Source organism: Tachyglossus aculeatus, chromosome X1 (genome assembly GCF_015852505.1).
Source record: "Tachyglossus aculeatus isolate mTacAcu1 chromosome X1, mTacAcu1.pri, whole genome shotgun sequence".
Classification (NCBI taxonomy): domain Eukaryota; kingdom Metazoa; phylum Chordata; class Mammalia; order Monotremata; family Tachyglossidae; genus Tachyglossus; species Tachyglossus aculeatus.
In genome coordinates, this window is record NC_052101.1 from 109,935,522 (window position 1) to 110,065,427 (window position 129,906).

The 129,906-nt window shown below is 47.4% G+C and overlaps 2 protein-coding genes across 12 annotated transcripts; one reads left to right on the forward strand and one right to left on the reverse strand.

Moving 5' to 3' along the window:
• The first annotated feature begins 1,044 nt into the window (after nucleotides 1-1,044).
• LOC119950333 (calcyphosin-like) lies at nucleotides 1,045-14,974 on the forward strand. Of its 2 annotated transcripts, XM_038772638.1 has the most exons (6): nucleotides 1,045-1,235; nucleotides 2,849-2,852; nucleotides 12,448-12,569; nucleotides 13,289-13,466; nucleotides 13,841-14,047; nucleotides 14,261-14,974. In XM_038772638.1, exons 1-6 carry the CDS (start codon nucleotides 1,045-1,047, stop codon nucleotides 14,360-14,362), a joined length of 804 nt encoding a protein of 267 aa, XP_038628566.1. In that variant the 3' UTR covers nucleotides 14,363-14,974. The 2 variants fall into 2 exon arrangements, with proteins under 2 accessions (XP_038628566.1, XP_038628565.1); XM_038772637.1 differs by lacking the exons at nucleotides 1,045-1,235; nucleotides 2,849-2,852 and adding an exon at nucleotides 11,478-11,582.
• Nucleotides 14,975-21,002: 6,028 nt separating this feature from the next.
• RANBP3 (RAN binding protein 3) lies at nucleotides 21,003-121,083 on the reverse strand. Of its 10 annotated transcripts, none has more exons than XM_038771745.1 (17): nucleotides 121,047-121,083; nucleotides 88,898-88,953; nucleotides 73,375-73,578; nucleotides 62,218-62,251; nucleotides 61,930-62,016; nucleotides 58,172-58,243; nucleotides 54,306-54,368; nucleotides 52,405-52,497; nucleotides 51,307-51,419; nucleotides 46,502-46,605; nucleotides 42,376-42,454; nucleotides 38,087-38,189; nucleotides 36,413-36,537; nucleotides 33,279-33,399; nucleotides 31,507-31,649; nucleotides 25,308-25,491; nucleotides 21,003-23,598 (listed from the first exon to the last, which is right to left on the reverse strand). In XM_038771745.1, the coding sequence occupies exons 1-17, from the start codon at nucleotides 121,066-121,068 to the stop codon at nucleotides 23,555-23,557; spliced, it is 1,647 nt and encodes a 548-aa protein (XP_038627673.1). In that variant the 5' UTR covers nucleotides 121,069-121,083; the 3' UTR covers nucleotides 21,003-23,554. The 10 variants fall into 10 exon arrangements, with proteins under 10 accessions (XP_038627673.1, XP_038627674.1, XP_038627672.1 ...); XM_038771746.1 differs by having other exon boundaries at nucleotides 36,413-36,522; nucleotides 54,306-54,371; XM_038771744.1 differs by having other exon boundaries at nucleotides 54,306-54,371.
• Nucleotides 121,084-129,906: the final 8,823 nt, after the last annotated feature.

Genomic DNA, 129,906 nt, shown 5'->3' on the forward strand with positions numbered 1-129,906 from the left:
CTTTTAGACCGTGAACCCGTTGTCGGGTAGGGACCGTCTCTAGATGTTGCCGACTTGGACTTCCCAAGCGCTTAGGACAGTGCTGGGCACACAGTAAGCGCCCAATAAGTACACCTGAATGAATGAATACGGCTTTAATTCCGGCTCTGATGATTTTGACGCCCGTCTACTTGTTTTGTTCTGTTGTCCGTCTCCCCCTTTTAGACCGTGAACCCGTTGTCGGGTAGGGACCGTCTCTAGATGTTGCCGACTTGGACTTCCCAAGCGCTTAGCACAGTGCTGGGCGCACAGTAAGCGCTCAATAAGTACAGCTGAATGAATGAATATGGCTTTAATTCCGGCTCTGATGATTTTGACGCCCGTCTACTTGTTTTGTTCTGTTGTCCGTCTCCCCCTTTTAGACCGTGAACCCGTTGTCGGGTAGGGACCGTCTCTAGATGTTGCCGACTTGGACTTCCCAAGCGCTTAGGACAGTGCTGGGCACACAGTAAGCGCCCAATAAGTACAGTTGAATGAATGAATACGGCTTTAATTCTGGCTCTGATGATTTTGACGCCCGTCTACTTGTTTTGTTCTGTTGTCCGTCTCCCCCTTTTAGACCGTGAACCCGTTGTTGGGTAGGGACCGTCTCTAGATGTTGCCGACTTGGACTTCCCAAGCGCTTAGGACAGTGCTGGGCACACAGTAAGCGCTCAATAAGTACAGCTGAATGAATGAATACGGCTTTAATTCCGGCTCTGATGATTTTGACGCCCGTCTACTTGTTTTGTTCTGTTGTCCGTCTCCCCCTTTTAGACCGTGAACCCGTTGTCGGGTAGGGACCGTCTCTAGATGTTGCCGACTTGGACTTCCCAAGCGCTTAGGACAGTGCTGGGCACACAGTAAGCGCTCGATAAATACGATCGAATGAATTAAAGGGAAAGAAGGGGGCGGGTCAATTCACAGGCCCCTCGGCCGAGGAGCCCTTCAGCGCCATTTTGTACGGCGCGGCGCTGTGTCCGGGGCGGTGAGGGGGGCGCGGGGGGCGGGGCCTCCGCCTGCGCGATGGCGGGCCCGTCTCCCGTGCAGATCCGCGAGGCCAACGCGCACCTGGCGGCCGTGCACCGGCGGGCGGCCGAGCTGGAGGCCCGGCTCGGGGCGGCCGAGCGCACGGTGCGGGAGCAGGCCCACAGCCTCATCCGCAAGGACGAGCAGCTGCGGGCCGCCCTGCGGGACCTCGCCCAGGCCAAGGACAGGTAGCGCAGTCGCTTCCCCAAGGCGGGACCCCGGCCGCCGCCTCAGTTTCCCCCCACTTGGAGCAGAGGGGCCGCTTTTCCGGGGGCGGCACCAACCGGATGCTTAATCGTAATCATCATCTTCATCATCATCCGTATTTATTGAGCGCTTACTCTGTGCAGAGCACTGGGGAAGTCCGAATTGGCAACATCCAGAGACAGGCCCTGCCCAACAGTTTGCTCGCAGTCTCAAAGGGGGGGCGCTAGGTATTCACCCCTCCCTCAGTCCCACAATAATGATAGTAGTGATGATGGCATTTGGTAAGCGCTTACTATGCGCGAGGCACTGTTCTAAGCGCTGGAGGGGATGCAAGACGATCAGGTTGTCCCACGTGGGGCCTCACAGTCTTAATCCCCATTTTACGGATAATAATCATAATAATGATGGCATTTGGTAAGCGCTTACTATGCGCGAGGCACTGTTCTAAGCGCTGGAGGGGATGCAAGACGATCAGGTTGTCCCACGTGGGGCCTCACAGTCTTAATCCCCATTTTACGGATAATGGTCATAATAATGATGGCATTTGGTAAGCGCTTACTATGCGCGAGGCACTGTTCTAAGCGCTGGAGGGGATGCAAGACGATCAGGGTGTCCCACGTGGGGCCTCACAGTCTTAATCCCCATTTTACGGATAATAATCATAATAATGATGGCATTTGTTAAGCGCTTACTATGTGCGAAGCACTGTTCTAAGCGCTCGAGGGATACAAGACGATCAGGTTGTCCCACGTGGGGCCCACAGTCTTAATCCCCATTTTACGGATAATAATAATGATGGCATTTGTTAGCGCTTACTATGTGCGAAGCACTGTTCTAAGCGCTGGAGGGGATACTAGGCGATCAGGTTGGCCCACGGGGGGCTCACAGTCTTAATCACCATTTTACGGATAATAATAAAATGATGGCATTTGTTAAGCGCTTACTATGTGCAAAGCACTGTTCTAAGCGCTGGAGGGGATACAAGGCGATCAGGTTGTCCCACGGGGGGTTCACAGTCTTCATCCCCATTTTACAGATAATAATAATAATAACGATGGCATTTGGTAAGCGCCTACCATGTGCAAAGCACTGTTCTAAGCGCTGGAGGGGATACAAGATGATCAGGTTGTCCCACGGGGGGCTCACAGTCTTCATCCCCATTTTACGGATAATGATAATAATAATGATGGCATTTGTTAAGCACCTACTATGTGCAAAGCACTGTTCTAAGCGCTGAGGGGATACAAGGTGATCAGGTTGTCCCACGTGAGGTTCACAGTCAATCCCCATTTTACGGATAATAATAATAATAATAATGATGGCATTTGTTAAGCGCTGGAGGGGATACAAGGTGATCAGGTGTCCCACGGGGGGCTCACAGTCTTTTATTACTCTATTTATTTTACTTGTACATATCTATTCTATTTTGTTAGTATGGTTTTGTTCTCTGTCTCCCCCTTTTAGACTGTGAGCCCACTGTTGGGCAGGGACTGTCTCTATATGTTGTCAATTTGTACTTCCCAAGCGCTTAATACAGTGCTCTGCACACAGTAAGCGCTCAATAAATACGATTGATGATGATGATGATGCAAAGCCCTGTTCTAAGCGCTGGAGGGGATACAAGGTGATCAGGTTGTCCCACGTGGGGCTCACAGTCTTAATCCCCGTTTTACAGATAATGATAATAATAATGATGGCATTTGTTAAGCGCCTACTATGTGCAAAGCCCTGTTCTAAGTGCTGGAGGGGATACAAGATGATCAGGTTGTCCCACGGGGGGCTCACAGTCTCAATCCCCATTTTACGGATAATAATAATAATAATAATAATAATGGCTCACAGTCTCAATCCCCATTTTACGGATAATAATAATAATAATAATGATGGCATCTGTTAAGCACTTACTATGTGCAAAGCACTGTTCTAAGCACTGGAGGGGATACAAGATGATCAGGTTGTCCCACGGGGGGCTCACAGTCTCAATCCCCATTTTACGGATAATAATAATAATAATAATAATGATGGCATCTGTTAAGCGCTTACTATGTGCAAAGCACTGTTCTAAGCGCTGGAGGGGATACAAGATGATCAGGTTGTCCCACGGGGGGCTCACAGTCAATCCCCATTTTACGGATAATAATAATAATAATGATGGCATTTGGTAAGCGCCTACTATGTGCAAAGCATGTTCTAAGCGCTGGAGGGGATACAAGATGATCAGGTTGTCCCACGGGGGGCTCACAGTCAATCCCCATTTTACGGATAATAATAATGATGGCATTTGTTAAGCGCTTACTATGTGCAAAGCACTATTCTAAGCGCTGGAGGGGATACAAGATGATCAGGTTGTCCCACGTGGGGCTCACAGTCCATCCCCATTTTACAGATGAGGTCACTGAGGCTCAAAGAAGTGAAGTGCCTTGCCCAAGGTCACACAGCAGACACGTGGCGGAGCCGGGACTCGAACCCATGACCTCTGACTCCAAAGCCCGGGCTCTTTCCACTGAGCCACGCTCCTCTCCGCCTCTTCCCGCTGCCCCGGTGCTGGACCGGGCGTGACGTCACAGAGACCCCCCAACCCCGTGATCAACCGTTACAACCTTAAACGGTTTCTTTTTTTTTCCTCCTCCTCATTTTTTTTAAAACTTCTGGTGCCTCAACTAAAGCTGCAAAAGGCGAATGAACGGCTACCGAAACTGCAGCGCCGTGAAAGCCGACAAGGCCTCAGTTTCCGGAGTGGCCGTTGGCTAAGTGTGTTTAGGCCCAAACCGCTCAGCATCCCCGTGCGACTTAGTGCACAATTAAAGGGAAAGAAGGGGGCGGGTAAATTCACAGCCCCCTTTGCCAAGGAGAACTTCATCGTCATTTTCAGGGATTTTTTTTTTTTGGGGGGGGGGGGACGAGGAAGTTCACTAGAACAGTGCTTTGCACATAGTAAGTGCTTAACCAGTACCATCGTTATTATTATTATGATTATCTCCATTCCTGCCTTTTGTGAGCCACCCTCGGAGAACCCCCAGTTTTGTGCTCCAAATGAGATGCGTACCCCACAGCGGGTGTTTCTCAGACGGTAGCTACGAAGTGTGCTGTCAGACAACACCTCGGGTTTGTTTGGGGATCGTCAAACAGTACCTTTCCTCCAAACAGCTTTATAATTAATGGTGGTATTTGTTAAGTGCTTACTGTGTGCGAGGCACTGTTCTAAGCATTGGGGGGATAATAATAATAATGTTGGCATTTGTTAAGCACTTACTATGTGCAAAGCACTGTTCTAAGCGCTTGGGGGGGATACAAAGCGATCAGGTTGTCCCACGTGGGGCTCAGAGTCTTAATCCCCATTGTACAGATGAGGTAACTGAGGCTCAGAGAAGTTAAGTGACTTGCCCAAGGTCACACAGCAGACACGTGGCGGAGCTGGGATTCGAACCCATGACCTCTGACTCCGAAGCCCGTGCTCTTTCCACTGAGCCACGCTGCTTCTCTACAAGGTGATCAGGTTGTCCCACGTGGGGCTCACGGTCTTCACCCCCATTTTACAGATGAGGGGACTGAGGCACAGAGAAGTTAAGTGGCTTGCCCAAGGTCACACAGCTGACAAGTGGCTGAGCCGGGATTTGAACCCATGACCTCTGACTCCCTAGACCACACTCTTTCCCCTGAGCCACACTGCTTCCCCAGTGTTGCTTATAAGAAGCGTTAAACTCAGATCCTCCCACCGGCAGGTAGTTCTGTCCACGCTAGGCCCATAGGGGCTTTAAGGGGAGGGTAGTACGTAGGAAGTACGTAAGGTAGTCATCATCATCATCATCATCATCAATCGTATTTATTGAGCGCTTACTATGTGCAGAGCACTGGACTAAGTGCTTGGGAAGTACAAATTGGCAACATATAGAGACAGTCCCTACCCAACAGTGGGCTCACAGTCTAAAAGGGGGAGACAGAGAACAAAGCCAAACATACTAACAAAATACAATAAATAGAATAGATATGTACAAGTAAAATAAATAAAAGTCGAAGCAGGACTCCTCAGTTACCTCTAAAGCTTCGCCAGAGCCTGCCAGGCTTTTAACCACCTGTGGCAGAGAGAGGATGAGTTTCCCTCTTTAAGCCCCTCAGTGCAATAGTACCATTCACGGTTTTTCATCAATTTAAAAGCAGCGTTCAGTCCCTCGCTTCGAACCTGCACGATGCTTCCCGAAACTGGCCTTTTGAGAAGGGAATCCGTCCACGTGTGTAGTCGACCCTCAGTACCCTGCCAAGAAGTTCCAAGAATGTAGGCCAACACATTTCCCCTCAGGCCCACCAATGGTTTTTACCCGCCATGCTGCCCGCTACCTACCTGCTAAGCACCGGGTCGGTAGCAAACACACTCATTCTGCCTCCCTCCTGCCAATTCCTGCTAAAACCTACTCACCAAGAGCTTTGGCGCCGAAGAAATCAAAGCTAAGGTGTTTCCAAGGGGGTTTTCAATGTAGAGAGAAAATGAGGTATTACGTGTCACTCTCAGTTCTCGGGATTATAGGACCATTTCCCTCTCTGATGGGAAGACTGAGGGGTGGAATTTGGAAGACAGCACGGGCAGAAAAACTTGGAAGTTGAACGAAAGATTCCAGCTCTTATCCATGTCTCCTTTTTTGCCATACTTCCCCCCCTCCCCCCCCCCCACCCCAAGAGAAATTGCAGATCTTCAAGAAAAGCTCTTTTCCTCTGAGGGGACTGTCCAGAAGCTCTTGAATGTGATCCAGGAAAAAGACGACTTGATCGTCCAGCTGAAGCACCGGAGCCAGCTGTTGAATAAAATCTGCAGGAGTCGTCCCCTTCTTGACAACCTCCTCTCCTGTATGGCCGAAGGCGAGCGCCTGGGGACTTTCTCAGGAGCGGAGAGCCCCGCCGGTTCTCCCCTTCCCGACAGGCAGGAAGAGACAGACCGCGTTGCCAACCAGCTCCCTAACCACAAGGACTTCTCTCTCAGTGAGGATGATCTGGATGATCAGGATTTGGACAAGACTATGTTCGGAACCACGGTGTGAACGCCGGGATTCGATGCATGCTCTCTGTGGAAATGTCAGCGGGATCCTTGGACAGCCCCCCCCCGCCCCCGTCTCCTGATCGCGTGTAGAACAGCTCCCATTTGGGATCAGATTTGGGTCTTTAAGACCGGGGAAGGACTTGACATCTCACCATGGGATTCTGGTCCCGATTAAGAGCAGACACCGCTTTCCCTCTGTGTCCTTCCTTCAGAGGAGCTGACTGTTCCTTACTCTGCTCTTGCCTCTGCTTCAGAGAGAAAGATGCCTAGAGGCGCCTTGCTCCTCGTAGCCAAGGATCTCTTTCCGCTCCCAAACCCCGACTCTCCACTCCGGAAGAGCGGTAGCGATCTCGTTAAAGCCAGGCTCCCAGCTTCCAAGTTCTGCGGCCAGGGTGAGGTCATCCCACACCTTGACTACCCTTCATTCCGGTAACTAGATTGCCCAGCTTGGGGCCGCAGACGTTGGTGGGATAAAATGGGAGCGAATATTGAATTTAGGGACGGGAGTAAAATAGCCTCTGGCAGAAAAGTTTGGGCCGGTCGTTCTAGGAGAATTTCTCTACCTCTCTGCCCAAATTCTAGAAGCAGACTTTAGGAGGGTCAGAAACCCAGTTTTGCAAAGTCAAGAAACCACTTCTTGGGGCAGGATGCCCATTTGGTCAATCCGCCCTGGGTGGAAAGTTGTCACCAACCAAAAACGGGAAGATTTTTCTTTTCGGGAAATGAGGAGAAGAGCTGGAGATTCTCATGGCCGTTTTTGTCTTCTGGGCAGATGGCGCTTACGCCTATGTGTGAAATGCTCCTCTCCAGGATTTGGAACCGGTTCATTCTTCTGTAGGAGCAGTCCCGTGTCGGAAAATCACCTTAATTCCAGCCTGTAGGGTGTTTTGCATTGCGTTGCTGCCCTTCCCCCAAATCCCGGGAATCGATCATTTCGTCTGTCACGTTTGCCAGAGAAGGGGCGGGGATTGGAAGGGTTTCTTATTTTTTATAAGCAGAATAGCGACGTCTAACCTATTAGACTTAAAGGTTTATTTCCTGTTTAGCTTTTGATCTAGTTACAGTTTTCTATCAGTTTTAATAAGAAGTTTCAATGTATTTTTAAAATATTGAACTCTAAAAGTTCTCCTTTTATCTTGAAACTTAAAACACCAATCCACACCTTGCAGGGTAAGGCATTGGCCCAAAGTGCAGCCGGGCACCGATCTGCTCTCTGGCCTGACCAGGCTCATCTTCCTTGCCTTTTCACTGTCCCTCTGAAGAACAGAATGTGGAAACTAACCAGATAGCATCTCTATATGCAATTCTATGTAGCATACTAAGATACTTTTCTATTTTATATATATATCTGCACATAGTTCTATTTGAAATATCCGCTTTTCTTTCTCTGGGATGATCCGTTCTTTGAGGCACCTTAAGAAATACAGTATTTGAGTCTATTTCCTGTTTTGTAAAACAAAACGTCTACCAACTGTTTCAGCCCCCAAAGATTCGCTTTGGTACCCTGGGCCGTGCCTCTGTTCTTGTCCGGTGGGCAGGAAACCCGCTCAGGTAGGCTGGGGCTGAGGTGATGTAGAGACAGAGATGTGGCCTGGGCTTTTCTCTTGGGTTTCTGGGCACGCTGCTCTGGTGGTGATTGCTTTCAAAATTCCCCAGATCCCCCCCCGTCTGGGAGGCGTGGGTATACAGACTCTCTGTATAGGTTCCTGTGGTGATCTGGCTCTGCAAATAAACTTCTGCCTCATCCCCCTGGCTCCCCTTCCACTCCCGGGAGGAGTGACAATGCCAACATTTCTAACAACACACCCTCAGTGCAATAACAAGAATGTTGAACTAGATTCTGGTTGGGGGCAGTGGTTTGGGGGGTGGGGGGAGGAGAAGAGAGAGAGAGAGAGCACAAAATCTACACTGCAAAAAATCACCCAAACAGTTGCTCGACATCAATGCCGGTGTCTCAGTGGGGACATCAACCGAACTTTTAAAATGAGGAGTTCAGACCCGTCTTGATATTAGTATTCTTCTGCCCTATCTCCCCATTCAAAGGCTGGTTGGGGCCCCGTAGAACTAGCTGCATTTTCAACACAGGTTTCTGAAACTCTGTTACAGGCCTTTCTTCTTGTTCTGCTTTGTCCAGCGTTGTTCCTGGGACCACCCTGTCCCGGGTAGCTGAGGGTTTGGGCTGGGGCCGCAAACTCAGCTCTCTAGGGTGGAGCAATGAAGCGTGTATTACTCTGACCTGGAAAAAAAGACCACAGGGACTCCCATTTATCACCCCAGGTAGCTTGAGCATTTGAGCACTCACCAAACAGCTCCCGGGTCTTCTGCGGAGCCAACCGGGGACAAGGGGTACATGTAGATTTGTGGGTGAAAAACCTGTCTGGGATTTTCCAAACTGAGCTTTTCTCCAACCTTATTGCATTACCAGCCAAGCCTTCGCCTGGAGGATTTGTACTTTAATAATAATAATTCTGGTAGTTGTTAAGCGTTTACGGTGTGCCAGGCACTGTACTAAGCGCTGAGGTGGTTCCAAGCAAATCGTGTTGGCCACACAGTCCCTGAACCATGTGGGGCTCACAGCCTGAATCCCCATTTGGCAGATGAAACCGAGGCACAGAGAAGTAAAGTGACTCGCCCAAGGTCACGCAGCAGACAAGGAGTTGGGATTAGAACCCACAACCTTTCTACTCCCAGGCCCGGGCTCTATACGCCGTGCAGAGGAGCTTGGAAGAAATCCGGGGAAATTTCCGGGCCCAGCAGTTCCAAACCTTCTCTGAACTTCAGGATGATTCAGGGTTTTTTTAAAATGGCTGTCAGTCAGCTACCGCTTCATGGTGCTTATTTCTAAACACAATAGAAGACGGCAAACACGTGCAGAAGCGTTCATTCTTGGACTCCTCCCTTGGGTCCCGAGCGGTCCAAGCAGGCAGAGTCCCCGGCTGCGTTTCTGGGAACGCCCAAGTCCCCAAATTCCTCAGGAACTACGTGCTCCCCTCCTCCCCACTTCCCCACTCTCAACACCTGTGGGATATCAAATGCGACTGCCCTAAAAGAGCCCAGAAGGGGAAAGATGGAAAGATGGAAAATCTTTGCCGCCCGCTGCTCTGGGAGGATAGCTACGAGGTCACTTGTAGGGGTTACAGCTTTCTCTATAGCTGGTGCGTGTGTGTATGTATGTGTATGTGTGGACACGCTCTGCTTCGCAAACTGCGTGAACTTCGTGCAACTAGGCACTACTTTCTCCCTGTAGGCCTGGTGGGCGTTGGTGGTTCCGAATTCAAAGCACTTAGCACAGTGCTCTGCACTCTGTAAGCGCTCAATATGATTGAATGAGTGAAGCCATCACAAATCTGAATACTACGTTTCAGTTTGGGGCATTTCGGGAAGTTCGTGTTACACCTCGTGTCTGCCCTTTCCTTTTCTATTAAATTTTAAGTAACACTGCACCCTTCTCACGTTGGAGCTGTGGTTATTAATGCTTTCTTCCCCTCCTGGATTTCCTCCCAGAGAGGCAGTCTGTCAAGGGGTGCTTTTTCTTCGGTCTCCCTGTTGCTCGGCCCAAAGTGAAGGTGTTCTTTTCCTGGCAAACCGGTCCGAGGTGGCGGGGAGAAAGTTGGAGGCATTCCCAAAGGGGCCTGGAGCAGGTGTTTGCTGAGGCTTGCCCCTCTCCCCACTTCCCATCAGGCCTCGTGGAGAAGCAGCGTGGCTCAGTGGAAAGAGCCCGGGCTCTGGAGTCGGAGGTCATGGGTTCAAACCCCGGCTCCGCCGATTGTCAGCTGTGTGACTTTGGGCAGGTCACTTCACTTCTCTGAGCCTCAGTTACCTCATCTGTAAAATGGGGATTAAGACTGTGAGCCCTCCCCATGGGACAACCTGATCACCTTGTAACCTCCCCAGCGCTTAGAACAGCGCTTTGCACATAGTAAGCGCTTAATAAATGCCATTATTATTATTATTATTGTGGGGCCAACGCAGCTCCCGCCTCTTGGGGAAGCGGAACTAAGAAAGAAGCAGAACTTCTTTCCTTCTCCAGCCCAGCCCGCACCCTCCGCTCCTCTGCCGCTAACCTCCTCACTGTGCCTCGTTCTCGCCCGTCCCGCCGTCGACCCCCGGCCCATGTCCCTCCCCCTGGCCTGGAATGCCCCCCAATCCCTCTGCCCATCCACCAAGCTAGCTCTCTTCCTCCCTTCAAAGCCCTGCTGAGAGCTCACCTCCTCCAGGAGGCCTTCCCAAACTGAGCCCCCTCCTTCCTCTCCTCCTCTTCCCCCCCCGCCCTACCTCCTTCCCCTCCCCACAGCACCTGTATATGTTTGTACAGATTTATTACTCTATTTTACTTGTACATATTTACTGTTCTATTTATTTTATTTTGTTAATGTGTTTTGTTTCGTTGTCTATCTCCCCCTTCTAGACTGTGAGCCCGCTGTTGGGTAGTGACCGTCTCTGTATGTTGCCAACTTGAACTTCCCAAGCGCTTAGTACAGCGCTCTGCACACGGTAAGCACTCAATAAATACGATTGAATGAATGAATGAATGAATTGCAGTCTGGGAAGGACACCTTGCTTTCACCCTGGAGAAGTTTCCTTCTCGTTTTTGCTCAGGCACGTCTGCCCGCTGCCATGCGATTCCATCAGTCGTATTTATTGAGCGCTTACTGTGTGCAGAGCACTGCACCAAGTGCTTGGAAAGTACAATGCAGCAACAAATCGAAACAATCCCTGCCCACGACGGGCTTACGGTCTACACGATGGGGAGAGGCTGCCCAAGGTCATGAATGCAGGGAGGTTTCTCTTTAGGCCACAGTGAATAAAAACCAACCCGAGGTAGCAGTTTGATCCATCAGCGGTGTTTATTGAACGTCTGCTGTGGGCTGAGCACTTGGAAGAGCGTGATGGAGGTAAAAGAGAGGATCGTCCCTTCAATCGAGGCACTCACACTCAAAAAGCAACCGCCTTCAAGTAGCTGAGGTGATGTTTCTAGGGGAGCGCTCCAAAATATTCATACCCCCCTTTCCCAAAGGGCTGGGGGCTGTTGTCGCTGGGGCATCTACATGGAGCTTCGGGCCGCCTAGGTCCAGGCTTCCTACGCACTAGTCCGTGGCCCAGCTTTGGGGTCACTTCAGGTAGCACAGCTCTACACACTCTCCCTTCAGCACCTCTAGAGTTACAAGCCGTCCCCTTCCCGGCTCCTGGGGCCTCCTGTCCCCTAGCAACTCGTGTTTGGGGGAGGAGGGACTCTGGGGTTGCTGCAGAGACAGCTGACTAGCTAGACCCAACTCTGCCTCCCAGGGAGAAACAGCGGGTGAGTTGGGCAGCGGAGTGGGGAGGGGGGCAGGGGAAGGGAGAGGGCCAGTGGAAGGCCCAAGTTCTGCCACGGAGACGTGGCCGAACGGGGGCCGGGAGGGTAGAAGTCGAGAAGTCGTCCCTCGGCCCCCAGGCGATGGGCCAGGAGCTTGGGCTTTCTCAGTCCAACTCGCCTCTCCCTCAGTCGGCGGGTGACACGGAGAGGGTCCTCCTTTCCTCAGGGACTGGGCATGAATCCCAGAGAGCGGAGAAGCTCTATGCCCCTGCCCCCCCCCCCACCCACCCACCCACTGAGACTATCCCAGTTCTGAAAAATGCGTGGCCACACACAGGGTCTGACCTGTCCTGGCCCCAGGCCTTTCCAGTGCACCGTAGTCCAGCCTGATGGCCAGGTTCCCAGAACCTTCCGTCCTCCTGTAACACTCCCTCCCTCAGGAATCCCAACCCTAGGGCCTCGGTGATTTGTGTTGGGAACACCGGGACCCTGAAGACCGGGGGAAGGAGGGCATCCATTTTTATTCCAGTGGTTTGATGTGGTCTTTGCACCAGCCTGATTTTTCCACCCGCCCTTGGAAGATGGTTTCGGGTCACATTGGGCCGTTAAATCGGGAAATCTACCGAATCCAGGGTTTGATTCCTGCTGGCAGCTCCCTGTAGTTGGTGCCTGTTCCCCATGGGAGCCCTGCCTTGCCCAGTCCAGCAGCTTGTTTACCTTTCCTTGCCAGGCAACCAAAAGGGAGACCGAGGGGGACGAGAGCGAGATGTGTGTTCCTCCCCCAGCCCAAGGGCATATACTCGGGTGGGCACCTTGGCTCCTGCACCCATCGTATGGGTTTGTATCCCCTTCCTTCCCATTGTACCAGCCCTCGAGCGACCGACGGGGAAGGAAGAGGACTGCTGCCATGGAGGCTGGCAAAGACCCCACAGAGAAGCTTCGGGCACAGTGTCTGGCTCGTGGAGCATCTGGGATCAAAGGCCTGGCTAGGTGAATGCCCTCCCACTCCCCCATCGTGGAGGAACATTTCAAATTCCTTTCTTCTAATAATAATGACGAGCACGGTATGTTAGGCACTCCTCCGCGCCAAGCACTGGGGACGATGCAAGATAAGCAGATCGGTCACAGTCCCTGACCCATTTAGGGCACCCTGCGCTGCCCTTTCCAGTCTTGCTAGGGGACTGGTGTAATAATAATAATGATGGTATTTGTTAAGCGCTTACTATGTGCAAAGCACTGTTCTAAGCGCTGGAGGGGTATAAGGTGATCAGGTTGTCCCACGTGGGGCTCACAGTCTTCATCCCCATTTTACAGACGAGGGAACCGAGGCCCAGAGAAGTGACTTGCCCAAAGTCACACAGCTGACAATTGCCAACTTGTACTTCCCAAGCGTTAGTACAGTGCTCTGCACACAGTAAGCGCTCAATAAATACGATTGATTGATTGATTGAATTGGCGGAGCTGGGATTTGAACCCGTGATCTCTGATTCCAAAGCCCGGGCTCTTTCCACTGAGCCATGCTGCTTCTCTGCACTCATGCCCCTTTCTTCCCCGATGAAGAACAGAGATGACAAGGGTTTGAAGCTGGAACCTTAAATTTCAGAGACCGTGGTGGGGGAGGAGGGAGCAGTCCAGGGTCAAACCTCAGCGCACTTCCCGCCACCCATTCCCTCCACCCCCCCCACCCCAACACTACTCGGGGTCCGCAGGTTTTTCCGCCGCCTGGACACGGATAAGAGCCAGGCCCTGGACGCGGCGGAGCTGCAGCGGGGCTTGACAGAGCTAGGCTTCCACTTGGAAGCCGCTGAGGTGGAGCAGCTCTGTAAGCAGTATGACCGTGACGGCAGCGGCACCGTGGACCTAGAGGAGTTCCTGCGAGCAGTGCGGGTGAGGTAGCAACGGTTCCCCTCCCTGCCTCCTCTTTCTCCATCCAGGCTAGAGCCGGCAAACTTTTTGCATCCACAGCGCCCATTTTTCTACCCTCAAATCACCTCACTGGTAGAGCTGCTGCGTGTGCCAAGGTGGGAGCGGTATTTACAGGCGGGCCTCTAATTACTTTTCCTGTGTTTCCGTGCACAAAGCCCCACGCCAGGGGTGGAAAATTCATAATGCCCCTCCTCTCCTCAAGTAAGGGGTCTTTTCTTGAGTCCAGAAGCCCCATCCCATCCCAACAGCTGTTCAGTCTGCAGGAAGACCCGAGCCGAGACAGTCTCGGGGCATCGGGGTCCAAAGGCGAGACACCGCTGCCGTCTCTCTCCCAGCCTCCCATGTCCAGGGCCAGAGAGGAGGTCATCCACGCCGCCTTTGCCAAGCTGGACCGCAGCGGGGACGGCGTGGTGACTGTGGATGACTTGCGGGGCGTGTACAGTGGCCGGAGCCACCCGAAGGTCCGGAGCGGGGAGTGGACAGAGGATCAAGTGCTGCGCCACTTCCTGGATAACTTCGACTCTCCTGAAAAGGATGGCCAGGTCAGAGACTTCCCTCTCCTCTCCACCGGCTGTCCCTCGCTGCCGGTCCCCCGGGCGGACAAGGGGGATGCCGGAGCCCCTTCCTTTTCATTCAGCCGCCTGCCCCCTCCAAGGAGACGCCTTGGGCGGGAGGGTGAGTTCAGCCCCAGGGACCCCGCCTGGAGCAGACCCCCGTCTGCTGCAACAGCAGGGATTTCCTCCTGTCCTCTCCAGGTCACGGCTGAGGAGTTCCTGGATTATTACAGTGGGGTGAGCGCCTCCGTGAACACAGACGAGGAGTTTGTGGCAATGATGCAGAGTGCCTGGCGGCTGTAGCGCTCTCCTCCACCTTGGACCGGGAGACCGACCGTCGGTGCTTCCTGCCTGCTTTTCCTCTCCCCAGTTTCGCTCATTGTGCCCTCTGTCCCCTTAGGACGCTGCAGGCTAGGGCTGACCCCAGCCACCTTTCAGCTTTGGCTCTGGGGTTAAGGAGAGTCAGGACTCTTCCTCTCCCCCCGGTCTTTTCCTAGCCCTCCCTTCAACACCTCCTTGGCTTGGGGAAAGGAACTACGTTGCCTCCCCAGGCTGGGCCACTACACATAGGACCAGGGAAACCGAGCCAGTGCCAACAAAGCAGGTCCCCAAAGTGAGTTCCAGTCCCCGCCGCCATATCCGGCCCTGTTCTTCCACTTGCTTAGATTGAAATCTGCACTGCCTGACAAAATACTGTTTTCTCGTGTTCGTCAATACAGAAATGGGAGGGGAGAGGTGGGTCCTTGGCGTCTGGGCATTCTCTCCTTGGCTGGCTGACATAGCTCGCACAGCCAGAGTCAACGTGAAAACTGGTCTCCCTCCCTGGACCTTCAGCACACTTATACTTTGTGAGCCCCACGGGGGACGGGGACTGTGTCCGACTTGATTAACTTGTATCTACTCCAGCACTCAGAACAGCGCTTGGCTCACAGTAAGAGCTTAACAAGTATAATAATGCTAATAATAATAACAATAGTGAGCTTGGTAACTTGGATTTCCTCAATGAGGCCCCAGAATCAATTGGGTTCTCTGGAGTCTTGGGAGCTAAACCGGGTGAGGGCTGCCCACTTAGACCTACCGGGAAGACGGTCCACGGCAGAAGGATCAAATTCAACAAGGGCAAAGGTAGTGCCACGGGGCAAGGTGAAGAACACACAAACACAAAATGTGGAGAAAGAGCAGAAATAGAGCTGGACAGTAAAGTAGTCCCGAAGCTTAATCAATGGCAGTAGTGAGTGTAATACCACTATTTGTAAAGTCAATCTGGGAGATGCAAAAAAATCAGTCGCAATCCTTCCGCTATTCTCAGGACTGCTTAGGCCCTTTATTGGAGGCGGATTTGGTCCGGGTTACCGCCCCTTCAATAGGATGTAGAGAAACTGGAGAAAAAAAAAATGACAGGAATGCCATTCATTTCTTTCTTAGTGAAGGGGGTGGGGGGAGGCGTGGTTTCAGGAAACCAAGGCACCAAAACCACATGGGTAGAATTTGGAAAACAAAAAGCAATGGGGTTTAAGAGGAGGTGTAAAGTTCCGAGACAAAAGGACTAGAGAGGCTGACAGGAGCGGCTGAGGCACAATTTGCACACGGGCCTGGGAGTTGGAAGGTCACGAGTTCTAATCCTGGCTCCGCCACGTACCTGCTGTAGCCTTCATCTCATCTGTAAAATGGGGATTGAGACCGTGAGCCCCACATGGGACAGGGACTGTGTCCAACCCAATTAGGTCGTATCTACCCCAGCGCTTAGTACGGTGCCTGGCACTTAGCACTTAAATATTATTACTATTATCATTAATTTGAAGTTCCCCATGGGAGATGAGTAGGTGTAGGGCTCGAGTGGTCCTGTGCTAGGATGCCGCCACTAATTCTAACTCAACCTGAGGCTGACAAATTTGCATGGCATCCTTGAGCTGAGGCAGCAGCTGCCAATCATTTCTGGTCCTGCCTCCTGTGCCCAGGTAGTACAGGGTATCCCAGATAGTCCACCCGCTAGGTCCTGGAAATAAACGGCTTTCTCTATCTGCGGAATGGGGAGCTGGTCATCCTTTGAGAACAAACTCCACCCCTCAGTGTAGGCCTCACCCGACAACTGCTTTCCTTCACCGATGCCCAGCCGCCACCGCGCCCCAAGTGCTCAGAGGAAGGTCCTCTGAGACCAGGGAGATCCTCTAAACTGCAAGCTCGTTGTGGGCAGGGAACGTGTCTACCAATTCTGTTGTATCAATAGTATTTGTTGAGTGCTTACCTTGCACAGAGCACTGAACTAAGCACTTGGGAGAGTGTGATATAACAGAGTTGATATACACAGTCCCTGTCCACAATGAGCTTGCAGTTTAGAGGATTGGACTCTCCCAAGCACTTAGTACAGTGAGCGCTCAATAAATACCATCAATTGATTGATCCCAAGCGCTTAGTACAGTGCTCTGCACATAGTAAGCGCTCAATAAATACAATTGATGATGATCACAGGGCTGAGAAGCCTGAGCAATCCAACCTTTCCTTTCAGCCAGCTGGGCGCCAGGTGTAGCAAGAATTTCCTAATTCCAGTGCTTAGAACAGTGCTTTGCACATAGTAAGCGCTTAATAAATGCCATCATTATTATAACTTCTCTTTGGCACCTGCTATGGGAGCACGTGGCAGTAGCTGCTGCTGCTAATCAAACCGGACTCTAAGAGTTTGTGTGAGTAGCAGCAGCTCTCATTTATGGTAATAACACGATGATATTCGCCAAGTACTATGTGCCAAGCACTGGGCTAATCGCTGGGATAGATAACATTATCAGATTAGTCTCTGTCCCACACGGGGCTGAGTCTGAAAGGGAAAGAAGGCATCATCTCCCTTTTACAGATGATGAAACTGAAACACAGAGAGGTTAAGTGACCTTCCATGGTCCCACAGCTGGCAGGTGGCAGAGCTGGGACTAGAACCCACATCTCCCAAATCCCAAGCCCATGCTCTTTCTGCCAGGCCATGCTGCCTCCGCTTTCCAACTCCACCATATATGTGTCCTGAGGCAAGAGGAGACCAGCTCTGTCCAAAGCATGTTTCCACGAGCTGGTTTTAAAAATCCCATGTTAGTTCCCCAAATAAGAAACCAATTACTCAGTTTGGAAAGCTTCCAAGCCAATAGAGGCACCTGCTCTTTACCCTCCCAAGTTCTGACCTATAGAGCCCTGGACAGACCAGACACCCACATCCTGACTATCATTGACTGGGGCATCTGAGTTGCGTTCAGACCAGACCAAGAAGTAGATCCAGGGCACACATTTCCAGGAGGTGATTGTTCCAAGGCCACACCTGTACATGAGGAACTACGGCACTTGTGGGCCAGCTCCCAGGCCCCATGTTCCCAAAGCAAGGGATGGAAGTGGGAAGATTTGCAGCAGAACAGTAACAATAATAGTAATAATCTTGAGGGAGATTCAGGTGACATATTAGACCACGCACCAAAACCTTACACAGAGTTTGCCACTGACACCACAGGACTGCGAGTTTCTGCCACCTGGACAGCACACCGGCCTTTTTGTGCTAATAAAGAACTAGAAGGTTAAAGTAAGAAGGTGCTATTTGTTCCTTAAAGCAGCAACCAAGCTCCAGACTAAAATGAAGATTCACCAGTTAGTGGTGGTGTCCAACTAGTTTCGCTAGTGGAACCTCTGAGCCACACTATCCGGACAAGGCAGGATCACCAACGACTGGGTCTACCTACATCAAAGGGATGCTTGTTGCAACTTCACCCAACGGGGCACGTAAAGATAGATGAATGGTTGCCGGAAATTAATCCGTTGCTTTGTGATGAAGTAAGGCAAAATGATTAGAAGAAATGACAAAGATATAATGAAACCAACCTCAAAAATCACAGTGTACCCGTGGACTGGGGGAGGCAACAACAGTGACCAGTCAAGCTTGACGTAATCGTAATCAGGAACTCGGTTGCTCTTTGTCAACAGTGACCTCAGGTAGATCCTGAATGTCAGAGGTAAAGTCCAAATGGCTCCGGGAGATGCAAGCAGTAACGAAATGTATAATCTCTGCTTATTGTGAGGTGGTCACACATTGGTTTGCTTGGCCATAACCAAAAGCCACTGTCAGTAGTGTCATCTTAAAACTCAGAGAGCAGCAAAATAGAGCAACAAGTATCAGGGCCAAAGTAACAGATATAGCCGTGAGATCTGAACATCTTTAAGAGCACTCGGCCAGATTACGACACGATCGGTTCCCGAAAACCGCAACCTAAGTGGAAAACCAATCTTCTCATAGGAACCATGTTATAAATGGGAGATTAGTTCCTGAATTAAGGTTGGGTCCAGAATAGTGTACTCCATTGTAGATGATCAAGGCAGCTACGTTAACATATTTATATTGAGAAACTGCGATCCCACTAAAAGGCTAGCCAATTTTTACTATGCCAAAGTGAAATGGACATGCCGATCCTCCCTGGTTGACTCCGCCTGGCAGGGGGCTGAGTGGCCCGGGCTGGGTTGCTTGTTTGCCAGGCAGAGTCAAGGGAGGCTAAGGGTTGACGTCTTCATCTTACCTCAGATGGAAAACTCCAGGTGGTACGTGGAGCTAGTGCCATTAAGGAGGCCGGTGTTGTAAAGTCGAAATGAGGCAACAGGCTGTCTATTCGGAAACCACTGCTGAGCACCGTTCAGAATTGGAAACATACGTCCAGGACTACCTGTGCAGTCAATGAGGTGCCACTGTTTATACCAGGGATGTATTCCTTTTGTTTGTTGAATACCTTCACTGAGTAAAAGTAAACCACTGCCCATTTACTTTGTCAATTGACAGGGTCCAATGACTTTTTTCCCCTCCACGTCTGGCCATCGTTAACAAGTTGAACATTGAAATCACCCATTACAATCAATGCATCAGACATACTCAAGACTTTTTTTTTTTTACCTCCTAACCAAAGCGTTATCGAAAAGTTACCTGAGATCACGATGAAGCCTATAAAGTCACCCACCCACCTTCAGTTTAGAGGATTTGTGATTAGTCCAAGGACAACGGCACAGCATGCATTCCAAACAACGGCATTACTAGAAGTGAGGATATGAATAAGCGAGGATAAGCGCTTAGTACACAGCTCTGCACACAGTAAGCGCTCAATAAATACAACTGATTGATTGAAGAGAAAAATTATTCAATTCTTTTGCATGAGCACCACCTCCAGCGAATCCTCATAAGGATTTAAAGACCGTCTGCGACGACAACTTGTACTTTCCAAGAGCTTAGTACAGTGCTCTGCACACAGTAAGCGCTCAGTAAATATGATTGATTGATTGACAACAAGTCACAACATGCGAGGCACAGGCATCATATGGGAACTCATAGATTCCAAGATCCGTGCATGGTTGCCTCCAAGGATGTTGACAGGTCAATACCAAGAAAAATCAGAAGTCCACCTGTGTGAAACTCTGAACGCTCCAAAGCCGAAGGCGAGGAATTTTTAGTGGGCATTTTCACAGGCGGTGAGATGTGAGTTCAAAATCAAGTGACAGGCAACAGAGTTGCATCGTCCATCAGAACAAGACTGCTGCCCTCGGCCAGCCAAGCCGTGGCACCCATCCTTTGGGATGGAGAGAGGGTGCTGCTCGTGGACTTGCACCAAAAGATGCCCCACAGTCTGGAGTGGACCTTCAAGGAAACCGAAGAGCCGCTAACTCGAATACGTTAGACGGCATAAGCCGTGGGGGCATCCGTGGCCTTAGGATGGACCATACTCCCTCACCCCGTTGATAGTCCAGATTTTGCCCCCTTTCAGATTACCATCTTTTGGGCCTGCTGCTGGTTTTGAGTGTCACGAAGACGGTCTGTGACTGGTTACGATATTGTGAGAAGTAATCTCCCCCTGCGGGCATAAGAGTACAGATTTGATGGAAACTAGATGGAAAAATAACCTCCTGCTTGTCCCCAACGTATGTGTAGTTGCTGTAATTTCCACTTCAACCTCCAATGAGAAATAAAACAAATCATTTTGTAGCACCCTTGACTATATATACCCATATACCACCCCCCAACCCCCTAGATTCACGGTCCCATAGCTTGAAGAGGATGGGGCCGATGGTAAGATTGCACGGGCGTGAGCCCGTCGTCGACAGAATCTCTTGCGGACCGTGTCCAGGAGAACCTAGTAGGTCATCTTCTTTAGCCCACTGTCACCCGGTGGGGAGCATCGCTCCGAAATCAAGGGTGCCATTGGATGGCTCCTGCCGTCTCATCCTCGGCAAGAGATCGGCCTGTCGCTGCCTAGGCTCCGGGGAAAGAAGTTGGGAAAAGGCGTGAAGCCTTCGAACCGCAGGACACGCACTTGTGCGCGGTAGTGGTGATGGCCGGCGCCAAGCCAACCACACGCATCTCACCTGGCCTCTCTACGCCCAGCGGCACGCGCGGCGAGACGGCTGGCGGGAATCTCAGCAGCACACACCACTGTGTACAAAACAGGGGGGCTGAGGATACGAGAGAGCCGGCTCCAGCGTAGCCACGTCACACCTCGTATCCTGGCGATACGGACCGTGGGCTGAAGTCGTTAGCCTCACGCAGCTTAGGTAGGGCCCGAGCACGGCAGCTCAAAGTGTGCCCTTAGCGGATCAATCCGGGATTCCTATGAGGCGCCTCACTGCACCTGTAAATCACACGTACCTGGCCATCTATACACACACGCTACATATACACCGTACATGTAGTAAGAAGCTCTCTGAGACAGGCAGGCTGGGTGCCCTTTCTGGCTGGCCCATCCTTCTAGAGCGGATGATCCACCTAGGACAATGTGGGAACAGGGGAACCACTCACTGACCCACCTGGTTTTACTCCATCGTGCCCAGCCCCCATAGCACCACCCATGGATTTAGGCTTGGTCGGCCCACGCCAGCCCCCAGAGAACTCCCCCTTCCTGCCCCAATGGGTCTCAATTTACCACAGAGCACAATGCAGGACTGATTTGTTTTTGTTAAAAGTTTTAATGTAATTCCCAAATACATTTGATATGACAATCTTACATAATCCTTTCAAAACACATGGGCATTATCTGTTTTACTTGTCACTAGGCTACTAAGGCTGAAAGCAGAAAGTGTAACAAGGTTCAGCTCTGGCCTAACTACATCTCACCAGGTGGGGCTTAAAATTAATTTCTGGCCCAATTAAATTTTATAGCCTGGAATATCTTGGGTAAAAACGAAATAGGCTCCCACTCACGCTACATAATATATGCAAGACTTCTGGATTAAAAAATAAAAATAAAAATCATATGTCGGCAGGCTGCTGACAAATTTGAATTCATTTGATCAATGGCGGTTGTGCATATACTAAAATTTCCTGAAGATGAACATGCTTATTAAGCATTCTCTCCTGGCTCAATGTGCCTCTGTCTAATCCATGTCAAACAAAGGCAGAAACAACCCCAGTCAAACCCCAGAAAACTAATAGGAAATTCATTTTCATACTCGCTAAAAGACTCTCATCGCTGTTTTCTCCAACTCCAAAGCTGTCAACTCACCACCTGAAGTGAGTTTCAATGGATTTTACAATATCTGCGTTTAAAAGTTTAAATTTCATGCCAAGAAAAAGAGGGCAGCAAAGAGACAAGCCCAGAGGACTGTGATAAAGCCAGATCGCGGCCAAGGAAACCAGATGATAGGCGTGCCAGAGAGCCCACTCTGGGGGTGGCGGGTGGGGGGGGTGGGCGTATAAAAATGAAGTTCATGGAGAGGAACGAGCGTGTGAGAGACGGAGGCTGTTTGGGAAGCAGACGGCAGAGAAATCACACAGATCTGATGGTGCGGCTTAATCTTCAGCCCCTCTCTCTACCCTTAAGAAAGGGAGTTCTCGGCAGTGCTTGCTCCACGACTAACGTTGTGGAAGCAGATCGTTCAGATGTCCAGGAACGGCAGAACGATGAACAGCAGTCACAATATCAAGAGAACTGTGGGGTCTTGGGGTGCACGTTCGCATTTGCAAAGGTAGGACTACAGAGGAACTTGTGGCGTTTCTTAGTCACGGTGCTTCATAAGAACTTGAATCAGACACATTCGATGATTCTGCTGTGCTAAAAGAGTTAAAACCATGATTACCAGCACTTAAAACAGGTGGCTCCGCAGCCACCTGAAGCAATACGGAGCTCTTTCTCGTGGAAACAGGCTCTTTGAGCTCTCTCTCAGAGGCTGACTGAATTCTGCCTTTGTAGTGAGCAGTGTTAAAGCAACGAGGCTTCCAGAGTCCAAGTTTTAAAAATGAAGCAAAAATTCCAAGCCGGGTCAGTGCAGCTAACCCTCAAAATTGCTTGGAAAAGCGTTTTGCTCTGTACATTGGCAAAGTAAGAGTCAACATTTTTCAGCACCCACCAGTGCGCGCTGATAGCATCACGTTCTTCATGCTTCAGAACTTTCAATGGGAGGGAGAGGAGGACGTGGACTAGTCGAGGGTATTATTATTATTATTATTAAGTCTGAGCTCCTAAAAAAAAAGACCCAATAGATGCTGGTCCAAATGGCTTGTCCTGTTCACCACAGAACCCTGCGATCTCCAGGGGTCAAGCATCTGGTTTCAATGTGTAACCTTTACGTAATTATATGCTTTATCATAGCCAGAAGAACAAAGGTTTACTAAGAAAACTGTCTGTAACACCTATTATATATAGTGGCTTAGCTCTCCCTTAAATATTAACAGACCAGTACAAAACATAGAGTTTCAATTTCTCAACACACAAGAGCATCTTATTCTTCAAAACTTTGAAAAAAAAAAAAAACCCCAAAACAAAAAACCAAAAACAAAACTTTTTTAAAAAAAGGGCTGGGGGGTCGGGGGTAGGAGAGAGAAGGACCGGCACAATATACCCATAATCAGACTGCGAATGGGAGAAGGAATCAGTAGAATATCCAACTATCCAATGTACTTTTTAAAGTTTCCTATTAACTCAAGAGCAATTCCTTGAATTGAGTCAGTATTTTTTTTTCCTCACCAACAGACCCACCACACAAGATCCCTCCATGTGAGAAGGTGGGCGATGCTAACTGCTCAATTTGCTGTCCAATGAAAATGAAACCCTGAAGACTAAATGGGAGAGCATAGACCTCAAACTTCCCAGCAGGAATTAAAAAATGGAAGTCAGAAAGAAAATGTATAATGGGAATCATGCTGGAAAAGCTACGTCCTAGAGGCCTGAGACCCATGATCTACTGAAGGAAAAAAGCCATAGAGGTCCCAATGAAAAGTTGTGACAAGTAGTAATGTGCCGTTTCAATTAAAAAGAAGACAGGGAAAAATGTTAGTTTTCAGCTCATCAATATGATGAGCTTTCATGTCCTAAACCACATTCAGGCAGTTTACCAAGTCTGCTTTTTGTGGAATCCACCGATCCAAACAAAAAACCAAACATACAGAAAAGGGATACATGATTCCAAAGTCCGGGTGCCTTCAACACTGCCTGGGATGTCAACAGAGGCGCCCGCAAGATGAGGAGGCCGCAGCCTTTGCAAGCAACGGGCTCACGGTTGCTATGTGCTTCCTGTAGGCTCACCGTCGCCTTCATCACTAGGATCTGAAAGCAGAGCAGGAAGCTTTTTAGTCACCCAGTTCCCGCCCCCCGACAAAAAACAAACCCCCAAAAACCATTAATGGCGGGAGTCCTGTTTCCACAGAAAGGAAGGGGGAGGAGAGAAAGAACAGGAGGAGCCTACTCGCGGGCGAAATTCCACCTTTGGGTGAGGTATAGGGCCTCCTCCCCAAGTCTTCCCTCACCGCCTATAAACCCAGGCTCAGTTTAAGGCTCCAGTATGCACGTCCTGGAACCACAGAGTGGACCCCTGAGCGGCAGAGACTCACTCAAACAGCTCGCTTATAACCTAAAGTGGACTCCTTCATCTAACTAAATCACAGCCCATGTTCCTCTTGGAAAGGGTGTCATCGTTTTCTCTTAGGCCTTTCGATTTTCAGAACCGTCCTTGGATAGGAGGCCTTTCTTAGATTTTTGTTTCCCAAGTTTATCCAGTTACCCCCATGTGACTCTAGCCTAAAAAACTCCCTTTATAACCTCTTTGGTGTCCACCGTCCCTCCACTGATTTCGCCCAGTCAGGCAGGCAATTGTATTTACCGAGCGCTGTGTGCAGAGCACTGTCCTAAGCACTTGGGAGAGTACAACAGAACAATAAAACTGATACATTCCCTGCCCATAACGAGCTTACAGTCTTCAGGAGGAGACAGACATTAATATAAATAAAAGATACATAGGTAAATGCTGTGGGGCTGGGAGGGAGTACGAATAAAGGGAGCAAGCCAGGGTGACACGGAAGGGAGTGGGAGAAGAGGAAAGGAGGGCTTAATTCGTGAAGGCCTCTTGGAGGAGATGGGCCTTCGATAAGACTTTGACAGGAGGGTGGCAAAACCAAGGCCCTGCTGAGAGCTCACCTCCTCCAGGAGGCCTTCCCAGACTGAGTCCCTTCCTTCCTCTCCCCCTCGTCCCTCTCTCCATCCCCCCCGCTTTACCTCCTTCCCTTCCCCACAGCACCTGGATATATGTATATATGTCTGTACATATTTATTACTCTATTTATTTATTTATTTTATTTGTACATATCTATTCTATTTATTTTATTTTGTTAGTATGTTTGGTTTTGTTCTCTGTCTCCCCCTTTTAGACTGTGAGCCCACTGTTGGGTAGGGACTGTCTCTATATGTTGCCAATTTGTACTTCCCAAGCGCTTAGTACAGTGCTCTGCACATAGTAAGCGCTCAATAAATACGATTGATGATGAAGGGGCAGGCCATTAATCCAGCTGCCCCTCAGTTCAGCAGGTTGAGAAGCAGCGTGGCTTCATGGAAAGAGCACAGGCTTGGGAGTCAGAGGTCATAGGTTCTAATCCCGGCTCCACCACTTGTCAGCTGTGTGACTTTGGGCAAACCACTTAACGTCTCTGTGCCTCAGTTACTTCATCTGTAAAACGGGGATTAAGACTGTGAGCCCCAAGTGGGACAACCTGATTACCTTATATCTACTCCGGCGCTTAGAACAGTGCTTGGCACATAGTAAGTGCTTAACAAATACCATTATTAATTACCATTATTATTATTATTATTATTTCCCGCTACACTTTAAACCCGTGGTGGGCCGGGAACGTGCCCACCAACTCTTGTACTGCATTCTCCCAAGCGCATAGTACATGCTCCTCACACAGTAAGCCCTCAATAAATGCCATCCATTGATTGATTTCCAAGAGCAGCCCCACGGCCAGTGTGGCATTTCCCCCTACCTCCTCCAGTGGATCCCGAAGGAGCCAGAACATCGTCGTCGTCACTGTCTTCTTCGTTTGACTGGGTGACCTCGGGGCCCGGGGCAAGTATCTTGGTTTCTTGCTCCTGTTCCGCTCGACTCCGCAAAGCCAGGATCCGATGGTGCAGGGCCGCGTACAGCTGCCCCGTATCTTTGGAGCTTGCCTACCGATAGCAAAGGGGTCAAAGAGATTAAGGTTAGGGTCAGAGTTATTCCCAAGGGAACACGGTCTACTGAACACTTTATTAAAGCTCAGTCAATTTACCAGCCTGTCTTTACTACTCCCCACTGGCCGACAGGCTGATTGAGAAGCTGAAATTTTTGCTTTTTGGGTTGCGATTTCCAAGTCTTGTGGTTCCCTAATCCCATTTCTAAGGAAGGAAATGGAGGCAGAGGAGAAGTTCAAAGTAACAAAGTACTTCTCCAGAATCAACGGTAAGGCTGACAGATTGCTGAAGCCATAGCCCTAGGGTCCTCTTTAGTTACCAGTCCCGTGGGCCTATTCAAAACTAAAAGGGGACAAATTATGACATTTAGTCATGAAAAACTTTTAAGGAAAAACCACAATCTAGAAATGAATGTGAAACACAAAGTTCCAACCCTTCGTGAGTGTTGCATACAATGGCACCGAAGGCGGCAATATCAATGATAGGATGGCAGGCACGACAAAACGCCAAAACATGGGGTGTAAAGCGCTCAAAATCATTTAGACAGGTGCTTGGTCAGACCGCCTGCAGAGTCGACTCAGTGCCCTGCTGCCTAATAGGCCACGGTAATAAAGAACCTTCACTTTAGCCAGGTTTTTGTGAAAACAGCATATGAGATTTATCTGGGGTCTACACATTCCACACACGTGTGCAGAGAAGCAGTGTGGCTAAGTGGGAAAAGCCCGGGCTCTGGAGTCAGAGGTCATGGGTTCAAATCCCGGCTCCGCCAATTGTCAGCTGTGTGACCTTGGGCAAGTCACTTCTCTATGCCTCAGTTACCTCATCTGTAAAATGGGGATTAGGACTGTGAGCCCCATGGGGGACAACTTGATCACCTTGTAGCCTCTCCAGCGGTTAGAACAGTGCTTTGCACATGGTAAGCGCTTAATAAATGCCATTATTATTATTATTATGTAGTTCTTCAAATTCCAAGATGATACCACTGCCAGTGAAATTAATGTGACAAACGGCTAAAGCAAGAGGCAGTCTTGGCTGCATTGGGCACACACAAAAGCTGACCCTTCTTTCACGTTTGTTGCATGCAGCACCTGCTGCTATTTTTGCTCTTGCCTCCTTGTTTCCTGGTCCTTTCGGAGCTTCCACTCCTTTCCTTTCATTCATTCACTCATTCAATAGTATTCATTGAGCGCTTACTGTGTACAGAGCACTTATACTAAGCACTTGGGAGAGTACAACAGGCCCTCAACGAGCTTACAGTCCAGAGTGAGGGAGATAGACATCAGTACAAGTAAATTAGATATGTACATACATAAGTGCTGTGGGGTTGGGAGGCAGGGAAGAGCAAAGGGAGCAAGTCAGGGTGACACAGAAGAGAGTGGGAGATGAGGAAAAGTGGGAAGGCCTACTTGGAGGAGATGTGCCTTCAATAAGGCACTGAAGGAGGGGAGAGTCGGATTTGAGGAGGGAGGACGTTCCAGGCCAGAGGCAGGACGTGGGTTAGGGGTCGGCAGCGAGATAGGTGAGACTGAGGCACAGTGAGAAGGTTAGCATTAGAGGAGCGAAGTGTGTGGGCTGGGGTGTAGAAGGAGAGAAGCGAGGTGCGGGGGGGGGGCACCCAATGTGGTGGAATGCTTTAAAGCTAATGGCGAGGAGTTTTTGTTTGATGCGGAGGTGGATGGGCAACCACTGGAGTTTTCTGAGGAGCAGGGTGACATGTCCTGGCAGCGTGGCTTAATGGAAAGAGCCCGGGCTTGGGAGTCAGAGGTCATAGGTTCTAATCCCAGCTCCGCCACTTGTCAGCTTTATGCCTTTGGGCAAGCCACTTAACTTCTCCGTGCTTCCGTTACCTCATCTGTAAAATGGGGATTAACACCGTGAGCCCCACGTGGGACAACCTGATTACCTTGTATCTACCCCACTGCTTACAACAGTGCTTGGCACATAGTAAGCTCTTAACAAATACCATCATTGTTATTTTTGTAGGAAAATGATCCGGGTAGCAGAGTGAAGTATGGGCTGGAGTGGGGAGAGACAAGAGGCTGGGAGGTCAGCAAGGAGGCTGATGCAGTAATCCAGGCGGGATAGGATGGGTGATTGTAATAACGCGGTAGCAGTTTGGATGGAGAGGAAAGGGTGGATTTTAGCGATGTTGTGATGGTGGAATTGACAAGATTTAGTGATGGACTGAATATTTGGGTTGACTGACAGAGGAGTCAAGGAAATGCCAAAGTTATGGGCTTGTGAGACAGGAAGGATGGTGGTGCCATCTACAGTGATGGGAAAGTCAGGGGGAGGACAGGGTTTGGATAGGGAAGATGAGGAGATCTGTTTTGGATATGTTAAGTATGAGGTGGCAGGAGGACATCCAAGTAGAGATGTCTTGAAGGCAGGAGATGCGAGACTGGAAAGAGGGAGAGAGATCAGGGCTTGGAGATGTAGATTTGGATAGCGTCCACATAGAGGTGGTAGTTGAAGCCAGGGGAACAAATGAGTTCTCCAAGGGAGTTGGTGTAGATGGAGAATAGAAGAGGACCCAGAACTGAACCTTCAGGGACCCCCACAGTTAGGGGGTGGGAGGCCAAAGAGGAGCCCACGAAGGAGACTGAGAATGAACGGCCAGAGAGATAAGACAAGAACCAGGAGAGGGACAGAGTCAGCGAAGCCAAGACTGGATAACGTTTCCAAGAGAAGGGGGTGGTCCACAGTGATTGCAGGGGGTCATGTCTGTCTATCTGCAGTAACTGAGGCAGATAACAATGCGGCCTTATGGAAAGCACCCGGGCCTGCGAGTCAGAAGGACCTGGGTTTTAAACTCGTCTGCACCACTTGTCTGCTGTGTGACGTTAGGCAACTTACTTCTGTATGCCTCAGTTCCCTCACCTGTAAAATGGAGATCGAAACCTCCCCCTTCTGACTTAAAAGTGTGAGCCCCATGTGGGACAGGGACTGCGCTTAGCAAACACCATTAAACAAAAAACTGACTCCCAGCTTCCAGCTGGATGTATCCTTGTTCGAGGCTTGGTTTAACTGCATCCTTACAATCACTTCTGCTGGCCTCCTTGCTTTCAGTTTCCCAACTTCAGTTCATCATACATCTCACATGATCCACCTAATGCAGTTGTGATGAGGTGAGCAGAACGTCAGGGCTGGGAGACTGATTCTGCTCTATCATCAATGGTATTTATTGAGCACTTACTGTACATAGAGCTGGGGAGAGTACAACAGAGTAGCTCTACGACTTCACTGCCTGTGATCCCATCCTGCTATTTGACAGTGAGTATAGCCCTTGAGCAGCAGGGACAGAAGTATTCAAGGAGCCTGATGTAGCATCTATGGGGAGCCCAGGTCTCAAAGCCGAAGGGAAGATTGGTCAGCACTGTAAACCTTTAGTTTGGTCTGGAATCGGATACTAAGCTGCTACCACTCTCTGACACTCTCTCAAAGGATGTGTCGGCCTTCTTGATTTGGTTTTCTACTTGTCTCTCACTGCACTGTTGGTCAGTGTGCTGCTTAGGTAACAGAATTCTGTGCCGGTTGAGCTCTATATTGCCAATACAGACCTTAAGTTGTATGCTTGGCTTTCCCTGGTGCTGGCTGATACAGAGAACCAGGAGAGAACTGTTGTATTGTGTTCTCTCAAGCGCTTAGTACAGTGCTCCGTGCACAGCAGGTGCTCAATAAATACAACTGATTGAAAGCAGTCAAGAATTTGAGGAGGATTAGGATAGCTGCCTTTGTTCTCTGAGAACTTAACAGATGCCTGTCTACTTATTTTGTTTCGTTGTCTGTCTCCCCCTCCTAGACTGCGAGCCCATTGTTGGGTAGGGATTGTCTCTGTTGCCGAATCGTACTTTAGTACAGTGCTCTGCACACAGTAATTCCTCAATAAATACAACCGACTGCCTGACAATGAATGAATGAACTGTCTTTGGGGTTGGAAGTCACTTTCTGATGCACTGATAGTAGAGTCAGTGTGAGCCTAGAGCATGTGAAACAATGGTAGGTCTAGCATTCTGCATCACGCACGGCTGCCATGAACTGTGCATCTCTATGATGCTGCAGCTGCTACATTAGCTTACTAGTATCTGAGAAGCAGCGTTGCTCAGTGGAAAAGAGCCCAGGCTTTGGAGTCAGAGGTCATGGGTTCAAATCCCGGCTCTGCCAAATGTCGGCTGTGTGACTTCGGGCAAGTCACTTCACTTCTCTGTGCCTCAGTTCCCTCATCTGTAAAATGGGGATGAAGACTGTGAGCCCCCCGTGGGACAACCTGATCACCTTGTAACCTCCCCAGCGCTTAGAACACTGCTTTGCACATAGTAAGCGCTTAATAAATGCCATTATTATTATTATTGTTAAAATGGGGATTAAGACTGTGAGCCCCCCGTGGGACAACCTGATCACCTTGTAACCTCCACAGCGCTTAGAACAGTGCTTTGCACATAGTAAGCGCTTATCAAATACCATCATTATTATCATTATTATTATCTGACATCTCCTGATAGGATCTTTCAGAACCATGGCATGTGAACAGGAGGCACTGAAAGATCCAGGGGAGCAAAGGGCTGGCCAGTGAGATATTCCTCATGCTCGGGAAGGAAAAAAAAATTTTTTTCAGTCGAAAACTTAACTGTAGGAAATCTTTGTTGTAAAGGGATTTGATAGGCAGAGGTTTCACAGTATTTTACAAATGGGCTCTAGGCTCAGGAGGAAAAGACCTAGGGCTTTGAAACGAGGATTTCCCAGTGAGGGCCTTTTGAGGAGTTTGCCTCCCACATTTTTCTCAAGACCAGAGAAAATGGCCAACAGGGCAGAGGTAACTGTCTAAAGGTAACGGACACGGAAAGGATGTTTCTAGAGGAGTTGACTAAAAATATTGATAAGTCTAGAGTTCAGGGTCTCTTAGGTGGGTGTGACGAATTGCACAAGAGATCGGGTGCGTTAATCCGCCATCGGTAACGGCTGCTCAAGTGTTCTGCCGACCGTTGCAAACAGTTCTACCCGTTAGAATGGGGAGGGGAGGGGATGCCATCTGAGGGGGCACGGACCTGCTTTCAGGCCCCTTCTAACCTTTCAACATATGGAGCTCAGGGCCTGGTCTGGAACTGGGGGATGGCTGCCAGGAAATGGGCCCAGACTCCCCTCCAATGGCCTCTATCTACCTGGCAGTTGGGAAAAAGGACAGAGTCAAGAGTAGGGAACATGTTTGAGATGAACAAGGAAGGCAGAAGCTTTAAGCGCTCTTCCAGGAAAACTAGGGAGGGAGGGAGGGCTTGCTGAAGAAGGCTCACGGTGGGCAGTGAAAGAGCACTTGAGGGTTAGGTCCTGGGCCTTTCCATCTGAGCAACTATTCCAAGTCCTCAGAGGTATCCAAGGGAGCTATTATGAAAATCACTTGATGCGGCCCACTGAAGAAATGCATTTCAAGCCTTAGCTGAAATTACCTTGAGAAATCCAGCCACTTAGATCTCTTGGCTAGTTCCTCAGTGAAAGAACAAACAGTAAGAATTTGAAGTAAGATGTTGATACAAGGTGTGTGCCCCTTGCATTTATGCCCATGAGATGAACATTTTACAGGCATGCACGCACACACTTACACACACCTATTCTGTCATTCTTTTTATTCCAAAATGACATGAACGACAGTGAAACCTACTTCTGGGACCTGGTGCAGCCAGGGAGGCCAACAAGGGACCCACATGTTATACTCCCCCCCACCCTTTATTTCATATTTGCCTCCCCCATGACAATGGAAGGGCCAAGGACAGGAACATTTTCTTAGATTTCTCTTGTAAATACAACCCACTACCTAGTATAGGACACTGCACAAAGTAAGGGCTCAATAGACCACTTCTGCTTCTTGCCAATGTACCTCATTTGAATGGCATCGTTCCACATAAAACATTCGTTTTTAAGACATGAAAACACACCTAGGCCCAAGAAAAGCAAAAGCAAAAGAATTTCTTGTGAGCAGCTGGGGTCTTCAAAGATGATGACCAGAAACGGAACACTTACCGATATCAGGAAAACCTTGACCCCCTGATCTTCGGTATCCATGGCTGTGATTCGGATGCTCTTTTCACTGGCTTTGTCGATCTGCATTTGGGCCCACAGTTTGGTGTTGAGGATTAACCTAAGACTTCCTTGGGTTCGCATTACTAAAAGGAACACAGTGGGTATTTAATAAAGCAATCCCATGTACTTTCAGAGCACACAAACTGTTGGGTAAACAACCAAACAAGAAAGCTCATCACCTGAAGACACTACTCCCAATGGTGGTTCAAAAAAAATAAATTCCTCAACTTCCCTCCTAAACCTAATCAAACAATCCTCCTCCTACTTTTTCTACCAAGAGCACCTTCATCCCTGTCCCAATTTACAACCTTGGTGTCATTTTTGACTTTTCACCTTCTTTCACCCACTTATTCACGCTGTCCCTAAATCCTGCTGGTTTTTCTTCTGCAGAATTTCCTGGATCTACCCTTACGGCCACCAACTCGATCCACGCCATTATCATCTCCCGGTCGGATTCCCGCATCGGCCTCCTGACGGCCTTCCCGCCTCTAGCCTTTCCCCTCTTCATTCTGCTTCCTGGATCAGCTCCTTAAAATGCATCACTTTCCTCCTCAAGGCCCTCCAATGTCTACTCGTTTCTTTCCACATCAAAAAGGATGTCCCACGTGGGACAGGGACTGTGTCCAACCCGATTGCTTCTATCAACCCCAGCACTTAGAACTGCCTGGCACGTAGTATGTGCTTAACAAATACAATGATGATAATGATAATAATAATAATAATAATAATAATTATTATTATTATAACAATTATGGGAAATAGCATTGCGTAGTGGATAGAGCCCTGGCCTGGGAGCCAGAAGGACCTGGGTTTCACTACATTTTTCTATGTAGCCTTGGGCAAGTCACTGAATTTCTCTGGGCCTCAGTTCCCTCATCTGTAAAATGGGGATTAAGCCCCATGTGGGACAGGGACTGTGTCCAACTTGATTAGCTTGTATTTACTCCAGTGCTTGACACAAAGTAAAGCGCTTAAATACCACCTTTGCTCAAAAAGCAGCACAGCAAAGTGGACAGAGCATGGGCCTGGGATTCAGAAGGTCACAGGTTCTAATCCCAGCTCTGCCACCTGTCTGCTTGTCTGCTGTGTGACCTCGGGCAAGTCACTTCACTTCTTTGTGCCTCAGTTCCCTCATCTGTAAAATGGGGATTGAGACTGTGAGCCCCACATGGGACAGGGCCCATGTCCGACCTGATCTGCTTGCATCCACCCCAGTGCTTAGTGCAGTGCCTGGCACGTACTAAGCGCTTAAATACCACAATTATTATTATTATCCTACAACCCACATCTCTATAACCGGACCACAACTGATATGGAGGGCAAGACTGCTAGGTTCTCAGAAACACACTCAGGCACATTTTCTCTATTAGGCACTTTTACTTAGTCACGAGAGTATGGGTGGCATTTTATCCTCTAGCTCAAATCACCAAGCTTACTTGTCTCTAAACCACAGAAGAATCTGGTCACCAAAGTTTTCATTTTGATTTCAGCCCTTAAGCCAACTTTCCCTCCCTCTTGCTCAACAAATGCTTAGGCTATTAGGGAGTTCTACCTGCCCATGCCCTGGTTCAAAGCAAAGCTTTCTTTTCAGGCCCACACTTCAAAAGAGCCAAACAACATTCGCTACAAGTTCAAGACTGTTTTCTACCCAATACCAGGAGTCTCTTCGGGGCCCGGGGAAGCAGTCCCTGTTACCTTAACGTTCATCTTACCTAATCGAGATTGTAATGTCCCATCGTCTGTTGATGCCATGTCATTGAGTCTTAAAAGACCTCTCCCTCTTTCCACCCACGACTGTGAGTTCTTGTCGAAGACAAACAATTTGCACTGAATCTGTAACAAGAAAAAGTCATTTACCGATGAACCACTACCACCTAGCCCTGTGGTAGTGCCGTCACAAAATATCCCAGCAGATCCGCATCATCACACCTTCTTGTCAGCCAATTTCTGTACCTAGGGTGAGTCCTTGCTAAGTATTGAACCCTGCCTCAGAGGAAGAAGAGGGGAAGGGGATGGAAACTGCTCCGCTGACATGTTTCAACCCTGTGGTGAAGAGGAGAGGACGAGAACAGAAAGGGTCAGGATTACTTCTTTCAAGCCTGCATCATCTAAGGGAGGCTGAGAAGCCCTCTGACACGCTGCTGCTCTTTTCAATATGAGTACCCTGGGTTCCATCCACCTCGGGCACGCCACCTGTACGATTTGGTGACTTACCCCAGCGTATGTTTGATCCAAGTGCTGCAGGTAAATTAATCTCCACTCTCCTCTCCCCACACCCCAAACTTGGCCCCCTCGCTGTTTTCATATCGTAGAGTATGGCAGCTTTGCCGCTCCTCCCCACCCCGGCCCAAAGAGGTGGGGCGGGGGGCACTACTAGGCCTCCACCCCTGCCCTATCTCTGACTCTGTTCACCACAGCTTTGGGTGGAGGGGTGAGGGGAGACAGGGCTGCCAGCTAGGAAAGGGAAGGGATGGGGAGGGAAGGGAGGAGACAGCAATATTGGCAGCTACTGTGCCAAGATTGAAACTACATTTAAAAGAAAAGACAAAAATACTGTGTTCTATACAGTACATTACAAAGGGAGTCACAGGGTAATTTTTACTTACCTGTAATGCTCGGTCATTACATTGGGATTGGTTCTCGAAAGTAGCCTCACTTAGAACATATATGTCTATACGCAGACACACCAAGATACAACCATATTTTCGAAGAACATTACCCAGTTGTACTTTGGGGTGTGCCTGGATGGTTTAGACAATGGTAACGATACCATCTATTTGAATGTGGCGAGATCATGCAAGGGCAAGGTAACAGAGCTAGTTTTGTGGCATTTGGCAGCCGGCGAAAATGCTCCTCAGTCTTGCTGGTTCCGGCTGATGGCCAGGGGGCCTCAGCAGCATGAAAAATAATGTCCATGGAGAATCACAGTTTCATCTTACAGTAAAACTAGAGGCTTAGGGTGCCACAAGTGATCGAGGCAAGCAGGAGCTTCAAATACCCACAAGTCCTTGTGGGCAGGGAGCATGTCTACCAACTCTGTTCTATTGTACTCTCCTCCAAGCGCTTAGTCCAGTGGTCTGCACACAGTAAGCGCTCAATAAATACCACTGATTGACTGAAATAGCTTTGGAACAAGTAGGAAACACTCAAAGGGCTTGCTGGGCATTGCCAAGTGCAAGAGTTGCAGAGCCATGAAGCCACAAACCCACCCACACCCACTTTTAGAGCAGCTCTTAACCCACATAATTTGAGGTCTAGATGTTATGAAGAAAGCAGTTCCTTGGTTTCTTTACAGTGCTTTTATTTTTCCTAAAGCACTTTACATCAGTGATCTCATTCTATCCCAACAGCCTCTCAGTACCTTACTCTCCTCATCTTTAAAATGCAGATAATACCTGCCTCATTATATTTCACAGGGAAGGCAAGTGTTACCTATCTGCATTTTAAAGATGAGGTGACTAAAGCACAGAGAGGTTGAGTTACCTAAGGTCACACAGGAGGGTAGCAACAGGAGCAGGAACCCAGGCCCCGTACTATTTCCACTATCCCACACTGCCTCCTTAGACTAATTCCAGCTCATCTGCATACTCCTCCCAGCCTCCCATCACAGCTACTTCATTTGATTCCAGTCAACGTCTTTAATATTTCTGCCTGGCAGATGATTACGGCTCAAATGTATCGTGGTCCTGTCATTGCTCCGAGCAGCTTTCAGATCCACCAAGATTCATCTTATCACAGAGTTTTTACCTGCCCCGGGCCCACAATTTCTTCTCAATCCTTAGGAGCCACAGGGTCCTGGGGTAGGTTTTCCCTGTCTTGCCTAAAAGTTGTTTTCTCCATTGGCTAGAACCCAACCGCTGCTCAACCCTGCTAAACAGGAAAGCTCAGCTGAACTTTGGCGGTCAGAAGCAAAGATGCTCAGTAAGACCGTTCTAATAAGGTGATCTCGGAAACTATCCGCACTATTATAATACCTGTTGCTTGGATTGGGTCTTGATTTCTTTTTGCTCTAATGTGGTGCTTCAGTTTCCTCATCTATAAGATGGGAAGAAAATACTTGTTCTCCCTCCCCCTTAGACTGGGAGTCCCATGTGGGACAAGAACTGCGTGATCTGACTGCATGTCTATCTTCCCCTGTGCTTGGCCCGGAGTGAGCGCTTAAGTGCCAAAATCGTAATTATTTGCTCTTCGGGTTGAAATGAAGACACACTTGTTCGCCGTGTGACCTCGGTTAAGTCACTTCACTTCTCCGGGCCTCAGTTACCTCATCTGCAAAATGGGGATTGAAACTGTGAGCCCCATGTGGGCCTGGGACTCGTGTCCAACCCGATTTGCTTGTATCCATCCTAGCGCTTAGTACAGTGCCTGGTACATAGTAAGCGCTTAACTAATACCACAGTTATTATTACCCCTACTGAATTCAGCTGCGCTCAGTTCGCATGAGCTCCAAAGAGCCCGAGGGTGTCGGACGTATTTTTAAAAAGACTATAAAAGCCATCTCTCAGCATGGCATAGTGGATAGAGCATGGGCTGGGGAGTTGGAAAGGTCCAAGATTCCAATCCCGGCTCTGCCGCTTGTCTGCTGTGTGACCTTGGGCAAGTCACTTCACTTCTCTGGGCCTTGGTTACCTCATCTGTAAAATGGGATTGAGACCGTAAGGCCCACATGGGACAGGGACTGAATCCAACCCGATTTGCTTGTATCTACCCCAGCGCTTAGTACGGTGCCTGGCACATAGTAAACGCTTAACAGATGCCATAACTATCATTATTATTATCATCATCACAGAATGCACTGGAAAATATTCCTCATTCCTCGGGATCAGGATGTCTCAACAAACCTTACCTGAAGTACATTACTCTCGGCCTCCTCCCCGGTGATAACTTCCACCTTTTCCAGGAGGCATTTCCTCGCTGTTGCCTTGGTGTAGGCTGCCGCGGATTCTGCCAGTGATTCTGAAATATTATTAGCTAAACAACATTTTAAACATTTATTTACGGAGGGGACTAGTTAGAGTTTCAAAGGAAAAGAAAGGCTTGGATCTCTGCAATTAATTTTCTAAGAGCAATGGGCTTTTTCAGAGAACATTGAAAACTGATCAGATTTTCTGGTCTTTTTTTTTTTTGCTCAGGGAACTGTAATTTACAAAGCTGCTGGTCAGAGATAGACAGGGAGCCTAAAACAGTACAGGAAATAGGTCTCCAATTCTGTCTAGTGACCACAAGAATGCTTATACTGCCAGGAACGGCTCTCTTCCTCTCCTGCTTACTGGATTGAGCACAGTCCTGGGAGTCAGAAGGATTTGGGTTCTATTCCTGGCTCCACCACATGTCTGCTGTGTGACCTTGAAGCAGCTTGGCTCAGTGGGAAGAGCCCGGGCTTTGGAGTCAGAGGTCACGGGTTCGAATCCCGGCTCCGCCACATGTCTGCTGTGTGACTTTGGGCAAGTCACTTAACTTCTCTGAGCCTCAGTTCCCTCATCTGGGAAACGGGGATGAAGACTGTGAGCCCCACGTGGGACAACCTGATTACCTTGTATCCTCCCCAGCGCTTAGAACAGTGCTTTGCACATAGTAAGCGCTTAACAAACGCCATCATTCATTCATTCATCCATCTGAAAAATGGGGATTGAGAGTGTGAGCCCCATGAGAAAGCCATTCAATACATAAACATTTTCAACTGCTGAGGGTAAAAAACAAAATGAGTTGGACAAATGAGAGAAAATCCAGCATAGTAATACTGTTGGCCTACCCTACAATTACACTTCCCTAAAGCTGGCACCTCAGTGCAGTGGCTGAAATTGTGCCCCGTGGTGAGGATGTACCCAGTTTGGTTGTGACTGGATAATGAACTCCCCAGGTGTGCTTAATTCATTCCCCACCAGCACATCTTCCAGTCTCAAGAACCACGGTGTAGGGAGAGGACACACTATTTGTCAAACTTTGGGGAGCCCCAAAATTTCACAACTGGAGACTTCTGAATGGGCTCCAGGGTTAGGGGATGAGGACAGACACTGCCCAGTAGGGCAATTAGGGCTCTAAATATTCAGCAGGTTTGCGGCATATTGCCTTTGGAAACTCCAGGCGAGACCTGACAAGTAGACGGCTTAGTCTTATGAATTACTATTCCACATCAAGCCCACTGCCCCCCCACACCAAATCATAAAATAACAGCTCAAATATGTGCCAATTTTTATATTTCAAGATATTTGCATTTCAAAGTGAATTCTCTGGTTATATATTTGAAACCTAATTACTCTGTGTTCAAAATATTTAGAGACCTACCATGTAAAATGAATGTGCCTGGCATTTATTTTCCATCAAGCACCAAAGAAATAAATCTTACAAAAGCACTCCAATGTGTTTTGCAAAATTATGCTTCCATAAAGAATTTAGCTTTTAAATGATCTGATTGGGAATTACTACATTTCCCAAAACCCTTACCCCACCACTTTAAGAGTTAGGGGTAAATCAGCCAATCCTCATGGGTACCAAGAACTTTTATTTATTACATATTTACCTTTATCAAGAGTAGATTCCTGTGAAGATGACTCAGACACTGATTCAGTAGCAGCATTTTCCTTGTTGGCATCAGTATTAGCTTCGCTTAATTTTGGTGGACTCTAGAAAAGCATAAAGACATACATGAAATGAGGATTTATTTATGCAAGCAGACCAAACTATGAAATTGAAACCTTTTAAATTAGAATGCCGCTTTAGAGGTAAGCTCCTTGAGGGCAGGGATCATGGCTTCTATCTCAATTGTACTGCCCAAAGCACTTCATTTAGGGCTCAGGGCACAGCACGTGCTCAATAAATAATACAGCTTGATTTTCAGGGCATCAGAGTCTGATTCAGCTTGGGTCTTTTCCTACTTCCCTTTCCCTTGGGTCAAATTTGGGCAGTCAATTTTGCCATGTTCTCCTGCCTAAAGACCAATGCTGTGCTGGAGACAAGTCTCAGTGAATGGAGACTAGGCCCCTCAATTCTGTCATTCACATCCCTGTTCTCCGCCAAACATCCCTGCTACCAATGGCAGTTTGGTTCTAAGAGGGCAGGGTGTTGTCTTTAGGGAACAGAGTTGAATAGGTTGTCATCTTTAAAGGTGTTGATGCTCACGCTCTCCCCATTCTGTCTAAAACTCACTCCTCTTACACATCCAGCAGACCACTGCTCTCCCCATCTTCAAAGCCCTTCTTAAATCACACCTCCTCCAGGAGGCCTTTCCTGATTTCTCTCATCTCCACACCCCAAATTCCCCTAAATTGCCACTTCAGCACTTCTGTGTCCCCTAAATACTTGTGTAACTCAGACCCACACTGAAGCACTTACACTTTATATTCTATTGTTTTCTCCTACCTGTAGTTTATATTAGTGTCAGTTTCCTCTGCTAGATTGTAAGCTCCCTGAAAGCAGGGCTTGGGTCTACTAATTCTATTGCACTCTCCCAATCGCTTACTGCAGTGCTCCGTGTACAGTGAGCACTCAATAAATATTACGACTGGAGTCTCTTATGCGATAGCCTCAATCCCTTCCCTTTAATGTATTCTCTATAGTCTCTAGCCCCGAGAGGATGGTGTCCATTTTCTAAAGCTATATAAAAACGAACAAACAAAAAAAAATCCCTGAACGTCTGGGAATAGAGGTATAAATGGCCCTGTCCCAACTCATATTTTCACTGCATGTTTATTTGACAACGTGAGCCTGTTTGGATACAGTCCACCCGTGTCAGCACAATTTGTGCACATGCACACAATGTCAGAATGATTAATACAGTGCAAGCTTTCATGAAAGTGGGACTTTACAGTAACGCAATCTCTGTGTTATAGAACGAGGCGGGCTATATATTCTCCCAAGAAAACTGAGGTAATGTATTGGCAATGCAGCCTAAATGCTGGGACAGAATTTTGCTGCTTAGGCAGCACACTGACTAACGATGCAGTGACGGACAAGGAATTAGAAAACAGAACGGAAATGGCTGACATCCTTGGGGAGACGGTCCTGCAAAGCGAGGGGAGGGGCGGGCAGCGTGGGATCAAGGCTCCCGACCAAACTCCAAGACTACGGGCCTGTCACGCCGTCCAAACTTCTCTACCGCTGGGAGACCTGGATCCCGCACAGGCACCGTATACGGCTCCCTGATCCATCAGCGACCCTTCCGGGCCAGACTCAATATCCATAGGCAAGATAAGGTCACGTCCAGTGAAGTTCTGAAGCGCTGTCTCCTAGCATCGAAACTATGCTTACCTGAACACAGCTATGCTGGGAGGGACATTTAAGGAGAATAAACAACAGCGGGATATCCAAACAGCTGCTAAATGGAGAGCTGAAACTGGGAAACCAAAAGCAAGGAGGGCAGAGGAAATGTTTAAGGACACGGTAAAATGTAGCCTCAGACAATGCTGCGTCCCAGCTGGAAATTGGGAGTCAATTGCTGAGGAGAGATCTGGATGGCCCCACTGCCATCGAGAAAGGTGTGACTCTGAGGAAAAGCCTCGGACAGAAACAAGGAGGCAAAACGGAAAACAGTGCCAGGAGCTACAAACATTCAATACAACAAGACAACCAGGGTCCGCCTTTCTTTTGCCCTATGTGGCCAGGATGGTAATTTCCACATGGGCCTTTTTAGACAGACAGATACACATTTCACCGTCACTGCTGTGTCTTTCTGAATATTAAGGATAATTACATAGACAACAGCTACAATAAACTGGAAGAGTCAATTCCTTATTGTTAAACTGTTTCACAGAGAAAAGGAGATTCATTATGGACAGCATAATCCCTTGGCTGAGTCTGTGCATGCTGACACGTCTTTCCAATGCAGCAGGTCAATCAATCCATGGTACTGATTCAGTGCTTACTGCGTGCGGTGCACCATACCAGGCTCTCGGTAGACTATAATAGAGTTGGAAGACCCAATCCCTTTCCTCAAAGAGCTTTCCATCTCCTATCCAGGTGTCTCAGACCAAAAAAAAAAGTATCTCCTACATTGAAATACTAACCTTTCCACCTATTTGCTCCCACCCTCATTTCAACTCATCCTGACTGTACCACTCGTCTGCTGTGTGCCCTTGGACAGTCACTTTACTTTTCTGTGCCTCAGTTACCTCATCTGAAAAATGGGGATTAATGCTGGGTGTCCCATGTGGGACATGGACTGTGTCCAACCTGATTAGTCTGTATCTTCCTCAAGAACTTAGAACGGTATTTGACACAAAGTAAGCGCTTAATACCATTATTCCTATCATCATCATCGCTATTATTATTGGGGGATACTGTACTCGATTCACCCATCCCTGCCCAAATACTGTGTTGCTCCAAAACCTGAGTACTCCTCCCCAGCTCCATTTTGCTCTACCAAAAGAAAGGTTCCTCTCAGATGACCATGGAAGCAATTCACACCAATTATCCACATCAATTGAAGAATGCTATTAGGCAGAGAATTGAAAATCGTTCCCTACTCTCGGAGGAACAAGCTCTCTTTGCAAGCCCTACTCTTACAGAGGACCATGTCCCGTGCTGAATTCAGTACCTACCAGTCACCCAGGCATGTGATTTGAAGGTAGTCTCTACCTCCCTTCTCTCTTTTCTCCCCACTTTCAGCACTCTCGTATTCTTCGTCTATGATACTCTTGAACCTTCCCATTCTTCTAGAGTCCCGCCCACACAGCTCCAGTCTTAACTCTACTTACCTCTTATTGGGACAGCTATGATGGCCTCTTTCCCTACTCTAGTCTACCTTACCTGTGGTGAGAATCACATTCTTCAAACACTGAGCTGAACGTGTCACCCCCTCCTCTTGGAAGCCAAATTCAAATAAACCCTCATCACTGTACTTTCCTTCCCTCTTTTCTGCATCAAACCACACTCACATGCTCTCCAAAAAAAACCAAACCCCACCCCAAAACTGAGCTCCTCTAGACTTTTATCAGATTAACCCCACCTGGCCTAGTCCCTCCAATTACTCCCAGCACACCTTATCCCTGCAAACATTAATGCAAGTTTTTTGTGTTGTGTTAGCATCTCAATACACCTACTAATCTAAAGGGGCAGGGGAGAGCGATGGGTGGGACCAGACTGTGAGAGAGCTGGTCTAGGGGAGTCTGTGGGGCTGGTGAGAAGTCTGGCCTCGAGAAGTCCAGATCTCCCGCTTCTCTCTGCTTCCTACAGTTAGTTGGGTTTCTTCCAGGTCCACCTCTGCCCTTTCTTGAAAAGAAAGGGTGGCACAGGTTTCAGAGACCAACTAACATCCTTTCCATACTGACTCAGTGGGAGGCAGCGTGGCTTAGTAGAAAGAGCCCGGGCTTGGGAGTCAGAGGATGTGGGTTCTAAGTCAAGTCTAAGTCTTGGGCAAGTCACTTAACTTCTCAGTGCCTTAGTTATCTCGTTTGTAAAATGGGGATTAAGACTGTGAGTCCCACATGGGACAACCTGATTACCTTGGATCTACCCCAGTGCTTAGAACAGTGCTTGGCACACAGTAAGTGCTTAACAAATACCACAATAATAATATCCCATGATGAAGGGTTGACAGATCCCCAATGTATTTATTGAAGAGCGCTTACTGTGTACAGAGCACTCTACTAAATATTTGGGAGAGTACAACAGAGTTGGTATACACGTTCCCTGTCCACAGGGAACTTACAGTTTAGAGGGGGAGACAGACATTAAAACAGACTGCTTATTTTATATCTAAAACTTATAGGAGGCGATGTTGTCTCAACCATCGGCAGAAGACCTCCCAAACCTGCTCCTTAACTTCTTTGAAAGACTGGACTCTTAAAAAACACACAAAAAAAAACAACTTACCAACACCCTCTCACTCATGTTCTGTCCAAAGACAAATTTATTGCTGGAGGCATCAGCATTGTTTGTTGAATTCTCTAAACTGGAAACAAGAGCTACTATTAGTACAGTACAACCAGTATGAATAACATTAATTCAACATCTTCAAAGACTCCTAATGAATCCATATCCAAACGAAGAAAAGTTACAGTCAAGAAAAATATCTGTCTGCCGCTGCACTCGTGTTGAAAAGAAAATGGCAGGTGTGAGCAGGTGGAAGGCAATTAAAAGATACCTGAGTTCAAGAAAAAAAGAAGACATGTGGGAATGGAGCAGCCTTGTGGTGCTTTTGCTCCTTCCTCTCAGAGGATGCAGTCCCAGGCAAGCTGGAAACCCTTGGCCATGAGTTTCGTATGCCCGCACACATTCACTCTCTCATACCCACCCTCACCTCCAATATTCTATCAGCGCATCATAATCGTGGTATTTGTTATGTGCTTACTATGTGCCAGTACACTGTGCTGAGCACTGGGACACAGAGAAGATAATCAGATCAGCCACTGTGCCTGTCCCATGTGGGGCTCACAATCTTATTAGAAGTTGGGAGGGCAGGACCTGGCTGCTAATCCCAGCACCGCCACTTGCCTGCTGTGTGACCTTGGGCAAGTCATAACTTCTCTGGGCTTCAGTTTCCTCATCTGTAAAAAGGAGATTCGATACCTGTTCTCCCCTGTACTTAGACTGTTAGCCCCACGTATGGACAGGGACTGCGTCTGATCTCATTAGCGGGCATCTACCCCAGCACTTAGTTCTGTGCTTTGCATATTGTAACCACTTAAATACCACAATTATCATTATTAATAATAATAGCTATCTTCCCCCCACTTTACAGATGGGAAAAAATGAAGCAATGAGCAGTTAAGTGACTCGCTCACGGTCCTAAAACAGCCAGGATCAGATCTGATCCCATCCTATAATGATTCTATTGGATTCCTGGGAACGATCCTGATAATATTAGGACCATTTAAAAAAGAAAAAAAAAAAAGAAAAAGAAAAAAAGAAAGAAAAAGAAAATCACACGCTTGATTGGCTAGAAACCTTGGAGTCAGGACTGTACTCCCAGCTACCACACAACTTGATCAGGTCAACTGGGCTATGTCTACACTCTACCAAAAATTATCCTGTGGAAAATACCTATTATCATTTACACACACTCTGCCCTGGAGATCTGGGAATTCTTTGGAAATACTGACTATTTTCCAGGTAAGAATGATTCAAAGCAGCCTGCATGGCGAGTAAGATTTATGTAAAGTGCTGCCTTGAAGAAAAAAAAATCTGAACCCCCTTGGGTGGATGACGTCTCCGAATCCACTTCGCCTGGAAAAGCGGTACTGTGGACTGTAAGGCTCACACAGATTGGGACACGAGCTTGTCGGCCCCACTTTGAATTGCCAAAAGCAGCAGTCACTTACCGTAACCCAAGTTCTCCGGAGCCGTGTGGATATGCCAGATGATCACTCTGGTAGCCGCTCCCGGATACCCCCGGACTCGTCCTTGTAAAGCTCAAGGGGACGCCTCTCTAGATAGCAGGCAGCCTGGCCAGAAACAGGTCAGGCTCTGCCCCTCCCATGTTCCCAGGGAGGCAGGGCCCCTTCTCCCCTCCAGTTTCCCGACAGAGCCAGAGCCCTGCCGAAGAGAGCACAAAGAGAAAAAAGGAACCGCCCTCAAAAGAGGGGAGGAGGGCGGGGGGGGGGGGGGGGGATCATCTGGCTTGTTCACACTCTTTCAGAGAACTCAGGTTATGGTCAATAACCTTTGCTTCTCCAAAGTAGAATCAGGGACATGCCAGATGGTCACTTTTGGCGATTCCATAGCTGGTCCCAGTTAGACTGTCAGCTCCTCAGGGGCAGGGATCAAGTCTTCTACTTCTATTGCACTCTCCCAAGTGTTTAATCCATCCCAGTGCCCTGCACCCAGGAGGTGTTGAATAAATACCACAGATTGGTCAGTCCCAGAGAGGTGGTGGGACTGACACCACTGAAGCAGGTGCTGCGAGACAGACCGACCAAAACAGCGCTCTCTCCCTACAGGCCACATTCAAATAGTGGCTGATGAACTGAATGGAGACTCCAACGGAGACACTGGTCAGGGCTGGTATGGTGACTGCCCAACCCCTGATGCGGGTGGGTGGAGACCCCATTCGTTACAAAGACAAGCACGGTTAACGAGCCATTTCATCCTTATCCTCTTTGGGGGCCTCCAGCCAACAGCTTAACTAGTCTTGCTAGTCGTGTTCCAGGCAAATCCCTACAGCTGAATGGCTAGCGAAGAACTTGGGGGGCATCGCCTGCACTCGACCGGTTTCTGACTTCTGTCTTCCGGGGAAGAGGCTCTGATTCAACATGTGGGGGAAACCCTGATGGCCATCCAGAGTGCTGTCCCCAGGGACAACGAAGCCAGAAGCTTGACTTGGGAGGAAAAACAAACCAACAGCAGCCAAGGCTTCGCCGCCATCCACTTGGGACACGAGGCGCCAAATGTAAACACAGGAAAACCCCTTTATGGAAAAAGTTCCCCCAAGACCAATAAGAAGCAGAGAGGGTGGCTGACCGGGCCCAGGCAGACAGTTAACTAGGGAACTCCCTTCCCCATCTACCTTAAGGGATGGGGGTGGATGAAAGGGGACAGCACTCCAAAGCTTTCAGGCAACGGAAACCCTCTCGGTCGGGCCAATGGGGTGGGGGGGGTAGGGGGAGAGTCTAACACCCTCCACCAGCCCAGGTCGATAGCTTACCTGAAGGGTGTCTCCAAGGTCTTCACAGCACAGGAGGGAAACTGGAAGGGAGAAAGAATCCCTCCTTCCTGGGAACCCGGGAGGGGCAGAGCTCGACCTCTTTCTGGACAGGCTGCCTGCTAGTTAGGGAATCGTCCCCTTGAGCTGCACAAGGAGGCGTCCGGGATTTGGGGAGGGGGGATCTGGGAGCGGCTACCAGAGTGATCATCTGGTGTGTCCCTCGCCCACCATTACAGGGGTCTCTAACTCAGGCTTCTCATATGTAAAGCGGGGATGATATTACTAGTCTTCTACTGTCCCAAGACTGTTAGGAGCAATAAACGGACTCAAAAGGTCTATAAAGCCAGGAACTAGACACTACATAAAGCCAATGATTATAGTCACTACTCATGACAAGCCAATACTTCATAAACCTTTTTATACCCCATCTGAATCTTCTCAGTCCCTAGAGGAAGGAAGGCAATATACTCGGTTCTCCTACAACACAGGGGTCGTAAATGCCACGTTGAGGAGGAAAAGCCGTAGCCGTAAGTCTGACGCTACGGACACACCCAAGTTGGCACAAACGGTTTCTTCCCACCCCGCGGCATTCTGCCGGCCAAGCGTTCCCTAACTCCAAACCAGGGGCCCAGCCAAACCGTGGGGCCAAAACCCGCTGTACAGCAGAACTGAGCGCACAGGCCAGTATACCTATAATAGGTGTTTTCACTATGGCTTTTCGATAGGATGCTGTCGGGAAGTTGGGAAACGTTCTTCTGACTGCACCCATCAATCTGGATACCAGAAAGTGGAGGAAGAAACAGTTGCGCGCATATGGACGCAGTGTCTCAAAACTCAAGTTTTCCGATCGTGGGATCGGTCAAGAAAGTAACTCCGATGTTGCAGGAGAATGGAGTGGATTCCCTTCTATCTGGTAGCATTTCTGCACTTAGGAGTGATGGGAATTTTTTTTAAGTGTCTGCTATGCAATGTGATCCGACCAGAGCTCTTTGGCCAACAACTGTCGGCTTCTTCTAAAGAACTTGCAGACGAAACACGGCTCCCCTTTGATTCCTGTGACCAAAGGAGCAGCACGGTTGTTGTACGGAACAAAAACAGTGCTGCAAAGAACTCAGTGTTCTTGCCCTGCCTTGCTTAGTGAACCGTTTCCAGGTTATACACTTTGGCAACCGAGTATTGGTACCCATCTTCTTTAAAGCCATCTAGGTTCATTACCAGCAAGTGCATGTGTATGTTATCATCCCCCTCATCAAAAAAAGTTCTCTTGGATTTCTGAGGTAACAGTCTGGTAGATTAAACTACCTTTAATTAGATTATTAGCCTATAGCAAATTGATATTAAATTATAGCATCTCACCTGGGACTGATGTACTGTAGGAAATAATTGGTTGCAGATGGTGTTTCTGTACTCAGATGACCAGCATTCTGAATATCAGCTGTTTCATTATTTTCACTTCCCAACTGAAAAACAGAAATCCAAATTATATATACATAATGAATGATATGCCACCAATAACACTAGTTTGCCAGAACTCTGAGAAACAGATTTCCTAAGTAAGTTGTTGGTTTGGAGTCTAGCCGATTCTATACTACGTACATTAATCATTACATTAATTAAGAATGGATAAAAAGGTAAAAAGAGAAACCATTTCTAAAATACTTTAAAGGTCTGGGCTTCTCAGAACAGAGCAGCAAAATCAAATGGAGACTCTCAAATGCAATAACAGCAATCTAACTTCATATGGTGCATACCTCCAAGGAGATTGAAGCCCTAGAGTAGTGTCTCATTTGGAAAATTCAGCAAATCCTCACAAAGACTCTGTGAGGGAAGGAGCAGAGACTGAAATTTAGTCATCGAGTGGCCTAGCCAGAAACAGCTCTGGCTTCTGGACTCCTCATCTACTTTCTAGTTTCAATTCTATTTATTAGGTTTTTACTTTATGCAGAGCACTGAGCAAAGCACTTGGAAGAGTACAATGACAGAGATGGTAGACACGATCCTTCCTCACAAAGAACTTGGTAGATGTGATTTCTGCCCATACAGGAGCTTACAGGTCAGAAGGAGAGACAGACATTGAAAAATAAATTACAGTTAGGAGAAATGGCAGGCTATAAGGACAGCCATCAGACCAGATTGCCGCTAACAGCAGCAACAAATAACCCAAAACCACCTAGTCCCAGACAAATTCGATATTCAGGACAAATTACTGTGATCGTGTAAAAACATTTGATGCATTTATTAGCTTGCTTCTGGGACTTATATTTTATGAAAAATGGAATTCCTGGCAAATTTCATCATCACCTCCCAAGCTTTCAAGGCTCGCCTCCCCCACCCCACCCCCCTCCCCGGCAAAAGAGCTTGTTAGTAAAAGGGATGTCAATCACACAGAATTTTTTCAGCTACCGGAGAGAGGTAGAGTGCTAACTATCTTTCATAACATCATGCCAATATAGAAAATACATAATTTTTCTACTGATAGTGAATCCTCTGCCATAACTGATTTCTTCTCTCACAGCTGGAATATTAAACAGCTGTTGAATAATAATACTAAACTTTCTGATATGAGTCAGTTCACTCCATATTTTTACCTCTGAAGAGGGAGTGCTGTTTGACATACGGTAACAAAGCAGGAATGACTTGCCATGGTACGAAGCATTAAACCATGATCCTCTTCCCATCTTTTCATATAAAAGGGGATACCCGTACAAGAAAGTAAATTCCAAAGACTTTTTCTTCATTACTGCTCTTTAAGGAACATCTCAATACTCACGCTAGATTCAGTGGATATTTACTATAACAGAGTACGTTCAAAGGCACAGCATGGATACTGAAAGCCAGATGCTGCTTTGGCTGAAGGTATTCTGCAGAAGAGAACTCAGAGCATGCCTCGCACTTAAAGGCTAGCTTCATCCATCAGACTTTATCAACCAACAAGGAGAGGTATGCCAATGGGCTGATCAGATGCTTCAGGACTGCCACATCCAGTTTAGGCCCAAGATATTTCTCTTTAAAAAAAGGTGATCACACTCAAAAATGTTTCTCCCTTTGTTGAGCTTGGCGTGGGGAGTAATGCCATTTCATCGGTCAACAGCTCATGCCAGTTTGAGTGCTCTATTTAGATACTTGAATTCCATCCCTCAAATTTTGCTCAAGTATATATTTTGGGAATTTTATTCATTATTTCTCTCCCCTCCTCCCGTCACCTCCCAACCTCACAATTTCATCCTTTGAAGTATCGCTAGACTCACTTTTCTTGGACTTTTTTTTTTTTAATGGTAACTGTTAAGCACTTGCAATGTGCTAGGCACCGTAGTAAATGCTGGGAAAAATACAAGCTAATCTGGTTGGATGCAGTCCATGTTCCACATGGGACTCACAGTCCTAATTCCCATTTTACAGATGGGGGAACTGAGGCACAGAAAGTGACTCGCCCAAGGTCACACAGCAGACAAGTGGTGGAACTGGGATTAGAACCCAGGTCCTTCTGACTCTCAGGCCCGGGCTCTATCCACTAGACCTCACTGCCTTGTCCTAAAAAGAGAAGCAAAACTTAATCTTAGGTGAAGAGCACTGATTTAAAAATCCTTTTATTTAATCTACATGTTTTCTTTTTAACCTTCTTGCATCATTCAGGCCCGCTGAAACAGGTCTCTTTGCAGCACCCTTGTGCCCGCCTTGTCTTTAACTGGAACGGCCAGAAAGAGAGACGCTCGCTGTGGGACTGCTTGCCATGACATTTCCAACTCGTTTTGAAAGTTGAACTGAGGTGTTTTGAAGCCAACTGTGGGACTCACCCCAGTATACAGCCCTCTCTGTCCTTCAACAAAGCAGTGGGTTGGAAAGCCCAGCCCCATCCAGTCTTAAGAGTCAGGGTTGCAGTCCCCTAATTCAAGCGATGAAGTAATAGTCCCTCACTACTCAGAGATCTTGGTACTGGGCCATCAGTTGCCGGAATTTTGTCATTCTTCATGGGTCTAATCGGGGTGACTTCACTAGGTGTTAGAAATCACAGTTATGTCTTCATGTGAGCAAGTTAACTATTCTTTGTAGGGAATCATCCTCAATGGGGGAAGATGTATTAGAGAGACTGCCCAAGGGCCGTCGCCGGCTCTTCCCTTCGGTGACGCTGAAGTGGCGTGCAGGGGGCCGTCCATGTTCTTCGGAAGTGCATGGAGCGGAGGGAAGACCTCGGTTTGGCTACTGAAAGCAGCACCTTGCATCTCAGGTCAGACTGTCATTTTTATTGAGCGCTTCCTGTGCACAGAGCACTGTACTGAGCGTTTGGGAAGAGTACAATATAGAAACACGTTCCCTGCCCACAATGAGTTTATAGAGTCCAGAGGACTGGCTTGGCTTTGGCCTGCTTTTTCAATCCAGTGCAATTTACTTATCGATTATCTGGTTGGTTGCACTAATCTGCCTGATCCTCCCCCCACCTCCAATCTCCAACGGGGTAATGGACTCTCCTGTGGAAAATGTCGGGGGCGGTGGGGGGGGAGCCTCGCTCCTTTAGAAGATCTCAGAGCTGAGAGCCTGGGCGAAGGGATTCAAGTGAGGGTGTTTTTCCCGGCGCTACGTGCCCGCTCTCATCCCCTGCCCAGTCGCGTTCTCGCTGGGGCACAGAGAGCAACGAGTAGGAGGGTGGGCACATCACGAAGGGCACGCAAAGTTCCTTTTGACGTGTAGGACCCTTTTACAGCTGAAGCGACCGCAGCGTAGTGCCAACGCTGTGCTGTAGTGCCACGAACTAGCAGCTGCTGCAGTCTTTGCCGCCCACGTTAGCCAGCTATTTTCAGGATTCCTGCTGAGCCTGTCCACTTTGCAGAACGCCCTGGGTGGTCCTTCGGTCCAAAACCTTCACCACTGACGGTATAGCTCTAGCAGGCACTCCCCTACTTCTAGCTGTTACACCCCCCCACCGCAGTGAGGTGTGGGTCGGACTTTGGGGGAGACCAACGGAGTAAAGAAGGGCCGTGTAGTACATCCAGCCATATTCAACCTATTTCACACAGCCATATTAGAGGACACAACAAGGGTTCTGGAAGTGAACGTCAGAATATCATCTCAATCCTCTGTTGGAAACTTTTTCAACCCAACAGGCTGGGAGTGCCACTGAATCACTCCTCCATGCTGACGACTATGTTCTGGAAGCAAGCACGCAAGAATACATGCAGATGACCAAGAACTGCTTCTCAGAACCAGCAAAACACAACGGACTGACAATCAGTCGGACGACTGAGCTACGTTCCAGCCCTTACCTGGAAAACCCTTTATTCAAGGATCTTCACCTGGGACAGATGTACGCTGACACTGAATTCTGCTACCTAGGCAGCACACTGTCCAATGACGTCGGGATAGAGGAGGTAGAAAAATCAAATCAAGAAGGTCAGCAAGTCTTTGGGACACTGAGAGAATGGGGCACCAACATGGCATCAGGGATCAGACCAAATTAAAGGTCTTGAGGAGTAGGTAGTGGAAACTTTCCTTATGGCTGTGAGACCTGGACCTACCACATACGCCACATCCAGCACCTAGAACAGTTTCACCAAAGGCACCTACCTACATGCAATACTAAATGGCAAACAGGAAGACAGAATAACAAAAAACGTGGTCTTGGTAGGCAGCCCGTCTGCCCGTATTGGATGGCTCACTACACTTTGGTTTATCACAACACACCTTCGCCAGGTGTGCAATGTGAAAATGAACAAGAGTTGTAAACTCAAAGATCTGAAATGTGGCAATCATAAACAGGCATACAGAAGAACAGCTTTAAAAAAACACAATGAAACCAAACTTCAACGTAGAATAACAGCTGGGAGTCGGCAGAAGACGGATCATCCTGGTATATATACATATATATATATGTATATATCCATCAGTTAGAATATGGTTACGGAGTCAGGATGGAAGACTACAGAGAGAGCATCACACCAAGAGGGCACAACCAAACTGTGCACGACCCTGTGGATGGAAAATGCAAAAGCGCAGCATGGAACAAAACTCCGTGGATTACTCAAATTACCAAAATGCACTACAGAGGTATAGAACGGGAAGAGAGAACACAAATTAACTATTTTCAGGTTGGTGCTAGCATGCACACACACACACACACACCACCCCCCAACCCCCCCTTTGGATTGCCAGATCTTTCTAAAACTCACCTTGTCATTAGAGTCAGAGGGACTTCTCATTGCGGTATTATTTAGTGATTCAGATGTGGCTGCCCCAGCAGGTTCTGATGATACATTAACACCATTGGTGCCACTACTTGGAACTGTAACAAGAATTACAACAGTTTTGAACTCTAGATTGTATGTGGAGGTCCAATAACATGAAAAGTGGCAGGTGTCAGTTGCTTACTTCAAAACTATCTTTTCAACAGGGTGAAAATCAAGACAGCAACTATCTTCTAGATTTTCTTTGCACGCATCATCCAGAGGCAGTTAAGACTCAAAATTGTTTAGATGACTGATAAAAATCCTCAGAAGTTTAGGATATCCATGAAATGTTCACTCACTGTGTAAATACTTTAAGGCAAACCTACTGCAACTTCAACACTTTCTATGATCAATGGCACGATCCAATGAATGAAATCTTAGTATCAGTTTGAGCAACGCCCCGAAAACACCCTACTGAGCAACGCAGTAATCGAGTCTGGGCTTACAATGGGAAACAAAAGCCTGTTTTCCTGGAGGCTAGGGCTGGGGGAGGGAATGTTTGTAGCTTAAGTAGGAATCACATCTGGGGTGGACGATTGTGAAAACTCTCCACCTTTCAAGGGTTCGTCCATTCGTGCAATCGGATTTATTGAGTGCTTACTGTATGCAAAACACTGTACAAAGCGCTTGGGAGAGTAAAATATAACAATAAACAGAACATGTTCCCTACCCATAACGAACAAGCTTACAGTCTAGAGGGGGAAACATACATTGATATAAATAACTAAATTTCAGGGGTTGGTTGAAGTTGGCCTCTTGAACCCAATAGTGGCTACTTCACCTGTTCCCAAACGGCCCCTTATCTAAAACACCACCATAGTGTACTCAAGCGTCTCACTTTTACCATACAAAGATTTCTAGGTCTTTTTAAACAGAGATGATTAGAAAAACTGCTAACAGGATTGGTGGGGTGGGGAGGTAGCAGTTAACATAGAGCAAATTGTGTGACAACACAAAGCAACTCTGAAAAATGGCTTCAGGGACACCTATGCCAGCTTTCCTTCTCGTATCACAAAAACATTAAAGGGAAAAGCCATTTACCTGTCTGTGAGAGAGCCTTTGGCTGTGGGGCTTGTAATACTGCAGGGCGCAGCACACTCCTCTGTTGCTCCTTAGGTTTCTGGCTTGGGAGACCTAAAAATGGAAGCAACCTTTTCCAGAACTCACAGATTTGAGAGGCACCCATCACACAACTCAATACTGAAACAATTCATTTCCTAGGCAACTACTGGACATTTTCCTTATTAACACTCCATTTTATATTCCATTCCGAGCATGCTTCACTTTCAAAGCTATCAGAGCTCATTTACCAAGCTTTCCTGCATGCTTCCTGACAACTTTCCCAAATCCTTATATGCATTTAGGAAGGGGTTTTCCTGACTCTGCTCGGCTCCGGGCACCAAATTGATTCTGAAAGAATCATACAAGGAAATCCAGCATGTGCTCTATTCACAGTGATTCCAGAGTCAAACTGACCTACTGAAAAAAATCTATTAGTAAACTTCAAAAGTCAACTGTGACAATGGTGCAAGTATATGCAAAGAAATCCATGAGGCATCAGAATTCCTACTGCAATTAAAACAAACTTGAGACCACAGTATCACCTTGGCAAAGCATCAAAACAAGAAACACCCCAAAGAAGCAAAAAAGGGCCAGAACTAAGGTGGCAGAAGTTATTTTTTCACACAGTTTCACTCTTAGTGTTGGCTTTGTTGTTTCCTAAGAAAACATTAATCGCAACGTTTGTTAATCGTAACAAAAATACCGACTTTTGAGCACTTCGCCCTCTTTGCTCACAACCGACCAATTTGGGTGGGCACTGTACAGGCACACCCTGGTTTTCAACTACTCTGAAATAAAATCTATCTGGTGACAAAACCGAGTATGACAACTTACCTCAGCGTACATCCAGGCACCTCCAACCTAACACTCACCCTGTAGATATGGAAATCCCTCTCCCTCCTCCTGCAGCTTTGTGTCTACATATATCTAGCTATCTGTGTGCATGCACGTAGATATACATATATATATATATTTATATTTTCTAATTAAGCCTCTGCATTGTTCCCCTCTGAAACAAGCCTGGCTTGTTTTGAATATTTTTATCTTTAATATTAGCCTTAGGAGCAGCTGCTCGCTCCATTAACCTGTCCCTTAAACCTTCCCTTTCCCAGTTTCCCACCCTGCTCAAGGCCACGAAAAGAGCTGGTCTGGGAGAGGAGTGGGAAGGAGAGGAGGCAATGGTCACCTCCCAGTTGTCCGCCATCTGCCCCCTACCCCAATTCACTCCTTTGGCCTAGGAGGCACAGCAACTGGGCAGTAAGAGGGTGTTGCCACTAAGGTTAAAATTTAAGTTAAAAAAAGAGATAACGCTGGACCAGATAAGTTGTTGGGGGGTGCTGGGTGAGCTCGGGGTGTGGGGAGAGAGCAGGACAGTCACTGGGAACACGAGGCAAGGGTTATACTGTAGTCACCTGTAGTACTAGGCTGTTATGTCAGGGTTAAGTCTGGAATCGATCCTAATTTCTAAGAAGTACATCTACGGGAGAACATACCCCATAATATAACCACATCGATTTCATGGAACCGGGGCCCTGGTGCGTCATAGGGTGTACTTGGCTAGACAGCCAGGCTTCCATCACAGTTACACTACTCTCATCAAGCAAACATTCTCATTCCCTTGACTCACGAAAAGGTGGATCAATCTCACTCAACATAATCTCTCTTTTTCAATATACTTAGGCATTCAACTCAATCGATATTCTTCAAGGTTTCCAGTGCTGTGTTCAAGTCACTAAGACGGTTTGTAAAAGATGAACAATTTCCAAAATGATGTTCACACTGGCTGCGATGCGTTCATTGAAGGGGCTTCTTTGGGAGGCAAGGCCCTAGAAGAGCAACAGTCCTTTAATCCTCTTCTCCTCAGAAAATGGTGAACCTACCAGCACTGGGCGCCTGACCATGGATAAGTGTTGGAGGCTTCAGTCGAAATCCGCTGCTCCTTTCTTCTAAAAGCACAATACAAAACATAAGAAAGTAGATCCTGTAGTTGGATGGTTGAGTCAGGAATTAAAGCTGGGCAGAGATAACAAAACTCTGGGCCCTATGAAAGAAGGCCGAGTGGTGCACATTTCCTCTCCGATGCCTTGATGGGATCAGAAATGCTTACAAAAATGTCACAAAATAGTGCGACTCTCCCAACCCCAATGGAGCGCTCCTCTCTGAAATATATTATTCTTCTGCAGCACGATGGACTCAAAATCCGGGAAAATTGGAACGGCAAGAAGTTACACAAAAAGTTGATGGTTCTTGTGAAACGCTGCCCCGGCAATGTTAAATTAGGTGATGGTGGGGCCAAAAAGGAGACACAAGAACAGTTACTACAACGATTTTCATCGAGACTTCATCAAAATTAAACAGAGGTTGGCGAATCCAGGAGAAGTGAACAAATGCAAGATTTAAAAAAAGAAAAAAAAAAGGAAAAAAAAAAGCACACCCGGTTCTCCCAAATGCGGAGCTTGTACTCTTGTACAACCCCGCGTAAAGGACAACTCATACTGCAGTACTCACCCCGGGGTCTGATGCCGTGTGCATGCACACGGCCATCATTTCTTCCAACCCTGCATCATGCCGTATCCAGAGAGGCACAGAATGCCCAAAGAACTAATTCTGCTATCCTTCTCTAATTACAATGCATAATGAAAGCACACGTTCTGGAGGAACTGAGTGTGTGCTGAATAAATTTTAGTCATTTGCATTCCATTTGGACCAGGGAATGGAAAGCTAGCCTAGGAAAGGAAATGTGTACCGGACACGTTGGTTTGTGCATAGCCATCCCACTTTCAATGGGAAGGCTATAGGTTTAAGGACATCAAAGAAGGAACTGAAAGGAACTTGAATTGTGAGCAGTAAGGAAAGTTCTAGAAAGCAGGCGTTAACAGTGTTGAGGGAAACTCCCATGATACTCACGCTGTGTCTAACACCATTTCTTCCTACGCCGCATGGCACTATTCTAGACTTCCAGGCGGGGTCGAATGAATCCTCTCTAATTCTGCCATTGAGTTCTATCCAAAAACGGGTTCTTGGGGAGCTGGCTATCATTATATATCTAGCAAAGAAAGTGAATCCTTTTGGACAGAAGCACTTTAAAAAACACATCCCACCTAACCCTCAGAATCCGTCTACTTAGGCAGTATGCTGAGCTCCAAACTTAGAGCAGGATTTGAGGTCTATAGAATACGGAAGCAGAAGCTTTCTGTCAGGGGAAACAAGGGCTTCACAGGGGCCTTGACTTCTTTCTAGATCAGATAGCCAATGGCTGCACCTTCTAGGCATGCCAAACCCTGACATCTAACTGTAGTTGAAGAAAACCAGGGGGAGCCACACTATTTAAAATAAGACTACAAATGCTAATTTTCCTTATACGGGTGTATTATAAAATTATGGGACACACACACACAAACACACACACATATACACCCCCTTTCAACCTAATCAGGATCTCAAAACACTAAAAGTGTCTGAATCCAGGACACTACTGTGCCTTGGTTTGTGCTGGAGTTACCCATCTGATACCAAGCTTTTTGATCCAAAGATACATCAAGGAAGAGCCTAAAACAGAAAGGGACATTACCTTCTTGTTTATTCTACTGGCTCAAAGCAACATTATTTTCCCAGCATGGGAGAATCAAGAAAAATATGAACAACTGTCTCGAAAAGGACAAGGAGTCTTTTCTGATTTTAAATGACCTAGACCTATCTGCCAAGGGAATAGCATCACTCATACTCCCGTTCACCATCTGTTTCTCCTTAAAAAAAAAAAATGCCCCCAAATTTCAAATGGAAAAGAAATGTAAAGGGAAGCACCTGCATTAAATTCTTATGCAACTCACCTTGGCAAAACAACTTTCCACAGGGATCCAGGTCTTGCTCTTTCAGAGGTAACGAAATGTCACCCAATTAACAATTACGGTTTTGCCAAGCAACTTCAACTAGGGAAGTTGAGTCTCAAATACTAAATAGCTTAAAAGCAAAACATTTAATGTTAACAAGTTATAAGAACCAGTTGGGACATTCATGGAATAGGAAGGAAAGAGTTTTGGCAATTTTTGTTTTAATGTAAAATCTACTGACTCTGTGCTTGTAAAATTCACACTTCCTTCCATCTTACTCTTCTGCAGAGAAAGAAAAGGTTATTCCCCAGAGGTTTCCTTTAATGCAAGTGGCCCTCAAAATCATCCTCTCTACCAGACAATTTCACTCCAAGATCCTAAACTGATGAGCACTGAGATACATTAGGAATTAAGTATACAGGCTAGGCACCTGAGGAGGGAATAGGAAAGGACTTGACAGTAAGAGCCAAACATACACTATTTTCAGGAGAATCAATTCAGTATCCTGCTTTAAGAAATAGCCCCTGATATAACTTGTAAAGCCCTATGTTAAGGAAAATTCATACTGCAGAACTCTCACCCATTTTGATAGGCGAATGCACACACGTACTTGTGCCCAAGCAGTTTCTTGTGACACTGCAGCTCTGCCCCCAAACAGGCTTGCCTTGTTAGATGAGTGTTCCCTATTAACTCTAGTTAAAATGTGTACTGAAAACACATGTTCTTGGCACAAACGGGTGTATTCAAAAATAGACTTCTCTAGGTTATCAACATTAATTGCAAAATGTAGATCGGGCTTAATTTTCTGTTCTGATGCTTGCATCTTACACATTCTGCTTAATAAATTCAAGACAAGCTAATGCTGTAGGTCCAGTAAAGAGGCATTTAAATGATGCAATCTACTTACACTGTAAAGCTCAATATATGATGACTGCAAAAAAAAAAAAAAATGAAGGTTTGTTTTTTGGGGGGTTTTTTTTTGAGGGGGGATGGTGGTGGAAGAGAAGGTCTCCGGTATATGCTTGTAGTCTACCAAGTTGCTTTTTTCCAACTAGATGAAATTACAAAGAGGGATGTACTCAGATGGACTGATCAACAGGAACAGGCAAGGAGTGAATTTTAATATTCTAGAGTTGAAAACTTTGGTTTAGTTTGCAGAGTATCTGAATACTTTCCTTTAATCATAGTCAGTTATTTTTAAACGTTGCCCAAAATGTGATTATTCTAGTCAATAAGCACACCAGCATAGACGGTATAGTGCTCTGCCCAAAGTAAGTGCTCAATAAACACCACTGATTATTACGGGAACAGAGCAACACAATCTAAGTGCTTGGGAGAATACAACACAACAGAGTTGACAGACACATTCCCTGCCCTCAAGGACCTTACAGTTTAGAGGGGGGCATTAAACACCAACTGCATCAGATTCAGGGACTTAATGTAGAAGGTCTTCGGAGGAAAGTGTAAATTACTTTTGTATCATTTTTGGATGAGGATCGTGAACTGGGAGACACGGACTGTGTAATTCATTTTTGACACTAATTCAGATACATGGGAATTATTTCAAGTAGGTCCATCAGGCGATTTGTGGGGTTTCTTTAAGGGTAGAATTTCTCAGCTTTGAAAAAGAATATTGATTCTTTTTTCAGAGGCTGATTTAAAAAATATTCATATGCACAGGTTCTTCACGAGCATATTTTGGGCTGTCACTTTTACATTTCAGAAAATTAAGATGGGGAACCAATCTGGCAGAAGTGTTTGAATCCTCAAGGAAATGGTTTGGAAAAATATTCAATGAACAGACAAAAATGAACTGTAGAAGAAGTCATACTCTGCGGATTATAATTTTACAGTTATCAACTGCCACTGTTTGATCAGTTACTGATTGAGACGGGCAAACAGATTAGGAAGCTCACCTGGTTCTGAGTCTGAATTGCCTGCAGATAGCTCGCAGAGGGTCGATGGCATAAAAACATTTTTTTTTGTTACTGTCATCAGGATGGTGGGGGGTGGGGAGAGGTAAGAAGCAGGAGGAAAAAAAAGAGCATGAGTGAGAGAGAGACAGACACACATGGGATTATTTCCTTCACTCTGCAGTGTCCATTTTTATAATATACAAATGTGTGAATGATATTAAGAAGATTCTCCATCACACACACTGTATTTAGGCTAATAATGGTATTTAAGCACTTACTATGTGTCAAACACTGTTCTAAGCACTAGGGAAGATACAAAATAATCAGGTCAGACACGGTCCCTGTCCCACACAGGATTCAGCAGCATGGCCTAGTGGACAGAGCAGGGGCCTGGGAGTGGGAAGAACCTGAGTTCTAATCCCGGCTCCACCACTTGTCTGCTGTGTGACCTTGAGCAAGTCACTTCACTTCTCGGTGCCTCAGTTCCCTAGTCTGTAAAATGGGGATTAAGACTAAGCCCCAGGTGGGACGTGGACTGTGTCCAACCTGATTACTTTTTATCTACCCCAGTGCTTAGAACAGTACCTGACATATAGTAAGCCCTTGTCAAAATGCCATAAAAAAAAAGAGTAGGAAGGAGAAAAGATACCGAATCTTTTTACAATGAGGCAACTGCGGCACCGAAAAAGTTAAGTGACAAAATTAAAATGAAGTTAAAGGTCACAGCATGCATGTGGCGGAGGAGGAATTAGAAACCAGGTCGTCTCAGGCCCGTGCTCTATCCACTATGCCTCCCTGCTCCTACAGTACTACATATAGCACCTATAATAAAATCGTTGTAATGTGGTGTCTCACTCCTGCAGGGTTATATCTTTAGGACTACTATTCAATTTGATTTTACATCTTGCATCCAACTTTCAGTGTATTCAGGTGTGAATTATCCATAAAGTACATCCTTGAGGACTCTTCATTCTTATCTTGCTTCTACATCCTGCTCACCTTTGCTCACTCCAGGAGTCCTACTGGGTGGGCAGAGAAAGGGAGAAGATGAAGATGAAACTCCTACCATGCTTACTTTTCTATCTGTTAGAAGCCCGATGAGGAAGGAGGTCAGAACCACTGGCTAAAATGAGTAGTTCTGGAAGCTGCATTAATTCCTGCCATTCCCTCTAACCACTGGGCACGGACAATCGGGAATTAACTGGCAGCAGAATGGCCTAGTGAAAACAGCACGGGACTGAGAGTCAGAGGATCTGGGTTCTAATCCTGGCTCTGCCACCTGTCGGCTGCGTGACCTTGGGCAAGTCACTTGACTTCTCTGTGCCTTAGTTTCCACATCTGTAAAAATGGGGATTAAATCCTACTCCCTCCTACCTAGACTGTGATCCCCATGTGGTACAGGCATTGTGTCCAAACTGACAATCTGGTATCTATCCCAGCGCTTGGAAAAGCACTTGGTACATAGCATAATTATTATTATTTTGCAACTGCCAATATTTCAAGGAAAGTATCTATATTATAAAAATACAGTCCTCCAAAGTATAGCCTACCAAAAGATTTCTGGCAACTATAGACACTCCATCACCGACTTGACTCTCTATGTGTGTCTTTCTCATCTCTGCTACACACTTATGGAAAAAGTGATGAAAGTCAATAACAGGTGGGTGACAAGGAATAAAGATGGTGGATGGAAAGGGGGTTTCGAGGCACGACAAAATTTGCAGGGTAACAATGACAAAATTTTAGCATGAAAGCAACCAAGGTACGGTTTAAGAAAGCACATGCAACTTATACATCTGTGACTCTCCAACTGCTGAAAACTTCTCTGTAAATTGACTGAGATTCTGTTTGTTTTTCAACAAGGGAAAAGAGACCCCCCTCATATGAAAAGCTCCACGCTGAGCTGGTAACAGGAGTTGGATAGCAATAATGCAGTCAAACAGAATGGGAACAACAAGAAACTCAGACAAGAGAGCAGTGGCTTGATTTGGTAGGGGAGGGAGGGTGTTTGGGTTTTTTTTTTTTTAATCTAATGTACCTGAAAAGAAGGGCCTTAAACCAAGCCTCCAATCAATGGCATTTATGGAGTGCTGTGTGCAGAGCACTGTACTAAACACTGGGGAGAGTATAGTAGATGTGGTACATGACAGCCACCAGAGAATTCTGGTGGACAGCTTCAGGATGATACAAGATCCTTGAACTGAAACGGTCTGGAGCTCTGACATTCAGAAAGACTCCGGAGAGAGTCAAAACAACCCTGCCAAACTCTGTCCTGAAAGGACATGAGAGGAACGAGTTTATCAGTAGCAGTGCCCACAAGGTCTTAACTAATTTAGAGCATCTTGAGCGCTTCAAGGGAAACGCAATTTTTCTTTTTTGGTCAGGCTCATTTGACCTAGCTAGGACCGCCTAAGAGAAGCAGCGTGGTCTAGTGGAAAGAGCACAGTCCTCGGAGTCAGAAGAACCTGGGTTCTAATCCCGGCTCTGCCACTTGTCTGTTGTGTGACCTTGGACAAGTCAAGTGGCTTCTCTGTGCCTCAGTTACCTCATCTGTAAAATGGGGATTAAGACTGTGAGCCCCGAGTGGGACAGGGACTGTGTCCCACTCGATTAGCTTCTATCCGCCCCAGCGCTTAGTACAGTGCCTGGCACCTAGTAAGCGCTTAAGTACCATACAAAAATCCAGCAAGTCCCATCCTGTCCATTCTTAAACACTGAGCAGCATAAAGAAATTATACACCATTCACACCCCGACTACACCGACAACCTCTCTGAAGCCATGGAATGGGAGCCATGTGTCCAGGCTAATGTGTGACCTGATTAAAGTACCGCAACTCTAGGATCAAAATGCCCTCATCTCCAACAGACACTCGCCGGTGTGTCTGTTTTTTTTTTAATGGTATTTTTTAAGCACTCAGTACTTGCCAGGCACTGTACTAAGCACTGGGATAGATACAAGACAGGTTGGACACAGTCCGTGTCCCACACAGGGCTCACAGTCAATCCCCATTTTACGAGTGCGGTAACCGAGGCACAGAGAAGTCAAAGCGACTTGCCCGAGGTCACACAGTGCAGACAAGTAGAGGAGCCAGGATTAGAACCCAGGTCCTTCTGAATCCCTTGCCCATGTTTCATCCACTAGGCCACGCTGTTTTTAGTTATGAGGGACAGCTTGACTCCCTCCACTCGCCCCACCAGAGTCCTCCACAGTGAAATTCCTGCACAATAACTCTGCCACCTGTTCTAGCAAACTGGCCCTACTGAGAGCTCACCTCCTCCAGGAGGCCTTCCCCGACTGAGCCCCTTCCTTCCTCTCCCCCTCGTCCCCCTCTCCATCCCCCATCTTACCTCCTTCCCTTCCCCACAGCACCTGTACATATGTATATATGCTTGTATATATTTATTACTCTATTTATTTATTTATTTTACTTGTACATATCTATTCATTTTATTTTGTTAGTATGGTTTTCTTCTCTGTCTCCCCCTTCTAGACTGTGAGCCCACTGTTGGGTAGGGACTGTCTCTATATGTTGCCAACTTGTACTTCCCCAGCGCTTAGTACAGTGCTCTGCACACAGTAAGCGCTCAATAAATATGACTGATTGATTGAAATGCAATATTAACGTGGTTCGGAAAGAGCTACAACTTTGCTGCTTGATAGAAATGGTTCTTGGATTTACTTTGTCAGGTGCAGAGAGGCACAGAAGAAAAACACACTTGAATTACTTAAAGTAATAAAGTTATTAGACAACTTTCACCTGGATATGAAGGAGGAAACTGGGTTAATGATGAAGTCCTTTCACGCTTTACAGGAGGACAGTAATTTCCATCTTCATGGTCAGAATCTGCAATAGATAATGAGACGAAAAAAGTTAGGTTGTTTTCCTATTACTTCCTTTCTCAAGAACTAGCGGTGTAGGGTCTAGATAATAAGACTAATATAATTATAATAAAAATAAATAAATATTGGCATTTATTAAGTGCTTACTATGTCAAGCACTGTACTAAGTGCTGGGGCAGACGCAAGATAATCAGTATTTCCTCACCTCCAGCTTCAGGACTTGAACCATCAGCTGACCTCTGAAAAAAGAATCATCACAGACAGTAAGAAATAGTCGCACTGACACAGTAGCAAATTATTTCATTTTAATGGCGTTCCAAAAACTGATACTACTAAGACACATCCTTGAAGTGCATTACTACTAACACTGCACCAACTTCTCCAGTTCTTAAACTAGGCACCCGGGGAAAATGCAACTCTTTCAGATCAACAGACGATCATCTGGGTAGTGACAGAAGTAGGAGAAAGCCAGCTGGGGCTAGCCCATCAGGGGGTGGAGGTTTTTGACCGAAAAATCAGGTAGGATAGACGGGCTCAGCAGGCATCCCGAAAACAGCCGGCTAGTGTGGACGGCCAAGATCGCAGCAGCCTCCAAAGCAGACGGCCTGGCAACCACCTACTGGTATACGGTGCCACAGCCCTGGCACTAAGCTGTGGTCGCTTTACCCCCCGCTCACCTCACCTGCCAACCTCACTGCCCCACTGGGAACGTGACTGGCAGGGATAACAGGGTGTGAGTGGCCACCGGCAAGGGAATCAGTTCCTTCGGGCAGGTGCTCGGCCCTGATGTCTCAGTGCCCGGAGATTCCATCACCAGTTAATGGAACTACCAGAGGTGTCTACTGTGCCCTGGGGAAAAGTAGCCCCCCAAAATAGCGCAAAAATAATTCAAGACTACGCTTGGCTCCCAGCACTGAGCTCTTTTCACTAGGCCAAGCTGCTTCTCTTATCGCAATAGTCTTCTCACTGGTCTCCTTGCCTCTAGCCTCTACCCTCTCCATTCTACACTACTCAACTCAGTTCGCACCTCTCCTCTCCTCAAAACCCACGACCGGCTTCCTGGGCCTCTTTGCTTCTAGACTGGAAGCTTGTTGTGGGCAGGGAATGTTGTCTTATCTCTCCACCACACTGCCCCACCTTACCTACCTGCTCTTCACCCACTATTCCTCAACCGTTGTCTTCGTTTCCCCAAGCCACCCTTCTAGCTGTACCTAACTCACGATTCTCCCACCTCCCCACTTCCCTCGCTCAGTGTCGGCCCAGCGTCGGACCACAGCTCTCCCCTCGTTAAAATACCTCCTAAAATCTCACTTCCTCCAAGCTTTGCCTGACTGATTCCCCACTCCCTGAGTCACATCACTCCTTCAGTCAATTCTAGCACTTAGGAATGTATTTACACCCTTTTTTTTTAAAAAAAAATGGTATTTGTTAAGAACTATATGCCACGCTGGGGTCGATATAAACTAATCAGGTTGGACACAGTCCATGTCCCACATGGGGTTTGCAGTCTCAATCCCCATTTTACTTGTCTGCTGTGTGACTTTGGGCAAGTCACTTCACTTCTCTGGGCCTCAGTCACCTCATCTGTAAAATGGGGATTGAGACTGTGAGCCCCATGTAGACAGGGACTGTGTTCAAAGAAATTTGCCTGTATCCACTCCAGTGCTTAGTACAGTGCCTGGCAAATAGTAAGCGCTTAACAAATACCACAATTATTATTATTTTTCAGATGAGGTAACAGGTACACAGAGAAGTGAAGTGACTTGCCCAAGGTCACCCAGCAGACAAGTGGCAGGGGCTGGGATGAGAACCCAGGTCCTCTGACTCTCAGGCCCGGGCTCTATCCACTAGGCAATATTGCTTCTCCTTAGCAAACCACATATGTATCTTCCAAGCACTTAGTACAGTGCTCTGCACACAGTAAGCACTCAATAAATACGATTGATGATGATGATGATGATATGTATCTGCTCAACTCACTTACTATGACCACACTGTTATTATTTGTACATTTGTCTCCTCCTGTTGGAGTGCAAGCTCCTTGTGGACAATATTGTTAGTCTGTACTTCTCAAGTCAAGCCCAGACAATTTTTATAATAATAATAATAATAATAATTATGGCATTTATTAAGCACTTACTATGTGCAAAGCACTATTCTAAGCGCTGGGGAGGTTACAAGGTGATCAGGTTGTCCCACGGGGGGCTCACAGTCTTCACCCCCATTTTACAGATGAGGTAACTGAGGCCCAGAGAAGTTAGGCGGGTTACCCAAAGTCACACAGCTGTCAAGTGGCGGAGCTGGGATTTGAACCCATGACCTCTGACTCCAAAGCCCGTGCTCTTTTCCAGTGAGCCATGCTGCTTCTCTAGCAAAGGGAAGCAAGTACAAAATAACCTGTTTGTACCACGATGCACTGCTTCTTTATCCTATGCCCAAATAATAACTGTGGCATTTGTTTTATGGTATTAAGTGCTTACTATGTGTCAGGCATTTTTCTAAGCGCTGGGGTAGATACAAGGTCCATGTCCCACATGGGGCTCACAGTCCAAGTAGGAGGGAGAACAGTTATGCAAACCCCATTTTACAGATGAGGTAACTGAAGCCCTAAGAAGCTAAGTGACTTGCCCAAAATCTCCCAGGTGGAGCCAAGAGTAGAATCCAGGTCCTCTTACCCACTGACCCTCACTCTTCCTAATAATAATAATAATAATGATGGCATTTATTAAGCGCTTACTATGTGCAAAGCACTGTTCTAAGCACTGGGGAGGTTACAAGGTGATCAGGTTGTCCCACGGGGGGGCTCACAGTCTTAATCCCCATTTTACAGATGAGGTAGCTGAGGCACAGAGAAGTGAAGTGACTTGCCCAAAGTCACACGCTGCTTCCCTGTTAAACACTTCCAGTGTGCCAATCGTTGTGCTAAGCACTGGAGTAGATACAAAATAATCAAATTGGCCACAGTTCCTGCCCCACACAGAACGCACGGTTCTAAGGACATGGGGCTAAGTCTTGCACATTCAAATATCAACCTGCTTACACTTGAAATACAACTCTCTCTGCTAGGGAACAGAGAGACCTACTGTCACTGCAATGTAACCCTGGTCCACCAGTTTAAGTCAAGAAATGGGAGAATATCCTGAGGGGAAATCACCAAGACCTACGGCAAAATGAGATGAGGGAAATATGTCCTTACTGCTAGACTTGACTTCAGAATTTTCAGCCTGTAAATTTATCAGAAATTAGTCCACACAGCTGAGTCTTGCCTTGGTAACACAACATTTCTAACACCCTGAAAAACAACTTGTAAGTAAAGCTTAGAAACCAAGCACGCCAAATGGATAAACCAGCGTGGCTATCATCTTTAAGAGAGTTCAATGAAAAATCATTTCCCCCCCCCCCCGAGATACTAAGCGTCTAAACAGAAAGCAGGATGTTTATCTTTCAGCAGATAGTGCTGGCTGAGTATTATCACTTCTCTCAAACTTTAAGTGAGGAACTACCCTTTATAACTTTCCTCCACAATGGTCTCACTTCAGTTTCACTTTACATGGAACCTACAAAACTCACCATATGAATATTCCGTCCTGCCTGGCTCCAAAACTGTTTACCAAGACAATCAAAAAAAAAGTACAGCTAGGCATGGATGAATGGAAAATTCCACCCCACATTAATTAGACCACAGAAAAGACGGTGTTACAATCAACGTTCTCCTTCTGTTTGTTTCTGTTCAATGATGCTCAACTGACCCAATGGATCCAATTCCCAACAAAGCGCAAGAAAACCTGACATTCCGATTGCTGGCAACAGTGCCATTGTAGCCACTGAAGAGAGGGCCCGAAACATTGTGTTCCCTCAGACCTATCCCAAGATGAAAGCACCTAATGGAATTTGAAATATTAGGCAATTTTCTAATTAATGCATTTTATATCAAACGGGCCAATAACCAGTACAAAGAACCTTCAGCTGTGAAAATTCCTTTTCAAATGCTTCTGTTTTCTGGGAGGCTGTATGTTAGGGTTGAAATAAAAGCATATCCCCGGCTCCCATGAGGGAACAACCCATCTTGTTTGATGGCTTACCCCACGGGTACGCTCAACTGGTCCGAGGTTCCAGTTGAGCCTGGCGAGCAAGAAAATCTCCCGGCTCCACCTCCTGCATGCTGGGTGATTTGGGGCAAGTCACTTAATTTACTCTGTGCCAAACACTGGGGTAGATGCAGGATAATCAGGATGGGCACAGTCCCTGTCTCCCAGGGGGCTCACATTCTAAGTAGGAGGGAGAATTCTGTTTACTGACATTGATGCCTGTTTACTTGTTTTGATGTCTGTCTCCCCCTTCTAGACTGTAAGCCCGGTGTGGGCAGGGATGGTCTCTACTGCTGAATTGTACTCTCCAAGCACTTAGTACAGTGCTCTGCACACAGTAAGCACTCAATAAATATGATCAAATGAATGAAAGAGGAACTGAATCCTCATTTTACAGATGAGGAAACTGAGGCACAGAAGTGGCTTGTCCAAGGTCACCCGGGAGGCATGGGGCAGAGCTAGAACCCAGGTCCTCTGAGTCCCAGGCCCATGTTCTTCCTACTAGACCACACTCCCTCCTTCCATCTCCCCCCCGGGGCTGAGATTAGGCAATCAACAATATTTGGATTTAGAGGAAACTCTGCTAAGAGTCTATGGTAAATTTGCAAGGTGTGGAAGAAACCCCCCCGAGCAGAAAACAAAGGAATTGTTGAAAGGGGGAGGCAAGCTAATTTAGACATGGATGTGGCCAATTCTGATGAGCTAATTGCCCCTCATTCGGAGTCCAACAAGGACAAACCGATGCCCGATTACAAGATGCTGAAACGAATGTAGTTCTAGTTTCTCCACTACCACCTACATTTGGGTATTAAAGCCTTGCATACATTTTCATGAAAGCAGGTGAACTTGGTGCTCAGAGGTAGCCTGCAGAAACGAAGAGTGCTATTCGATCTAACTTGGACAAATTCTTCACCAACGTGGAAAAAGCACAATAGTCAGCAGCCTCCTGAAAAGACCCGTGATATTACAACTCTTCGTGCATTTAAAATGACGTTGCTATGCTTTGAGCCACTCTAATAGAGATATTATATAACCGTTTACTGACAATAATCATTACAGAATGTAGAACATAAAGGCATTTCCTTTTTCTTTTCCAGCTGGCCTGGAAACAACCCTAATTTCCAAACAAACCCCAAGAAGAACTCAACACTCACAATTCAACCGCATTTTCAAGGAACATGATCCGGTTGTATTGCAGAGTAGGCCTGTATAACCGTGACTGAAATTATGCAGTGCCCACATTCCATCAACCAGAAGGCTGTCAAAACTTGGGACCTTCAGTGAAATGAGGAAAGAAAACAGGAAAGAAATTTCCTCCTGTTCCCAAAGGGAAAGGCTTTGTTACAAGCAGAAGGATCCTGTGATAATTCCTACAGATGGCTAGATAAATTCTGAGTGTCATTTTTAAAGGAGAAGTGCAAGCAATCATACCTACAGGCCTTTTTTTTTATTATTTGCAGAAAGCTAAATTATATCAGCCACTCTTGAAATTAATCCAGCCTTTCCTCTCCCTCCAAATGGCTACAACGTTAGTTAATCCAAGCACTTATCCTAACCCGTCTTGTTTACTGTATCAGCCTCCTTGCTGACCTCCCAGCCTCCTGTCTCTCCCCACTCCAGTCCATACTTCACTCTGATGCCTGCATCACTCTTCTACAAAGACGTTCAGGCCATGTTTCCCCACTCCTCAAGAACCTCCACTGGTTGCCCATCCACTTTGGCATCAAATGGAAACTCGCAGAGCACTGTACTAAGCGCTTGGGAGCACTGTACTAAGCGCTTTCTTCTTCTTCCACTCCCTTCTGCATTGCCCTGACTTGCTCCCTTTATTCGTCCCCCCTCCCAGCCCCACAGCACTAATGTGCATAGCTGTAATTTATTTATATTAATGTCTGTCTCTCCTCTAGCCTGTGAGATCGCTGTGGGCAGGGAATGCGCCTGTTATACTGTTACACTGTACTCTCCCAAGCGCTTAGTACAGTGTTCTGCACTCAATAAGTATGATTGACTGCTCACTTTCCCAGAGTGTTCAGGAAATGAGCCAGGTGAGAAATATCACTTTGAGAAAAACGTCTGTGAGGAAAAGGAAAAACAAAGAAAAAAAACCCACCACACACCAAACATACATCCCTCAAGAAACAACTCAGAATTCACTGATTCACTGTAATAGTGGTCAAAAGTCCAGGTCCTTCTTTAACAAGATAGGGTGCGTTTTCCTGAGACAAAATGCAAAAATTCCCTATAAACCTTTGTAACAGGTTCATAGTATTAATAACCTTCTCAAGTCCACATATTAAAGCTTATACCGAGCACAGCATTTGGAGAATTTCACCCAGAGTGTGCTAAAACTGTTCCCCCAATTCAACAAAGAAGCACTGAGGAAAATGAGCACCTCAACAATTGTTCGACCAAGAGTCTTTAAGACAGCCAAAGGAGTGGTTATTGGTCAGGATTGGCCCAATATAGAGGGGTTTGAAGAAATTCTGAATGGCTCTTCCTTCTTTCCTCTATTTCCTCTAAAAACCAAGCAAAAAAAATCTCTGAGTGGGGGGGGAAGAGAAATACTAAATCTTTCCACCAAGTAGGTTTAAGATTCGGGTCACTTCGATTTGATCACTCAAATGAACAGGTCTTGTGAAATTAGTCATACTATGAGTACCTAATATGCATATGGGGGAAATCAGGACATTTTCCCAAGTGTTTGGTTTAGGAATACGCCCATATTGCTACTGGAAGAATCTTTCAATGGCCGTGCTAACTCGCTTTAGAATTACCATCTTGAATACAATGAATCTCAGAAAGCATAGATTGTTTTTCCATTTAATCGATGATATTTTTGGACATCTATTAAGCGCTAGGCTCTGTACAACAGAAACAAGCCCATGCGCTCCTTCTCTCAAGAAACTTACAATTTAATGGGAGAGACAAAAATTGTTAACCAAAGGGAAGCAGAGGAAAAATACAGACAGCAGGAAGCAAGACAAACACTTCAGGATGAAACAGCTAAACCAATACTTGATTCTACAGCTAGGCACAAAACATACAAGTGAATGCACAAATGTATAATGTGTACACAAACACTGTGTATTTTATTTTGTAGGATAGACCTAAAAGGCCTCTCTGGAGAATACGGGGAACACCTGACAGTTGGCTTTGAGGGTCTCCTCCAGCTGTCCCCACTTCTTTTATCAGCTCTCTTTACCCACTACTCCCCAGTTTGCTTTCTTCACCCCTCCAAGCACACCTTCTATCTTGCTCTAGACTGTAAGAGCCTCACGAGCAGGAACTGTGTCTATAGACTCTATTGTACTGCACACTGCCAGGCAGAAAGCGCTCAATAAATACAATTGATGGATTGATTTTCCCACCTCTCTCCCCTCACTCATGCTGTTCCCCCAGCCTGGAACTCCCTCTCTTCCGAAACCCACCAGTCCACAATTTTCCCCCATTCAAAACCCTCCTAAAATTCCACCTTCTTTGGGATTTTGCCAAATAATTTCCGCTGCCCTAGTCACACCAACCCAGCAGCCACCTGTAACACTTATGTATACTACTATATTCCTGCCGTCAGCATTTATGCTTATATGAATATTTTTATTTAGATTTTCACTTGTATATTTGATTTTTTATGGTATTTTTTTAAGCACTTACTATGTGCTAGGCACTAAGTACGGGGGTAGGTACAAGCTAATTGGGTTGGACACAGTCCATGTCCCACATGGGGCTCACAGTCTTAACCCCCATTTCACAGATGAGGGAAAAGAGGCACAGAGAAGTCAAGTGACTTGCCCAACTTCAGATGGCAGACAAATGGCAGAGCTGGGATGAGAACCCAAGGCCCTTCTGACTTTCAGGCTCATGTTCTACCCACTAGGCCATGTTGCTTCTCAATCCAGCGCTTAGAACAGTGCTCTGCACATAGTAAGCACTTAATAAATGCCATTTTTAAAAATTACTTATTCTATTTCACCCTGACAGACTTCCTGTTACATTCCCCTGTGCATACTATTTGTAAATAATTTTTGTCTGCCTCCCCTCTTAAGAATGTGAGTGAGCTACTTGAGGAGAGGGAACATGTATCAACTTTTTCGCAAGGTAATTTCCCACGGGCTTAGATCAGTGCTCTAGACTGTAAGCTTGTTATGGGCAGGGAACGTACCCATCAACTCTGTGGCACTGTACTCTACCAAGCACTCAGTACAGTGCTCTGCACACAGTAAGTGCTCAATAAATCCCACTGATTGCTCTGCACACAGTTAGTACTCATTAGACACCACTAATTAGACACCACTAATTAATGTGCCTTATTTCTGATGCATTCGGTAGACGCTCTCTATATCACTGTTTGATTGGAGTTCCCTGCTGAAGACATCAGGACTTTGGGATTGTCGGTACACCTATGTCCTGGTTCACATTTTGAACTTGTTCCACAAGAACACTGAGCTAACAACAACAACAAAGAAAGCTTTTCATAGGACCAACATAAAATACATTAAGGTCCAAAAAAACGAACAAAGCAATATGAAGGTTTCTTTATCAAAAAAAAAAAAAACCCACACAAAAGAAAAAGCACCTTGTGCTAACATACTCTAAAAGAACAGAGGACAGCCTTCCACATTTACAAGCCAAGAGTCTCAGGTTAAAAAAAAATAATCATCACCATCAACCAAAACAATGAGCGGGCATTCCGGGGTTGAAGGGGTGCAGCAGTGAGCAAGAGTGGCAGGAGCTAGGGCACCCCTTGTACCAGCTAGAAGGCTGAGGCAACGGCCTATTGTGGTGGGGTGATAAATACCTCACCCGGCTATCCCCTCCAGCCGCAGAGCAAGGCGAGACGGATATGGCCACCTGCCACCTTCGTCTAGAGGTCCGCCATGATCTTGGCAGGGACACTCAAATGGGCTTTCCTTCCTACTCCAGTCAAGTCAGTCCAAATACTTCAAAGGGCGGAAAAGGGACCCGCTGACGCCAAGGTAAACATTGCAGCGGTGTCAAAGTCAGAGAGTCCGATCCCGGTAACAGAGTTGTCCTTCAGTTTCAAGAGGACACAGCCAGTGAAGAGGCCTGATCCCTGAGCCTGGGTAGTGTTGAGAGAGTCCCCTGGCACACTGTGCCCAGGATAATATACTAGGGCACCATTATTGGCCCTGAGCCATTGGGGCGAGCAGAGCTCAGCTACCAAGGAAGCCTAGGTGATCTAGGAAACATAAGCCTCTCCATAGCGGGGGGGCCGAGGCCCACATGATCCAGAGGCCCTTGAAAACCGGGAGCTCTGGGGTCTGTCCAATGCCCGGCCCAGTCGCCCTGGAAGACAAGTAGCATTTTCGAGCCACCACCTAGGCCTTCCCAGTTTGAGTCACGTAAACAAAAGAATGAGAACGAATTGCACAGAGCTTAGAGGTTGCTTTCAAACAATCGGGGAACGTGTCTCCCAACTCTGTTATTTGTACTCTCCCAAGGGCCGTGGCAGACAGGCGGCGAGCACAGCAGAGTCCATAGCGATGCACGAGGCCCTAATAATGCTTCTGAATAACGGGCAACTGGCTCAAGGCTCGGAACCTACACGATATGGGCATCAAGACTCATATCGATGTTGGCTCAGTGCAGCACTCAAAACAAAATACTTTCCGATCTGCTCTCTCTTCTGCCTTTGTCAGTGTGCCATCTCGGACTACCCTTAGAACTTTGGGTTGTCCATGGCGGCCGCCATGATGGCTGAACTGAGCCGTAAGGACCCGAAAACCCCGCTCCTCTAATCCTATCACTCCTATGCTCATCACTGTCTTCATCATGTGGGTGGCCTCTGTATTTTTCCTTCATCCCTTCTTGTGCTGTCTGTCGCCAGCCACCTTTATCCGCTTTCTTAAATGGCGAGCCCACTGGAGGCCAGGGCCGGTGCCTAATTCTCACCTGGGTAGTTTTTTCCCTACTGCTTGGTACACGGCTTGGCACGCAGTAGGTGCTTAAGTGTTATTACTACCATCTCAACAGCCTGAGCTTGCTATCTGCACAGAAGATTTCAACCTAGATTTTTCACTTGCCGCTGACATGTGGGCAAGAGTGTATCTGTGGAGTACTGACCATAGTGATATCGATCTGGGTCTGCCCTTCTTGGTGCCGCAGGAAAGAATAAAAAGAACAAGACACGACTCCTGTCCTTGGGGAACTTACAGTCTAATTGGGGAGGAAAAAGAACCACCAACACACACATAATATGATTAAATGTGCCCCGGGGGCAGGGAGAACATGCTGCCACTTCCCTTACCAATCTTTGTCCGGCTTCCGTCAGGACACCTGACATCCACTGCCAGCAGGTGCCAGATAATTTTAGGTTTCGAATGTCTTTTGGCTCCCCCTCCTTGCCCCACCCCCCTCACTCCCAGCTGGCACCGTCTACTCCTCCGTGAGAGTGACCAGCCCCAGCGGAGAGTATGAGCAGCTTCTTGGAGAGGTCAGGTGTCCGACTTTATTCAGCAACAATTCCCACGGAAGATGCTTCTCTTCTTATAGGGAGCAGACTTTCAACCGTCCGCCTCCACCTCTGGCTTGGAGCCAGAAAACCCCAAAACACAGGCGACTAAAAATACCTCTCAAAGCAAAGGTTAGCCGGTGGGTTTTTGGTGGGGATTTTGGGGTTTATTTGGGGGATGGGAGAAGAAGAGTTGGCTTGAGCGCATTACCGCGTCTGCTGCGGAGGTGGCTAGAAAGCTTTCCTTCCACCATGCCACTATACCTACCACTCGGGTAGCACGCTTTTCCCCGGACACCCCAGGCCTACTCAGCACCTTGGAGGCAGTGTGGCCTAGTGGAAAGAGCACTGTTCTTCATCTGTCAAAGGGGGATAGAAGCATCTGTTGTTCTCCCTCCCTCTTAGACAGTCCCTGTCCCCCGGGGTCGGAGGGTGCTCATAACGGTCAGTCTGATTAGCCTGTATCTACCCCAGCGCTCAGCACAGTGGTTGACACACAAACGCACTTAATACCGTCACTACTTTATTATTATCATTGTAACCCTGGTCCCGTGCTCTTTCCACTCTACCCCCTCCATCTCTTGGCTATATATATATTTGTTCTGAACACATCAGAAATGCCCCGATTTACTTGGGGGGATGGGGCAGGGGTGTGGAGAGAAGAGAGGGGTTGTTCTCTACAATTTGGAGTGGAGAGTTCTTCTTTACTCTGCTACCAGTCCGTTACTGAAATTATCTCGGGACTAAAGACACCGTGGCCTCGAACCCACTAAGGAGATGGAGTACTGGGGAGATTTGGACTTACCCTTGCCAGTTCTTGTTGGATAGGAGTAGCCCGGGCTTCAGGAGTGGGAAGCGGAGAAGCGCTGGTGGAGGCAATAGCGGTAGCAGAAAGCTCTAAGGCATGCGCACTAGCTGATTCTGTATGACCCATACCATGGTGGGGAGACTCAGCCTCTCCCTGAGGGTCCTCTCCCGAATCCGACATGCCTTTTTGCTCTGCGGAGGGCTGGGAGCAAAAAAGACAATTTTCCTTCAATGAACATCTACAACACGGTGGAGCTTGTTACCACCACCAGGATTGCTCAATCTTTATATATAACTGCTTCTTCTGACATCTACTGAGGGAAACTGCTTCATGCAGCGAAGCCAACGGGAACACAGAACAAGATTAAAAGCAAACAACAACATCCACAACACAAAAAAAAGAACCCCTCATCCAATTAGCCCTTGAATATAGTGGCGAAAACAAATATGCACCTGCTACCATTATGTTGCTCTTTAGTTTTGGCTCTGTACCAGGTTTAAGGCTCTACTTTGAATGGCAAGCTTCCTGATTCCACTGGGAGGGAAAGGGAATCCAGATGGCAAGGGTGATGGTTACGCAACTCCTGGAGAAGAGTAAAACAGGGCGGGGGAGAACATGTTCAATCTAGGGATTACGTCCTATACTGGAATATTTCCATTTCACTTGGGATCAGACGAACACGTTTTCCACCCAAGGAAACATGGCGGGGCCAGAGCAACCTTGGATGAAAAAGAACGTGTCTACTCTCGGGCTTTCAGATCATTATGTTACCGCTGATTTTCTTTGGTGCTAATGTGTTATATAGTGCCTCATTATCAGGAAGAGAAAGAACAGGCCGGAAAACCCGTGAGGCCATTCAGGAGAGCAACGGAGGGCGGTGAACGGGTTTGAGAATCCTTTTATAGTCACCGATTTTGGGGAGCACTATTACCTTTGGGTCTTCCACTTTCTCTATTTTGGCTGGCTGGTCCAATATGTTCAAAGCAGCGCCTCTCTCGCTGAATTCAGTCTGGTTTACGGCAACTGAAGTCTGGAGCCCGTATCCAAGACTGAAGATTTGTGACGAAGACTGGTAGAGCACAGCAGACCAATCCAATACTTGTATTCAGAATGTGTTGGGTTGCCATCCCTTCTGACCTCCCCAACCCAGCCTGGGTTGAGGCAGCAGACAAACTTCAACTCTACAGGCGTGGCTCACACGGGCTGAGACTGTCACGATTCGGAGTAGGACTGGCACTGTGAGCGTGTCTGGGGGCACCAAGCTCTAGCTAACGTTGTGGTTCTCGCTTGCAAAGGCTATACACCTTTCGGGGGCAGGCACACCACCGCACCATCTGCTCAGGTGGCGGGCGCATCCACGATCGAAAACCACCAATCTAAGCCCCGGGGGCCTATCTTTTCATTTTGCAGGTCGACCTCTGGCTACGGCGAACTGGAGAATCGATTGTACTTTAGATTAGACCATGCCAGGGTACACAGTTGCTTAAGTAGAGGTGGAGCTTCAACAGGACCTCTCCCTGGTAAATCGGCGGGGCCTAGTGGAAAGAGCCCGGGCCTGGACGTCAGAGAACCTGGGTTCTAATCCCAGCTCCACCGCTTTGCCTGCTGCAGAACCTTGGCCTCAGTAGGGCCTAAGTTTCACTGACCCTGAGTTATCTCATCTGTGAAACGGAGATTCAACGCCCATTCTCCTTCCTACGTAGGGTCCGCGTCCGACCTGACGCTCTCGTATCTACCCCCGGCACTTGGTACGGTGCTTGGAACACAGAGTAAGCACCTTAAAAACAAACCCCGAAGCCACAAACAGAGCCACAGAGCCCCACAGCCCGAAAATCTTCAGCTCAGCCTGGCCTTCCTTACTCTAGTCCGAGTCGGACTCCACTTCCAGGGGGTGGAGAAAGAGGAGAGCGCAGATGCTGTCGCACGCACCTGTGCAGTGCCCTGGCCCCTGGCTGCTGTCTCCCAGGGGTGCAGAACCAACAGTTTAGCCAGTCATCCCACGGCCACTACTCCACGGTCCCCTCAGACCTGAAGTGAGGGAGTGTGGCCTAGTCTCAACCTAGTCCCACTGTTGCCAAGCCAGGCCCAGAGGTCCTGCGGGCTCGTGGAAAGAGGTTGGGAGGCCTCCAAGGAGTTTCTTGTCTTCCCTAAGACCTCTTGAGAGAGCTACGCTAACCCAACTTCCCCAAGCACTTTCTCTCACAGCACTGAGTGGTTTCCTTCTTCATCTAAAAATGACTTCACTGTTTTGAAGAACTCAGCACTAGGTTTCTTCGCTCCATAGGCGGTTCTATTTCTGTGGTCCTGAATGATCCCTATAGGGACCGTGAATAGCCTTTTACATAAGAAAAACCACATACGATTGTAGGAAGCAAAGGGATGATGATATATAAAATACGCGCTGGTCACCGGGAATAGAAGTTCTCTTAAATACAGTGGCACACCAGATCAAGGAAAGTGGGGAGAGCTCTGTTGAGTTTTCTCCCAACAGAGAAGAGGCAACCAACTGCCTCTGTGTTTGGCTTGGTTATTAAAAAGCCATTCTTGCCTTGACTTGGTCCTGACCCTTGCCTTTTTGAGAAGCAGTGTGGCCTAGTGGAAGGAACACAAGCCTGGGAGTCAGGGAACCTGGAGTTCTAATCCCAGTTCTGCCACTTGTCTGCTGTGTGACCTTAAGCACGCCACTACACTTCTCTGTGCCTCCGTTTCCTCATCTGTAAAACGGGGATTAAGACTGTGAGCCCCAGGTGGGACAAGGACCGTGCCCAACTGGATTACCTTGCATCTACACCAATGCTTAGAACAGTGCCTGGCCCATAGTAAGTGCTTAGCAAATACCATTAAAAAAAAAAAAATTCCCCTTCTCTCTTCCTCTTAGACTGTGAGTCCCCACGTTGGACAGGTACTGTGTCCGATCAGATTGCGTTGGTATCTACCCCAGCGCTTAGTACGGTGCTTGGGACATAGTAAGCACTTACATAACATGATCGTCATTATTATTGCCTGTGGCTTCTCCCCGTTGTCTAAGCCTATCTTCCTCAATATTTTTGATAGCAATCGTATTTATTGAGCGCTTACTGGGTGCAGAGCGTGTACTACGAGCGTGGGAGAGCACAATATAACAGAGTTGGTAGACATGTTCCCTGCCCGCAATGAGCTTACAGTCTAAAGGGGAGACAGACATTAACAAAAATTAAATAAGTGCTATAGGGCTGAGGGAGGGGTGAATATAAATGGAGCAAATCCAAACGCAAGGAAATGGAAAGGAAAAGGAAGAGGAAATGAAGACTTGGGCAGGGAAGGACTCTTGGAGATGTGCTTTCAGTAAGGCTTTGAAGGTGGGGACAGTAATTTTCTGTTGGACATAAAGAGGGAGGGTGTTCCAGGCCAAAGGTAGGATGTGAGCAACAGGTCCACGTTGATATCTGCCCAAATAAACATATCTCAAGAAGATAAAGCAGAGGTTGGTGGGAACATGACGAGAAGTGGACGCTGTGTTCTCCCAAGAGCTGCAGGGGAGGTGGGAGGGTAGTTGACAGGAAAATTAGGATCTAGCATGCTGCTTATTACTGTTATTATTATAGTTAAGTGTTTACTATGGGTCAAGCACTGTTCTAAGAGCTCACCATTATACAACTTGGAATATAGGTGGAAAAACTCGCATTTCTCCAAATGTAGGTTGCCACCCAAGTGAGGAAAATGGAGAGACTCAGTATCAGCTACTGGCTTTCACAAGTGGGGAGGAGGAGAAATTCTAAAGTCTCCCGGGGGAACCTTCCTCAGACTTCTAATAGTGATTCTGCTATTAAGCACTTAATTTGGGCCAAGGGCTGTGCTAAGTGCTAGGGTAGATGCTACCCCCATAGATCGGACACAGTCACATGGGGCTTATAGGTTAATGGGGAGGAAGAACCAGTAGTTAGCCCCCATTTTACAGATAGGGAAACTGAGGCACAGAGGAGTTAAGTAACTTGGCCTAAGTCATCCAGCAAGCAAGTGTGGCGGAGGCAGGGATCGAACCTAGGTCGCCTAACCCCCCAGAGTCCTGTGTGCCCTTTCCACTAGGCCATTTGCTTTCCCAAAAGGCAAACACTCCCAGATGGAAGGTATTTCCTGGGGCTAGGCCTGCCAGGTGGAAGGCTTCAAGTGGTTAGCAGAACTTTGGACTCCTGCTTGGGGACACAGTTCTACCCACTCCCAAAGTCCGATTTTATTTCTAGCCCTTTGGAAAAAAGGGGGTGGGGGGGGGGGATGGTGTGGTGAGTCCAAGCTGTTTCTCTCATCAGAGTGGACAAACAGGCTATTCTTGGGAACCATTCCTACAGGGACAAGAAGAGGGTTCTTATGCTGCTGAACCCACTTGAGTTGAAGGAGGAATCATGAAATTAATAATAATTACGGGATTTATTAAGCACTTACTATGTGCCAGGCACTGTACTTAAGGGACACATGGAAACCTGGACCAAATGTGGCCCCTGCAACATACAATTACAGAGTGGCTAGACTGCAAGCTCGATGTGGGCAGGGAATGTGCCTGCAGACTCTTTCATACTGTGCTCTCCCAAGTGCTTAGTACAGTGCTCTTGAACACAGTAAGTACTCAATAAATATCATTGATTTTTTTTTAATATGGCACTTGTTAAGCACCATGTACCAGGCACTGAACTAAGCACTGGGGTAGATATACATCAAACACAGTCTTAATCCCTGTTTTACAGATGAGGGGACTGAGGCCCACAAGTTAAGTGGCTTGCCCAAGGTCACACAGTGGACAAGTGGCGGAACCCAGGTCCTTCTGACTCCCAAGCCCGTACTGCTTATCCCCCTGTAGGGAGGTCTGACACAAAGAAAAAGGAAATTCAATCAGCAGTATCTATTGAGCACTTCCTGTGTGCAGAGGGCTACTAGGTGCTTGGAAGAATACAATACAGTTTGTAGACACAATCCCTGCCAACAATTCCCCATATACAGCCTCCAGAGGGGGAGAGAGACAATAAAATAAAAGACAGGGGAAATGGGAGAATCTAGAGATAGGCATATAGGAGATGAGGTGAACATCAAGTGCTTGAGGGGTACAGATCCCAGGGCAGAGGAGACACAGAAGGGAGGGTGACTAGGGGAAGTCAGGGAAGGCCTCTTGGAGGAGATGCGATTGTAGGAGGCTTCTGAAGGTGGGGAAGAGTAGTGGTCTGTCAGATATGACAGGGGTAAGCAGTACGTGGGCAAGGGGTAGACAGCAAGACTGACAAGATCACGGTCTGATGAGTGAGGCTGGTATCAGAGGAGCAAAGTGTGCGGACTTGGTTACAGTAGGCTATCAGTAAGGTGAAGTAGGAGGGGGAGAACTGAGTGCTTTAATACTGACGGGAAGGAGTTTCTGTTTGATAATAATAATAATAATAATAATAATAATGATGATAATGATGATGGCATTTATTAAGCGCTTACTATGTGCCAAGCACTGTTCTAAGCGCTGGGGAGGTTACAAGGTGATCAGGCTGTCCCACAGAGGGCTCACAATCTTAACCCCCATTTTACAGATGAGGCAACAGAGAAGTTCAGTGACTTGCCCAAAGTCACACAGCTGACAACTGGTGGAGCTGCGATTTGAACCCCCGACCTCTGACTCCAACGCCCGGGCTCTTTCCACTGAGCCACGATGTGGAGGTGGATGGGCAACCACTGGAGGTTTCTGAGGAGCGGGAAATGTGGACTGAACGATTTTTGTAGAAAAATGATCCAGGCTGCAGAGTGAAGTACGGACCGGAGAGGAGAGAGACAGGAAACAGGGAAATCAGCAAGAAGGCGGATGCAGTATTTGAGGCCGGACATGATAAATACTTGGATCAGCACGGTAGCAGTTTGGATGGAGAGGAAGAGGCACATTCTGGAAATGTTGGGAAGGTAGAACCAACAGAATTTCATGACAGACTGCATATGCGGGTTGAACGAGAGAGGACCTGAGGATAAAGTTACGGGCTGATGAGACAGAAAGGATGGTGGTGTTATCTACAGCAATGCAAAAGTCATGGGGAGGAGAGGGTTCGGACATGTTAAGTTTGAGGAGTTGGTGGGACAGCCAGGTAGAGATATCCCGAAGGCAGGAGAAAATGTGAGACTGTAGAAGAGGAGAGGGCAGCACTGGAGAGGTAGATTTGGGAATCAACACCACAGAGGTGGGAAGGAATGAGTTCTCCAAGGGAGTGGGTGCAGATAGTGAACAGAGGGGGACCAAGAACTGAGCCTTGGGAGGGCTCCCACAGTTACAGGGTGGAAGGCAGAGGAGGAGCCTGCAAGAGCCTGAGAAGCAGCAGCCAGAGAGACAGGAAGAAAACCAGGAGAGGACAATGTGGTGAGGCCACGACTGGATAATGTTTCCATGAGATGGGGGTGGTTCAGTGTTGAAGGCACCCAAAAGGCCAAGGAGGATCAGGATGGAGTAAGGGCCATTGGATTTGGCAAGAAGGAGCTAATTTGTGACCTCAGAAAAGGAGGGCACTTGGGGGGGGGGGGGCGGGGGGACCACATGCAAAAGCCAGATTTCAGGGGGTCAAGGAGAGAATTAGAGGGAAGGAAGTGGAGGCAGCGGACATAAACAACCCACTTGAGGAGTTGGGAAAGGATTGGTAAGGCGAGAAATGGGGCAAAAACCTAGCCTTCTCGTTCAGAGTGAAGACAACTGCATTTGGAAGGCCCCGGGTTTCAAATGGAATGGAAACTAGCCATCTCCCCCTCCTGGGTGGGAGCCAAGTACCTGCTTCCACATTGACCTGGCCAACCAAGAAGGTGGCCAGTAATACTGCCCAATGTTTTAGACCCATGTCTGCAAAGAGCGCAACTCCTCATGGAGGCTTTGGGAATAGACAGAAAAGCCTAATGTGCTATACTGGATCAGCCCAATCGTCCATTCAAAATGGAGACTTTAAATTTAGGCAAGGACAGAGTCTTCTAGACTGTGAGCCCGCTGTTGGGTAGGGGCTGTCTCTATATGTTGCCAACTTGTACTTCCCAAGAGCTTAGTAGAGTGCTCTGCACACAGTAAGCGCTCAATAAATACAATTGAATGAATGACAACAAAGGATGCTTGAAAAAGCACTGTGCCAATTGCTCTCCTTGGCATCTTGGCTCTGTGCCCTTGAAGTACTTAATACTCACCGTCAGTCCCACACCGCCTGTGTCAATACCCAAAATTCATCTTAATGTCTGTCTCCCCCAGTAGACCATAAACTCCCTGTGAGCAGGGAACATGTCTACCCACTCTGCTGCACTCTATGCTTCCAAGCACCTAGTAGTACAGTGCTCTGCACACCGCAAGCACTCGATAAATACAACTGATCGACTGACTGACCTAACCTCAAGGTTAGGAATATACCTTCTAAACAACCGAACTTTCCCCTCAGCCTCTTGCAATCTTCTCATCCATGAAGTTATCCAACAAATTCTTGAACCTATTGATAGTCTCTGCCCGCACATCTTCCCTACCCAACAGCGGGCTCACAGTCTAGAAGACTTTGTCCTTGCCTAAATTTAAAGTCTCCATTTTGAATGGACAATTGGGCTGATCCAGTATGGCACATTAGGCTTTTCTGTCTCTTCCCGAAACCTCCATGAGGAGTTGCGCTCTTTGCAGGCATGGGTCTAAAACATTGGGCAGTGCTACTGGCCACCTTCTCGGTTGGCCAGGTCAATGTGGAAGCAGGTACTTCCATAGGGAAGCAGCGTGGCTCAGTGGAAAGAGTACGGGCTTTGGAGTCAGAGGTCATGGGTTCAAATCCCAGCTCCGCCAATTGTCAGCTGTGTGACTTTGGGCAAGTCACTTCACTGGGCCTCAGTTACCTCATCTGTAAAATGGGGATTAAGATGGTGAGCCCCCCCCATGGGACAACCTGATCACCTTGTAACCTCCCCAGCGCTTAGAACAGTTCTTTGCACATAGGAAGCGCTTAATAAATGCCATTATTATTATTATTATTATTATATACTTACCACCCCTTCGTGTGAAAAATGTTTTCAGTTTGAAGTTACCACCCCCTATCGGGATCGATTCCTGCCCTTTTACTGAAGGCACATCTCCAAGAGGCCTTCCCTAAGCCCTCATTTCCTCTTCTCCCACTCCTTTCTGTGTCACCCTTGCACTTGGATTTGCTCCCTTTATTCACCCCTCCCTCAGCCCCACAGCAGTTATGTACCTATCTGTAATCTATTTCTACTAGAGTCCGTGTGCCACTCTAGCCTGTAAGCTCCTTGCGGCAGGGAACGGGTCTGCCAACTCTGTTATACTGCTACATTGAATTCTCCCAAGCGCTCAGAACAGTGTTCTGCACATAGGAAGTGCTCAATAAATGCAACTGATTGATCGATTCTTACCTTTAGGTTGTGGGACTTGGTGAACAAGTTCCATTAGAGCGTAAGCTCCTCGAAGGCTGGAACCAGTTCATTTACTTCTACCATAAGGTCTGAAGCACCTAGTATTAAGCTCTGCACACAGTAGGCGCTCAGTAAATGCCATTGATGACATTCCTCTCGTCAGAACCACCCCCGCCCCATGATTTTTGGATACATTAAGCACACTTCCTCTTCTCCAAGCCTTTGCCTTCAAAGACCAAAGGGTCCATTCTGTCGGGTGTCTTTCTCTTCCCTTCTCTGGCACTCTTATGTCCTTAAAATTTGGAGACCCAAACTGCACGGGATATTCCAGGTGCAGGCATACCATTTCATAGTGTCGAAACCAGGCCTTTGTTTTTCTTTCTCTCTTCCTGATGATGCTTGGCATTTTATTGGCTTTTGAGGGGGTAATGCCTCAAATGAAACCGACGGTTTGGGAGAACAGTCAACAGCGACTCCAGAGTCTCTTTCCTGAGTTACGACTGATTCCTCACAGCCTTTCATTATGTAGTGGTGGTGGGGATTAATTTTCCTTAGAGGGATTACTTGGCACTTGCTCATATTTATACTCACTAGTCACTTTTTTTTGCCAACTCGCTTAGGGCGTTCCGCAAAATTGAACATCTCAATGTTTACGCCCTCTTCAATGATGTGTTCCTGGGTCTCATCTGATTATCTTGCCTCCGTCCCAGAATTTAGCAACGTGCTTTGGCACTAAGAGCTTAAACCATAGTAGTTGTTATTCTAATTCATTCAGGCACTGAATGGCATTTATTGAGCACCTACGGTGTGCAGAGCATTGGGGAAAAGAGGACACTGGAGGATAAAAAAAGGTGTGGTCCCTGGCCCACTGGCCCAATCGAATAGGAGGGACTGGGAGGCTGCTGAAGGGTGAATGAGGAAAAATTTAAAAGACAAAACCAAGACAACCCAAGAAGCTTATGGACAATAAATGCAGCAGGTGTCCCAGAACCTTCGGCTAAAGGAGAAGTTTTCTAGCTCCTCAACGCTTATGCGGGGCTCTCCGAAACCCAATCACAAACAGACACTGCCAACCTCACATTCTAAAGTTTAACAGGCACTGCTGCCGCTTCAATCTCCCCGTGCCGTGCCTACAGAGCAGAGGGCAGGACCACTCCCCGGATGATGTGATGGGTGGACTTTCAGGCACTCCACTCCCCCTCCTGCTTTTCCACTCTTCTCCAACCACACTTCTCTCAAGCCCCCACCTACTTACTGGGCCTCCCCTGTCTCTCTGCCGACCTATCAATCAATCAAGGAATGGTATTTATTCATTCATTCATATTTATTGAGCACTTACTGTGTGCAGAGCACTGCACTAAGCGCTTGGGAAGTACAAGTGCTTACTGTGTGCAGAGTACTATACTCAGCGCTTGGGAGAGTACAATATGGCAATACAACAACAGAGTTGGCAGACACACTCCCTGCCCACAACGAGCTAGTCGAGCTCCATGCCCTTCCTCCTGCCCACAACTCATATCTTCATTCGTTCATTCAATCATATTTATTGAGTGCTTACTGTGTGCTGAGCACTGTACTAAGCGCTTGGAAAGTACAATATCCTGACAGATCTTGCTTCTCTCTCCACCTTCAAAGCCCTCCTGAAATCAGATTCTGATCTCCCGTCACTTCATCACTTCTACGCCATCAAAACACTTGACTACCCAAAGCCGCTCATGGGCAATCTCATCGGGTTCCTTCTGGTCTATCGCTTCTAGTCTGTCTCCTCCACTGGACTGTACTCTCCTTGAGGGCTGGGCTCGGTCCGCCAATTCTACCGTCCTCTCCCAAGAGTTTAGTACGGTGCTCCACACGCAGCCGATGCTCAAATACTACTGGTTGCCTGGACTGGCCGAAGCCATGCCCTCATTGCTGCCCCGTCAGACCATGGATGAGCAACTTAAACAATCAGCTCCAAGCGGCTAGGACCACACTATTGCCTTTTTCCATCCAAAAACGGGGCCATGCCAGCCCTTCCCTCTATTTCCTATCTTTTAGCATTTCTCTAGCCTTGGACAAACATTCCCTGCAATTCCATGAGGTTACAGTCTTTGAAAGGCCATCTACAAATAAGGGAATACCTCAATAGTACTCCGGATTACTCCATTTGTGGTAGGCGAGCATATATTGCCCACATTATTAGTAATTAGAATCTTAATACTGCATTAATACATTACTTTAGTGGCATAACTGGTACTGGAGTTCACACACTGAAGAAAAATTAAGCTTGGATCTACCAATATAATTAAAAGTTTATCCATTTCAAGAGACTAGTTAGTCTATTGATCATACTTATCGAGCACTTACTGTGTGCAGTAAGTAAGCAAGGGCTTGCGAGAGTACGATATAACAATACAACAGACACATTCCCTGCCCAAAACGAGCTCACAATTTCAAGTACAAAGAGAACCATGTTCAGAGAAAAGCCCAAGGATTCTTTCCCCCAGCCCAGGGAACTCAAAGTTTCAGGTGCCCTTATGATAAGAAAGTCATAATGGGAGGAAGCTGAAAACATTCAGAATGGCTAAAATCTACGGATGATAATAAAGCCCTTACTGTGTACTAAGGGCTTGGAAGAGTACAAGGCAACAGAGCTGGCAGACACAATCTCTGTACACAAGGAGCTCACAGTCTACAGGCGGAGACAGACATTAAAATAAATAACAGATATGTAAGTATGTGCTGTGGGGTGAATACCAAGTGCTGAAACTGTGGAATATCCCCCTCTAGGCTATAAGCTCCTCGGGGGCAGGGAACATGCCTACCAATTCTGTTATAGTGTATTCTCCCAAGTGAACGCTCGGTAAATACAACTCACTGATTAAAAGGTGCGGAGCTAAGCACATAGATTATGCAGAAGGGAGAGGGAGTAGGGAAAAAGAGGGCTTGAGAGACCTCTTGGCAATGTGATTTTAATAAGGTGGGGAAAGTGGTGGTCTGGCAAATATGGACGGGGAGGGAGTGCCAGGCCAGAGGGCATGGGAAAGGGGTCAGAGGCAAGATAGATGAGATCGGGGCACAGTGAGCAAGCTGGTGTTAGGGAAGCGAAGTGTGTGGGATTGAGTGAATTTGATTAATAAAAAAAAATTTTATGCTGTTGTTACCGAAGGTATTTACAATCTCTCAACGGGAGAGGGTTTGCCTCCTGAGCACCCTTTACCAAATAAAGTAACTCAAAGGGTTTGCCTAGACTAGGCAACAGAAAATGCCAGCACGAGGGCCAGAGAGTGGCTCATAAAGCTACCCTAGGGGGAACCAGCAGCTGAACATTTAAGCGTGGCCTAGTGGAGAGAGCAAGGGCTTCGGAGTCAGAGGATGTGAGTTCTAATGCTGGCTCCGCCACTCATCTGCTGGGACCTTTGGCAAGCCACTTAACCTCTCAGTTACCTCATCTGTAAAATGGGGATTAAGACTGTGAGCCCCATGTGGGACAACCTGATTACCTCGTATCAACACCAGCGCCTAGAACAGTGCTTGGCACATAGTAAGCGCTAAACACCATTATTATTATTATTATTACTCCCAAAAATCATGGCACTTTGCAACTATTTCAAACAAACAGGCACCTTCACGATGTTCACAGCGTTTCTCTCCTCTTCGGCTGGAGGGGGCCCAGCAGATTACATCTCAGCAGTGATGACTGTAGAAGTGCTGGAAACGGCAGCAGCCCCATCACAACCACAGCTCCCCCCCACCCCGGGGGACCTGATAAATACTTTGGGACCCCCCCCCCCCGCGCCCCCCCCGGTTGCCATGGCAACTCTTTTTGATTGTTGACGTCTGGTACAGAATATGCAAATTACACGCACTGATCATGAACAGCGTGACATATATAACTGCAAACTCCTAACTCTCCTGCCTCTTTACTTTTGCTCATGCTGCTGCCCGGGCTAGGAACTTCTATTCCAATATGACAGAACACAATCCTCCCCTTATTCAAAGCTCTCCTGAAAACGCTCTTCCTCCAGCAATCCTTCCCTGATTAACTCCCAGCATCCCAAAGCCATATAAACCCATCAGCCATCTCTAACGTGTGTGCATGTTCAGACTAACATTCATTCTCGGCACTTAAGATCAGTGGTATTTATTAAGCACTTACTGTGTGCAGGGCACTATTTTAAGCACTTGGCAGAGTGTGCTACAGAAGAACTGGTAGACATGATCCCTGCGCACAAGGAGCTTACAGATTGTTCAATTCTATAGTCAATCATTTATTTTGATTACTGCTTGTAATCCCCATTAGAGGCTAAGTTCCTTATGGGCAGGGAATGTTTCACTTCTTTGATTTGGGATTCCCGGGCACTTAGTACTGTGTGCTGGGCCCAGTGGGCACTCAATAAATGCTGTTACTAATACTAAAGAACAAACGATTGTTGTTGGTAAAATAAGCTGACAGACTTATCACAGATTTAAAAAACATGCGAATGACATTCTAAGTGTAGTCGTCAGCAACACGGTATTATTCAGGGGCAAGAGAAGACAGCCCAACTAGCCAGGCCTGACGGTGCGTGGCGGGGAGACAGGGGCCACTTTCCGAGAAGGGCCACTGGAGTCAAATAACCTGAGTTATCGATACATATTTCCACCTTCACTTCGGAGTAGCTTAAAAGGAGCTCACTTCTGACTTCGTATTTGCAGGAACTTCAAATCGTAGATCTTTTGTTGTGCAAACACATTTGGAGAGAAATGGGTAATGACAGGTACTTAAGAGGAGACACAAAACTGGAAAATATCACTCCGCAAAAACTACGGCACACCAAGTCCCCCTAAAATGTAGGGGTTGCGCTCTTGCAAGAACCCCACGTTAAGAAAAATCTGCACTGCGATCACCTGTTCTGCCCCCACGGTCTTATCTGACACTACGGGGCCCTGTGTACTAGTAGGCCGAAGGTGGCAGATGATAGTTTGCTAATGCCCCAACAACGTCCTAGCCAAAAGATCAAGTGAAAACGTGTGAGCACAGAACCGAGATTAAATGCAACAGAAAGGTTTTCCAACCTTCAGCCGTTTCTGTAGCAGGGGGATTTCGACGACAAAAAGGTTTATGTTCGTACAGGACTCTATTTGTAAAAAGAAGATATCCCTGAATGATTATTCGCTGAGCAAAATTCCTTTCTCAATCCTTATTTTCCCATTTACTTCAATTATCAACTGAGAGCCAGGATCCTAGACAGTCCAGACCCCTCCGCAGCGACTTGACTCTTCCCCCCTCAGCACTCTAACACACTTAACCATCTCAGCAGGAGCTTGCTGACAAAAGGAAAACCTCCTGCCCCCTTGGGATTTTTTTCCTCCTCCGGTTGTTAAAAATCATCTCACATATCCAAGTTGCTTCCCTGTGGATCGTCTCCCCCAAGCTACACAATACAGGGTTGGAGGAAGGCAGCCGGGTGGCCAGGTATGAAGGAGAAAATGGAGTCTTCTGTCAAAAACAACAAATCTGCCTCAGTCCTGAGACTTCGGGCCCGAGAAACCACTGGGAGGAACCGACGCGAGTGACAGCGGGTAGCACCGGCCCACTAGCCTCTTGGCCCTGCCCCTTGTGTTCCTTCTGGGGGCATCGACTACAGCAACCTTGCCAAGTGCATCCGAAGGACTTTGCCAGGCAGGGCCGTTCATGGCCGGAGTGGAGCTCATAGTTGACGGTGGGCGGCAGCGCTTGGAACCAGCAGGCTAGAAGCAGCACGACCTAATGGATAGAGCACGGGCCTCGGAGCCAGAAGGACCTGGGTTCTAATCCTGGCTCCGCCACTCGTCTGCTGTGTGACCTTGGGCGAGTCACTTGGCTTCTCTGGCCCCCAGTTACTTCATCTGTAAAATGGGGATTAAGACCGGGAGCCCCAGGTGGGACTTGGACGGTGTCCACCCTGATTAGTCTGTATCTACGCCAGCGCTTAGAACAGTGCCTGGCACATAGTAAGCGCTTAATACCACAAAAAAAAGAAAAGGTTGCCCTGGTGGCCAGTCTCCAGGTCAGCCAGCTTGAGCCGGTCCACCTCCCCACCGCGGCTCTTGGGTCAGAAACATTCCCCACTGAGAGCAGAGCCCCAGCAAGCTATCCCCTACTTGCCGAGCCAAGACTACAACTCTCTAGGCTGTAGGCTCGCTACAGGGAGGGAACGTTGTCTGCTAATTCTGTTGCACCATACCCCTCCCAAGCGCTTAGTACAGAGCTCTGCATAGTAAGCGCTAAATGAATAGCATTGATCGACCGACAGAACCCAGGTCCACTGGCTCCCAGGGCCGGGCGTGCGCTTGCCACTGGACCAAGAAGCCCTACGTTGAGCTGTTGTAGAACAAGGAACATCCACCCCTGCTTCAAAGCACTAGCAGGCTGGCCAAATAAACCAATGAAATCCCCAAAGTTGTCAATTTCAAAATACTATTTCGCATATGCATCAACCGTTCTTTCTTCCACCACCACACCCCTACTCCCCAATGAAAATGGGCCAGGAAAGAGAAAAAAAAAACCCCAAAACACTGCTTCTTAAACTTGGTCCCCGCCCTCTTCCAAGGCAAAGGTGTCGGCTATCTCCCAGAACGCTTTCCATGTACAATCAGCAAAACCCCCAGTGATACAGCAGGTTGGAAATTCTTAATCAAAAATGGGACCAGTGCCTTGACTGTGAAAATAGATAAAACAAATGGACTGCAGTCATGCAGAGAATTTTTACACTAGCAACAATGAGAAGGAGCCTGTTCCAAGCTTCACAAAACAGAGTTGGTTGCAACCCAAAAACCTCCAGTGAAGGCTACAAACTACATTTTTCCCCTCTATCGTCAGCTGCAACCCAAAAAACTCCAACGAAGGCTAAACACTACATTTTCCCCTTTATCCTCATGTCTTCCAATCTTCTGTTTCTATTTTGTTTAAAATTAGAAATCTCTCTTCTCCCACAATAGGCCAGCCTGCTGCCTTCTTTTTCGGTCCATAATAATTTGCAGTCTCCTTCATTGTTAGCTGCTGAGATTCAAGCCCTGATCATCTTCCTAGCTTCCTCAATTCTGGAGCCGCAACAACCTATACATATACGGTTCTCCTCAAAAGTTGGATCTTAAGCCCAGGCTAGCAAAGCAGAGAGCACATATAAGATAGAATATCCTGGCTCCTTACCTTCTGTCCTTTATCCTTCTGAAATACAAAGACTGGTGGGGCAATGGCCGACTTCTCTGCAAAAACAAAACAAAAAACAAAAAAAAAAACACAAAAAAACAAAAAAAAGTAATTTTCGACCATTAAACACAGCTTAATCCTTTTCATTTTTTTAAAAAAGTTCTAAAATAGCAAAGGAAAACAAATCCATTAGAATGCAAAAACAATCAATTAGTGTACTTCCTCCTACCAGATGTTTTCAATCCAACCCCAGCTCCATTATCTGCATCACCTGACAAGCCTGGACACTAGACTCGGAGGATAATTAAGTTTTCCAAATTGCTCCAGAGGACTCCAGGTCCCTTGAGAGCATCCCCTCGACCACCTGCCTGCTGCTCCCAAATCAATCCTGCCAGCACACCAGAGCCCAAGTCCCTGACTCCTTCAGGAAATTCAGCAGGATGGAGGGGGCAAGGTGGGGTCAAAGAGATCTAGTTGCCAATGGCCATGACATACCCACCGAGCTGTTGCACGAAGAACAGGGGCAGATTGAGCTGGAAGCTCTTCTTGCCTACAGATCGCTCTGTTCCCCCGACGAGGCCCACTCTGACTACATCTACCTTGAAGAAAGAACAACAGGAGAAGCCTTTAGGCATCTCCTTGGGGTTTGGCCTAATTTTTTTTTAAAAAACAGTATTTGTGAAGCATTTACTATGTGTCAAACACTGTTCTGAGCTCCGGGGTAGATACAAGTTAATGAGGTTGGACAGGGTCCCTGTACCGCATGGGGCTCATAATCTAAGTAGGAGGGAGATCAGGAAAGCCGAGGCAAGGAGACGTTAAGTGACTTGTCCAAGGTCACACAGCAAGCAATTAGCAGAGCCTGGATTAGAACCCAGGTCTTCTGACGTCTAGACCTGTGCTCTCTCCATCGGCCACCTTGCTTCTGAGAACTGAGACTTCTCCCCAGACCCATAGGACCACACTGGCCTACAGCACAGGCACGGGGTCCGGGCTTGCCGAGGCTTGGCTATTACTCGCCTGAGACCCGACCTGGGCCACCTGGAATCTGCCCCGCGGCCTTGGGCCAGAGGACTGGAGTAAATGTCCACTCAAGGGCCCTTTCAGCTCTTTAGCCGCATTTCTGGATAGACCGAGCCCAGATATGGACATTTCTACTGTGCTTGGAATTTTTTTCTCCTCCAATGAAAATACCAAGGGAGTGACTCAGCAGGCTCCCTCTCCTCAGTACAAGTCTCTCCCTAGTAGTCCAACTCGAGTAGAAAGATGCATTCATTCTTTCAGGCCACTAGGATACTACTATTCAATGTAACGGACAGGGAGTCCTTGTCTTAGAACTGAATTCTGGCAAGTGGCGCTTCCAACGAATCCAAATTAACCCCCTGGCTTGGCTTTTTGACATCAGGACCGGCTTTAGGACAGAGGCCTCCTTTATGGCACATAGTCTGCTTACCACCTAGAGTAGTACAGTGCTTCCGGGAAGGTAAAAGGGATGAGCCCACCAGCCCGGGGGACCGTGCCAGGCTGGTACGTGTGCGTGCGTGCGCGCGCACGCACACACGCACTCATCTACAGATCGAGATACGTGCACTTCAAACCCCTCCCCGCCCTCCCACCCCAGCCTCTTCCATTTTCCACCGTTTAAATCCCCTCCCCAATCTCCCCTGAAATTCTTCTCCATTCACTGGCTCCCGGGCACTTTCCTTCACCCTCCTCCAACCGGCCCCCATTTAAGCGCTACATTTTTGGGTTTGGGGTATGCAGCTGGGTCTCCCCCCCAACCCGAGGCCTTCACAGCCACGGGGCCAGGTCGGATCGACTAGGACGAAGGAGGAGGCCTGGGAGTAAACAGGCACTGCTCACCCCAACTTCCCTACTTACAGCCAGCGGGGACCGGGCCAGCGTGGTAGTCACCTGATGGGCAGCAAACGTTCCCACCCTGGTCACCCCAGCCCCCAATGGTTGTGGCGGTCCTAAAGAGATGGGGGAAAGAAGGGGGAGGGGGGGGAATGGAACACTGTGGGTTTCCTAGAAATTTTTCATTTTTGTGGATAAACCACCCAGCACCAACTCCCACCCCAACTCCCGAGCTCTCCCTTTGACGGGGCTTTTGGTCACCATGTCTGTTTTCCTTCGGGCCCAGAAGAACCTTACTTCTTTCCTCCTTCCCCACTTGTAACCTCCAGGGGGAAAGAGTTTTCACTTAAGATTTTTTGGTATTTGTGGCCGGACTGCCCCACTACCCAGGCCTAACTCAAATGCTGCAAACCCCCGAAATCTCGGTCAATCGATCACATTTATATCATCCATACTGTGTGCACGGCACTGTATGGAGCACCTAGTAGAGTATGATGCAATACAGTTGGTAGATACAATCCCTGCCCAAAAGGAACTTACAGTCTAGAGGGGGTGACAGACATTAAAATAGATTACAGAGAGGGGAAATGGGAGGGAATTAAGGATATGTACATAAGTGCTATCTGGGTGAATACTGAGCACTAAGGGGTACAGATCCAAGCGCATGGGCAATGCAGATGGGGGTATGGGCAAATAGGGGAAAAATGAGGGCATCATCAGGGAAGGCCCCTCGGAGGAGGTGTGATTTTAGTAAGGTCTTGAAGATGGGGAGAGCAGTGGACTGTCAGATATGAAAGGGGAGGAAGTTCCAGAGGGACGACGTGAGCAAGGGGTCAGTGGCGAAGACAGTCAAGATCAAAGTAGTGAGTAGATTGACACTAGAGGAATAAAGTGTGTGGAATGGGTTGTAACAGAAGATCAGTGAAGTAAAGTGGAAGGGGAGAGCTGATTGAGTGCCTTAAAGCAGATGGTAAGGAGTCTCTGGTGTGGAGGTGGATGAGCAATCACTGGAGGTTTTTGAGGCTTTGCGGGATATGGATTAAACGCCTCTTTAGGAAAATAATCCAAGCAACAGAGTGAAGTATGGACTGGGGAAGGGAGAGACAGGAGGCCAGTGAGGAGGCTAATGGAACAGCCCAAAGGTGGGCTAGAATAAGTGCTTGGTTCAGCCTGGTAGCAGAGCCCCTTCTAGACTGTGAGCCTGCTGCTGGGTAGGGACCGTCTCTATATGTTGCTGACTTGTACTTCCCAAGTACTCTGGACACAGTAAGCGCTCAATAAATACGATTGAATGAATGAATGGATAGGAGAGAGCAAAGGTAGAATCAAACGGATTTGATGACACTGAATAAATGGGCTGCATGAGTAATGGGTCAAGGACAATGCCAAAGTTTTGGGCGTGGGACAGGGAGGATGTTGTCCACAGTGATAGGAAACTCACGGGGAGGACAGCATTTTGGGTGGAGAGATGAGGAGTTGTGTTTTGAACATGTTAGGTTTGAGGTGCTGTTGGGACACCTAAGTAGGAATATTCTGAACGCAGGAGGAATTGTGAGACTGCAGAGGAGAGGGGTCAGGGCTGGTGAGGTAGGTTTAGTAATCATCCTCATAGAGACGGCAGTTGAATGATTTCTCCGTGGGAGTGGATGCGGATGGAGAATAGAAGGGGACTCAGAACTGAGCCTTGAGGGACTCCTACAGTTAGGGGGTGGGAGGCAAAGGAGTTGATTTATATACTTGTACATACACGTGTTTGTCCCGTTGTGTTCTAAACTAGGGACCATGACCACTGACACCTCCCTCCTTTTGGGAAGCAGCCTGGCCTAGGGAAAAGAACCCAGGCCTGGGAGTTAGAGGACCTGGGTTCTAATCCCGGATCTGCCACTTGTCTGCAGTGTGACCTCGGGCAAGTCACGACTGTAAAATGGGGATAAAAATCTGTGTTCTCTTGTCAGCTGTGTGACCTTGGGCAAGTCACTTAACTTCTCTGAGCCTCAGTTACCTCATCTGTAAAATGGGGATTAAGACTGAGCGCCCCACGTGGGACAACTTGATCACCTTGTATCCCCCCCAGTGCTTAGAACAGTGCTCTGCACATAGTAAGTGCTTAAAAAATGCCATTATTATTATTATTATTACTTTCACCATGTGGGACAGGGACTATGTCTGACCTCATTAACTGGTATCTATCCCCGCACCTAGAAAAGTGCTGGACACATAGTAAGCGCTTACAGATACCATAATTATTGCAATTCCTGATTAGTTACCCCCTCACATTTCCTCTCCTTTCAACTCCACCTATCAATGATTTTTATTGAGCATTCACTGTGCAGAGCACTGTATTGTACACTTATGAGAGTACAATAACAACAGAGTTGGTAGGCATGATCCTTGCCCTGAAGGAGTTTATCATCTACCTGAAGAGACAGACATTACAATAAATGACCGAGGGAGTGGCAGAATATAAAGAGATGTACATAAATGGCGTTGGGGTGGGGTGAGTATCAAAGTGCTGAGGGGATGGATGCAAGTGAACAGGTGAGGCAGAAAGGAAGGAAACTCGGGTGCTTAGTACAGTGCTCTGCACACGGTAAGCGCTCGATAAATATGACAATAAATGGAGAGATGAAAGGTTAGTCAGGAAAGACTTCTTGGAGGAGATATGATTTTAGAAGGGCTTTTAAGATGGAGAGTCGTGGTCTGTCTGACATGGAAGGGAAGGGAGGGTGTGAGCAAGGGGTTGACAGCCAGAGAGACAAGACTGAGGTCCTCGAAGTAGATTGGTGTTAGAGGAGATGAGCAAGGTTAGGTAGGAGAGGGAGAACCAATTGAAAACCTTAAAGCTGAAGATGAGGAGTTTCTGTCTGATGCAGAGATGAACGGGCAACCACTTGAGGCTACTGAGAAGTGGGGAGACATGCGCAGAAAGATTTTTGAAGGAAAATGATCCGGGCAGCAGAGTGTAGCATGGACTGGAGAGGGAAGGCAGGTAGGACACCAAGGAGGCTGATGCAGTAGTCAAGGCAGGATTCATTCATTCAATTGTATTTATTGAGCGCTTACTGTGTGCAGAGCACTGTACTAAGCGCTTGAATGCTCGGACCAGTGTGGCAGTAGCAGTCTGGATGGCGAGGAAAGGGTGGATCCTAGAGACACTGTGAAAGTAGATCCTACACGATTTGGTAAATGACTGGATATGTGGGTACAGAGAGAGATAAATTGACGGCAACACCAAGGTTGCAGGCTTGGGAGGTGGGGAGGATGGTGGTGATGGGAAAGATGTGGGGAGGAGAGGGTTTGGGTGGGAAGAAGAGGACAGGTTAAGCTCGAGGTGCCGCTAGGCCATCCAAGTAGTAATGTCCCGGAAGGCAGGAGGAAACGCGAAACTGCAGGAGAGAAAGATTTGCAAATCATCCACGTTGAAATGGTGACTGAAGCCGTGTGAGTGGATGAGTTCTCCAAGGCAGTGGGTATGACTGGAGAACAGAAGAGGACCCAGAATGGAGCCTTAAAGGGCCCCCACAGTTAAGGAGTGGGAGGGAGAGAGGGGAAAAAAATCCCTCGTCAAGAGTTTCTGCTTGATGCACAGAGGGACAGGCACCATTGGAGGTTCTTGAGGAGTGGGGAAACGTATGTGGAAGGTTTTAGAAAAATGACACGTGTGGCAGAACGAAGTAAGGAGTAGAGAGGATGGAGTGAGACGTCGGCAAGTAGGTTGATGGAGCAGTCAAGACAGGCTAAGACAAGTGCTTGGAGCAGTGTGGTAGCAGTTTCCTTCCCAGCCACCTCCACCCGCGCATCTGACCTCTCCTCAATGCATGTACATTATCCCCACAGCACTTATGTTCTTATCTGTAATTTATTTATATTAATTACTGTCTCCCCCTATAAGCTCGTCGTGGGCACAGACTATGTCTGTTCATTATTGTACTGTACTCTCCCAAATGCTTAGTACAGTGCTCTGCACACAGTAAGCGCTCAGTAAATATGATTGACTGACCTTATTAAAACACTTAGCCCACCCCTCTTCCCTCTGACTGCTATATTTAACAGCTCCTTCTCCACTGGCTTTTTCTCCACTGCTTTCCCATAACCTGAGGGCTCCCTCCAATTCATTCGTTCATTCAGTCATATTTATTGAACACTTACTGTGTGCAGAGCACTATATTAAGCGTTTGGAAAGTACAATACAGCAATAAAGAGAAACAATTCCTGCCCATAATGGGCTTACAGTCTACAGGGGGGGAGACAGACGTCAATACAAGTAAGCCGGCATCAATATAAACAGAATTATAGATATATACATATAAACGTAAGTGCTGTGGCAGGGAAGGGGGGGGGAAGAGTAAAGGGAATGAGTCAAGGTGACACGGAAGTGGGGGTGCTGAGGAAAAGGGGGCTTAGTCTTGGGGGAGATGCACCTTCAGCAGGGCTTTGGTGCAATTCGTGGATTTGAGGAAGGGTGTTCCAGGCCAGAGGTAGGATGTGGGCCAGGGGCTGGCGGTGAGACAGGCGAGATCGAGATGCAGTGAGAAGGTCAGCACCAGAGAAGCGGAGTGTGCGGGCTGGGATGTAGGAGTAAAGGGAGGTGAAGTAGGAAGGGGCAAGGTGAGTTACTGCCCCATCTCCCTCCAAACTCCTTGAAGGAGTTGTCTACACCAGTTACCTCTACTTCCTCTCCTCCCAATCTCTCCTTGACTCTCTCCAATCTGGTTTCCATCCCCGTCACACCACAGACATTGCCCTCTCAAAGGTCACCAACGAGCTCCTTCTTACCAAATCCAACAGCCTCTACTCCACCCTAACCCTCCTCAACCTCTCAGCTGCCTTCCCCTGGAAACATTATCCAACCTCGGTTTCACTGACACTGTCCTCTCCTGGTTCTCCTCCTCTCTGGTCGCTCATTCTCAGTCTCTTTCAGGGACTCCTCCTCCTAAATGTAGGGGTCCCTCAAGGCTCAGTTCTGGGTCCCCTTCTATTCTCCATCTACACTCACCCCCTTGGAGAACTCATTGACTCCCATGGCTTCAACTACCATCTCTATACAAACGCTTCCCAAATGTACCTCCATCTCACCTATCTTGCAGCTGACTCCCCCCCACCCCGCCCTACCAACATCCTGCTTCTGGCTTGAAACTCCTCCGCTCTTCATATGCAACAGACATTTACTCTCCCCATCTTCAAAGCCTTATTAAAATCACACCTCCTCCAATAGCCCCCCCGCCCCATCTCCTTTTTTCCCTCTCCCTTCTGCATCACCCTTGCACTTGGATTTGCACCCTTTATTCACCACTCCCTCAATCCTGCTGCACTTGTGTACGTCGGCATTATTTATATTAATGTCTCCTCACCCTCAAGACTGTAAGCTCCTTGCGGGCAGGGAATGTGCCTACCAACTCTGTAATATTGTACTCTCCTAAGAGCTTAATACAGTGCTCTGTACAAAATAAGTGCTCAATAAATCTGACTGATTGATCTGCTTACCACCTGGGCAACGAAGTGTTTTCTTACATTTGTTTTGAAGCTGATATTGACACTTCAATGGGGGCTCCCTCACCCTCCTGCTGTGGGTTATGGAGGACAACAATTCCATGGTTATCCTGTCCACACCCTTCACAATTTTGAAAACTTTAATCATATCAGGTCTCGGGAGTTGGTGTTCCTGAGAACATAGTAGAGCTGTACAGAAGAGGGGACTCAAGATGACCAAGGGAATTCAAAATTTCTGCATGATGACTGGCTGAAAAAAATTAGGATTCTCAGGCTGGAAAGACAAACACTGAAAGGGGATGTGACTGAACACCAAAATAATTAGGGTATTCATTACTAAAGCCTACAAAATCATGAAGAAATTGTTGTCAGTACAACCCTAACCATTATGTTGGATGTCATCGAGGGCAGCCATTCCACAGCTCCCCAGAACATCCTGTTGCTGCTATTCACAGGTGAATGAATACTGGACTGGATGGACAACTGGTCTGACAGTACTAGCATTGTATATGGTTTTAACAGTCACAATTAATCTACTGAATTGAAGGTAGGTCCCCTCCCAACGGCTTCCCAAATTTAATTCACCTCAACTGGTTTTCATTCCTAAAATTCCCTTCTGAAAAAGTGCTAAAATAATGATTTGAAAATATATTGCCACTACTCGCATTGGGGAAATATATATAGTACCAAAAAGAATGCAGGCTTTTTTTTTTGGACAAAAATTACCATGAGGCTGCCTGAGTGAAATCAATTTCATTCAAACCAAATTCATCCTACTTAAATGATTCGTAGCAATACTTAATTTTAGTAGTGATTATGACAAATTTATAAACAGTCACTAATTTGTAGCATCACAATCACTAAATTGTAAGCTCCTTGAGGGCAGGGATTGTTTCTACTGACTCTCTGTACCCTCTAGTACTTAGTAGCACTCTGCACAGTCTGTGCTCAATAAACTCCATCAACTGATTGATAACATGTGTTACCTTTGCCTTCCCCAACTAGATTGCAAACTCTTGGTAATTTCCCACAGTGCCTAGTATAATGCTTGGCACACAGTGGGCAAACAATGTCTTTCATCTGACTAGGACCTCCTGTCCCTAAAACACCCCACACAATCCACTCATTTTTCCTTTGAGAACAGAGGTCTTATCACCTGGGTTGTGCTTACATTCTCTGCAACCCTGAGTCATAACCCACCCTGCCAATACCCCACGCCATGAGAAAAGCACAAAATGTGGCCATCTTCTAACTCTCTGTACTTCCCCAAGACCTTAGTACAGTGCTCCGTACACAGCAGGCATTCAAAAAATACTGACATGTAGTCTAATGGGGTAGGTAGCAAAGGCATTACATCCAAAATAAGTTTTTGAACCAAGTTAAAAATCTGAATGTAACCTGTCCAGAGCAGCCTCTTAGTTCTCAGGAATTGGTCCAAAACACTTCCTCCCGAAAAAACACTCTACTTTCATCAGATAACTCCTGAGGTGATTATTTGTTAAACAGAATAAATTGTAATTCAGTAAGTAAAAGAGCAAATAACGGGTTTCTTGGGTTCACCTTCTGAGTAGGCAAATTTGATATCCTTTGGGTGCAAGCAACCCAACTGCGAAATCAGGTTTAAAAAAGTCAAACCACGCCAATAATAAATGTATTAAATGATTTATAAAGACAGAGGCACACTTCAAGGTACCATTTCTTAGAAAGACTTGCATTTTACATCCAGAGTTTAAACTTGAACATGTACTCAGGTTCACTGGGCAGGCTTACCAGTTTTGGAAGTGCACGAGTTAATTTTTCCTTTGACACAACTCTCCTTAGCCTTACAAATAAGCTGGACTTATTGAGTGCCTCTGTGTAACTTTGGCAGTGTAAGCGGGCACAATCCAGTGGTGGGTGTAAAACTCATGTTTGGTTACATGGTTGACTTCAGGGACCTAGAAGTGTACAATCGACTACTGTAGTTGAGCAGCCTGCTAGCTGCCCTAGGTGCTAAACATTTTCAAACACATCTGATGTCAACGCCAGGCAGCAGCAAGAGACTCGGGATTAGAGTGTGTGAATGAAGAAGAGATGAAATGAGCAAGTGCATCGGTTGTGGGCCAGGGAAGAACCTCAGGGCTCAAAACTGCCTTAACACAAACAGAAGCTCTTTAAACGATGAAAACTGTCAAGTTTGGGGTGCCCTGAATGCGGTGACTGGGCAATCGATGGTCTTTATTGAGGGCTTCCTGGGCGCACAGCACTGTGTGAAGCACTTGGGAAAGTGCAGTACAACAGAGTTGGTAGACACGATCCCTACCCGCAAGGTGCTTACAGTCCATGGGGGAGACATTGAAATAAAAGTGCTGTGGGGAGGGGAGTGCTTAAGGGGTACACAGCCAAGCGCACAGTTCATTCATTCATTCAATCGTATTTACTGAGTGCTTACTGTGTGCAGAGCACTGTACTAAGCACCTGGGAGGTACAAGTCGGCAACATATCGAGACGGTCCCTACCCAACAACGGGCTCACAGTCTAGGAGGAGACAGACAACAAAACAAAACAGGTAGACAGGTGTCAAGTCATCAGAATAAATAGAAATAAAGCTAGATGTGCATCATTAACAAAGTAAATAGAATAGTAAATATGTACAAGTAAAACAGAGTGATAAATCTGTACAAATATATATACAAGTGTTGTGAGGACGGGAAGGAGGTAGGGCGGGGGGGCGGATGGGGGAGGAGGAGAGGAAAAAGGGGGCTCAGTCTGGGAAGGCCTCCTGGAGGAGGTGAGCTCTCAGTAGGGCTTTGAAGGGAAGAAGAGAGCTAGCTTGGCGGATGTGCGGGGGGAGGGCATTCCAGGCCAGGGGGAGGACGTGGGCCGGGGGTCGACGTCGGGACAGGTGAGAACGAGGTACGGTGAGGAGGTTAGCGGCAGAGGAGTGGAGGGTGCGGGCTGGGCTGGAGAAGGAGAGAAGGGAGGTGAGGTAGGAGGGGGCGAGGGGATGGACAGCCTTGAAGCTGAGAGTGAGGAGTTTTTGCTTCATTTGTAGGTTGACAGGCAGCCATTGGAGATTTTTGAGGAGGGGAGTGGAGTAACATGCCCAGAGCGTTTCTGCACAAAGCTGATCAGGGCAGCAGAGTGAAGTATAGACTGAAGTGGGGAGAGACAGGAGGATGGGAGATCAGAGAGGAGGCTGATGCAGTAATCCAGTCGGGATAGGATGAGAGATTGAACCAGCAAGGTAGCGGTTTGGATGGAGAGGAAAGGGCGGATCTTGGCGATCTTGTGGAGATGAGACTGGTAGGTTTTAGTGACGGATTGGATGTGTGGGGTGAACGAGAGAGCGGATTCGAGGATGACACCAAGGTTGCGGGCTTGTGAGACGGGAAGGATGGTAATAAGAATAATGATGGCATTTGTTAAGTGCTTACTATGTGCAAAGCACTGTTCTAAGCGCTGGGGGGATACAAGGTGATCAGGTTGTCCCAAGTGGGGCTCACAGTCTTAATCCCCATTTTACAGATGAGGTAACTGAGGCACAGAGAAATTAGGTGACTTGCCCAAGCTCGCACAGCTGACAATTGGAGTCGGGATTTGAACCCATGACCTCTGACTCCCAAACCCATGCTCTTTCCATTGAGCCACGCTGCTTCTCTAGTGCCGTCTACAGTGACGGGAAAGTCAGGGAGAGGGCAGGGTAGATAAGGAGCTCAGTCTTGACACCAAGGGGAAGGCAGATAGGGAAAATGAGTTCTTCGTCAGGGAATAATAATAATTATAGTATTTGTTAAGCGCTTACTATATGCCAAACACTGTTCTAAGCACTGGGGTAGATCCAAGGTAATCAAGTTGTCCCACGTGGGGCTCAGAGGCTTAACCCCCATTTTACAGATGAGGTAACTGAGGCACAGAGAAGTTAAGTGGCTTGCCGAAGGCCACACAGCAGATAAGTGGCAGAGCTGGGATTAGAACCCATGTCCTCTGACTCCCAAGCCCGTACTCTTTCCACTGAGCCACGCTGATTCTAGGCCTTTTGGAGGACGACTTGATTTTAGGTGGGCTTTAAAGGTGGGAAGAATGTGAAAGGGGAGGGAGTTTCAGGCTTGGCAATTGACGCGGGCCAGGGTTCGGTGGTGGGATGGATGAGACGGAGGTAGAGAGAGGAGATTAGTATTAGAGGAGCGGAGAGTGCGGAGTGGGTTGCAGGAGATCAGTGAGGTAAGGTAAGAGGGAGAGAGCTGACTGAGTGCCGTAAAGCCGACAGTGAAGAGTTTCTGTTTGATGGGGTGGTGGATGGATCATCATCATCATCATCAATCGTATTTATTGAGCGCTTACTATGTGCAGAGCACTGTACTAAGTGCTTGGGAAGTACAAATTGGCAACATATAGAGACAGTCCCTACCCACCAGTGGGCTCACAGTCTAAAAGGGGGAGACAGAGAACAAAACCAAACATACTAACAAAATCAAATAAATAGAATAGATATGTACAAGTAAAATAAATAGAGTTAAAAAAAATATGTACAAACATATATACATATATGGATGCTTGGCACTTAGTAAGCGCTTAACAAATAATAATAATAATAATACGGCATTTATTAAGCGCTTACTATGTGCCAAGCACTGTTCTAAGCACTGGGGAGGTTACAGGTGATTAGGTTGTCCCACGGGGGGCTCACAGTCTTCATCCCCATTTTACAGATGAGGTAACTGAGGCCCAGAGAAGTGACTTGTCCCAAGTCACACAGCTGACAATTGGCGGAGCCAGGATTTGAACCCATGACCTCTGACTCCAAAGCCCGGGCTCCTTCCACTGAGCCATGCTGCTTCTCTAATACCATAATTATTATTATTAATTATTGTTATTATTATAACAAGTGGAGGGTTTTGAGGAGTGGGGAAACAGGAACCGAGCAATATTTCAGAAAAAGGATCTGGGCAGCAAAGTGAAGTCTGAACTAGAGAGGGGAGAGACAGGATTCATCAGTCTATTCATTTTATTAATGATGCATCTATAGCTATAATTCTATTTATTCTGCTGGTATTGACACCTGTCTACTTGTTTTGTTTTGCTGTCTGCCTCCCCCTTCTAAGCTGTGAGCCTGTTGCTGGGTAGGGACCGTCTCTATATGTTGCCGACTTATACTTCCCAAGCGCCTAGTACAGTGCTCTGCACACAGTCAGCGGTCAATAAATACGATTGAATGAATGAATGGTGTGTTTATCACTCTATTTTATTAATGATGTGGATATAGCTATAATTCTATTTATTCTGCTGGTATTGACACCTGTCTCCTTGTTTTGTTTTGCTGTCTGCCTCCCCCTTCTAAGCTGTGAGCCCGTTGTTGGGTAGGGACCGTCTCTACCTGTTGCCGACTTGTACTTCCCAAGCGCTTAGTACAGTGCTCTGCACACAGTAAGCGCTCAATAAATACGACTGAATGAATGAATGATGCAAGGAGGTCAGCAAGGAGACTAAAGCAGTAGTCATGGTGGGAAGCAGCATGGCTTTAGTGGAAAGAGCACAGGTTTGGGAGTCGGAGGTCGTGGGTGCTAATCCTGGCTCCGCCACCTGTCAGCTGTGTGACTTTGGGCAAGTCACTTAACTTCTCTGTGCCTCAGTTATCTCATCTGTAAAATGGGGATCAAGACTGTGAGCCCCAAGTGGGACAACGTAATAACCTTGTATCTATCTCAGTGTTTAGAACAGTGCTTGGCACATAGTAAGCGCTTAACAAATACCAACATTATCAAGCGCTTAGTACAGTGCTCTGCACCCAGTAAGCGCTCAATAAATACGATTGAATGAATGACTGAATGAAATGATACGTGCTTGGATCAGTAGCAGTTTGGATGGAGAGGAAAGGCCAGATTCTGCAGATGCTGTGAAGACAGAACCAACAGGATTCCATGACAGATCAATCAGTGGTATTTATTGAGCGCTTGGGAGAACAGAGTTGGCAGGCCCAGCCCTGCTCACAATGAGTTTACTGTCTAGAGGGGGGAGACAGATAATAATATCATCTGTAATATATAATTTATAGATATGTGCCTAAGGGCCGTGGGGTTGAGGGTGGGGCGAGTACCACATGCCCGAAAGTCACAGATCCAACAGATGAAGCAGAAGGGAGAGGGAGCTGAGGAAAAGAGGGCTTAATCAGGGAAGGCCTCTTGGAGGAGATGTGACCTTAAAGTTTTGAGGGTGGAGAGTGGTGGACTGGCATATAGGGAGGGCCACAGGGAAGAAGAGGGAAAGGGGAGCCTGGGGCAGAGTGTGTTTGCTGGGCTGTAGTAGGATATCAATGAGGTGAAGTAGGATGGGGTGAGCTGATTGAGTGCTTCAAAACCGATGGTAAGGAGTTTAATGCAGAGGTGGAGGTTTTTGAGGAGTGTGGGGGGTGGAAACAGGAACTGAACTTTTTTTTAGAAAAATGATCCGGGCGATAGAGTGAAGTATGGACTGGGGAGGGGCGAGACAGGAAGGCCAGCTGGGAGACTGATGCAGTATTCAAGGTGGGACAGTGATCGACGTAGTATCAGTTTGGATGAAGAGGAAAGGGCAGATTTTAGCGATGCTGTGAAGGTAGAACTAAGAGGATATGGCGACAGACTGAATACGTGGGTTGATTGAGAGGAGTCGAGGACAACACCAAGGTTAGGGGCTTGTGAAAAAAGGAGGGCAGTGGTATTGTCTATAGTGATGGGAATGACAGGGGAAGGGCAGGTTTGGGTGGGAAGATAAGGAGCTCTGTTTTGAACACGTTTAGCTCGAGGTGTAAGCGGGATATCCAAGTAGAGCTATCCTGAAGGCAGGACGAAATGTGACACTGCAGAGAATGGGAGGGGTAGGGGCTGGAGAATAGAGATGGTAGTTTAAGCTGTGGGAGCAAATGACATCTCCAAGGGAATGGGTCTAGATGGAGAATTGAAGGATCCCTAGAACTGAGCCTTGAGGGACACCCCCACTGCCTCATCTGTCTGGGGGGGGACAGACACAGAGGAGAGGCCTGCAAAAGAGACTGAGGAGTGACCAGAGTGACAGGAGAACCAGGAGAGGACAGTGTCAGTGAAGTCAAGGTTGGATAATGTTGCCAGAAGAAGGGGGTGATCCATAGCACTCAAGGCAGAACAGGAGGAGGATTAGGATGGAGTACAGGCCATTGGATTTTAGCACGAAAGAGGTCAGTGGTGACCTTAGAGAGGGCAGCTTCCAAGAAGTGAAGGGGGCAGAAGTCAGAATGGAAGGGGTCAAGGAGAGAATTGGAGGGAGTGGATGCAAACAACTTGCTGAGAGTTTGGAGAGGAAAGGTAGGAAGGAGATGGGGTGATAACTGGAGGGTGCCATGGGGATTTTTGGGATAGGGGACACATGAGCCTGTTTGAAAGCAGTGGAGAAGGAGCCATTGCAAAGTCAATGTTGAAGATAGTGGTTAGGGAGGGGGCAATTATTTCGATAAAGAGGGATGGGGTCAGAGGTGCAGGTGGAATGGGTAAAACCTGAGAGGAGTCAGGGAAATTTAGAGATATTGCTGGGAGGGATGGGAGAGTTAAAGAGGGGGCAAGAGGAGAGGAGATTTTAAGGGACCACACCTGATGGTTTTGATTTTATCAACCACACAGGTAGCCAAATCACTGGGGCAAGAGACTGGTGCTGGGGGCCGGGGGGGAGCAGGGGATTTGAGGAGGAAGTTACATGTCTGGAAGAGCTGGTGCAGGCAGGGGGCTCGTGAGCCAATAAGCATGGAGAAACAATGTTGTTGGACAGAGAAGGCAAAGTTAAAGCCAGTGAGGATGAATGTGAACTGGATGAGGTCAGCCTGGTGTTTGGATTTCCACCAGCAGCTCTCCACAGGAGCAGAGGAAGCAGATTGTGAAAGTGATCCAGGGCTGCAGATTAGTGGTATGAGATCAGAGGAGGGGCAGGGGAGCGAAGGAATTGAGTTCAGTGGAGAAGGCAGTGTTGAGGGCATTGATTTACATGCCAGGGGAAGAGAGATTGAACATAGAGACTAAGTGAGGCACGGTGACTTTAAATTAGAAAGCGTCAAAAAAATTGGAGGTTTCTACGGGGGAACAGGATGGATTTGCAGGGAGGGGCTGTGTGGGAAAGAATGCAGGTCATGATGTTGTGGGTGGAGTGAGGAATTTCAGAGTTGGTGTGGTTAGAGCTCGTACAGTCCGTGGAACTGATGAGCTCGAGCGTGTGGCCAAGTTGGTGAATGGGTGAGGTGGCAGGGAACAGGGCAGTGGAGTTGAGAGGAAGCAGGCAGCAAAAAGGTCGTGGGTACATTCACAAGGATGTTCAAGTCCCAGAGAAAGAGAGAAGGAAAGTGAGAAAAGAACTTTAACGGTTCAGAAAGTTGGAGGTGGGCTCTGGGAGGCCGTAAATGGAGGGCCAAGTAATAGGAATGTGTGGTAGAAGCAGACAATGTGGGTTTTAAAGGAAGGGAAAGAAGAGGGTGGGAGATTATCCAAAAGCTCCACTGGGGTGCAAGAAGGAAGCTCACTCCTCCCCCTTTCCCAGTAAGTCTTGGGTAACGTTGGGGAGGGATGGTGAAGCTCCCTCGGGAGAGACAGTATCATCTGGGAAAGCCAAGTTTCGGTGATAGTGTGGAGAGGCAGTAATCGGGTCAGGAACAGGTTAAGGATGAAGGGAAGCTTTCCCCATGATGGAGCTGGGGGGGGGGGGGGGGGGTTCCACAGACTGTACTTGGCTGAGGCTGGGGTGTGGGCATAGTGTGGGGTGGGGAGGGGGTTGGATGGGAGTGGGCTGATGGGGGCCATGTCGGGGAAGGGGGACATGGGGCTAAATTCAGCAAAAACAAGTCAACTCTCTAGCATGTGCACCAGAGGGGGGGTCCCTTAAGCAAGCATCCAGCTCCCCGCCCAGGTCCACCAGATCACAGTCATCCTGTTCTTTAAATCCCAGCTTGTGGCCTATTTCCTTCAGGAAGCGCCCCCCCACCCGCCCCCCAATTAACCCAGAATAATAAATCATCCACTCCTCCACCACCTCATTCTTGTAATTACACATATATTTAAAAACTATTTATCTTATCTAAATTTTATGTTTGTCTCATACTCTCTACTAGCTGGAAAGCCCCCTTTAAGGCAAAAATCATTTCTATTCTTTAACATGCACCCAATTGCCACCCCAGGCACCCTCTGGAGATGTGCTAGTGTGAGGGTGTGCGATGACACTGGGTAGAGAAGCAGCGTGGCTCAGTGGAAAGAGCACGGGCTTGGGAGTCAGAGGTGATGGGTTCTAATCCTGGCTCCGCCACTTGTCAGCTGTGTGACTCTGGGCAAGTCACTTCACTTCTCTGTGCCTCAGTTCCCTCATCTGTAAAATGGGGATGAAGACTGTCAGCCCCACGTGGGACAACCTGATCACCCTGTAACTCCCAGCGCTTAGAACGGTGCTTGGCACACAGTAAGCGCTTAACAAATGCCATCATCATTATTATTATTCTTATTACAAGGGTGCACATGATACCATGTGGCAGTAAGCTTGAAAGAGCTAAAAGGGACAGAGACTATGAAAACTCAGGTCAGCATGGCTTGGTGGATAGATTACACGCCTGGGAGTCAGAAGGACCTGGGTTCTAATCTCGACTCCGCCACATTCCTGCTGTGTGACTTTGGGCAAGTCACTTAACTTCTCTGGGCTTCAGTTGCCTCAGCTGGTGAAATGGGGATTAAGAGTGTGAGCCCATTCTGGGACTGGGACTGTGTCCAACCTGATTAACTTGTATCTTCGCCAGCATTTACAGTGCTTGGCACATAGTAAGTGCTTAACAAGTACCATGATAATAATTATTATTATATAGCATTTATTGAGCCGTTTCTGCGTGCAGAAAATTGGACTGTGCACTTGGGAGAATCCCGAGACCCCTGCCCTCGGGGAGTTCATACAGCCTAGCAGGGGAGATAGATACTTAAATTCCTGATAGGGCACCCACCCTCCAGCAGGATCTCATAGTTTTGAAGGAAGCCAGGTGGAGAGAGTAATTTAAAACTCAGGGCTAGGAATCAGGAGATCTGGGTTTCAGTTTACAAGGATTGCAGTTTGGCAGGGGCCGAATGATTTCATCTCTCTGACAGATTCTCATTTGCAAATTGATTAGAGTATTTCCATTTATCTCCTGAAACAAGCATAAAGTATTCTGAATTACAGAGACAACTAAGACAGACTAGAGAGTGACAGGCCCAAGGCTAGTTTTGATCAAAGTTGAGGGGGGGGGGGACGGGACCCAAAACCACTTTCCTACACATATAGTTTTTAAATGGACAACTTAAACGAGAGAGCTTCTATGAACACTCAGATTATGAAGAATCTGATCTTAAAGGGTGGAGTAGGTGTTTTGCAAGACTCTTAGAGAGCTCTAGTAGCTTTAAATAGCCAAATGACGCCCTTAAAACTAAAAGTTTTAGTTTTAGAGAACCTCAATCAGGTCCTGCACCGAGGACTCCTAGCTCTGAAAAGGTTTCAGGTCGGCCCTACCTCAGCTGAAACATGGAACCTACCCGAGGCTCTTTGAAAACCTTAAAATACCGTACCGGCTCCCAGAGAATCACGGACGTGCGATGCGGCGAAGGGCCTCAAAAAGGGTCCTCACAAGTTCTCCGGGCGATTGGTGGTGTTCCCGCTCCAGCCCCACGGGGAACTTCCACCGTCCCACACCCCAGGTCGGGGAAAAAGGAGGCACCCGGGGCAAGCGGGCCTGGTGTATCACATTTTTTTTCCAAGCCTGCAGAACTATTAACTCGGCACCACAACAACATCAAGGCTTAAGCTGAAATGAACGCCTCCTCTTTAATCCTCCAACCAACTCTCAATTATCTACAGTAATAGCTACCATAACCTTGACAATTGAAATCCACAGATAACTCCCCAAACCTCATTTCAAATCACGAATTCCGGCCTCCTCCCCGACTAAATGATGGCATTTTATTAAGCGCTTACTATGTGCAAAGCACTGTTCTAAGCGCCGGGGAGGTTACAAGGTGATCAGGTGGTCCCACGGAGAGCTCACAGTCTTAATCCCCATTTTACAGATGAGGTAACTGAGGCCCAGAGAAGTGAAGTGACTTGCCCAAAGTCACACAGCTGACAGTTGGCAGAGCCGGGATTTGAACCCACGACCTCTGACTCCAAAGCCCGGGCTCTTTCCAGTGAGCCACGCTGCTTTCCCAGCTGCTTCTAAACCTGTTAAGAGCCATCTTTCGGCAGTCCAACAGAGAGTGGGGTGCAACTGGGCAACAAAATGGCCAAAAGAAAGGGAGGTGGGAATCCAGACTGGACAATCCGTCCCTGAATAATTCGGGTGATTATTCTGATGGCAACCTGTACTTCATTCATTCAATCGTATTTATTGAGTGCTTTTACTGTGTGCAGAGCACTATACTAAGCGCTTGGGAAGTACAAATTGGCGACATCCGCTTAGTACAGTGCTCTGCACACAGTAAGTGCTCAATAAAAAGGACTGCATGAATGAATGACGGGAACCTTAACCGCCCCTTCAACCCAAACGATGTTAGAAAAGCTGGAAGGAATTACTCCCTTGCTTGCCTGCAGGAAGCACTCCATTTTATTCCACAGCGGAGTAGGAAGAACACGAGAACAGCATGAAGCTTGTGGGGGGGCCAGCAACCCATCATTTGGCAGTACTGATAGCTACCACAGAAGAGAGTCACTCTGAAGATGCCTGGTGAAACAATGAATAAAACATCGACTAAAGCAACTCAAGAAAAGCAGCCTAGTGGATGAAGCCGGGAATCAGGACTCGGGTTCTCATCCTGGCTCCGCCACTTGTCTGCCCTGTGACCTTGGGCAAGTCACTTCACTTCTCTGGGCCTCAGTTCCCTCATCTGTAAAATGGGGATTAACACTGTGAGCCCCATGTGGGACAGCTTGTGTCTATCCCAGCGCTTAGTACAGTGTCCGGCACCAAGTAGGGACTTAAATACAAAAAAAAAGGGGGGGGGGGACGGGATGACAACCTACAAATGGCATAAGCCATAAAAAGTCTTTACATACATAAAAATCAATTAGCTGAATCGGAGGGGGAAAAGCATTTGAACGCATAGAAAAAAGGCTAGGCCTCTCTTTTTTCCTATAGCTTTTTCTCTAAATTGGGAAAATATACTGTCCCCACTTCACAAAACTAGAAAGATTAGTCGTATTTCTTGAGTACTTGCTGTGTGCTGGAGGACTGTGTCTGTATAATTCAATTGAGTGCCAAGGCTCTGACATTTTCAGCTGGATGGGTGGTCTGACTTCACAGCCCAAATGGCTGATTCAATCATGAACTCAAGTCCCACATTTTGCTACCTTAGAAACTATTACATTGGGGTGCCTAATTAGTTGACATCATGGCTTGGCCCTCTGCCAATCTTCTAGGTAGGAAATAGTTAAGGCAGTGAGGTTGTCCCCTACAAATTACAGAGCTCAAAAAATGTTGCCTTAATTTGTCAACTCGCTAGCATCGTATCAATCAATAGTATTTATCGAGCGCCTGCTCTGTGCAGGGCACTTTATTAAACACAAGAGAGATAGCATACATGATGTCCGGCCTCAAGGAGTTTACATTCTAGCCAAGAAGACAGACACTAAGAGAAGTTACAGGGAGGGGGAAGCAACAGAGTTTTAAAGATCTGTTCCTAAGTGCTATGATAGGGTGGTGGGAAAGACTCAGTATCCAAGTGCTTAGTGGTTATGGACTCAAATGTATCGGTGATGGAGAAGGGAAGGAAAATTGGATGGGGAGATGAGATATTAGCCAGGGAAGGCTTCCTGGAGGAAAGAAGGAAGCCCTCCAGGATTTCAGGAAGACTTTGAGGATAGGGAGAGTGATGGTCTGTTGGATATGAAGGGGGAGAGTGTTGCAAGAAAGAGAACGAGCTGTGGGCAGGGAATGTGTCTGTTTATTGTGGTACTGTACACTCCCAAGTGCTTAATACAGTGCTCTGCACACAGTAAGCGCTCAATAAATGATTGAATGAATGAAGGTGACTGTAAGAGACAGGAGAGCAAAGCACAGTGAGTTGAGGGGCACTAGAGGAGCAAAGTGTGTGGGCTACGTTGTAGTGGGAGAGGACTGAGTGAGAGGAATGAGACGGATGACTGCATTAAGGCCGACGGTGGTCAGGAGTTTCTACTTGATGCGAAGAACGGGTTATTGAAGGTTTCCGAGGAGTGGGGAGACATACACAGAATGGTTTTGGACGAAATGTTACAGGCAGCAGAATGAGGCATGTAGTGAAGAGGGGAGAGGCTGGAGGCAGAGAGTCTGGGAGGAGGCTGACACGCTAATCGAGCCAGGACGTGCCAAGTGCCTAAACCGGGGCAGTGGCAGATGGAAGGGGGTGGATTCTTCAAATACTGCTACAATCAGAAGATAGGGGTTCCAGAAATTACTATGCTAATTTGGCTGCCCTGAAAAGTTCATCAAAATTCTGATGCTACTTCTTGATGGTGTGGCTGGCTGGGTCAGAGTCGAGGGAGCCCTGTCTGATCCATTCCCCATGGCCAATGGAGTAAAGCAAGGTTCAATTTACTCTAAGCAGCCATCCTTCAGCAATTAGAGACCGGAATGGAGGTGTTAGAATATGCTCTCATACCTCTAGGAAACCCTCCCAGCTCAACAGATTTCAGTATCATCCAGAGTCCTAGAGACAGTCTTCTACGAATTATCGTATTCCTATGACTGCACTCCAAAGGCTCAGACTCAAGAAGACATGCAAAAACGATTAAAAAGACACTTCACTGAGTCAGCCGGACTCTACGGGCTAGTAAGTCTACAGAAGACTGAGGTGACGTTCCGACGTTCACAAGGGAAACCATAGATGCAACCCAAAGTTCAACTTGGAAACCCAGAGCTAAAACCTGTGACAGAATTATGTTGCCTAGGCAGCACCCTGACCAACAACACGGACACGTCGACACACAAGGAAGTACACAACTGAATCATGAAGGGAGACTGACAAACAGCGTGGTATCAAGCTCCACGCCAAATTAAAGGTCCATAGAGCTCAGCTGCAGTGTTGGCCAGCCTTCTCTACAGTTGGGAGACCTGGACCATATTTAAGTACCACATCTCGCTCTTTGAGGAGTTCCTTCAGTGTCCCTAAGAGGCTATAATCAAAATCAAATGGCAAGCCAAGATCACAGATGATGATGTTTGATGAAGAACACAGTCTTCTAACATCGAAGCCATGCTCACCTTAACCCGGCTGCAGTGGTTGAGACATGTGAAGAGAATGAGTGACAAGGGAATACCCCAACAACTGCTGTACAGAGAGCTGAAATGGGGAAACCAAAAGGAGGGCAGAGGAAACCTTTTTAGGACACAGTTAAACAAAGCCTCAAGCAATGCTGTATCCCAGCTGAAAACTGGGAGTCAATTACAGAGGGGAGACCACCATGATGCACCACGATCAAGAAGGGAGCAGCTCTCTACAAGAGAAATCTTAGTAAGGAACAAGAGAGCAACAATCGATCTACACAATTTACTAAACTCTTTATGCAGAGCACTGTATTAAGTGCTTCGGAGAGTTCAATAAAGTACATATGATCCCCATCCACAAGGAATTTACAATCTAGTGGGGGCGGGGCAGGGGGAAGAGTCATGGAGAGACATATTAAAACAAATTACAAGGAGGCAACTTAGCATAAAAATATGTACATAAGTGCTGGGGGGGCGGTGGTTGATGAGAAATCAGACAAGGAAGGCTTCCAGGGGAGGTGATTCAAATAGGGCTTTGAAGATGGGGAGAGTGGTGGGTCTGCCGGATGTGAAGTGGTACAGAATTACACACGAGGAAGGCATGAGCAGAGGGTTGACAATCAGTCACAAGCAGGAGGCACAGTATATAAATTAGCATTGAGGAGCCAAGTGTGAATTGTAGCAGGAGAAGTATGAGGATAAGGTGTGGGGTGGGGGGGAGGGAGATTTGGACATTGATGGGTGGCAGTCAATGGTATTTACTGAAAGCACAGTACTGTACTAAGCCCTTGGGAGAGCACAACAGAGCAGGTAGACATGATCCCTGCCCCTCAAAGAGTTTAGGGGAGACACACTGTAATCGATTACAAGCAAGGGAAGCACCGGGGTAGAAAGGTACGTGTGTAAGTACCGTGGGGGTGAGTTCTTAAGTGCTTAGTGGGTACTGTGAGCCCCGTGTGGGACAGGGATTGTGCCCAATCTGATTAGCTTGTATCTACCCCGGCACCTAGAACAGTGCTTGGCACACAGTAAGTGTTTAACAAATGCCATCATCATCACCATTATTATTATTTTTATTATTATAGGCTCAAGCGCATAGGTGAAGTGGCATGGGTGGGGAGATGAAAAATTATTCAAGGAAGGCTTGTTGAAAATGTGATTTTAGCAGGGCTCTGAAGATGGAGATGGGTGGTCTGTGAGATACACAGGGGGAGGGAGTCCAGGCGAGAGGGAGATTGTGAGGAAGGGGTCAACAGTGAGACGAAAGCAAGCACGATGTGTAGACTGGCACTAGGAGTGAAGTGTGAGAGTTGGGGTATGGTGGTAGAGGCGCAAGCTGATTGAGTACCTTAATTGAGGATTTTGAGGAGGGGGAAGACATGCACAGAATATTTTTGTAGAGGGGGAGGGGGAAATCAGAGGCAAGAATATGGACTGGGGAGGGGAAATACTAGACAGGGAAATTAGCAAGGAGGCTGAGGCTGCAGTGAAGTCAGGATCTGACATGTACCTGGACCAACATGGTGGCCTTTGAAAGGAACTAGACATAGATTCTAGAGATGTGGTAAAGATAGAACCAAAAGTATGTGGTACACACTGGACGTAGGGGTTCAGAGGGAGAAGTAAAGGATAATACCAGGGTTGCGAGCTCGAAAGATGGGGGAGGATACCGGTGTGGTTGACTGTGATAAGAAAGTTAAATGGAGGAGAGGGTTGAGAGGGAGGATGAGGAGTCTGGTTTCGGACACGTTGAGCTTGTGATGGCAGCGAGACAGCCACAGAGCAATATGCAGGTTAAGAATTCTATCATTCATTCACTCGTATTTACTGAGTGCTGACTGTGTGCAGAGCACTGTTCTAAGCAATTAGGAGAGTACAATGTAACAACAAACAGACAGCTTCTCTGACCATAATGAGCTTATCATCTGAGAAAGTGGAAAGGGGCGGAGATAATCTTCAGATTCTCCTCTTTTCTAAAACTTTGTATGAGGTGCAAAATTTGAGGTTGCTATGAGTAGTAATAATAATAATAAGAGTTGGGGCATTTGTTAAGAACTTACTATGTGCCAAGCACTGGGGTACATACAAGCCAATGTTGGACAGTCCCAGTCCCACATGGAGCGCACAGTCTAAGGGCGAGGGAGAATACCATTTTACAGATGAGGAAAGTCAGGCACAGAAGTTAACTAATTTGCCTAAGGTCACAGAAGGCAAGTGGCAGAGCCGGGATTAGAACTCAGGTCCTCTGACTTGCCGGCCTGTGCTCTTTCCACTAAGCTATGCCGCTTCCCTTTCAGTTTCTTGCTCCAGTTCCTGAGATGGAGGGGCCAGTGAAATAGCCAAAAGGGGATCAGTAGAAGGGTAGAAACCTTTGGCTGAAGAAAGGGCTGCCTGTTCAAGGGGGACACCTTGTCACGGGCCTCTTTCTCGCCTGTCCCGCCGTTGACCTCTGGCCCACGTCCTATCCCTGGCCTGGAATGTCCTCCCTCCTCAAATCCGTCAATCACCTTGCCCCCCTTCAGAGCCCTGCTGAAGGCTCACCTCCTCCAGGAGGCCTTCCCAGACTAAGCCCCCCTTTTCCTCAGCTCCCTCTCCCCCCATCGCCCTCACTCCCTTTGCTCTATCCCCCTCCCCACAGCACTCATGTGTATGTTCATATCTATAATCCTGTTTATATTAATGCCTGTTTACTTGTTTTGATGTGTATATATATATATATATCAGCGTGGCTCAATGGAAATTGCCCGGGCTTGGGAGTCAGAGGTCGTGGGTCCAAATCCCGGCTCCGCCACTTGCCAGCTGTGTGATGTTGGACAAGTCACTTGACTTCTCTGTGCCTCAGTTCCCTCATCTGTAAAATGGGGATTAAGACTGAGAGCCCCACGTGGGACAACGTGATCACCTTGTATCCTCCCCAGCGCTTAGAACAGTGCTTTGCATATAGTGAGCGCTTAACAAATGCCATCGTTATTATACCAGCGCTTAGAACAGTGCTTTGCACATAGTAAGCGCTTAATAAATGCCATTATATATATACAATTGTTTATTTACACTGATGCTATTGATGCCTGTTTACTTGTTTTGATGTCTGTCTCCCTGCTTCTAGACTGTGAGCCTGCTGTGGGCAGGGACTGTCTTTTTTTGTTTCTAAATTGTACTGTCTAAACACTTAGTACAGTGCTCTGCACACAGTAAGCGCTCAATACGATTGAATGAATGAACCTTACACCTTCCTAACAAGGCCCACTAGATGGTAAATAGATCTTACTGAACCCATCTGACAACTGTCTACTAAATTTGAGTGCTCCTTGTGGGCAGGGAATGCGCCTACCAACTCTGCTATCTGTACTCTACCAATCAATCAATCAATCGTATTTATTGAGCGCTTACTATGTGCAGAGCACTGTACTAAGCGCTTGGGAAGCACAAATTGGCATCACATAGAGACAGTCCCTACCCAACAGTGGGCTCACAGTCTAAAAGGGGGAGACAGAGAACAGAACCAAACATACCAACAAAATAAAATAAGTAGGATAGAAATGTACAAGTAAAATAAATAAATAAATAGATAAATAGAGTAATAAGTGCTTAATACAGTGCTCCGCACACAGTAAGTGCTCCATAAATACCACTGACTGAGTGTTGGGGAGCACCACAAATCCCAGAGCTCTTCAACGATCTGTCTCCCCTCTACCTTCTCCAATTACTCTGACAATGGGAGAGTATGTGGATGGGGGGGGTGGGGTGGGGGAGAATGGGGGAGGCCTAGCCCTAACGAAAAGTTGAGGCAAGATGCTACATACTCCCACCTGTATGTTATAATAATAATTCTCTTCCTCCCTTCAAGGCCCTACTGAGAGCTCACCTACTCCAGGAGGCCTTCCCAGACTGAGCCCCTTCCTTCCTCTCCCCCTCCTCCCCCTCTCCATCCACCCCATCTTACCTCCTTCCCTTCCCCACAGCACCTGTATATATGTATATATATTTGTACACATTTGTTACTCTATTTATTTATTTATTTATTTATTTTACTTGTACATTTCTATTCTATTTATTTTTTGTTAGTACGTTTGGTTTTGTTCTCTGTCTCCCCCTTTTAGACTGTGAGCCCACTGTTGGGTAGGGACTGTCTCTATATGTTGCCAACTTGTACTTCCCAAGCGCTTAGTACAGTGCTCTGCACACAGTAAGCGCTCAATAAATACGATTGATGATGATGATAATTACGGTACTTGTTAAGTATTTACTATGTGCCAGGTACTGTGCTAAGCACCGGGGTGGATACAAGCACATTGGGTTGGACCCAGTCCCTGTCCCACAAAGGGCTCACAGTCCTCACCCCCATTTTACAGGTGAGGTAAATGAGGCACAGAGAAGTGATTTGCCCAAGGCCACACAGCTGACAAGTGGCAGAGCCAGGATTAGAACTCGTGACCTTCCGACTCCCAGGCCAGTGCTCTATCCACTATGCCATGCTGATCCTCTATGGTGGTCACAGTCTCACGGTTCCACTCTGCTGGTTGAGAATATGGCATACAAAGATTCTGAAAGAATCGAGTTTCTCTGAGATATTCACCTAATCAGTTGCATTTACCCAACACTTCCTGCGTGCAGAGCACTGTACTAAGTGCTTGGTAGAGTATAAGAGTTGGCAGGCATGTCACAATCTAGAGGGGGTGACGGATAATATAAATAAATTACCAATATGTACAAAAGTGTCATGGGGCTGAGGGAAGGGTGACTAAAGGGTGCAAATTCAAGTGCAAGGGCGACACAGAAGGGAGTAGAAGAAGAAATGAGGGCATAGTCAAGGAAGGCCTCTTGAAGATGTGCTTTTAACACGGCTTTGAAGGTGGGGAGAGTGATGTCAACGATTCTCTGTGAAATCAGCAGGACTGCCTACTGGAAAGAGCATGGGACAGAGTCAGGAGATCTAAATTCTAAATTGAGCTCTGCTACAGGCCTGCCATGTGACCCTGGGTAAGTCACTTGACTGCTCTATGCTTTAGTTTCCTCATCCGTAAAATGGGGGTGAACTACCAGCTCTCCCACCCTCTTAGACTGTGAGCCCCAGGTGGCACAGGGTCTGTCAGATCTGATTATCATGTATTTACTCCAGAGCTTAGCGCAATAATTGACACGCTATTAAGAGCTTAATGCCATTGTAATTACTGCTATTAAGTTAAAAATCTGCAATGAAATCTCAACCCCTCACAGTCAATTTAAAAACTACTCATTTCTTAGGTTTCTCAGTCAATCAGTTTATCGAACATTTACTGTGTGCAGAGCACTGGACTAAGCACTTGGGAGAGTACAATACGACAGAGTTGGCAGGCACGTTCCCTGGCCAGCAAGAGCTTACAGTCCACAGGCGGAGACACATTAAAATAGATTAGGGGAATTAGAAGGGTATAAGAATATTTACATAAGCAAGGCAGGGCTGGGGTTTCATAGAGCTTAAGGGGTACACAACCAACTGCACAGTCAACCCAGAGAGGGGGACGATAGGGGGAATAACAGGTTTAGTCTGCGAAGGCCTCAACCCAGAGGTCTAATCTCACTTTGCACAGCTCTGCCCATGTTCAGCGCTATTAACTGCCACTGTACCTTTCATCGTGATGTTGGGTGATTCAGCCTGATCCTGGCACAGGCCAGTGGAGGAGAGGGGAGCCTCTCGCTGGCCCTTGAAAACCCTCTCCCCTTGTTTCCGGCAGTCCCAGGTGTTCATAGCACGGAAGCCCTCTCCCTTTCCTCACGAGAAGAGAGGAGGTACCCAAAAGGTCCAGGCACCATTTTTTTTTCAAACCTACTTTGCGCAGACAAGGAGCCTTAGGTAGAAAAGTGGAGCGCGATGAGGCCCAGGAGGCAGAGGGACAGGCACTCTTCCTCCCCTCCAATGGAGCAGAGGCACTTAGGACCTTGCCATTGTCTTTCCGGGAGAAGAGAGGCCTGCCAAGAGCCAGAGGCTATATCACCCTGAGGTAATTCATTATGCAAACCTCAGGACATCCTCCAAAATATGAAATGTAATGGATATTTCTTGGGAGAATGGGGTCAGAGCATATCAGGTGGTTTGTCCCAGGCCATAAAACCAGACAACAGAGTCAGAAATAGAATCCAGGAGTCCTGACTCAGTAAATTGCTTACCCGACTATATTTACGGAGACATTAGCATTCTAGGGTAGAACTTCCTCTGGTCAACTGAATAGGGATCTCAAGCAGAAACAAAAGGGAATTTAGAAATATCACCAAAAACCAAAGTAGTATTCACGCTGTCCTAACTCAAAACTGTGCGGGAAAAAAAAATCACTAAGCAAAAACAAGTTATCTACTCTAGTTGCTCCAGCAGAGATGTAGAGGATTTACTACTGAGGAGGTCTGCCGATCCAAAGTCACAGGAAAGTAAAAACACACACGGAAGTACTGTGAGGAGGAAGTGGTCCCTAGAAGGAAGGACAGGGTGTTGAGGAGTAGGGTGGGAGGGGAAAACGATTGACAAGGTAACAAGTCAAGGAACCCTGAACAGTTCACGGGTGTAGGAAGAAGATCATTTTTAAGAGACCCTGAGGGTTCAGCAGGTTTAGAATGGAGGAAGAAAATATGGAAGAGCATTGATGGGGGAGGAGGAAAGGGATGTGAGCAGACAGTAGGCAGAATACACAGCTGAGACAGGGTTAAAGTAAAAATCCCTTGAGACCACTAGCGCTGTTAAAAAGAGGAAGCTTGAGTGGGAAGTCACCCGGCCCGGGCAGAGAGAGGAGATGGAGGACCCCCCCAAAAAACAAAAAAGAAAGTGGGGTGGGGGGGAAAGAGGGCTGGGAAGGGAGAAGACAGCTAACCATGAGGAAGGGCTCCAAACGTCAAGGGAGTGAAACCCCTCCCCTCCACATAGGAATGGACAGAATCTTGCCTTTCCATTCTTCGAAGCTGGGGCTGTGTGCAACCAACCACGGTTTGTCTGGAGCTGTCAAGTATCTAAGAGCTGCCTCTTCCAAGTACTATTTAGGGATATTTTTACCGTTGGCATTTTCTTAATTTTAAATTGATTTTCATTATATTTGCACTTCATTCTCCTGCTGTGTGTGCTGTCGGACATGGGGCGGGGACCCTGCCTCGTAATTAATTATCCCAGTGCTTAGCTGAGCACCAAGCAAATTTTAGATCCCTGATAAATGTTAGTAAGTATAGCATCGATTGTATTTGCTGAGTGTTGTTACGGAGCACTGTACTATGCACTTGGGAGGGTCCAAGATAAGAGAATTGACACATTCCCTGCCCACAAGAAGCTTAAAGCCTAGAAGGACGAAGTATGGAAGGTGAGGCAGGGGAACAAGAATTATTCCCCATCAAATCCCAAGTCACTTTATAGGTCATTTTAAGACTTTACAGGTACTCCCCTGCTTTAGCAGTCAATTAACCAAGTACTTACTCTGGGCAGACCATTTTACTAAGTACAATAGAGCTAGTGGTTTCCCCATCTAGTAGTTTTCCTCTCCAGTGGGGGAGACAAGACATTGAGCGATTACGGACAGGGGGAGATGCAGCATGGGCTAAGTGGTAGAATATGGGCCTGGATTCTAGTCCTGGCTCAGCCACTTGTCTGCTGTGTGACCCTGGGCAAGTCATTTGACTTCTGTGTGCTTCGGTTACCTCATCTGTAAAATGGGGATTAATACTGTGAGCCCCACGTGGGGCATGGACTATATCCGATCTATCTTGTATCAACCCCTGTCTTTAGTGCAGTGCCTGGTACAGAGTACGCTTAACCAATACCATATTGGGGGCGGGGGGGGGGATGCGACAGAGTATAAAGTGCTGAGGGGGGAAGGAGTGGGATAAGTGCTAATGGGGTGAGAACTCAAGGGCATAGGTGACAGTGGGAGGGAGAGATAGGGTGGGGAGAGGGGAGTTCAGGCAGGGACAGATTCCTGGAAGAGAGAGGATTTCAGGAGGGTCTTGACGATGTGGGGAGTAGTCATCAGTTGGATCATCATCATCAATCGTATTTATTGAGCGCTTACTGTGTGCAGAGCACTGTACTAAGCGCTTGGGAAGTACAAGTTGGCAACATGGAGGAGAGCGGATTGGCATTAGAACAGAGTATGCAGGCTGGGTAGACCTGGAAGAGCAGCAAGGATAAGTAGGGGAGAGACAGCAGTTTGAGGGCCTTAAAGCCAACTGTCGGGAATTTCTGCTTGTCGTGGAGAGGGCTGGCCGACCAAAGGAGGGTTTTGAGGCAAGGGAGACGTGCGCAGAACAATGTTTTGGGAAAATGATCTGGGCTAGGCTGTAAGCTCCTCGTAGGCCGGGACCGCGTCTACTTTATTGAGCTCTCTCTCAAGCGCCTGGTACGGGGGCACAACACTAATGACTGATCATTAGTACAGTGCTCTGCACATAGTAAGCACTCAATAAATACGATTGATGATGATGATCGATTGGGCAGCGGGGTGAAGGCCGGACTGGAGCTGGAGAGGTCTGGACGAGCCTGACGCAGGTACGACAATGGCCAGGCCCGGCTTGGCTGGAGAGAAGGGGCAGAATCTTACGCCACGATTGTTTCCTGATAATGTGTCAATCCAAAACATGAGAGGCAGTTATCTCATGGAAACAACGTTTCAAATGGGGAAATGCATGTTACTCCCACCCACAAATCTTCATCATCACCATCAATCGTATTTATTGAGCGCTTACTGTGTGCAGAGCACTGTACTAAGCGCTTGGGAAGTCCAAATTGGCAACATATAGAGACAGTCCCTACCCAACAGTGGGCTCACAGTCTAAAAGGGGGAGACAGAGAACAAAACCAAACATACTAACAAAATCAAATAAACAGAACAGATATGTACTTACCTCCTTCCCTTCCCCACAGCACCAGTATATATGTATATATGTTTGTACATATTTATTACTCTATTTATTTATTTATTTTATTTGCACATATCTATTCTATTTATTTGATTTTGTTAGTACGCTTGGTTTTGTTCTCTGTCTCCCCCTTTTAGACTGTGAGCCCACTGTCGGGTAGGGACCGTCTCTAGATGTTGCCAACTTGGACTTCCCAAGCGCTTAGTACAGTGCTCTATATGTACTTCCCAAGTGCTTAGTCCAGTGCTCTGCACACAGTAAGCGCTCAATAAATACGATGGATGATGACTGTCTCTATATGTACTTCCCAAGCGCTTAGTCCAGTGCTCTGCACACAGTAAGCGCTCAATAAATACGATGGATGATGACTGTCTCTATATGTACTTCCCAAGCGCTTAGTCCAGTGCTCTGCACACAGTAAGCGCTCAATAAATACGGTGGATGATGATGATGTACAAGTAAAATAGAGTAATAAACATGTATAAACATATATACTGATGATGATGATGTACAAGTAAAATAAATTAATAAATATGTACAAACATATATACATATATACATACACATGTACAAACATATATACTGATGATGATGATGTACAAGTAAAATAAATAAATATGTACAAACATATATACATACAAATAATGTAACGAGGTTTTAAACCGAGTTCCCGCGGGTCTCCCTGCTGTTTTCTGAATTTTTTTTTTTTTAAGTGAGGAGAATTGGATCGAGAGGAAAGACGGGGGGCGGGGGTCCTAAGGAGTGGGGCCCACTGTTGGGTAGGGACTGTCTCTATATGTTGCCAATTTGTACTTCCCAAGCGCTTAGTCCAGTGCTCTGCACATAGTAAGCGCTCAGTAAATATGATCGATTGATTATTTATTTGATTTTGTGAGTATGTTTGGTTTTGTCCTCCGTCTCCCCCTTTTCGACTGTGAGCCCACCGTTGGGTAGGGACCGTCTCTATATGTTGCCAATTTGGACTTCCCAAGCGCTTAGTCCAGTGCTCTGCACATAGTAAGCGCTCAATAAATACGATCGATTATTTCTTTGATTTTGTGAGTATGTTTGGTTTTGTCCTCCGTCTCCCCCTTTTCGACTGTGAGCCCACTGTTGGGTAGGGACTGTCTCTATATGTACTTCCCAAGCGCTTAGTCCAGTGCTCTGCATATAGTAAGCGCTCAATAAATACGATCGATTATTTATTTGATTTTGTGAGTATGTTTGGTTTTGTCCTCTGTCTCCCCCTTTTAGACTGTGAGCCCGCTGTTGGGTAGGGACTGTCTCTAGATGTCCTTCCCAAGCGCTTAGTCCAGTGCTCTGCACATAGTAAGCGCTCAGTAAATACGATCGATGATGATGATGAGTGGGGAGGGGCGGCGAAGGGCGGGAAATGGCGCGGGGACAAGAGGGGCGGTGGCACAGGGGGCAAGTGGAATCGGGCAACGCCGGGGGCCCCCGGGCCGCGCGGGAGGAAGCCCAGTGGCGGGGGGGAGGCGGGGGCTGCAGGGCCCGCTCTCTTTGTCCGGACTGCGCGGCCCAGGCTGAGCATGAGCGAGGCAGGGGGGGCTCCCTGGAGGAGGGGATGGGGATGGGGGGGGGGCGGCTGGGACACTCACTCGTGCCCCCCCCCCCCCGCAGAGCGGGACGGCTCCTCAGGCTCCCACGCCCTTGTCCCCCCCCCCCCCCCCCCCGCGGCGGCAGAGCTACTCCTACCTTCGTTCGCCAGGTCCGCCATCTTACTTTCTTAAACCCTCCCACACAAAACGGCGCAAGCTCTTACTCCTCCGCTTTCAGTAGGGCGGCTCGCGCCGGCGCACTGACTTCAGCCCCCCCCATCAATCATATGTATTGAGCGCTTACTGTGTGCAGAGCAGTCGGCGGCTCGCGCAGGCGCACTGACTTCAGCCCCCCCATCAATCAATCAATCGTATTTATTGAGCGCTTACTATGTGCGGAGCACTGGACTAAGCGCTTGGGAAGTCCAAGTTGGCAACATATAGAGCCGGTCCCTGCCCACAGTGGGCTCGCAGTCTAAAAGGGGGAGACAGAGAACAAAACCAAACATACTAACAAAATCAAATAAATAGAATAGCTATGTACAAGTAAAATAAATAGAGTAATAAATACGTACAAACATATATACAGGTGCTGTGGGGAAGGGAAGGAGGTAAGATGGGGGATGGAGGGGGGACTAGGGGGAGAGGAAGGAAGGGGCTCAGTCTGGGAAGGCTCATATTTATTGAGCGCTTACTATGTGCAGAGCACTGGACTAAGTGCTTGGGAAGTACAAATTGGCAACATATAGAGACAGTCCCTGCCCACAGTGGGCTCACAGTCTAAAAGGGGGAGACAGAGAACTAAACCAAACATACTAACAAAATCAAATAAATAGAATAGCTATGTACAAGTAAAATAAATAGAGTAATAAATATGTACAAGCATATATACAGGTGCTGTGGGGAAGGGAAGGAGGTAAGATGGGGGATGGAGGGGGGACGAGGGGGAGAGGAAGGAAGGGGCTCAGTCTGGGAAGGCTCATATTTATTGAGCGCTTACTATGTGCAGAGCACTGGACTAAGCGCTTGGGAAGTACAAATTGGCAACATATAGAGACGGTCCCTGCCCACAGTGGGCTCACAGTCTAAAAGGGGGAGACAGAGAACAAAACCAAACATACTAACAAAATCAAATAAATAGAATAGCTATGTACAAGTAAAATAAATAGAGTAATAAATATGTACAAACATATATACGTATATACAGGTGCTGTGGGGAAGGGAAGGAGGTAAGATGGGGGGATGGAGAGGGGGAGAGGAAGGAAGGGGCTCAGTCTGGGAAGGCTCATATTTATTGAGCGCTTACTGTGTGCAGAGCAGTCGGCGGCTCGCGCCGGCGCACTGACTTCAGCCCCCCCCCCCCATCATATCAATCATATTTATTGAGCGCTTACTATGTGCGGAGCACTGGACTAAGCGCTTGGGAAGTACAAGTTGGCAACGTATAGAGACGGTCCCTACCCAACACAGTCTAGAGGGGGGAGACGGAGAACAAAACGAGACGTATGAACAACATAAAATAAGTAGAATAAATATGTGCAAGTAAAATAGAGTAATAAGTCCGTACCGACATATAGAGAATAAATGCCATCATCAATCGTGTTTATTGAGCGCTTACTATGTGCAGAGCACTGGACTAAGCGCTTGGGAAGTCCAAGTTGGCAACATATACAGTCCCTACCCAACAGTGGGCTCACAGTCTAAAAGGGGGAGACAGAGAACAAAACCAAACATACTAACAAAATCAAATAAATAATCAATCAATCGTATTTATTGAGCGCTTACTGTGTGCAGAGCACTGGACTAAGCGCTTGGGAAGTACAAATTGGCAACATATAGAGACGGTCCCTACCCAACAGTGGGCTCACAGTCTAAAAGGGGGAGACGGAGGACAAAACCAAACATACTAACAAAATCAAATAAATAATCAATCGATCGTATTTATTGAGCGCTTACTGTGTGCAGAGCACTGGACTAAGCGCTTGGGAAGTACAAATTGGCAACATATAGAGACGGTCCCTACCCAACAGTGGGCTCACAGTCTAAAAGGGGGAGACGGAGGACAAAACCAAACATACTAACAAAATCAAATAAATAATCAATCGATCGTATTTATTGAGCGCTTACTGTGTGCAGAGCACTGGACTAAGCGCTTGGGAAGTACAAACTGGCAACATATAGAGACAGTCCCTACCCAACGGTGGGCTCACAGTCTAAAAGAGTGGGCTCACAGTCTAAAACACCACCACTTACCTCCTTCCCTTCCCCACAGCACCTGTATATATGTATATATGTTTGTACATATTTATTACTCTATTTATTTTACTTGTACATATCTATTCTATTTATTTTATTTTGTTAGTATGTTTGGTTTTGTCCTCTGTCTCCCCCTTTTAGACTGTGAGCCCAATGTTGGGTAGGGACTGTCTCTATATGTTGCCAATTTGGACTTCCCAAGCGCTTAGTACAGTGCTCTGCACATAGTAAGCGCTCAATAAATATGATTGATTGATTGATTGATTACAAGGCGACGACAGCCGAGGCCTCCGCGCCTGCGCGATGAGGGCGGCTTCCGATCGGAGCCGAAGGTGCCCGAACGGAGGAGCCGGCGCTGACGAAGAGGCCTCTGCGCCTGCGCGATGAGGGCGGTTTCCGATCGGAGCCGAAAGTGCCCGAACGGAGGAGCCGGCGCTGACGAAGATGGGAGAACGGGCGCCCCCCTCGGGGCCTTTCTCTCATCGCCTGTGGAGGAGCCGGCGCATGCGCATCTCTAGCCCCAGCGGCGGCCTTTCTCCCCAATCAATCAAGCGTATTTATTGAGCGCTTATATATGTATATATGTTTGTACCACCTGTATATATGTTTGTACATATTTATTACTATATTTATTTATTTATTTATTTTACTTGTACATAGCTATTCTATTTATTTTATTTTGTTAGTATGCTTGGTTTTGTTCTCTGTCTCCCCCTTTTAGACTGTGAGCCCACTGTTGGGTAGGGACTGTCTCTAGATGTTGCCAATTTGTACTTCCCAAGCGCTTAGTACAGTGCTGTGCACATAGTAAGCGCTCAATAAATACGATTGATGATGATGATGATGCAGAGCACTGTACTACGCGCTTAGCACTGTTCTAACCCCACTTGCCAGCCCCGACAGGGAGGGCAGTCGGACTATTTTATTTTATTTTACTTGTACATATTTACTATTCTATTTATTTTGCTAATAATGTGCATCTAGCTTTACTTCTGTTTATTCTGATGACTTGCCACCTGACCACGTGTTTTGTTTTGTTGTCTGTCTCCCCCTTCTAGACTGTGAGCCCGTTGTTGGGTAGGGACCATCTCTATATGTCGCCAACTTGTACTTCCCAAGCGCTTAGTACAGTGCTCTGCACACAGTAAGCGCTCAATAAATGCAATTGAATGAATGAATGAATGAATGAATGAATGGGCTTTGGGGACCGATCGGCCTGTGGCAGGAGCATGCTGTGGGCCCCTGACGCAAATCTGGCTGCCACATTTGAGAATCGGTCGTTTACGATTTCAAATGACTTCATCGCTCCTGTCCGAAAAATACCCGGATTCGAGAGTAGCTCGTTGTGGGCAACAATCTGTTGTATTGCCCTCTCCCAAGCGCGCAGAACAGGGCTCTGCATTCATTCATTCAATCGTATTTATTGAGCAGTTACTGTGTACAGAGCCCTGGACTGAGCGCTTGGGAAGTACAAATCGGCAACATCTAGAGACGGTCCCTACGCAACAACGCTCTCACTGTCTAGAAGGGGGAGACAGACAACACCACAAAACACGTAGACAGGTGTCAATGCCATCAGAATAAATAGAATTATAGCTAAATACACATCATTAATAAAATAGAGTAATAAATATGTACAAATATACACAAGTGCTTAGTACAGTGCTCTGCACACAAGTGCTCAATAAATGATTGAATGATTGAATCCCCTTACTTCCTCTCCCGCTCTCCATCCCCCTCATCTTACCTCCTTCCCTTCCCCACAGCACCTGTATATATGTTTGTACATATTTATTACTCTATTTATTTTACTTGTACATATCCTATTTATTTTATTTTGTTAGTATGTTTGGTTTTGTTCTCTGTCTCCCCCTTTTAGACTGTGAGCCCACTGTTGGGTAGGGACTGTCTCTATATGTTGCCAACTTGGACTTCCCAAGCGCTTAGTACAGTGCTCTGCACACAGTAAGCGTTCAATAAATACGATTGATTGATTGATTGAATGAATGGAGATGGAGAGGGCATCCCAAGCCAGAGGGAGGTCATAGACAACGGGACGGCAGCGAGATGGACGAGATCGGGGCACAGCGAGCAACCCAGATGGATGATCAGGACTATAAGCCACTCCTTCTCCATCGACATTTTAGTTTCCTCCAAACTAGAAAGGGTTAGGATTGGGGTTGTGGGGTCTCAGGTTGGAGAAAGACAAGTGGGATTGGTTAGGGCAGCAACTTTTCCTTTATTCCCAAAATATCCAAGGGCTCAAGACTACTTCCCTACCCATCGATAACTCCACCTTTTCCTTGTCAGATGAAAAAAATGTCGTTTTGTGGGTTTTTTTTTTTTTAAACTGAGCTAAAACAACTCAGGTAGACTTAAGAAATTTGGAAATACAGTGAAAATCCTAGGTAGCAGGGGGTATGAAGCGAAGAAAGGTTTCACATGATTTTCTGGGAGGACAGAATTTCTGCCCCAGATCTGCCAACCCAAGTCCCCTCTGCTGCTCTCCCCTGACTGGCCCTGCCACCTTAGGGTGGCAAATACCACAATTTTATTATCCTCCCAAGTGCTTAGTACAGTGTTCTGTACACAGTAAGTGCTCAATAAATATGATTGATTGATTGAAAAGGACATGGGGCTTTCAGGGAGAGAGAAAGTGGGATGGGGCTTGAGAGTAGCAGGCAGGCTTCCAAGACCCAATGTGGCCTTTTTTTGGGCCGGCTTGGAAGTGCTCTGATCTTGTTAAAGCCCCCACAGCTACAAAACCAGGGGACAACAGCGGTCCCACAGATTTACCACTCGGGAGCCCGCCTTGAGCTGTTTTGGAAGGGAGAGTGGGAGAACCTTTTGAACTAGAGAGTGGGAAGCAATGGCTGGCTAGAGGAGTGAGGGAATTTGAGCGCTGGAGAAGGCAGGATTCAATTAATCAATCTATCAGTCAAGCAATGGGATTTATTGAGCGTTTCCAGTGGGCAGGGCAAATTCGGAGGGCGAAGGCTAGGAGGGAAGGAAGGCAGGTGGAGGAAGAAGGGAGCTAGAGATCAGGGAGAGGTCACGAAGAGCAGGCCCAATGGAAGGAGGAGGCTGGGAGGGGCCTCAGGATAGGGGGCTGTGGTTTGGGATGGGGAGCTGGAGTTGAGGGTGAAGCCACTGCAGATCCTCCTTGCTTTACACTCTTGCTTTGAACATCGGGTCGCACTTGGACAATCCTATTTTTCTGTCCCCAGATTTGGAAAGAAAGAGGATGGCTCACAGCTGTTTCTGCGCTCGAGAGTATCTGGAGCGGTTTCCCCTGCTGCTAACACCATAGCTCCAGAAGAGCTGGCACGGTGCTTGAGGCGGTGGGTGTGCAAGTGTATGATGGAGTGTATTAGCAGGCTTCTTTTGGCAGGCTTACGACAGAGTGGGAGAAGACTTGCATTCCCCTAGCCCGTGCCTGCAAAGTCCTTTAATTGACCAGACACTTCCAGTATAGTGAGAGCAAGGAGGTTTGGCTTCCCTCTACGTGGGGTACGTGGGGTGGGCGATTGGAGGGTGGGGTGTGTGTGTGTTTTTGCTCGCCAGTTGGGCCAAGCAGACAGCCGAGTAGGCAGCTGCGACCTAGGAAGCAGGAGGATTGTTCCGACGAGGAGGAGGTGTAGCTTCCAGCAGGCAAACTGGGCTTCGTATGAAGCATTACCTTTTGAGCCTTGCCATTTTGTCTCTAGATGCGCCCTTTCTGTAGCGTGCTTAGACTGAAGATATGTGTTTGTGGTTGTGTTTTCGGGGGAAGCAGACTGCCCTGTATCGTACAAAAAAGACAAGGAAATGAACATCGAGTTTCACCTCAGCCAGCCAAGGACGCTGAAACCCAGCACAAAGGACTGAGAAAAAACCCTGCTGACACCCTGGGAAGCTCAGAGGCCGGAGGCCGGGGGAGAGGCCAGGCGGCTGTAACCGACAGGATCTAGGAAGAGCTGAGGCCGATGACTCGGTCGTCTCTGGGAGATGGTGCAAGAAGGTTGAGTCCCTGCCCTCATGAGAAAGGCCTGGGCCCTCCTGTCTGACCGCGGTGAAGACACAAGGTGCCAACGTCCAGGGATGCTTGCGCATCTCAAAGGACTACCAAGGGTATAGATCCTGGTGTGAGAAGAGATGAACCTCACCGTCCTTCAGGAGCCACTCCGTCCTGTAGCTCCTTGAAAACACGGATTCCTCCCAGAGAGACAACCGCTTGATGGATCAGGGCGGCGAATCGTCGCTTCCTTTTCTTCACTTGTGTTCACATGTTGCAACTCTACAATTTCATGCAGGCGTACGTAAACGCGTGTAGACGTGCTTGGGAGGAGGGCACTTGAATGAGCGGGTGAGGGGATGAGGAAAGCCACTCGTACAAATGGGACAAGAAGGGGGTCCGGATTGAGCAGGATAGAAGTGAGAGGTGGGGGGGCCTAGCTAGGAGAGGGTGACGTTCATTAAGACTCCGAGAGCCCTTGGAAAGCTGTAGCAGGAAAATGAACTCAGTGACCACCTCCAGGGCCTAGCCCCTTCAACCTACTGTTCCTTCAGTTAAATGTGCTCCGGCTTAACCGCAGGGAGCACCTGAAACCAGGCCTTTTTCACTGTTCGAAAAAGGCTGTTGAGCGTGAAACTCACGTGGCTCGACCCAGATGCTCTCGTTCTTTCTATTTGTCATTCAAATTACCTAGGTTTGGGCTCCAAATTAGACGAGAGAGGTGGACAAGATAGGGTAGAAAGGAAAGCAATGACAATATGGTTATTTCTCTCCTCCCGTCCCCCGACTATATTGTAAACTCTCTGAGGGCAAGGATCGTGCCCACCAACTCTACTGTACTGTACTCTTTGTCTGAACTCTGGACCGTGTCCAACCCGATTAGCCTGGATCTACCCCAGAGCTTAGTAACTGTGGTGTGTGTTAAGTGCTCACTATGTGCCAGGCACTGTACTGAACGCTGGGGTGGGGACAAGCAAATAGGGTTGGACACAGTCCCTGTCCCGTGTGGAGCTCACAGTCTCAATCCCCATTTTACGGATGAGGTAACTGAGGCCCAGAGAAGTGAAGTGACTTACCCAGGGTCACACAGCAGACAAGTGGCGGAGCCAGGATTAGAACCCATGAGCAGGCCCATGCTCTATCCACTACACCATGCTGCTTCTACATGGGACAATCCCTTGATGATTGTCACAATTATTATTATTACTCTCTCAAAGCGCTCATTACAGGGCTCTGTACCTAGTAAGCGCTCAGTAAATACCATTGATTGATCTGGGAAAATGGGACTCTCAGGGCAAACCTATATGAGTTGATTTTGTGAGGCTGTAATCAATCCGTGGTATTCATTGAGCACTGTGTGTAGAGCACTGTACTAAACACTTGGGAAAGTACAATACATTCTCCACTTCGCATCTGGGAAGGGCAGCTTCTTATTTCTATCTACTCGTACCTTCTTAACTCTGGAATAATCGTCAACTGTCCGCCCCATTAAACTGGGAGCTCCTTAAGAGTGAGGATCATATGTCTTGTGTCTTTTACTTCTTCTGCCTGTCTCCTGAATGTCTAATACAGATGGAACGCTCTCCTTAATCCCATTCATATATGTACATATATATTCATATATATGTACATATGTTTGTACATATTATTTATTTATTTATTTTACTTGTACATATCTATTCTATTTATTTTATTTTGTTAGTATGTTTGGTTTTGTTCTCTGTCTCCCCCTTTTAGACTGTGAGCCCAATATTGGGTAGGGAGTGTCTCTATATGTTGCCAATTTGTACTTCCCAAGCTCTTAGTACAGTGCTCTGCACATAGTAAGCGCTCAATAAATATGATTGATTGATTGACTGATTCCCTGGGGCCCAGCCATGCAGCAAAGACTCTACCCCTTCCCCAGGACACCGGGTTTTTCCATGATTCCCTGTTCTGGCCTGGGGAAGAACTCGAGGGTCATATGCTGCAAGACAACAATAATAACAATTCATAATTATGGTACTTGTTAAGTGCTTACTACGTGCCAAGCACTGTTCTTGGCACAGGTTAATCAGGTTGGACACAGTCCCTGCTCCTCATGGGGCTCACAGTCTTAATCCTCATTTCACGGATGAGGCAACTGAAGCCCAGAGAAGTGAAGTGACTTGCCCAAGGTCACACAGCAGACGAGTTACCGAGCTGGAATTAGAACCCACATCCTTCTGATTCCCTGGCCCGGGCTCTAGCAACTAAGCCATGTTGCTTCTAATCGTTCCTAATCCTCAACCTCTCAGCTGGCTTCGACAGTGTGGACAACCCCCTCTTCCTCAACACACTATCCAACCTTGCCTTCACAGACTCCGTCCTCTCCTGGTTCTCCTCTTATCTCTCTTGCCGTTCATTCTCAGTCTCCTTCGCGGTCTCCCCTCCCCCTCCCATCCCCTTACTGTAGGGGTTCCTCAAGGGTCAGGTCTTGGTCCCCTTCTGTTCTCCATCTATACTCACTCCCTTGCTCCCATGGCTTCAACTATCATCTCTACGCTGACTCCCAAATCTACATCTCCACCCGTTCTCCCTCCCTCCCTCCAAGCTCGTATCTCCTCCTGCCTTCAGGACATCTCCGTCTGGATGTCTGCCCACCATCTAAAACTCAACATGTCCAAGACTGAGCTCCTTATCTTTCCTCCCAAACCCTGCCCTCTCCCTGACTTTCCTGCCACTGTGGATGGCACTACCATCCTTTCTATCTTACAAGCCCACAACCTTGGTGTCATCCTTGACTCTG

Bases quoted from the DNA above. Each gene is read 5' to 3' on its own strand.
- LOC119950333 (XM_038772638.1), top strand. From the start codon at position 1,045: ATGGCGGGCCCGTCTCCCGTGCAGATCCGCGAGGCCAACGCGCACCTG. The intron at 12,570-13,288 runs GTGAATGCCCTC...CGGGGTCCGCAG, and splicing joins GGGATCAAAGGCCTGGCTAG to GTTTTTCCGCCGCCTGGACA. The intron at 14,048-14,260 runs GTCAGAGACTTC...TGTCCTCTCCAG, and splicing joins CTCCTGAAAAGGATGGCCAG to GTCACGGCTGAGGAGTTCCT.
- RANBP3 (XM_038771744.1), bottom strand. From the start codon at position 121,068: ATGGCGGACCTGGCGAACGAAG. The intron at 52,498-54,305 runs GTAGGTTCACCA...TTCCATTTTTAG, and splicing joins TGGTCAGGCGCCCAGTGCTG to GTCTCCCAAGCCAGAAACCT. The intron at 38,190-42,375 runs GTAAGTTGTTTT...ATGCTTTTCTAG, and splicing joins ACATGAGTGAGAGGGTGTTG to AGTCCACCAAAATTAAGCGA.